Raw genomic sequence first — 144,179 nt, forward strand, 5'->3', positions numbered from 1 at the left:
TTTACGCAAGTTACAGCGACTGTTTTTAGGCCTATTTACAGCCACTTAACATACACCATTCACAGCACATTCCTCTATTTAATAAACAACTCATCGGAAACTCATTACCATGTGTATGGCGCTCTTTGGCCATATCTGGCCCTTGCGCCATTAAACCCCACTAATCATCATCATCTGACCTTTACGCGCCGTGCATTAGCCGCTCAGTTTCCGTTGAAGCGATAAACCGCACGTACAGCGGTGAGCACTGTTAGGGTGAACACGCGAGCGCGTGGCCGACGGCACTATCAGCGCCGCGTAACAGCCATCGTTGGAAACATTGCACATGCGCAGCATGTGCTTTGCGAAACACTCTTTCCACCGCGCGCATCACGTCATCGATACGCTTGTTCGTCGTCTGCTAGCCGCATTTTTTGTTCGCTGAGCTGATACCTTCTGCATTTCAAGGTCCATCTGGATTGAAGATTGGCGCGTGAAGGAAAGAAGTGAGTGTAAGAGGGATAATTATTAAACTTTTTATTCAAGAAAATTGCACTTTTGTAATTCAAGTTAAACAAGACCATGAGAACAAATATAAAAACATGAGCAAATCTAATAGCGAGTCATGTGACCACTTACAGCAACGACTGCAGCTATTCTGGACGGTAACGAGTCGTAAAGTGATCGAACATATTCCCAATCGGCTTTCAGCCTTTCCCACTCGTTGCTGACTTGCGCCCACAACTGGTCCGAAGTCGCGGAATAAAGGGGCTTCCTTGCCAAAGAAGCTTTCAGACGGCCCCACACGTTTTCTATCACATTCAGGTCCGCTCCTTTCGGAGGCCATTCCAGTAGCTGCATGTGCTGCTCCGCCTGGAACTCCTTGACAGCCCGCGCCGTGTGTATCGGTGACCGGTCCTGTTGGAACAGGTAATCACCGTCTGGGAATAAACTGCTCGCATATGGCAACAGCACATTGTTCAAAATGTTGCAGTATTGTTCCGACGATAAGTGTCCACGTATACGTTGCAGGGGCCCTAAACCATATCTTGAAACAGCACCCCACACGTTCACACTCGATCTCCCACTGGCAGAAACACCTTGCACGTTGTCCGGGTCGTTCCTGCGTGGCATTGTGACGTTAACTAAAACAATTGCTTTTCAAAGCAGGAAGTTTGCCTCACCGTGTGCCTGGTAGTCTCCAAACACGCAATCTTTGGTCTTGTCGCGTCGAAAACGTCGACTCATCCGAAAAGATGACGTGACCCCACTCTTCTGATGTCCATGCTTCGTGCAGCTCAGCGAACTGCCGTCGTGCGTCCTTGTTTGCCGCCGTTAGTAGTGGCTTCTGCGCTGCGACGCGACTGCGAAGGCCCGCAGTACGCAGGCGACGTCGAACAGTGGTGTCCGAAACGTCCAAATCCAAGTCCTCGCGTATTGCTGGGGCTGGCAAGAAAGGGTTACGAACAGCAGCTGCAACTATGAGGGCGTCTTCATCGTCTGTGGTAGCTTTAGGGCGGGGCGCGCGGGGTGCATCCTGAATGCGACCTTCATACTTGTAGGCTTGAATTATCCTGTTCACAGACTTCAGGGGCCTATTAACTAAAGCGCCAATATACCGCTGGGAATAACCTTTCAGGGAAAGATCGACAATTGAGCGCCGTTCATCATCGGGAACCCTAGCCATAATACGATCTGGCGACAGAATGAACGGCTGCGAAAGATGTTTGGTTGTTTTATATACGGCGTTGCATGCACAACAACTTTGAAGGGAACGAATAGACACGCCCCCATAGATATACAAGTTTTTTTGTCTTGTTCTGTTCAAGCACAGATGTTTAAAGAATCTTAAAATGCAGGATGCATGGGCTTAGAAAACAAAAATGCGGCTAGCAGACGACGAACAAGTGCATTCATGACGTCATGCGCGCGGTGGAACAATTATTTCGCGGAAGGCGTGATGCGCATGCGCAATGTTTCCAGTGATGACCGTAACGGGGCGCTGACAGTGCCGTCGGCCACGCGCTCGCGTGTTCACCCTAACAGTGCTCACCGCTGTACCTTCGCACGCTGCGCGGCGTATGCGCTCGCTGCCAGCGTTTTGACAGTCGTTGGCTGCAGTCATTCAGTGTGATCTGTAACAGACCGGACTATCTGCTGTCTGCATTCGTCCTCGGCGATATCGGCTTGTCCTCCTCTCCCCCCCTTCCGTCTGCTTTACTTTCCTCCTGTCTTTCGTTCGCCCTTCCCCGCTGGGAACACGGCTACGTAACCGCGGCAAATAAACGGCCGGGGGTCTTTTCGTCTTGGCAAGGCCCAGCCAAATGTTGATCGTCGTTTCGTCTGTCAGTCAAACGTTACATGGTGTCAGAAGTGGGATGTGACGTACTAGATGGACGTCGTAAAGCCCCCGGAATCGCTGCACCTGTCCGGCAACATCAGGAAAAACTGGCTGGTGTTCAAGCAGAAGCTGCAGCTGTTCATCACTGCTACGGAACCGGAGAAGCCCCGCCCATCGGCCGTAAAAGCAGCGATTCTTCTGAGCACCGCGGGGGACGAGGCGCTCGATGTCTACAACTTCTCGTTTGCCGCAGGTGAGAACCGAGAAGATTATGACACGTTAGTGCGGAAGTTTGAAGAATACTGTGTCGACCAGGGTAATGAAGTCTACGAAAGGCACATTTTCCGACTGCGAACACAGGAAGAGGCCGAGCCTTTTGAGCGGTTCCTACGGGACTTAAAAAAGCAGGCAAAGCTGTGCAACTTCGGTTCACTTGAAGAATCTATGATCAGGGATCAAGTGGTTTTTGGCACAAATAATGCAAAACTTCGAGAAAAGTTGCTAAGTGACAAAGACTTAAACTTGCAGAAAGCAGAAGAAATTTGCAAAGCCGCTGAGCTTTCTGCCCTTCAGAGCGCAGCATGGTCAAAGGAAAGCCTGCACGTTGACTTCACAAATCGCACAAACCGCACGAAGTTTGCGAATGCAACTCGTTGTCGAAATTGTAACAAGGTACATGCCCCCGAGTGGTGCCCGGCATATGGGAAAACTTGTTATGCATGCAAGAAACGAAATCACTTCGCCGCATGCTGCAACAATGCTCGCAGGATAAACGAGGTGCACAAATTGGAAGAAGGCGACGAAAACTTTGACATCTTGGGCATCAGCATTTGCGGCGTCACCGGAGCCATAGGAGCGGATTGGGTGGTTCGCGGCAAAATAGCCGGTCTGGAGATACAATTCAAAGTAGATACCGGGTCTCAGGCAAATTTGCTGCCCCTATCCCTGTTCAACCGAATTGCCAACGCAAGCACTCCGCGTAAGAGCGCGGCCGTCCTCACAGCATACAACGGCAGCGCAATCAAGCACGTTGGCGTGGCAACCGAAGATCTCGAGATAAGCGAAACGCAGCATTCCGTCTCGTTCTTTATCGTGAAAAAGGGGCGCCAAGCTATCCTTGGCTTAAAGGCATGCCAACAGTTTGGTCTGATACCGGTGACTGCGGACGCTGTGAATGTAGGCTATACGCGAACGGAATTCCAGCTTGCCTTTCCTGACCTCTTCAGCGGCACCGGCTGCGTCAAGCGACCCTACAAAATGGTGCTACGAGAGGATGCCGTTCCAGTCGTCCAACCTGCCCGCAGAGTACCCATAGCATTGAAAGGACGCCTGCGACAAGAACTCCAAAGAATGGAAAAGGCCTCAATCATCGTCAAGGTGGATGAACCAACCGATTGGGTAAGCCCCCTGGTTGTTGTGCACAAGAAGGATGGTACGCTTCGCATTTGCATGGACCCGAGAGCAGTGAACAGGAGCATTAAGCGGGAGCACTATCCTATGCCTTCACGAGAGGACATAGAGAGCGAACTGGCAGGAGCAAAATACTTCTCCCGGCTCGACGCCAATGCCCGCTTTCATCAGATTCCTTTAGACGAGGCCACGTCACGAATATGCACTTTTGCGACACCATTTGGGCGGTACCGTTTTTTACGTCTCCCTTTCGGAATTTCATCGGCGAGCGAGGTGTTCCAAAAGACGTTAACAGAGATGTTCGAAGGGCTGCCGGGAGTGCGCGTCTACGTAGACGACGTTTTAATATGGGGCGACTCTAAGGAAGAACACGACGAACGCGTCACTGCTGTGCTGAGACGGGCACAGGAGGAAGGGCTAACATTTAATCCAGCTAAGTGTGTGTTCTGTACCACACAGGCTGCATTCCTTGGCGATGTAATGGACGAGACGTAATTCGTCCTAGTCCCGATTTAATCGAAAGCGTCCGTGCCATGCCAGCTCCAAAAGATAAACAGGGTGTGCGTAGACTGCTCGGTGTCGTGAACTACTTTCGAAAATACCTGCCAGCATTGAGCGACAAAACAGCATTGCTTCGAAGCCTCGTTAAAGAATCCTCGGTGTTTGAGTGGACAACAGCCCATGAGCACGAATGGGACCAGATCTGCGCAGCGCTTACAAATCCCCGTTGTTGGCTCTTTTGATGAAAAAAGGAACACAAAGATAACGGCGGACGCCTCGGGAACGGGTATCGGTGCTGCATTATTGCAAAGACACGGGGATGACTGGCGCCCAGTGACCTACGCGTCAAGGGCGCTGACGCCGAGTGAAGAACGATACGCCCACATAGAAAAGGAAACACTTGCAATCGTTTTCGCTTGTGAAAAATTTCATCAGTTCGTATATGGACGAAAGATTACGGTTGAAACTGATCACCGGCCATTAATTGCGATTGCCCAAAAGAACATTGGAGATATGCCACCCAGACTGCAACGGTTTTTCATCCGTCTGATGAAATTTGATTTTGTATTGCAGTTTTTACCTGGGAAGGACCTGTTACTCGCAGACATGCTGTCCCGGGCCGCACTACCAACTGGCGGAAGTGACCAAGTCGAGGACGTGGACGTGCACACAACGCAAGTAGTCTCCAGCATCATAAGCAAAGCGACTATGGTGCGACTACAAAAGGATACCCTTGAAGATCCGCTTCTCAGCCGCACTATGAAACAAATGGAAGATGGCATGGCAATAGACGGCGTACTGAAGCCGTATGCGGAAGAGCTATCCGTGGTCAATGGAGTGATTCTCAAGGGTTGCAAAGTGGTTGTGCCTAAATCAATGCGTCCGGAAATTCTTGAGCGTATTCACGAAGGCCACTTGGGTATGAACAAGTGTAAGGCTAGAGCTCGTAGATTGGTTTTCTGGCCGGGAATGAGCAGTGACATTGAACAACGAGCGCGAACTTGTAGCGTATGTCGAAAGTAAGCCTACAGCCAACCGAGTGAACCCCTCCTGCTACAGCCAACGCCCGACCGACCGTGGTATCGCGTAGGAATAGACCTATTTACATTCGCTGGAGATCACTACGTTGTTGTGTTTGATGCCCATTCTAACTTTCCAGATGTCGAGAAACTGAGAGGTACCACGGCAGTGGAAGTAATCGACAAGATATCTGCTATCTTCTCTCGATACGGCATTCCCAGTCAAGTTTGCACCGACAACGGGCCTCAATTTGCATCGCGAGAGTTCGCGTTGTTCGTACACCGGTATGACTTCGAGCATATCACGTCAAGTCCCGAGTTCCCACGGTCAAATGGCTTGTGCCGAAAAGGGTGGATGCAGATCGTGAAGCGTATTCTAAGAAACCCCGATCCCGGGGTAAAGCCAACGCAAACAAATTTCCTGCGGCAATATGCCATCTTCCGCAAAGATCGTGATAATGCTAACGCCCCATCTGGCGGCCCGTAGCAATAATTGTTGATAAGTCAGTAGCTTGTCGGCACTTAGTCCTTCAGACGCCCCTCGAGGCAGTATCAGTACGAGAAATTATTTGCAACAAATTGGTTACTGTCTGTTCCATTTACATACCACCGGATTACCACCTTAGCAAGACAGAACTTCACAGCCTAATGAATCAGCTCCCTGAACCTTACGTGGTCGTTGGCGATTTCAATGCGCACAACACTCTGTGGGGAGACTCCCGGTGTGACTCGAGAGGTCGACTAATAGAAAACTTTCTAGTGACGTCCGGTGCTTGCCTATTCAATAAGAAGAGCCAACATACTACAACATACATTACAATTCATATTCCTCAATAGATTTAGCTATTGGCTCTCCGACTCTCTTCCTCCACCTGCAGTGGAGTGTCATAAGCAATCTTTTGGAAGTGACCACTTCCCTGCGACATTAAACTTGGTAAAACAAGAAATGGTCCTCCGCATCCTCCTAGATGGAAACTATCATCAGCAGATTGGTTGTGTTTTAAAGAGTCAACCTGCATATCATCGGATTTTATCAGTGATTTTAACATAGACGACGCCGTAGCGTATTTTACTGCTTTTATTGTAGACGCAGCAGAGAAATGCATTCCTCAGACAAAGGGCAGCTCATCTAAAAGACGGGTTCCCTGGTGGAACGACGACTGCAAGGAAGCGCGAAAGAAACAAAACAAAGCATGGAGCATATTGCGCCGATTTCCAACTGCTGAAAATCTCGTTGCGTTCAAGCACGTCAAGTCACAGGGAAGGCGGATGCGCAGACAGGCAAAGAGGGCAAGCTGGGAGAGGTTTCTCTCAAACATAAACTCTTACACGCAGGAAGCGAAAGTCTGGAATGGGTTGAAAAGACTTAATGGCCAGCAAACCCAGCCATTACCACTGGTCAATGACCAAGGGAATACATTAAAAGACCAAGCTGACGCTCTTGGCAAGCACTTCGAGCGTGTATCCAGTTCAGTTCACTATTCCGAGGCATTCTTAAATATAAAGATATAGCAGAACTCAACGTAATAAACCGCAGATGTAGACATGACGAACCTTATAACCTCCCCTTCTGTATCGCCGAGCTGAAAGCCTCCCTGACTGCTTGCCTCAGCTCTGCACCCGGACCTGACAGAATCATGTACGACATGATTAAACACTTTCACGAAGACACTCAAATGACACTGCTTGCACTGTACAATGCTATATGGGCTGCAGGACATCTCCCATCTACATGGAAAGAAGCCATTGTAATCCCAGTCTTAAACAGGGCAAGGACCCATCCTCTGTGACAAGTTATCGCCCAATTGCGCTCACTAGTTGTCTATGCAAGTTATTTGAAAAAATGATTAATCGGCGTCTTCTACATTTCCTGGAATCTAACAGACTACTTGACCCTTACCAATGCGGTTTCAGAGAAGGCCGGTCTACAACCGACCATCTCGTGCGCATCGAAACAAACATTCGGGATGCTTTCATACATAAACAGTTCTTCTTATCTGTTTTTTCTAGATATGGAGAAGGCGTATGACACAACGTGGCGTTACGGAATCCTGCGAGACCTGTCGGCAATGGGCATCCGCGGGAACATGCTAAACGTTATAGAGAGCTACTTGCAGAATCGCACTTTCCGGGTCAAAATAGGTAATGCGTTGTCCCGTTCATTCATACAGGAAACTGGGGTACCTCAGGGAGGCGTTCTCAGCTGTACGCTCTTCATAGTCAAGATGAACTCACTTCGCACATCATTGCCTTCAGCCATATCTTATTCCGTGTACGTCGACGACGTACAGATAGGCTATAAATCCTGTAACCTTACAGTGTGCCAACGACAGGTTCAAGTTGCCCTGAACAAAGTCTCTAAATGGGCCACAGAAAATGGCTTTAAAGTAAACCCAAATAAAAGTTCGTGTGTTCTATTCACACGAAAGAGAGGGCTCGTAGCAGACCCTGAACTGCAACTACACGGACAGCTCATACCAGTAAACACAGAATACAAATTTTTAGGCACAATTCTAGACTCTAAACTGACTTTCATTCCCCACATAAAGTACCTTAAAGCCAAATGCTTAAAAGCAATAAACATTCTTAAAATATTGTCGCACACCACATGGGGCAGTGACAGAAAGTGTTTGTTGAACTTATACAAAAGCCTCATTCGTTCACGCATAGACTACGGTGCGATAGTCTATCAGTCCGCCGCCCCCAGTGCCTTAAAGATGATCGATCCTGTTCATCATTTAGGCATCCGCTTGGCAACCGGAGCCTTCAGAACAAGCCCTGTGCAAAGTCTTTATGTGGAATCAAATGAGTGGCCCTTAAACCTTCAAAGGTCCTACTCAAGCTTTATGTACTTCCTGAAAGTAAACTCGGACTGCCGACATCCTTGTTACTCCATTATAAATGACACTACGTGTGCCACACTTTTCCACAACCGACCTACCGCAATGCAACCCTTCTCACTGCGGGTGAGGAAACTCGGCGAAGAAAGCGGTGTCCCACTGTTTCAACACCATGTAATGGCTCCGGCAAAGCCGTTACCGCCGTGGCAATGGCAACTTATAGAAATTGACACATCGTTTGTTGATGTCTCGAAGCATGCTCCGGAAGTACATATCCGGATGCACTTTCGTGAACTTCAATCGAAATACTCTTGCCCGGAATTCTTTACTGACGCATCAAAGTCACATGCTGGCGTGTCCTATGCGGCAATCGGTCCATGCTTTTCTGAATCCGGTGAAATGCATCCAGAAACAAGCATATTTACGGCTGAGGCTCATGCCCTATTGTGTGCAGGGAAGTATATAATGAAAACAAAGCTTCAAAAATCAGTTATATTCACCGACTCATTAAGCGTAGTAAAGGCATTAATGTCTCCTCGTAAACACAAAACCCTGTGCTCAGTGAGCTCTATTCAGTGCTGTGCACAGCATATACGTCTAACCAACGTGTCGCTATATGCTGGGTACCCGGCCACAGAGGTATTGAGGGCAACATGCTTGCAGATGAAACTGCCGTTTCCCTTGTAAGGAAGGGGAACACTTCCTCTATAGCTGTTCCTGCAATAGATATGAAGCACTTCCTGCGCAAAAGCCTTAGGAGATATTGGCAGCACTTATGGGACGAGGAAACAATAAATAAACTTCACGCCATTAAACCACAACTAGGGAATTGGCCACCCACTACGAAAACACGACAAACCGAAGTCATCCTTTGCCGCCTCCGAATTGGTCATACGTATGGCACGCACTCGCACCTGTTGACTGGTAATGAACCCCCTTCCTGTAGCAAATGTGGCGACACGCTAACTGTAATCCATGTCTTAATAGAGTGCAAGGAATTAGAGACTCAAAGAAAGAAATATTTTCCCTTAGCATACAAACAATATATACCTCTACACCCAGCAATGTTTCTAGGCACAGAACCGTTCTTTGACTACAGGTTAGTTTTAAAGTTCCTTGAAGATGCCGGTACATTGCGAGTCATCAGCCCCCAACATTCGTAGCACATCCTCTCTCCAGAGGCTGCTGCTGCGACAGCAGTATTATAGAGCACGTGCTTCTCAGGCCTTGCGTTCAAGGGTCCTGTTGAGGCACCAGTGCTACTTTCAAGTACACGTTTTTACCTCAGAACAAACCATCCATGGTCATTTCCCACATCTCTAGTCACTGTCATCATTTTAATAGTTATATATTTTACGCAAGTTACAGCGACTGTTTTTAGGCCTATTTACAGCCACTTAACATACACCATTCACAGCACATTCCTCTATTTAATAAACAACTCATCGGAAACTCATTACCATGTGTATGGCGCTCTTTGGCCATATCTGGCCCTTGCGCCATTAAACCCCACTAATCATCATCATCTGACCTTTACGCGCCGTGCATTAGCCGCTCAGTTTCCGTTGAAGCGATAGACCGCACGTACAGCGGTGAGCACTGTTAGGGTGAACACGCGAGCGCGTGGCCGACGGCACTATCAGCGCCGCGTAACAGCCATCGTTGGAAACATTGCACATGCGCAGCATGTGCTTTGCGAAACACTCTTTCCACCGCGCGCATCACGTCATCGATACGCTTGTTCGTCGTCTGCTAGCCGCATTTTTTGTTCGCTGAGCTGATACCTTCTGCATTTCAAGGTCCATCTGGATTGAAGATTGGCGCGTGAAGGAAAAAGTGAGTGTAAGAGGGATAATTATTAAACTTTTTATTCAAGAAAATTGCACTTTTGTAATTCAAGTTAAACAAGACCATGAGAACAAATATAAAAACATGAGCAAATCTAATAGCGAGTCATGTGACCACTTACAGCAACGACTGCAGCTATTCTGGACGGTAACGAGTCGTAAAGTGATCGAACATATTCCCAATCGGCTTTCAGCCTTTCCCACTCGTTGCTGACTTGCGCCCACAACTGGTCCGAAGTCGCGGAATAAAGGGGCTTCCTTGCCAAAGAAGCTTTCAGACGGCCCCACACGTTTTCTATCACATTCAGGTCCGCTCCTTTCGGAGGCCATTCCAGTAGCTGCATGTGCTGCTCCGCCTGGAACTCCTTGACAGCCCGCGCCGTGTGTATCGGTGACCGGTCCTGTTGGAACAGGTAATCACCGTCTGGGAATAAACTGCTCGCATATGGCAACAGCACATTGTTCAAAATGTTGCAGTATTGTTCCGACGATAAGTGTCCACGTATACGTTGCAGGGGCCCTAAACCATATCTTGAAACAGCACCCCACACGTTCACACTCGATCTCCCACTGGCAGAAACACCTTGCACGTTGTCCGGGTCGTTCCTGCGTGGCATTGTGACGTTAACTAAAACAATTGCTTTTCAAAGCAGGAAGTTTGCCTCACCGTGTGCCTGGTAGTCTCCAAACACGCAATCTTTGGTCTTGTCGCGTCGAAAACGTCGACTCATCCGAAAAGATGACGTGACCCCACTCTTCTGATGTCCATGCTTCGTGCAGCTCAGCGAACTGCCGTCGTGCGTCCTTGTTTGCCGCCGTTAGTAGTGGCTTCTGCGCTGCGACGCGACTGCGAAGGCCCGCAGTACGCAGGCGACGTCGAACAGTGGTGTCCGAAACGTCCAAATCCAAGTCCTCGCGTATTGCTGGGGCTGGCAAGAAAGGGTTACGAACAGCAGCTGCAACTATGAGGGCGTCTTCATCGTCTGTGGTAGCTTTAGGGCGGGGCGCGCGGGGTGCATCCTGAATGCGACCTTCATACTTGTAGGCTTGAATTATCCTGTTCACAGACTTCAGGGGCCTATTAACTAAAGCGCCAATATACCGCTGGGAATAACCTTTCAGGGAAAGATCGACAATTGAGCGCCGTTCATCATCGGGAACCCTAGCCATAATACGATCTGGCGACAGAATGAACGGCTGCGAAAGATGTTTGGTTGTTTTATATACGGCGTTGCATGCACAACAACTTTGAAGGGAACGAATAGACACGCCCCCATAGATATACAAGTTTTTTTGTCTTGTTCTGTTCAAGCACAGATGTTTAAAGAAATCTTAAAATGCAGGATGCATGGGCTTAGAAAACAAAAATGCGGCTAGCAGACGACGAACAAGTGCATTCATGACGTCATGCGCGCGGTGGAACAATTATTTCGCGGAAGGCGTGATGCGCATGCGCAATGTTTCCAGTGATGACCGTAACGGGGCGCTGACAGTGCCGTCGGCCACGCGCTCGCGTGTTCACCCTAACAGTGCTCACCGCTGTACCTTCGCACGCTGCGCGGCGTATGCGCTCGCTGCCAGCGTTTTGACAGTCGTTGGCTGCAGTCATTCAGTGTGATCTGTAACAGACCGGACTATCTGCTGTCTGCATTCGTCCTCGGCGATATCGGCTTGTCCTCCTCTCCCCCCCTTCCGTCTGCTTTACTTTCCTCCTGTCTTTCGTTCGCCCTTCCCCGCTGGGAACACGGCTACGTAACCGCGGCAAATAAACGGCCGGGGGTCTTTTCGTCTTGGCAAGGCCCAGCCAAATGTTGATCGTCGTTTCGTCTGTCAGTCAAACGTTACATGGTGTCAGAAGTGGGATGTGACGTACTAGATGGACGTCGTAAAGCCCCCGGAATCGCTGCACCTGTCCGGCAACATCAGGAAAAACTGGCTGGTGTTCAAGCAGAAGCTGCAGCTGTTCATCACTGCTACGGAACCGGAGAAGCCCCGCCCATCGGCCGTAAAAGCAGCGATTCTTCTGAGCACCGCGGGGGACGAGGCGCTCGATGTCTACAACTTCTCGTTTGCCGCAGGTGAGAACCGAGAAGATTATGACACGTTAGTGCGGAAGTTTGAAGAATACTGTGTCGACCAGGGTAATGAAGTCTACGAAAGGCACATTTTCCGACTGCGAACACAGGAAGAGGCCGAGCCTTTTGAGCGGTTCCTACGGGACTTAAAAAAGCAGGCAAAGCTGTGCAACTTCGGTTCACTTGAAGAATCTATGATCAGGGATCAAGTGGTTTTTGGCACAAATAATGCAAAACTTCGAGAAAAGTTGCTAAGTGACAAAGACTTAAACTTGCAGAAAGCAGAAGAAATTTGCAAAGCCGCTGAGCTTTCTGCCCTTCAGAGCGCAGCATGGTCAAAGGAAAGCCTGCACGTTGACTTCACAAATCGCACAAACCGCACGAAGTTTGCGAATGCAACTCGTTGTCGAAATTGTAACAAGGTACATGCCCCCGAGTGGTGCCCGGCATATGGGAAAACTTGTTATGCATGCAAGAAACGAAATCACTTCGCCGCATGCTGCAACAATGCTCGCAGGATAAACGAGGTGCACAAATTGGAAGAAGGCGACGAAAACTTTGACATCTTGGGCATCAGCATTTGCGGCGTCACCGGAGCCATAGGAGCGGATTGGGTGGTTCGCGGCAAAATAGCCGGTCTGGAGATACAATTCAAAGTAGATACCGGGTCTCAGGCAAATTTGCTGCCCCTATCCCTGTTCAACCGAATTGCCAACGCAAGCACTCCGCGTAAGAGCGCGGCCGTCCTCACAGCATACAACGGCAGCGCAATCAAGCACGTTGGCGTGGCAACCGAAGATCTCGAGATAAGCGAAACGCAGCATTCCGTCTCGTTCTTTATCGTGAAAAAGGGGCGCCAAGCTATCCTTGGCTTAAAGGCATGCCAACAGTTTGGTCTGATACCGGTGACTGCGGACGCTGTGAATGTAGGCTATACGCGAACGGAATTCCAGCTTGCCTTTCCTGACCTCTTCAGCGGCACCGGCTGCGTCAAGCGACCCTACAAAATGGTGCTACGAGAGGATGCCGTTCCAGTCGTCCAACCTGCCCGCAGAGTACCCATAGCATTGAAAGGACGCCTGCGACAAGAACTCCAAAGAATGGAAAAGGCCTCAATCATCGTCAAGGTGGATGAACCAACCGATTGGGTAAGCCCCCTGGTTGTTGTGCACAAGAAGGATGGTACGCTTCGCATTTGCATGGACCCGAGAGCAGTGAACAGGAGCATTAAGCGGGAGCACTATCCTATGCCTTCACGAGAGGACATAGAGAGCGAACTGGCAGGAGCAAAATACTTCTCCCGGCTCGACGCCAATGCCGGCTTTCATCAGATTCCTTTAGACGAGGCCACGTCACGAATATGCACTTTTGCGACACCATTTGGGCGGTACCGTTTTTTACGTCTTCCCTTTCGGAATTTCATCGGCGAGCGAGGTGTTCCAAAAGACGTTAACAGAGATGTTCGAAGGGCTGCCGGGAGTGCGCGTCTACGTAGACGACGTTTTAATATGGGGCGACTCTAAGGAAGAACACGACGAACGCGTCACTGCTGTGCTGAGACGGGCACAGGAGGAAGGGCTAACATTTAATCCAGCTAAGTGTGTGTTCTGTACCACACAGGCTGCATTCCTTGGCGATGTATGGACGAGACGTAATTCGTCCTAGTCCCGATTTAATCGAAAGCGTCCGTGCCATGCCAGCTCCAAAAGATAAACAGGGTGTGCGTAGACTGCTCGGTGTCGTGAACTACTTTCGAAAATACCTGCCAGCATTGAGCGACAAAACAGCATTGCTTCGAAGCCTCGTTAAAGAATCCTCGGTGTTTGAGTGGACAACAGCCCATGAGCACGAATGGGACCAGATCTGCGCAGCGCTTACAAATCCCCGTTGTTGGCTCTTTTTGATGAAAAAAGGAACACAAAGATAACGGCGGACGCCTCGGGAACGGGTATCGGTGCTGCATTATTGCAAAGACACGGGGATGACTGGCGCCCAGTGACCTACGCGTCAAGGGCGCTGACGCCGAGTGAAGAACGATACGCCCACATAGAAAAGGAAACACTTGCAATCGTTTTCGCTTGTGAAAAATTTCATCAGTTCGTATATGGACGAAAGATTACGGTTGAAACTGATCACCGGCCATTAATTGCGATTGCCCAAAAGAACATTGGAGATATGCCACCCAGACTGCAACGGTTTTTCATCCGTCTGATGAAATTTGATTTTGTATTGCAGTTTTTACCTGGGAAGGACCTGTTACTCGCAGACATGCTGTCCCGGGCCGCACTACCAACTGGCGGAAGTGACCAAGTCGAGGACGTGGACGTGCACACAACGCAAGTAGTCTCCAGCATCATAAGCAAAGCGACTATGGTGCGACTACAAAAGGATACCCTTGAAGATCCGCTTCTCAGCCGCACTATGAAACAAATGGAAGATGGCATGGCAATAGACGGCGTACTGAAGCCGTATGCGGAAGAGCTATCCGTGGTCAATGGAGTGATTCTCAAGGGTTGCAAAGTGGTTGTGCCTAAATCAATGCGTCCGGAAATTCTTGAGCGTATTCACGAAGGCCACTTGGGTATGAACAAGTGTAAGGCTAGAGCTCGTAGATTGGTTTTCTGGCCGGGAATGAGCAGTGACATTGAACAACGAGCGCGAACTTGTAGCGTATGTCGAAAGTAAGCCTACAGCCAACCGAGTGAACCCCTCCTGCTACAGCCAACGCCCGACCGACCGTGGTATCGCGTAGGAATAGACCTATTTACATTCGCTGGAGATCACTACGTTGTTGTGTTTGATGCCCATTCTAACTTTCCAGATGTCGAGAAACTGAGAGGTACCACGGCAGTGGAAGTAATCGACAAGATATCTGCTATCTTCTCTCGATACGGCATTCCCAGTCAAGTTTGCACCGACAACGGGCCTCAATTTGCATCGCGAGAGTTCGCGTTGTTCGTACACCGGTATGACTTCGAGCATATCACGTCAAGTCCCGAGTTCCCACGGTCAAATGGCTTTGCCGAAAAGGGTGTGCAGATCGTGAAGCGTATTCTAAAGAAAACCCACGAGTCCCGGGGTGATGTATGGCTCGGTCTGTTGGCGTATCGATCTTCTCCTCTTGACAGCGGTCAATCACCCGGAGAACTACTGCAAGGTCGCCGCCTGCACGCAACACTTCCTGAATACAATGTCGACGGAGGGATCCCGATATTGAAACAGCGTCAGTCTTCCCGAGGCAGGCCACTACCACCCTTGGAAGCCGGAAACGTGGTCCGGATCAAACACAGAAGCTGGTCACGCCGTGCGAAAGTGGTAAAAGAGACTGCACCACGATCGTACGTGGTAAAAACAGAAGACCATGGCCTCCTGAGACGCAACCGACAGCACTTGCTGCAAACGGACGAAAACTTCGACGGTGAGGTTAGCGACGTGGGTAACGGTAACCCGCACCCCGACGCGAGGCACCCTGACGCACCCCGACGCGAGACGGAGTGCAGTGATAGACATCGAGGCAACATCACGCAGGGCAACCCATTAGGCAGTCACCAGGCAGAACCAGCTCATCCAGGTGAGGACTCCAACGCCACTTCCCCAGAGACTCCAGGAAGCCCACTGGCTGGACTGCGCAGGTCAGGACGCCAGCGCAGCGAACCGAAGCGCCTTCACTACGGGCCATCCTTCCATCAAGTTAACGAGTGCAAATCAAATCAGTGTTTTGAAAATGTGTGAAGAGAAGATGTAACAGACCGGACTATCTGCTGTCTGCATTCGTCCTCGGCGATATCGCCTTGTCCTCCTCTCCCCCCCTTCCGTCTTCTTTACTTTCCTCCTGTCTTTCGTTCGCCCTTCCCCGCTGGGAACACGGCTACTTAACCGCGGCAAATAAACGGCCGGGGGTCTTTTCGTCTTGGCAAGGCCCAGCCACATGTTGATCGTCGTTTCGTCTGTCAGTTAAACGTTACATGATCTATTCATGTTTGTGCGCGCTCACACCACGCTTGTTCATTCAGTTAGTAATAGTCGGGCCACATTTTCCAACGCACGCTACACATGCAATGCTGCCCAGATCGGCAGTGCAGCACTACAGGTGTGTCCCTTCGCACGCCCTGCCCACGGTAAGCGCTTCTCATCAACACCACCGTTTCACACGCGACTTCTCGTGGTCATCGAGTCTCTCTTCATGTCGGTCTACTTACGCCGCAGCACACCTGCTTACTTAATCAGCTCATGTTTACTACAATTCATATTGCTACCAAGGCCGCTCACCTTACTTCGTATGACATTGCTGTGTTGCTATCGCATTCATTGCTTCGCCCTTAGGGCGAAACTGTGACATTTTTTTTATCTACATTAATGACTTGGGATTTACTGTAACCTCTGTAATACATTTTTTGCTGATGATTGTGTCCTGTACCGCCCTATCAATAACCTCGCTCACGTATCTTCCCTTCGAGAGGATCTCTATCATATTCAAGACTGGTGTGTTACTTGGCTCATGTCCTCTGAACACTAGTAAGACTACACATTTCATTCCACCGCCAACCTAACTACATCCCCCCTGCCTACAAGATTAATAACAGTACTATATCTACCACAGACTCCTTCAAGTACTTAGGCATTCACCTCTCCAAAGATTTGTCTTGGAAAAATCATGTAACCCACATAATCAATTCAGCTAACAAAATCCTTGGTCATCTTCGGTGTAATCTCTTAATGGCACCGCCACCCATAAAATCTGTTGCCTATAAAACGCTCGTGCGATCAAAACTTGAATATCTTTGACCCTTACCAAACTAATCTCACTTAAGCTCTCGAATCTGTTCAGAACCATGCTGCTAGATTTATTCTTTCAGATTACTCATATCCCATTAACGTTTCATTGCTAAAATCTAAACTAGACTTGTCGCCTCTTGTCTTTAGTCATCGCATCTCTCACCTATGCCTCTATCACAGGTTTTTTTTATTCCATACCTTGTGACAGCGAGCTGATCCAGCTGGCTCATCGTGTTCGTCAAACAGGCCATCCGAACTCTTTTATCTCTCCACGAGCCCGCACCACTACGTTCCTGCAGTCAGCCCGAGACTGGAATGGCCTTCCAAGACAAACTGCACTCATCTGCGATACAGCGTGCCTTAGATCTGCCATCGAGTCTTTTTGACTCATCTTTGTAATGTCGTCATCATCATTCCCGCCTTTTCCATGCCCACCCTTCATGTAATTTCCTGTTGGGACCCTTGAGGTATTAATACATAAATAAATAATAAATGTGGTGTGCATAAGATCCAGGCATTAAAGCCCCTAGAAAAAATTTTCCTGGGGCTTTACCGGGCATGTCGGCTGCGGAGCACCGGATGATGGTTTCGTCAGTTCGAACAGCGTTTCAACAGATTTCCCACCGCGTGCAGGCCAACCGGCTCCTGATGCTCAGAAATAAGCTCTTAGAAGAACGCAGTTTTGTCGAGAAGTGCGTCAACTTCGACAGTGCGTTCCTCAGGGGTTTACTTGAGAAGCTCGGGGATGGTGTACTACTGGGGTACTACTTAGCGACGAGGAAGGGAAACTTGTTCGCAATGATCGAGCAACTAGGCAAGCCCATGTTCTTTCTGACCCTCAATCTGTCCGAATTCCACAATGAGCGCCTGCTCGAAGTCATCGAGAAAGTCAAAAGAGCTGGTCGAGGCGCGCTGCCGCAGGGTCGATGCCATAGCAGGGTCAATCCCACAGCACGTGGTATCTGCATATTTTTTACGCAATACATTCGTTGCCTCATTCCAGACAGCTAGCATATCCTTCCCCAAGGCGCTGAGTCGTGCTCTCTAAAGGGCTGCAGAAAATAGCGCCTCTTCCTCCTCACAACCTGTCACAGCTGTCCCCGATTCGTCGTCGGCGCGAAGTCGATCGACGGGGTAGACAAGCTGGTTGGTCGTTCCGTACTCAAGCGAACACAGTGAAGAGAGTCAGAGTCGGGAGTAAACAAAAAACAAGATATTTATCGGCTGATAAATATACACAAATTAATAAAATAAAATACACTAGACAAACTAACACAACTGAACTTAATATAACACAATGATGAAGACAAATAAATACGAGCAATTAACAGTAGATATAAAAATGAAACAGTGCGAGGATCAAATACACAAGAATACACTTAACAGTATTTCGCTAAAGCAAAGTTCAAAAGAAATCAAAGTTAAAAAGAAAACAAATGGTGTCATACGCGTGGCCAGGCAGCAGCAGCAAGTCCATAAACCGTGAAGTCAGTGCACAAAGCTTTCCCGAAGAATGCTGGCGGTCCGATCTTGTCGAGGTGAATGCGAATTGCTGAGCTGGGTTTCCCGGGAGTCTAGATTTGACGTCTTCTTTCAAGCAGGTTGAGCTAACTTGAGGCAAACTACCATGAGCTTCGTTGCAGGCGCTGGTTTGACGTCTCGTACGTCAACAAGTTCCTCGGAGTTCCGACGTGGCCAGGCGATACTGGACGGCACTAGCCCCCCGACGGCTTCTCAGCAGCGCATGGGTTCAGCTTCTAGACTAATCAGCAGGGCCCAAAACCTGCGCTTAAATAGCCTCTCCTTTCCCTATTTCCCTATGTAGGGAAACTGCCGGTATGTAGAGTTCTCCTAATTCACGACTCTTAGCTCCCAACAGTCTTGGCCACACCCTTTTCACCATGGACGAAAAGCGGCAGATTCTCCTCTCTCTCAAGGTCAAGGGCCAAGGTTGAACCCGGCATACCACACAGACATACACGCACACTTCTGGGTCCGTAATCGGCGTGTCGCGTCTCGAATCGAGATGGCACCCCGTGAGGCCACGACGCTTTTGACGCCCGTAATTCGGCGTGTCGCCAATCAGCGTCAAAACCACTCTCAAAAATATGTCGCTCCGTGGCAGTCACTAATCGAAATTATACGCCGCAAAGTGAGTGTACCACGTTTTTGGCGGCCGTTAATTGGCGTCAAAAACCACTCTAACTCTCGAAAATATGCCGCTCCGTGACACAACCACAATCTCTCTCTCTCTCTCTCTAGCACAGGCTGCACATGCCAGTCCTACGCCATCGAGCTATCATGACATCTAGGTTGCGCGCTCCGCCACATCTCGGTGGTTATGTCACTGCATTCCAGATTAGCGATTTCCCCACCATTGGTACAATTCACAAGAACGCCGAAGAGTTATTGTATATGCTATACTGTAACTCTAGGATGCCGAAAGCGACGTGCGACATCTGCCCCATGCTTAATGGACAACACAAAGAGAGAAAAATATGTGAGCCAAAGGCCCTGCCTTTATGTTTTGAAGCGTCCCAACACGTTGCGCCACTTTTCTTGCGTGCTCACCCACCAATTAGACCAGAGCTTGACTTCAACACTGCAGTAGTGAGTGCCAATGACAAGCACGAGCTCTAAAAGCAGCGACGTGGTGCAGGCACACGGTGGGTGAAAAAGTTCACTTTTCAGGCTGGAATCATCCGACGTTGCTAAGAAAATTGCCGCGATGTGCAGCTGCAAAACACCAGGATAGCACATGTAGGATAGTAACACCATCACGATGTGGACGACTCACTCGCATGACCTAGGTTCTTCAGAGTGGAAAGTTGAACTTGTTGGTGATGCATGATTAGATGAATAAACCAGGGCACAAGGTGGCTAGTAGTGCACATACACAGCGTTATGTCTCTCTGATCCTGTTCAAATTGCGTCCCTGCACTGCACGTCTACCTTGCAGGGTGCTTGACGGTGGACACTGCTTTAGTGAACATCCACCATCTCTAACACAGCTACACTCTAGCACAGCTATGACTCCTTGTGCTGCTGCATGTGGTTCTTTAAGTTACCCTTTCGGTGAAAACCAAGTGAGCAGACCTTGCACTTGAAAGGTGAGTCGCCCTCGTGCTTGAGCTTGTGTCTACGCAGGTTCGCCTTGCTTTTAGCTCTGAATGGGCACTCGGTGCAGGCAAAAGGCTTGGCATTTGAGTGAGTTCCTCTGTGCTCCAACAGGCACTTCCAGTAAACTGTCCAATACGGGCAAAGGTGGCACTGATATAGCTTTTCCCCTGTATGTTTGCACATGTGGGCTCTATAGCATTTCAAGCTCTTATACGCCGCTGGACAGACTTCACACTTGAAGGGCTTCTCTGTGCTGTGCGACACCAGATGAGACTGTAACTTGCCAAGCCTAGGTGATGTGTATGGGCAGAGATGACACTGAAACAGCTGCTCACTTCCCTTTTCATGCACACAGAGCTCTTGGCTAACTCTTCTAGCCTGGTTCCAACTTCTTCCTTTATCAGTGTTGTCACCAGTTGTCGTCGCTGATGGAACTGCAATTTGTAAAGGAAAAGATAACACACTCTCAATTTACAACGAAATTTAAGCAATGTTGTTTTTAGAAACAAAACGATCTACAGTGGTATTTCCGTAGTGATATTCCCACCACCATGATTTTTATTAGCGTGTGCGGATTCATGTCTTTCCTTCCGCTCTCTCTCTGTCATCTTTCAATTACCCTCTTCCTGTCCCCCAGTGCAGGGTAGCCAACCAGACGCTTTTCTGTCTCACATCCCTGCCTTGTCACATTCTTTCCTCCTCCTTTATGCCCACTATTGGCAAGAACCTCTCTCCAAGTAGGTGTTGTGCTATAAGAAAGAAGACGTCCACGAATTTAAATTTTTCTACTGCAGAAGCACTGCACGAAACTACAACACCAGAAGACCAACATCACAGCTTGTGTTGCATCAACAATCTTCACTGCGCTAGGCCGTTACTGATGACGTCTCTCGCGACTTAACACATGCAAGCTTGAGTATAGAAAAAATCAGAGGGCATCCTTAAGAAACGTTTCCAAATTACAGCAGGTTAACGCTGACGAATGCAGAACACAGTTTCCCAAAAGAGTTCCACTCCACAAATTCCAGTTTCAGTGAAGTGATCTTATTACGACAGTATATTTTCTATGAATTTAGACACTGCTAGATGGCATCTTTGGTCTTGCAAAGCAACAAACTATACAAAGACTGCGATTACAGTGTACTGAAGCCATTGAAAGCCGAGTGAGAAAGAAGGTATTCTAGAATATCAAAGACAGATAACTTAAACATAAAAACTGTCATGTCGGTTACACCATTCTGGGGACAAGACAAAATAGCAGAAAACAGGAAAAGAACGAGCGATCTGCCTCGAGGAGAAATCTGCTAGAAACGAAAAGGATCTATGAACAAGACACCCGGATTTAATTATCCTGAAAGTAATATGACATCTGTCTTTTTGTAGTTGCACTGGCTCCAAGTACATGCATTAGACTCTCCCTGCATGGCATGTATGTGCTGCATCTCCATTGAGCTGCATCACATGCTCTAAATATAGGGTGAACTCAACAGAACTTCCGTGTTGTAGTGGTTAAAATATTAGGAAAGTGAACACAACGACCTGAGCTTGACTCCTTGCAGGGGGAACGCATGTTTTTATCCTCGTGCCTTTTGTTTACGGTACAATAATGATTATTGTCATGAAAACTGATACAAATTGTGATTACTGGTACGGACTTCATGAAGTTATTAGATGTCTAATAACATGGTGTCAGCACAGCTACCAAAGTTTTCAAGAAGTTTACATTCAAATAATGTTTAAAGTCAGACTTCTTTCAGACATTGTGATTATACTTAAGATTTCTTACCACTCGGAATGTGCTCATTTTCAGTGCTTTTGTTTTAACATCTTATTTCAAGATGTATCAGTCACAAAATAAACCGCTATACATAAAATTGCATCCTAATCAGTGGTGTTCTGAAAGCATGTAATACCTAAATTATTGCTTCATACCTAAATTATAACTTGCCATTTTTAGACTGAACCTGAAATATCCAAAATATGCACCTTCCTCCAAGCTCTCCACTTCTGTAATTTAGACCACAGGGAGAAAAAAAAGAAAAAAAAAAGTTGTGGTTGCTTAGTGTTGTGCTGCGAAGCACGAGGTTGCGGGATCCAATCCAGGCCACGGTGGCCGCATGTCGATGGGGGCGAAATGCAAAAACACCCGTGTACTTAGACTTAGGTGCATGTTTAAGAATCCCAGATGGTCCAAACTATTCCGGAGTCCCCCACTACGGCATGCCTCATAATCAGATTGTGGTTCTGGCATGTAAAACTTAATAATATTTCTTTTAGCCACGAAAAAAAAAATGTAGGTTTGGTGCCATGAATATTACCCATAGCAATATTATACGGGCAAACCACGGTTTCGCAAATGTGAAAACGGATATGCGCCTATTGTGCAGGATGCATTTGTGCAGGAAGCTTGCTGCTACTTATTACAGCAAGCATCCAGTACCTTCTAATTCCTTCTTTAGGCACTCGAAGCAATAGTAGTCAGGTTAAGGAGTATCCACAATTAAACCTCCTGATACTTTGTTATTGAGTTCGGACAGCTTTTCAATGCAAGCAAACTGGTTTAGTTGTGCACCTTGAACTTCCGCTGAAGCATTCACGTGCTTTGTACATTACTTGTACTGAACGTAATGTGCAGTCGACATTTCATACCGTGCCTGGCATTGCTCGTAAAAGAATCCCAATGGCAATGTTTATGAGCGTGTCTAAAAACTATCTATCAAATGGATAAGACATCTTTGGCCTGGTGAGGAAAGAGTTCAAGAAGTATTAAAAACCATCTTTACCTCTTTTTATATTATAAGAGCTGTGACTGTTTTTATCTGAACAGAACCACCAGACCAGCCGTACAATTCGTTGTGCTTTATAACACTTCGGAGTGGCGTACATTGCAGACATACAGATGACAAAAGCAGTGCAGCAGCACGCGGTGGCTAGAAACTCCTTGTCATCACATGCTTAGGTGTCTTTCTAATGATTCCCTGCATCTTTTTTTTTCTTTTGCTAGCCTATGAATTTCACGAGAGCCTTTGCCCTAGAGTTATTTTTTTTCCTCTACAATTGTAACATGCCCTCTTATAAGGCTAGTCCTTGTGCAGGCTATCTAGCCTGTTTCCAACTTTTTTGTTTTTTGTTTCCAGCCTGTTTGCGAAGCGCTCAAAGGTGCAGGTGAACACTGGCAGTACTCATTTTACACATTGTCTCCTAGCACTGCCATCACCTCCAAGATTCACAGCGCACACATGCTGCCCGTTCGCTACAACATCCTCCTTCCATGACCTTGCAGCACGCTGCACTGCATCTCCAAGGTTATGTCGTAGTATTCTGAATCTGACAGCTTCGGTGTCATTGGCGCTGTTCAACAGGGCGCGCTATAATTACTGTATACAGTAAGTCTAGGGCAAGGGAGGATGTCCCATGCGCATAGCCAACCAAAAAAGTAAGCAAAATGTGCATTTCAGATGGCCTGCTTTTATTATGCTTCGAATCATGCACACAACGTTCCACCACTCTTCCTGTGTGCTCAGCTACCGTTTACACCACAGTCAGACCTCAATGCTGCAGTTGTGACTGCCACAGAAAATCACGATGTCGAAATGCTGCTACATGGTGAAGGCACACGGTGGGTGAAGAGGTACACATCGTCGGCAGCAGTAATCAGACGTAGTTAATAACTGCAGCAGAGTGCAATTGCAAAACTCCAGGATAGCACAGGAATATTCACACCATCACGATGTGGAGACTCTCTCTTATAGCCAAGGTCCTTCACTACAAAAAGTTGAGCTAGGTGGTGATGCATGATCAGATGCAAAAGCAGCGTACAAGACGCACAGGAGTGAAAATACAAGGCGCTATGTCTCCCAGCTCCTGTTCAAACTGTGTCCCTGCGTAGTACATTCATCTTGCTGTATGTGTGTTGGTGGACACCACTTATATGTACACCCACAATTTTAAGTAAAGCTATGACTCCATGTGCTGCTTCATGTGTTTTTTTAAGTTATGCTTTTGGCGAAAACCAAGTGATCAGACCTTGCACTTGAAAGGACGATCATCTGTGTGCATGTGCTTGTGTTTACGCAGGTCCGTCTTGCTTTTAGATTTATACGGACACTTGGTGCAGGCAAAACACTTGGCATTTGAGTGACTTCTTCGGTGGTTCAACAGGCCATTCCTATAAACATTCGAATATGGGCAAAGGTGGCACTGAAATAGCTTTTCTCCTGTATGTTTGCACATTTGGGCTTTATAGCTTTCAAAGGCCTTGTACGCCACTGGGCAGACCTCACACTTGAAGGGTTTCTCCATGCTGTGCTTTACCAGGTGTGATTTTAACTTGTAAAGCCTAGGTGTTGTATATTGGCAGAGATGACACCGGCACAGCTGCGCTCTTCCCACAGCCCTGCCTGTGCCACAGACAGTTCGCTCCTCGATGTTGTCACCAGTTTTCGCAGTTGGAACTCAAATTAGCAAAGCAAAAATCACATGCAATTTACTACGAAAATTTCATTCTTAAAAAATGATCAATAGTGGTGCTTTCCTAGTTTTATTACAACCACCCTCCCGATTATAATTAACCTATTTGTGTGCCAATGGCTGAGCAACCATGGCCTCTCGCAAAATTTGTGCTGCAAAATAACAAACTAAGCGTCCAGGCAATATTTATTTTTCATTACAGCAGTGTTGCTAAAAAATTCCAACATCATCTTGTGTTGCATCATCAAGAAATTCGACACAGAGCCAGGCCGGTACTGATTTGTCTCACGACTTAGCACATACAAACTTGAGTGTAGCAAAAATCAGAGGACATCCTTACGGAAAGTTTCCGATTTACAGCAAGGTGATGTTCAGGAACAGTGGACACCGCTTCCCAGATTTCAACTGAGAATTCCGGATTCAGTGCAGTGATCTTACAATTCCTATAAGATCACTGCACTGAATTGGGAATTCATGAAGTCAAAGTGTGCATTTTCTAAGCCTTTCGGCACAGCTGGATGGCAGCTGTGGTCTCGGAAAGCAACAAACTATACACAAACTGATTGCAGTGTACCGAAGCCAATCAAATCCCGAGTGCGAAATAATATAGGAGATGAAAGACAGTGAAGTTAACCACAATAACTGTCCAGTTAGGTACACTTTTCTGGAGACAAGACAAAAGAGCAGTAAACATAGGCGTAAAAAAAAACCCATGGATCTGCTCCAAGGTTAAATCTGTCCAGGACGAAAAGGATATCTCTGAGCGTGTCTCAAATTTATTAATCCTACAAGTAATACGACATCAGTATTTTTGCACTCTTGTATAGTATAATTCCAAGTACACGCAACGTTCGATCTCCTCTCATCGCACATGAAAAGCCCACACCTTCATTGAGCTGTGTAACTTGCTTCAAATATGGAGTGAATTCAAGGAGCTGCTGTACTGCAGTGGTTTAAGTATTTAGCTCATGAACGCGAAGACATGCAATCAAGTCCTTGTAGGGAGTGGCACTCCCCCCTTATGGCTTTCTCCAATAACTTTCTAGTTTGTAGTAGCTTTCTCCAATAACGCTGTAGATGTCCTTGCTCGATCCTGCACTGTGGATTCAGTTGAATATGGTTTACAAAGTCATCAATGTTTCCGTAAGTATTCGGATACTACCTGTCGTTAAATCCCAGTAGAGGTGCAAATGTCAAAATAATGGAATACAACATAACTTCAAATATCAAAGCAAATATCAAATAATGATGCACATATATGTCGCCAACTTTTTTTTTCTTTTTACATTAACATGTCTGAACATTAAAGCTACAGTAGTGAGCAAAAGATATTGACACATGTACTTATTTATCCTTTTCTCGGGGACTGTTCTCGCTAACAACTTAAGGTTATCGCTCAGTGCAAAATATGCCTGCATGATTAGGAACTTACTCGAAGGTCATCGTTGCTTCTATCTGCTGAATCTGTGGTCACCAATCCTTGTGCATTCTGATTCTATGCGCGACGTGAATTGTGTAGTATTTTCTGAAAGGCATGCGGGCACCAGCAATTACGCTGCAACCTTCGACGAGTCCTGTATGAAAGACGATGCGCTCGACCCACAGATCAGATTTCTACAATCGCCGACTGTGTTCGGCCCAACCGTTGTGCTTCAAGTGTCGCTTGCTTTTGTGGGCACAGGCTCGCCCAATAAATAGTTAGTTTCATCATTCACAGTTTTGCTACTGTGTTCTTGACCATCACTACAACATGACATCTGCAGTGAAGGAAGGGACATTTTACTTTTTTGGAGCAGATAAAATGCTACTTTGCAGCAGCTATTGGTGCTTCCGAAGCAGATGGCAAAATATGCCATGTCTCATACATATTAATATATTTTATGATAAACATAGTACATACAATTATCGACGCACATTGCAAAAAACAAACAATTAAGAAAATGGATCGAGAATCCACCCTAACGGCTTGGGACCAGTTTCGCAGAGGCTTCCTACAGACTTTCACAAGCATCATGCATAAAGAGTGAGCTCAAGCTCTGCTGGAAGCCCAGATGCAGCTATCAAATAAGAATGTCACAATATTTACCGAGGAAATGACTGCTATTCCGCCACACTGACTCCGACAAGTACGAAGAAGATTCGTTTCCTTATGTGCGGTGTTAAGCAAGAGCTCTTCACCGAACTGATGCACAACCCGCCGATGATCATAGCTGAATTTCTGACAGAGGCGTTGTCGATTGAGAAGACACTGGAAATGCACACCAACAATTCAACCGCCGCTTCATCACAGATTGCACAGAAACCCACGCACTCTGCTCCAACGATTTGCGGGAAACCATCAGGTCCGTTGTGCGAGAAGAACTATGGAAGATGTTCCCATCGTTACAACCTGAAGTTGCACTGATTGCTGAGATTGTTCGTAAAGAAATTCAGCAGTCAATAAGAGTTACTGAATCAACACAGCCTCAGCCAGAAGTGATGAACTATGCTGCTGCCACTCGCTGTCATGTTCCTCATCAACGCCTGCATGAAAGCCCCATGAACCCGCAGTTTCATCCTACGCCACTGGCGCTGCCAGCTCACCCAACCATCACCCAGTGCAACTACGCAGGAGGATAGATGTCTGGCACGCTTCCGACCACTGCCCACTCTGCTACCATCGTGGAGAAGCGGGCCACGTCTACCACCGGTGCCCATACCACAAAATGGGACTACGATGGTTTGTCATTGATGCACTGCGACCATAGCTTGACAAACCACCTCGTGACATTGCTGACTGTCTCGCCGCAACACAGTGGACAACCTGACGACCTTCCCACTCACCGTCACAGGTCGCTACATCTCACCGCAGCGCCACCTGTACAATGGCCAAGCACAGGGCCGGTCGATCAGCCCTTGTCCGGAAATTTGAAAGCAGCAACTGATGGAGGTGTGGTTGCTGTTCGTCGAAATGCCGAACACCCTCCGCCACCAACGACGTTGCAAGAGCCACCTCGATGACGACTCAATGAAACGCTGCCTAAGCAAGACATGACAACACGACAAAATGCATGTGGGATAATGCAATCCAGCCATGATCCGACAGCACGACCCAATTGCAATGAAAAGCGAAGAACCACCAACCTCGACATGCTTCTCGTCGGCCAAACCATCATCGCCACTCTAGTAGACACAGGAGCCGACTACTCCAACATCCGTGCATCCTTTGCATCCAAGTTGAAAAAAGTCGTGACGGCCCTTATGATGATCGTGACAGCTGGAGGACAATGCCGACTGGAATCTGCATGGCAAGAGTTACAGTACAGTCGCCGACCGATAAATCGGACACCGATAATTCGGACATGCTCGGTAATTCGGGCATGCTCGGTAATACGGACAGCTTCGCAGCACCGCCAATGGCCCGTAGAGTTAATGTGTAAAGACAACTGATATTTCAGAGAGCCGCCAGCTCTACATTCGATTATCTGGACTCCGTCCGTTACTGTAGTGCACGTGGATTCTGGCGTCATTATCTCCTCTGGCAACCTCGATGAGACGAAGTATGGCCTCAGACATTACATGCCTGAGATCAAATTACAAATGCTGATCTTGGAGGCTTTGTCTGAATTGTGAGGTCGCGTCAACATCGCAATCATCACATCCTATTCCGGCATCCCAGCACATGGCCCGCTCTCGCCATTCTGTTTACTTGGCGTCCCAGACAGCACTTTGCTGGCTCCAAGAAGTCCACAAGTCTTGTGAAGTTATCGACAGGCTGCGTCAAATGGGACCAACGGTCCCCTCACAGTCCGAGTCCGAATGAGTCTTGAGTCGCAGTCCGAATGACCCCGACTCCGTAGGTGCAGAGCCTGAATTTCCACCTACCACAACGAGCTCAAATGCGGACATCATTTGACCTGCTAGGCTGCGATGTGCCGATTCCTGCTGCCGTTACACTTGAAAACTTTCCAGATGTCGAAAGCGCGGTGTTGTGTGCCGAACTGAATGACAATGAAATAATTGAGCAAGTTCTCCCACCGTCATAACAGCGACTCTAACTCGGATGTGGCGGGCAGATCTGACTCAAGCCTTTGCAGTCCTTGTATCAACGTACAGCGATGAACAGAAAACCGGCAGAAATATAAGCATACTTAGTTGCACGTAAGCGGAAGTATGTGCAGCAACGAATCAACCACTGCTTCCTTGCACAGGGGCATTAAAACGTAAATAAAATTATCTTTTTTCGGCACATTCGTTTTTTTGGAACTTCAATAGTTCAGACTTATTTACGTTCCCAATGAAGTCAGAATTATCGGTCGTCGACTGTACATGACCGGACTTACACCGCGAGCTTCGTTATCCTGCAAGAGTGTTCACGCGACGTAGTTGTTGGTATGGACTTTCTGAATCAACACGGCGCAGTCATTGACCTAAAAATGAAGTCGATAACAATGTCCACAGACCAAGCGACACAGCCGAAGAGGCCTTCGAGTCAGCGTGCCTTAAGTGTACTTGAAGACCACGTCAGCATTCCGCCTTGCTCCAGCATCATGATTTTCGTCAGGCCAAAGCAGCTAAAAACGTGAAAGTCATCGTCAAGAATGACCCAACACCTGCACTCGGCTGTGAAATCAGCGCTGCAAGGGGAATCGTCCAGTTACACGGAGGAAAAGCGCAGGTAATCGTGACGAATTTAAGCCAGGAATATGAACAGCTGAACAAGAGCACGAAGATCGCATACACTAAGAAAGTTGCAGCTGTCAGCGATGCATTTGTCCTCTCCAATTCTACTAAGGAAAAGCAAGAACAGCTGAAGAGTCTGCATGCGCGAGCATGTTGCGCGTAAGTTAGGCTGGGCTAAGAAAATCCTGGGCTGTGTAAGAAAATTGGGCTGTGCCCGAATCCATCGGCGACTGTACTTACTTGCATAGAATGTCAAATTTCAATGTAACGAAATTTTGATAAAACAAAGCAAATTGCCGAATTTACCAAGTTTGCTAAATCAAGGTTTAACTGTACAACCTTAAAGGGCCCCTCACCATGCAGGCCACATCGCAAATTTCGTTTACACGCTGGAAGTAGTTACGAGCCGTCTAGGAAGCTTTCTACCTCAATAACTTTTCAAATTGGTTCATTAATAGCCGACATACCGTATTTACTCGAATCTAGGCCGACTCCGATTCTAAACTGACCCCCCAAAAGTTCGAAGCCAGAAAAGAAAAAAAAAAATTTACCTTGAATTTAGGCGGAACGAAAAAGCGAGGACAACATTCGCAAAATGAAACAGCATTTATTAAATATGAACATGCCGAGCTCATTCTATGTCACCATCGCTGCTAGCCTCGTTGCTATCTTCCTTACTGCTGACATCTTCAAACAGTGCACTATATTCAGTACCATCAAGCGCATTAGAGATGCTGCACTTTTTGAAGGAGCGCACAATCAATGTTCCTGGGTAAATGCCATCCTCGTTGCGGCGCACGCAAGAAGCATCTCCCGTGGCCTCGTCAAATGACAGACGTTTTTCTTATCGACGCTGAAGTTCCGCCCGGCTTGAACATTTTATTTGACGATGCCTCTACGGCTAGCACAACTACCGTATTTACTCGATTCTCACGCGCCCTCTATTGTAATGCACACCCATTTTCCGTGATGAAAAAAAAAAAGGCCCTTTACAGTACCGCGCATCTCATACTTTAAACAGAAATACAACTTTCTGTCATTTGGAAAAACATATTTCCTCCCGATGCACTGAAGTTGCGATGAATAAAAAAAGTTGCAGTTTCGCCCGAAAGGCTATGTGTCGAATGCGATAGCAAATTAGTAGGCTGCTATACAAAGTAAGGATAGCAGTTATTTCGGCCGTATATAGCAAACATTCGCTTACTAAATAAATTAACAAGCACGGTGTCACGCATGCACAAGCAAACATGAACACATCTCGCTTGTTGACCGCGGAAACGAAGCGCGGCGAGCGAATTGACCTTCGTGCTAGCATGCCTCTCACTTCAACGCGACCTACAAGCGGCAAAAACACGGCGCGCGGCGGACTTTCCCCCGTTTTATTTCCCCATCGCAGATTACTTTCAAGATAGGGCCAAGGCGATCGTATCGCCGAAGCGGATCGTTGCAGATTACGTCCTGCTTCGGTCCACAGAAACCGTTCCGCATTGCTAGAGTGACCTAGCATTGCTTTGCTGGCGAAAATCCTCTCCTTCTGTTTGCGCCAGTACCACTCGCAAGTTTCGTATTCCCCGAACGCCCGTGATGCGGCCCGATTTCTGTCCATCTCCGCACACATGATCACTTTCCTTTTAAATGCAGCATCACGATGAACTCCGTACTTCATGCTGATAGAGCAGGCGCAGAGAACGTGAAGACAGACGGTAGACTATGGCCTAAGCACACGGAGGAAGCTACGGCATGCTACGGTAGCTAGGCTAGAGAGTAGCTAGGCTTGACCAGGCTCGATGCACGTGCGAGGCGGCCATTTTGAAATGCCGACGGCTATATGGTAACGTAGATTTAGGGTCGTGTTAAAAGTGCACATTAGATTCAAGTAAATACGGTATTCGTTAGAAAGCGGCACTATAGTGGCATCGCCTGTTTGGTGCCATTACGATAACACCACACCGTGCGCCGATGCTACACCATACCGATCATGGAGGAAGAAAAATATAGGAGCGAGCATTACGTCATGCAACCAGCCTTGGCAGGCGAACGCTTTGTGTAGCCGGCAGTGGTGGCCCAACACGTGACCTCTTGCGTCAAGATCACGGAGAATCCGACATTTGTCGAGATGTTTGGTTACTGGTAGTTTTTATTCGATGCGCGCCTGGCCGGCAGCTGCGCACATGCAGGGAGCGACAAGATTTTTCCTTGTTTTTTTCTTTTTCCTAGTTTTTGTTGTTGTTTATTTCAAGAGTTTCTAATGGTTTCGAATGGGTATCGAAAAAAAAGAAACAGCTGGGAGTACTAAAACCTACTGTGCGCTCTGACGAAACTCCGTGCTGTGACGTTTTCATCACGTGTTAGGCCACCACAGTCGGCAACAATCAGGTTGCGATATGCTCCCTCCTATATTTTCCTTCCTCCATGATACCGATACTACGGATACGACGCAGGTCAAAATGGCGACGTCCCTCGTGTACTTCAGTTGGCTACTGGCGCGGCTAGTAGCAGCCGTCAGTGGCGCACCGACGGGGGGGGATTCGGGGGTTGTAACCCCCCCCCCCCCCCCGAGGCCGACTTAACCCCACCCCCCTTTTGTTTAACCCCTTTTCTTACGCATTTGAGTGCTGCAACTAAGATGTAAAACGCCCAATCGTCTGCACACTCGCAAAAAGCGCATTTTTTTACAATTTCCCGTGAAGAAATCGAAATTAGTGCTGTTTAGATGGTATTGGCAAACTGTCAACCCTGGCAGAGATCCTGGGTGCGCTACTAGCAGCTGTGATACTGACTTTGCTAGATGGCGCTAAAACTGGCGCGATTTTTAAAATCCTCAAATCTAAGCCGACCCTAGAGTTTTGTATATGATTATTTGAAAAAAACTTTAGGCCTACATTCGAATAAATACGGTAAATATTTCAGTGCCACGAACCTATGATTTCAGGAGACAAGCTTCACGCCAACATAGGCACTCTCTCCACTTGCCGCGTCTAGCCTCCGCAAGCGAAATTCCTGCCCTGCGTTCTCCCATGCCGGAGCTGGAGAATAGCGTGACGCATACGTATAATTGTACATACTGTAAGCATTTGTGCAGACTTCATCTTCATCTGTACAAAACCATCATCAATCATCGGCTTGTGTTCTTTTTCGTCGGCGCCATCTTTCCTTTTTGGAATAAAGTGTCGTCTCGACCAAGGTATTTTAAGTGGTGGAAGTACTTTAAGATCCCTTCGACCACAAACCACTTCAAGATCTCTCCTGGAGCTACGTTCGGGACGCCGCTTACGCCAAGAGGCTGTCATGTCGCAAGACCAGCCTGCAGCGTCCCCCTGCTCAGTTCAAGTGCCAGCCACCCTCAGTCCTAGCCCTACCAACAACGGGTATTGCGATCCCGAAATCTTCTCTGGCTTGCCTGGTGAGGACGTTGAAGACTGGCTCGACAATTACGATCGTGCCAGCGAGTATAAGAACTGGAACGAGACATCCAAGATAACAAACGTACCATTTTACGTCCCTCAAGTAGCCAAGACAAGGTTTCTTAATCATGAGAGAGACTTCCGTGATTGGTCTTCTTTCAAGGAGCAGCTACGGCGCATTTTTGGCACACCCACGATTCGCTCGGAAGTTGCGAAAAAGAGGCTGTCTGAGCGTGTCCAGCATTATGGCGAGTCGTATACCTCGTACATTAAGGACAACCTTGCGCTTTACCGCCGTGTCGACAGTGCCATGCCAGAAACTGACCACGTGCGACACCTTCTTAAGGGTATAGGATCTACTGCTTTCAACGCACTCACCGCGCAAAACCCTTCGACGGTGTCGGACATCATCTCAATGTGTCAGCACCTCGACGCCCTACAATCAATCTGCTTGCAACCAGACTTTTCCGACAGCCCCCTGGCAAACAGTATTGAGCTCCGGTCCATCATTCGAGCCATAATTCGTGAGAAATTGCAAGCGCATGGCTCACCACCTTGCAGCAGCGCTCACGTGCAACCTGCTTCTACTGACCTGCGCGGCATTATTAAAGAGGAATTGACCTCCCTGCAGAACGCCTACCATGACAACGCTTCTCCTTGCCCACAACCGGCTTCTACTGCACAGGCTGCTGCACTGCCAGCCTCACTGTCTCCGATTACACCGTCTGCGCCTGTTCACGATCTCCTGGCGCCTTTATTCGTCCGAGCACCGAACCCGCCTTACTACTCTACCTGGCGTTCGTCGAGGCCTATATGCTATTACTGCAGTTTTCGAGGACATATCTCCTGGTTTTGCCGATGCCGCCAGCAAGACGAACATTGTGGTTACGCTGCCTTTGAACGCAACGAGCCACCTCCTCCTCGGGTCTAGTGCCCTTATGCTGATAATCCTCCGGCTCGCTCATCTCCATCTCCTCCTTGGGTCTACTGCCCTTATGCAGATAATCCTCCCACTCGCCGATCTCCATCTCCGGCCGACTTCTCCAACACCGCCCAAAACAGACGTGCCTCATGATGCCGCTCCCCATTGCCACCCCGACGTTCTGTTTCACCACTTTGGCCTGTCTCCCAACTCCATGTCCAGCGATCGGAAAACTAACCAGTGCAGTTTTTGGAAGGAAAACTGCATCGCCGCGAAATCCTACAAGTCCTCCTGAACGTCCATCGAACATGTTATTGGTGTCTGTGGAGGGTATGCGTTTGTTAGCTTCGATTGACACGGGAGCTACTATATCTGTTATGCGTGCAGACTTGTGCTCTCGTCTGCGGAAAGTGAAGATGCCTTATGTTTCATCATCCTTGATAGGGGCTAATGGAGCAATCATTCAACCATGAATGATTGGGGCTAATGGAGTGGGCAGTGGAGCAGCGCTTGTTGCAGTATGCTTCATATGCATCATTTCTTCGCTCCTCAGGTGTTGCAGATCCTGGCGATTGTTTCAACGTTGGCGCCCCTGCATATCTACCTTCAGGCTGACGCTTGCGCGGTTGCTGATCATGACCATCGTGGTTCTGTCAACAGCACATGTGCTGAGACCAACGTGCCGCCTTCACACAGTTGGCTGCTGGACAGGAAGCTTATTGGTTCTGGGACGACAATACCGAAGGAAACGGCCATGCCCGGTTTCTTCATAAGCAACGCGCGGATGGGCTACCATTTTAGTGGGCAGTGGAGCAGCGCTTGTTGCAGTATGCTTCATATGCATCATTTCTTCGCTCCTCAGGTGCAACAATTTGGTCTTGTACGCTAGACGGAGTGACAATCGCTCCCTTTTGCTGGTCCCCTGCCCACTTGTTTTGTTCGATAGTGTGTGTGACTGCATTAATATGAGTCTGCTGTTGTTACAATGTGGCGATGTCGAGGAAAACCCAGGGCCCCCAAAACCTCAAAAATCAAGCCAAGATGTCGTTGCTTCTAATAGTGTTAATGAGACATAAAAAAAAACAACAGGTGAGCTTGCTAAAGGCCAGACTGAGTTAAAAAAGGACATGAAGGACGTCAAAACATGCCAACAAGCTATTGAAAGCAAACTAACTGGCATTTACCGCCGCCTCGAATCACTCGAAAGAAAATCGGAAACGCTTGACAATGTCTCTAGTGATTTGGTTAAAGTTCAACAGTCAGTGGAAAGCTTGGAAAAACAGCAGGTCACCCTAATAGCGCGTCTAGATGATCAGGAGACAATCAAATTTTTTGTGGCATACCTTACTCCCACGAATCATGGCTGCAGACCGAAAAGAAAACAATCTCTGCCTTGTCGTCTGTGATGGAAAGTGATCTGCCACCGAACTCGGTTGAATGCGCGCACCGTATCGGGGCCTTTTCGGACGGGAAGTGCCGCCCCGTCATAATGAAATTAACGAACTTTAAGGTCAAGGAAACCATACTTTCGTCGCGCAGCAAGCTGAAAGCTAACGACATTTCTGTGTCTGAGGACTTCTCGCCCGCTACAAGACACGCTAGAAAAAAGCTTATCGAATTTGGTAAGCGCCAGCCCAATTCTCCCCCGTTTCAGATCAGATTTAATAAGCTTTTTATTGGTAGCCAATCCTCCTTGTACGACCCAACGAGTGACAGCATCAAGCAAATTAAGCACGCACTCCCTGATGGCGTGGCCACAGGCGTCAGTTCAGGCAGTTCGTTTGCTACGTAGGAACACGCGAGGGGTAGTGGCATTTCTTCGGCAGCGCATGTCCCAGTGCTTCTTGCTAACGTAAGAAGTGTGATAAACAAGTGCGATGCACTTAACGCTATCGTTGACAACTGCGGTGCCGGTGTCATCGCGTTAACTGAAACGTGGTTGCACCCTCAGGTGTACGACTGTGAAATTTTAGACATATCCCGCTTTCATATCTTCCGTTGTGATCGCATGGCTGGCCATGGCGGAGGCATACTGCTTGCCATTTCGAAATCTTTGCCTTGTCATAAGGTTAACTTTCACAGCGACCTAGAAATAGTGTGCGCCAGCGTTGACCTAGGCCATCAAAAATTTATTTTTGCTGTTTGTTACCGCCCGCCCTCTTACCCGTCTTCCTTCACTGCCGAACTTCATGATGCACTAAGCACACTTTTTGTACTACATCCAAAAGCGCCCATTATATTAATGGGGGACTTTACCTTTTCGAATATAATTTGGAACGCTGATCCACCTGCTTGTTATGCATGTTCTTCAAAGCGCAATAATTTTCTTGATCTTTGTTCTTTATTTTCTTTAACTCAACTAGTATCTGAACCAACAAGGATTTCAAAGGAAACTGCCAATATCTTAGACTTGATATTGTGCTCTCCTCCTGACCTTATTACGGATGTTTCATGTATACCTGGTGTAAGCGACCATCTAGCTCTTTCATATAACGTTACCTCTCCTTTGTTAAAGCCAGCTGTGAAAAATAAGTTAATATATGACTACAACAAGGCAAATGTTAATAATATAAACTTGGAACTATCAAACTTCTTTGATCTCTTCTTAAGTAACTTCGACGATCGCACGGTCGACAATAACTGGATCATATTCAGAAACAAAGTACATGAACTAACTGATAAGTTTCTTCCATCGCGTATAATAGCATCGAATTCTAAGGTGCCTTGGATTAATTCCTGCCTAAAGCGGCTTTGCAATCGGAAAAAGCGCCTGTACCGCCTCGCAAAAAAAAGTCCTTTGGCATCTAAGTGGAACGCTTACAAGAACGCGAACGAAGCTTACATAGCAGCTAAAAAACTCGCTAAAAGTACATTTCAAGAATGCACTTTGCCTACAATACTTACAAAAGATCCGAAAAAGTTTTGGCGCATCATAAACCCTTCCAAAGAATATACAATAACCTTCACTGATTGTAATGGGTCAACAATACCCGACGCTGAATGTCCCCGAATCCTGAACTCCGTATTCTGCAGTAATTTCGTTCCATGTCCTGATCCTGTGTTTCCCACCCTAGATAGCTGCACTTCCCAGCTATGGACTTTATTATGATTGAGCCACTTGGGGTAGAAAATGTAATAAAAAATCTGAAGGTGTCGTCCAGCCCTGGCCCAGACATGGTTGCCGCAAAGTTTTTGAAAATCACTTCTGTTTACTCATCCTTAATACTTTCAAAAATATTCCAGCAATCTTTGGACACCCATCAGCTCCCTGCAGACTGGAAAATTGGGAGGGTGGTTCCACTTCACAAGTCCGGCAAAAAAAGCTCACCTCATAACTACCGCCCCATTTCCCTCACTAGCATTCCTTGTAAAATACTCAAACATATCTTGTCCTCTCATTTAGTTAAGCACCTAGACGATAACTCATTCTTCACACGCGCACAGCACGGTTTCCACAAAAGTTTTTCCTGTGAAACACAACTGCTTTCGTTCACTCACAATCTTCATCTTATTCTTGATAAAGGTTCATGCGCAGACTGTGTTTTCTTCAACTTTGCAAAGGCTTTCGACAAAGTATGTCACAAGCTACTCCTTCTTAAGCTTAGTAAACTAAATCTTGATCCTAATCTGTTTGCATGGCTAGAGAATGAATTTTCTTCTTAATCGATCACAGTTCGTTGCATTCAATAACCACTTCCCTCCATTTAGCCCTGTTGAATCTGGCGTTCCTCAAGGATCAGTGTTAGGCCCTCTCCTTTCTTTAATGTATATTAACGACTTACCCAATTAAATTTCTTCTAACATTTATCTCTTCGCCGATGATTGCGTTATTCTTCATGAAATTTCTGACACCGCTGATACTAACACTCTGCAAAACGACATTAACGCTGTCTGTAACTGGTGCGACTTGTGGTTAATGAAACTAAACCCATCTAAGTGCAAAACTATGCGTGTAACCCACCGTGAACTTCCCCTTCCGACCTATTACCTTAACAATACTGCCATGGAAGCGGTTACATGTTACAGATACCTAGGTGTCCATTTAACCTCTACTCTTTCCTGGTCTTTACACATCGACAGCGTTATCAATAAAAGTTATCGTATGTTAGGTTATATCCGTCGAAACTTCTCTTCCGCTCCATCATCATTAAAGGTTATTTTGTACAAGACGCTAATTAGAAGTAAAATGGAATACGCTTCATCAATTTGGGACCCATATGCTGAGGCACTAACCCAGTCTCTCGCACGTGTTCAAAATAATGCCTCGTGTTTCATCTTAAGCAATTATAACCGTACGGCAAGCGTAACTTCTATGAAAAACATCTTGCAACTTCCACCGCTTTCTGCTCGTCACAAATGCTTTCGCCTAGCTCTGTTTCATAAAATATACTTCCATAATTCATATCTGCGTGATAATCTTATTTCATCCCCAACGTACATATCTCCTCGCATTGATCATCATCACAAAGTTGGAGTTTTGCAGTGTCGCACCAAAGCTTGTCATGAGTCTTTTCTTCCCAGGACGTGTAAAGAATGGAACCACCTTCCTGGTGCGTTGATTGCTATTGAAGACCAGGCACAATTTTGTACAGCTATAATCGACACCATCGCTTTGGGCATCTCATGTCTATGACTACGTCACTTGCTGCCTTCTTTGTTTTCCTTGTCTTGTAACTTTTTTTTTACCCCACTCAACTCTGCAATACCTTGTGGTCTTGAGGGTATAATAAATGAAATAAATGAAATGAAAATCAGCCCAACGTACAGCACACGTTTTTATTGATGGTATCCGTCATCACATTAAGTTCGCCATTTTATTCCCATGCACTCATGAACTAATTTTAAGTTGGGAGTTCCTCTCGTCAGCGTCCGCTTTAATCTCTTGCCGCCAAAATGTAGTCCACATGACCGAGACCGTTCATTGCAGCGGGAGTGCCGATGAGCCACGACTGCGTTTTCTCACTGCTGCTGATTCTGTACTGCCTCCCGGCCAGAAGCAAATCATAACGCTCTCTTCTATGGACATCACCAATGGCGACGTGCTCATCACTCCTTACGGCCGCTGTCTTGCTCGTGAGATTGTCTTCGCTTCCTGCCTGGTGCAGTTCACAGAAATCTCAGCATTAATCATCGCCTTGAACATGACCACTGAGACAATCCTCCTACCTGAAGGCTCTGCAGTGACCTGTTATGTGGACACCCAACCAGTCTGTCTGATCCTCTTGCCACCTCGCAAGCTCTTCCTCAACACGGCAAATCTGCTTTATCTGCCCTTGCTTTCATGATAAGTACTGACCTTACTGCTGCTCAGAGTGAAGCGTTGCTCAAATTGCTCACGAAACGTCAGGCCTCCTTTAACATGAATACTTCCGTCGCTCGGACAGACCTGTTGCCTCCCATCGTATCGACACCGATCGCCTAACTATTGTACGCCGTCGTCCCTACCGAGTCTCTTTGGCCGAACGCAAAATCATTGAGGAGAACGTCGCCGATATGCTGAAAAGAAACATCATACGTCCCTCCGCCAGTTCTTGGTCATCACCCGTCGTTTTAGTGCAGAAGGATTGATCGGTACGATTTTGTGTTCACTACCGTGCGCTAAACAAGATCACCCACAAGGATGTATATCTGATGCCCTGTATCAACGACGCCCTTGATTCTTTGCAAGGCGCACAATACTTTTCCACCCTTGATCTTCGCTCCGGATGTTGGCAAATTCCAATGCACGAAGCGGACAAAGAAAAGACCGCCTTTCCTACTCCAGACAGTCTTTACGAGTTTACTGTAATGCCTTTTGGCCTATGCAATGCTACCGCCACATTTGAAAGAATGATCGACACTGTTCTTCGCAGCCTCAAGTGTAAAACTTGTCTATGTTACCTCTACGACATCGTCGTATTTTCCTCGACTTTCACTGACCATCTGCAATGCCTAGATGAAATGCTCGCATTCCTTTCTAATGCCGGACTTCAACTAAACACGAAGTGCCATTTCGCTAGCACAACGATTAAAGTCGAGGGGTCATCTCGTTAGCAGACGGCATCCAGCCCGATCCGGACAAAATTTCTGCAGTGCTCAACTTACCGCGCCCACTTCGTGCAAAAGAACTGCGCAGATTTCTTGGACTCGCCTCATACTTTCGAGCTTTCATCTGGAACTTCGCCAGCATTGCCTCGCCCCTGCACCAGCTCCTTGCTAGTTCCAATTCCTTCGATTGGAACGATCAGTGTGAAGCCGCGTTCTAAGAACTCAGGTGTGCACTAACATCCCCACCTGTTCTTTGTCATTTTGATGACAAGGCACCCACATTACTGCATACTGATGCTAGTGGTTAAGGAAATGGTGCGGTCTGCTGCAGCACAACCGCGAATTTTGCGAAAGGGTTGTTGCATATGCAAGCCGCAATCTGACTTCCGTGGAAAACAAGTACTTCATAACCGAACAAGAGTGTCTGGCTGTTGTCTGGTCCATTCAGAAATTTTGTCCATACCTCCACGGTCAACATTTCACGGTTTTGACCGACCACCATGCCTTATGTTGGTTGTCGACAATCAAGAACTTGTCTGGACGCCTTGGCCTCTGGATACTCCGATTAGAAGTATACGATTTCGATGTCATTTACAAGTCCAGAAGGAAGCACCATGATGCTGATGCTCTTTCATGATGCCCATTACCACCATCATCGGAGCACATCACATCACCTTGTCAAATTGGCCACAAGGAGGGCGCATCGTCTACTACACTGATTTCCTCTTTGACTCCATCAAACCGCCCTTCAGTGCTTTCCACTCACCAGCACGCCGATTCTTATTGCCATGGTATCATCAATCGCCTTAGCGGTGTTTCATCGGAGCACATCACATCACCTTGTCAAATTGGCCACAAGAAGGGCGCATCGTCTACTACACTGATTTCCTCTTTGACTCCATCAAACCGCCCTTCAGTGCTTTCCACTCACCAGCATGCCGATTCTTACTGCCATGGTATCATCAATCGCCTTAGCGGTGTTTCATCTCCACTCAATGCCAGGCTACGGAAACAGCTCAAGCTATTCATGTTCGAAGGCGATGTGCTCTACCGTTACATTTTTCACCCGGAAGGCCATCGATAAGTTCCCTATGTACTGCGCTCTCTTCACGCTGAAGTTTTGCAGGCCTCACACGATGACCCTACGTCAGGCCACTTGTGTTACCACAAAACCCACGAGAGCATATGCAGCCGTTTCTTTTGGCCAGGTCTTTCCATGAGCATAGCTAGATATGTTGCCTCATGCATGCTTTTCCAACACCATAAGCGACCTACCACTGCTCTGGTCGGGACGCTACAACAACTTCCTTGTCCAGCAGAACCCTTCACTGTCGTCGGCATTGACCTTTTCAGGCCCCTCCCAACTACTCCAGATGTCACTGCTGTTGACCACTTGACCCGGTACGCTGATACGGTACGCCTTCCTGTTACGGAAGGATAGGAGGAAAGAAAAGAAGAAGAAGATCGAGGGACACTGGCTGCTGCGTGTTGTTGCTGGTCAGCCATCTTGACCACGCTAACCCTACTTGTGTATATATTGTAAATACATCCAGTCTTACTCCCAACATCCCCGTAACAATACGTTCAGGAACTGCCTCGGAAGTAGCGGCCTTCTTCTTGCAGGCTATCTACTTACTTCACGGGGCCGCTCACATTCTTTCGAGTGACCGAGGCAAGGCATTTCTTTAAGCACATTTAATGAAGTTCTGCAAGCGTCCAACATCGTGCACAAGACGTCTAGCTCCCATCCTCAAACCAATGGCCTAACAGAGCGATTTCATCGCACGCTGTGCAACACGCTATCCATGTATATTCAATCTGACCATCGTCACTGGGATGCGATTCTCCCATTTGTAACATTTGCGTACAATATGTCTGTTGAACAGACCACCGGATACTCTCCGTTTCTCTTAGTGTAAGGCCGCCACCCAAGCTCATCACCCGACGTTTCTTTCTTCTCTGGCCCCATTAACGCTTCAACATTCATTTGCAACCAGTTTGTGTCTCGTCTTACCCAATGTCGTCGTCGCGCCCATATGAACACTAATGCAAGCCAAACGATCGCAAACATCGGTACGATGCCTCTCACCGTGACGTTTCCTACCACCCTGGTGACGATGTGCTCCTATGCACACCTGCACGAACACCCAGTTTAAGTGAGAAGCTTGAGTCTCGATATATTGACCCCTACAAAGTCATAGAGCAGACCTCGCCGGTGAACTATCGCGTTACACCTGTTGATACCTCCACTGACTGACACTGCCGCGGAACAGAGATAGTGCACGTTTCCCGCTTGAAGCCCTTTCCTCTGCATTCCACAGTCTAACGAGCTGCCAGGCTGGCCACTGCCGTCCATGGAGAAAATTAGTGTAAGCATTTATGCAGACTTCATCTTCATCTGTACAAAACCATCATCAATCATCAGTTCATGTTCCTTTTCGTCGGCGCCATCTTCAATTCTAGGAATAAAGCGTCTTCTCGACCGTGGTATTTCAATACGTATAAGACGCATAATAGGCATAATAGGCATAGTATGACAAGTGTATGACGAACATAAATGTTAGGCCATGACAGGAATGTCATGGCATACGTGTCATGTAGGGCATGAAACAGTCGCCTACGTCTTCATGCTTTCATTGTCATTTCGTTAACTTGGTAGGCTCCCCCCGCACACGGCTTCACATAGCATCGATTCCCACAGTGTGTCGGATCTGCTCGTTATTTTCTTTCTCGCTTTCTTGCTGCGCGGTGCACTTCCGATGACAGCTTCGAGTGCAAACTATTGCATTTGTGTTGGTTGGTGTAGTGCTACAATTTTGCGCACTGTGCACTAGAACACCCGGCTAATGATATAAGTCAGTGCTGCACGAACACTGAGGCAGACAGACACAAGCAAACACAGCATGATCACGTGCTGAAATATGGTAGAAAATAACAAAGGTTCGTTGTCAGCGCGCGCGACTGTACGACGTGGGACCAAACAGACAAAACAGAAGTACTACTACATCTCTCTTGCTGCGGTCCGAAGTAAAACAAAAATAAGCCGACATCCGGTTTGTGTGTTTTATTATTTCTCTAAACTTTAATTCGACTATTGAAGCAACAGATTACACAAATAACAGATGTTGCCTTGAATAATTCTCGAAGTGTCATGTGTCATTATGAGCGACATCACAGCATATACATGTACAGAGGCGCACTTGCTGATATACGTCACCCCCCCCCCTCCCCTTGTCTTGGAGTATGGCACCCGCAAGGAGAAGGGCAAACGACGTTTAGTTTGAAATTTCAGCTCTTTCCACAGTGTGTTGGGATGTGACACTTAGTAAACACGATCGTTAGCGTGCGCTTGTCAGCTCAAGATGGCCAGAAAGCAAAAATGCTTGAATAACCAACATTTAACACTTGCGGAACAGAATATTGCTTACCTGTTGTCTTTGGGCAATCGAAAGAACCTGGCAGAAGTATTCTCCCACTCTTGGTACCCCATGTAGCCGCACAGGGGTCGTATTCTGAAACGTCCCCCCCCCCCCCCTAGGCGAAATTTCTTTTTTCGCTTTCAGGGTGCGCGCTGATTGGCTGGTTGATCAAAATTGAATGACGTCGGGCGATAACCACCCAATCGGCTCATCCAATTTTGCTAAAACAGCCAATCAGCGCACGCCTGAAAGCGAAAAAAGAAATTTCGCCTAGGGGAAGTTTCAGAATACGGCCCCAGGTGTTGCGATGCCCCGACATAGCCGTCTCGTCTGATCTGAGCTTGTCTGCCTCGATCGTTGACATGCCACAAATCTGTATGGTTCCTATGTATCCTGTGGTCGGTCTTCCAGCAAAAACAAAAATTCTTGACAATTGGCCAAGAAGGCCGGGCCGGGTAGGGCAGTTTTGACGAGCGCCCGGGCCGTGCTCGGACTTTCTGGTGGTGTGCATGTAACGTGCCGCGAGTTATCCTCGCGCGTCTCCACACTGAAAAACATGTCTTTTTCGGTCTTGTGCTGGGTTCAGGCCGCTTTCAAGCTGGGCTCGGGCTGCGCTCGGGCCTAAGGTAAAGCGGCCCAGGCCAGGCGGGTAGCGTAGATTATTTCCAGGCCCGGGCCGGGCCCGAGTCTCGCCATAAAGCTTTTGGTCGGGCTCGGACAGGCAGCCCAACGCAAAAACGGGCCCAGGCCAGGCCCGTGCAGTGCTCTATGCCACGGTGCCAGTTGATTTGCATATTAGAGCGCCGGTTCGAGGTGGCGAGCTAATTAAAATGGCGGCGGTGGTGGCTTCGATTAATGCCGTTTCGAGCCTACGGTCATGGCAAAAAGTATTGAAAATAGGAAGCCGGAAATTTCTCGCGTCCGAAATTTTGGACATTCTATACACTGACTCTATGAGGTACATGGCGGTGCCATGAAGGCGTCAAAATTATCGGGCATGTCCAAAAAATCGGTCGTTGACTGTATACTTGTCTTAAAATCAGCACGGCATTATTCCTGTTTTAACTGACGATGGTGGTTGCCCGCTACATTAGCAAAGCAGTTTCTTAACTGGGCACAAGTTCGCTCTAATAAAGCTCGTTACAAGCATCCTCGACTGCTGTCCCTGCACAAGTATCACACTACACGCGAAAGTTTGCATACAGACTTTCAATTGCTGTCACTGCAAAAGTACCATTACACTATGCGAGACAACATGCGCACATAATATTGATTGCCATCACTGTGTAAGCACCTTCACACTATGCGTGGTAATATGCATATGGATTTTCGACTGCTGTTACTGCACAAGTATTGTCACACTACGCGTGACAATATACATATGTGGGCTCCTGCACAGCACAGCAAGTGCAAAAAACCTCTTCAACTGTTTCACGTCAATCTGAGACATCCCACCAACTCATACAAGTGAAAATACTGCATTTGCAAGAATATAACCCAACCAGCTGGAATCAGCTAGCGCAAGACAGGGGTGATTGGAGATCACAGAGAGAGGCCTTCATCCTGCAGTGGACATAAATATAGGCTGATGATGATGATGAACCCAACCACAAATATAATGCAGGGTGTCATTATGGTAGAGAAAGTCATTTGTGATTGCTTAGAAAAAAATATGAATACCCCAAATAATGTGTAATTCACACTTACATGTATGTTTACAATAGCACTTCTTTAGCACAGTGTGGTGTGTGTAGGCATTGTGGTAACATCCATCATGGAATGCAGATTGCCTGCAAAATCTCTACAAGTACTGGGTCCCACTTGAACATGTATCACATTAATATATCGTCCATTGCTCTATGCCGAAATATTTATGCCAGAATGTTGCACAGTAGGCACATGGCACGTTCCCATGGTGAGGCCACAAGGACGGGCATTGCTGTAGTGGATCGGTCCATTGGACCAATACGCCCTTGTCCCTATAAAAGCACTTCTATTCCAGTTGGGACTCCATTACATGGCTACCTCCTAATCCCTTTTGTTGCGCTAAGTTTCCACGACCATACATGGTACGTACAGATTTCCATTGCGAGGGGTAGAGGGGGCATCGATTGTAAGCCGCACTGGATGGACACCTCCCTGCGCACTTTCCAACCTGGAGCCTGGCTCTCTTCATTAACGTTGACCACTTGCCCACAAGGACAGATCCTCGGCAGCACTCCTGGACCAGTCACTGCAGATCATTTTCATTAGCACAATTAGCTTGATGTAGAAGACACAAGAAATTTATGCCACGATTACAACAGCGAAATCTAGCACATAGTGAGTTTAAGTGCAGCTGTTAATCAGACAAGAGAGTGGAGGATCTAAGCATCACCATCCTGGTTTTAAGCAATCTTGTGGCTTATTTAACCTCCTTGAAGCTAATTTGTATCCTAATTTCTATCTCTATGATTAGGGTCATTCAGCCTCTAATTGCTACCTTTGACAGTTTTGAAAACACTACAGAAATCAGAATGTAAAAATCAATTCGCTTATGACAAGTATTGCTATGCAAATGTGAATGCTAGAATATCACAATCTCCGCTACAATGACAGTAAAGCTTAAAGCAAACTTTTTTCACTCTAATGGATCCACAGATGCAAGTAGGCTACTCGCAGCAGATTTTTACATCATCAGTGGCATCAAAATATCTATTTCGGCTGCTATGTTGTACACAAAGTGAGATTGCAAAACAGCTGTTCATTTGACAGTATGTGGTTTGCTACATGGCTTACATGCTACATGGCTACAGGTCTACATGGCCAGCACTGAGTGAGCGGCAAGCGAGGGAACAATTGTCAGCGTTCTAAAGCACCGGTGTGCCACGTTGCTTGTCTCGGAGGCCACGACTTCTCAGCAGTGCCACTAGGTGGCACAGCGTGTCCAGAAAGAAGAGTGAGAGAGAAGCCCGTTTGCCACATGTCGTGTTTCTCAGCGTTCAACCGCACCAGTGTGCCATGATTTCGGAGGCCACACGCGAGCCCTATGGCAGCGGTGCCAGATGGCGTCCCAGGGAAGCGCAAAAGATGAGTCCCACTACAGTACTGGTCTCATACGTAACTCATTACAACGGTGGCAATACAATGTTTCACTATATTGCTTCAATGCTAACACATAACCGTCGACCGTCATCGTGAGACGGGTTATGCCACAATTCTTTCCTGCTCGCCCCCCCCCCCCCTTTTGCTTTGATTCCAGCACTTAGCACACATGCGTGATTTCTTGTGTTATGCACCCACTGTTCTTCCCAAATAAACTTTAGTTTCATGCCATTCCACCATCCCTTGTCGTTTGTGCAATTCATTTTTTTGTAAACTTACCCCTCACCCCTTCGATTAATAAAGATTTACTCACTCACTTTCTGTAATGTACCAACTTGCCCAGCTAGCAATTCTAACGTAGTACAAACATGGTTGATGAAATAAAACAAGCTCACTGGTCGAGTGAAACAAAAAAATGCACCAACCTGTGTCTGAAGGTACGTCAGAAACCGCATGTTTCAATCCACTATTGTCACCTGCCGTGGAACCAGCACACACCTGTCAAACAAGAACATCAAGAAAGGCTACACTTAAAATCAGCACAACATACTGTCCGTACAGCCACTGAACAGTGCATGCAGTTACTCTGTACCAGTGCAAGAGCTTCTGGGTCGTATTCAAAAACTGATGCAGGTGCAGCAGCTCTTTTTCACTTCATACAGCAACACGCAACTCCCCAGCCCCGCACAAGTATACCACAGATTATGCCATTAGATCTTTGTGAGAAGCTCCGCTTATGACATATGATCAATCATTTTCAATTCTCAACAACGTTATCAAACAAGATGTAGATTCCACATTACTATTTACTCTCTTAACTCAATTACTTGAAACAACAATCTGAAACTCACTTCAAGTGTGCAGACTGCAGTCATCAGCACGTGCTTGAAGACACCTCAACTTCCCAAGCTTCAAGAAACTCATGCAATCTTTGACCCTTTGCAGCAATGGACATTTACCCAAATTATGGTTCTATTGAGGAGTTATTCTGCAAGCTTAGACACCTCGCAGAAATTCTGCTCATGTGAATAAGCACATGTTAAGTCGTTTACTTCATGAAATTTATTGCACAAGCTCTCAACAATAGTTCAGCACTGTGTGGCAGCACTCGAAGCACTATCCTAGGCAAAGGCCACGATTTGCACTGCAAGTCTTCAGGATCCTTAATGCTGCTTTCTGCTAAAGTGCTCTCATCCAAGGACATTCGCTGACCATCTGAACGCAAGTTATATTCATCCACGCCACTAAAATCATCCTTTGATTCACTGAACTCATTAACATGAGTTCAGTGAATGCAAACGGTGTATGCAAACGCATCATGCAGCAACCGGGCTCCTCCCTTGCGCTTCTTTCTGGACACGCTGTGCCATCTACCGGAGTTGCTGAGAAATCCACACGTGGCCTCCGAGACGAGAAGCGTGGCACACCGGTGCCCACGAATGCAGAATATTGTGCCCTCGCATGGGGCACACTCAATGGCACATGTCCATTGACCCAAGTTCGCATGCAAGATATTCATTGAATAACCCACAGGCCGAGTGGCACATACCCATTACTCCTAGTTGGCGTCAGAGTTTCTTCGAACAGAGGTACCTACCCAGTCATCTACCGCGACCCATGTCGGCGCGAAATAGGTTCATTGAAGAGTGGCACGTATGGACACAATGCCACATACTTAGTGACCCAAGTTAGTCCCATGGTTGGATTAGAATACTGACCCTGTTACCTCAGCGCAGCAGCCCACTGCACTACCCATTCCAACCAGACTACCCAATGACCCAGGTAGGCGGGAAAACGGTTAGATACAAACATAAACCCAGAAAGGTGCGTGAAGTACCCTAAGAATGCTAATGCATTAATAAATAAATATGTGATGTCAGCTAGCTGATTCACAGAAAGCAGCTGCTACGTCTTGCCCGCGTCGCTTTCTCTGTTTACAACATGGCTGCAGATTCTCCGCTACTTTGGAACTGATACTGCAACCCCAAACCAGTGCATATCCAAAACATCAGCGGTATTTCGATATGGAGGGCCTGCATTTTAAAAAAAATGCCTCGCACTGATTGCAGCTTACCTGACGCAGCAAGTTCCACTTACAGCTACCCAGAGCCAATCTGTGTAAGAATACAGGCCAGTTGTGGACCGCTGAGAGAAGTTGTCTCACAGCATCAAATATTTGAAGAATACATCACTGTGTGAAACCTGAGGGGCTCATCACAAATATTTTGTACCCTTCAAGCAGTTTACATTTTAAACAGATGGCCCAAGATTGTATGGCCTTAGAAATGAAGGTGTAGCTGTTGAAAAGTATGCTGAATTCTTTCGATACTTTGTCAAGGATGTTGAAGTATACGCGATGGGCCTTCACACTCACGAAAATTATCCTTTCATTATTGCTTCACTGGATCAGCCTGTCAAAGACTGTGATGAAGTTGGCATATTAGAAGTCAAGTGCCATTTCACCAAAGCTGGCCAAACCATCACTCAGGCACATAATGACAAAAGTGGTCACTACACACATGTCAGTTGGATGCCGCCTTCCACAGTGAATTTTTCATGTTTATGCGGCAGATAGGTTGCACCAATTTTCTTCTTTTGCTTGCACTTGTGCAACCTACACCACCATTGAGGCATTGGCGATATGCCGATCAGTGCGAAGATTGGTGCGAAGATTTTAAAAAGCCTTGCACTACAGTCAGGCATAAATGCGCGCAGAAGCGGCACTCGTGCCAACATGGCAGATGATTGATGTTTCTACTTTATACAGGTCTGTAATACTGCTTCCCTTTATGCTAAACATTCCAGTAATCTATGCCTTCTGCTGTTCCCTTGCCTGAGTCTACAAGTACCTTCACACGTGGCCTATGAGAGCAACCTTTTGTGCTCTCCTACTAAGGAAAATTTTCCTGTGCAGCCTCAACAACAGTCATCTTCAAAATGTATGTGTGGCCACCTTTGGTGCTATTAGTCACTCTTGTTAATTAAAGTTGAAATATGTCCTACGGAGTTAAGTAGATATCTTGCTGCATTTTAGGCCTGTACTCATGCTTTATGCACTGCAGTGCATGCAGAGCTCATCTGTAGAGCATGTGAAAAATAAATAACGGCATACTCTGATTTATGTTTACAGTTCCAGTAATGTGCCATATGCTATGGAATTTACTAATGGGTGGTGTGTCGAAGAACTGGCCATTATTTTTGTGTGATGCTATGCAAGCAGAGGGAAATATTTTACAAGGGGTACCCGCAAGGTAAGTTACAATTCACTCTTAAATGATGCACCAACATCAGAAAAAATAATTATATTGGTGGATAAAGTGATGCACATATTGTGCGGCCATATGTGAACCACCTGCTTTTTTAGGAATTCGTTGTAGAATATTGTGTTTTGTATGCTGGTGTCATGCTTATCTGTTCATCTGTCACCTGTAACTGAAACCAGGATGTCATTTCTGCATGAGTTGCAGCATTACTGACAAAATGTGGCCTTGCTAAACTATTTCAGTTTTCAGGATACCCAGCAAAGCAACATTTTGGAAACAATGATGTGTTTCATGCCGAGGAGACATCCTTGTTCAAGTCAATACATGCACATTAGCATGTCATCGGCATACAAAACAGATATCTTTATTTTTTTTCAAAAATAATTCGTAAAGGCGACATTTCTAGGCAAAATGCGCTTGTTGACAAGTCAGGCTATGCTACAATATTGCCATGTCACAGCAACTTCCTAATAAAGGATGGTTCACATCTGGTTCACCTGTGCATCACTATCCGACAATACAAACTTTTTTTCTCATGTCAAAGCCTGATTTAACAATTTGAAACGTTAGCACAACCTACTGAAGTATACCTCTAGACGTCCACGGCAAAATAATGTATTGATCAAGACGGCCACTAGAATTTGAGATTAGCCGTTCAAGTCACCTTTTAGACATCAATTACCTGTTGGCGTGTTTCATGGGCATCACCGCTAATATATCCCACTCACCTGCAAGGTCTCCGCGGGCGTCGGGACAGACACTCCGTCACGGGTGCCGATATTGCCGGAGGGACGAGAGGTCTCTCCGCTGTCACTGTACCGGGTGGGCACGGCGCGCGGTTTGAGCGCTAGTTCACCGGTGGCGTGCACCTCGGAGCCGTCCTCCGGCTTGCACTGAAACCACTTCGAGTCGAAGTGCAGCGAACACACGAAGCTCTGCTCGCTCGACGGAGGCGTCCATCCGCTCCGCTGGCCGTTCGGACAACCGCGCACGAAGTCGATCCAGGCCTGTCGCTCGGGCGCCTCTTCTGCGGGAAAAGGGTGCAGCACGAGTCCGTGGACAGAGCTCACGAGGCCGCACACTTCCAGGGCGCAACGACGCCGAGTATCCGCCATGGTTTCACAAGTTTCGAGAACGCGACGGCACCCAGCCTTTTACGCTGCAGCCGCACGCCCAGGCTCCAAGATACACGCGACGGAGGCTCAATGGGTCCCGCACTTTGTCAAGAAGGCGATTAAAAGTGCTCAAAGGAGCATGGTAAATTTTGCCGTCACATTTGCAAATATTAGGGGAGCGCTTGAACCATTTGTGGCTTCGACTTCATAAATCCGTCGCGCGCAACCGGTACCGGAACTCGGGTTGCGTTTCTATGGTTACTGAAGTCGCTGCCTCGTAGCGCGCGTTTTGACTGCGTGAAAGGAGCTCCGAGCTGCGTTAAGTGGGATGCCTTTCAAGGAGGATATTCCGCAAAAAGTCTTTGGAACATGTGCAATGCTTAATTTGCCCGTCCCCAAACGTTTTTCTCAGAAACGACGCTTCGTAGTTGAGGAAAAATTGATTCTGGTCCGGTATTCGAACCCGGGACCAACACCTTTCCGGGACGGTCGCTCTACCAACTTCCTCAAATAGTTTAATCTCTGAGAAACCCGTATGGGTTTCCTTTAATCGTAGCTTCGAGCTACATACGGTTGGATGACATTTTTTTCCCCTTTGTCTAACACAACTTTCCAAATCGCTATAGCTGTCACGATGGCAGAATGCGATAAACTGGCACGTGATGCACACGCCAAACGTCTCATATAGAGCTATATATAGTTGGTGCTGGCGCGAGAGAAGTATGCGTGCAATTAAAACCTGATCGTGACCTAATGGTTTTCTTTTTCGTTAGAGCACCGGGATGCTGCGCTGGAAGACGGGTTCGATCCCACCATTGGACACGCATATCTTTTCCTGCTGCTTTCCACGCGGACGCCAAGGAGAGGCGCGCCGCAATAGCCGTGAATCGGCTCGACGCTTATCAGGCGACAACCAGATTGGAAGAATCCTTCCCCGATGTCAGAACTGTCGAGCTCCTGGCCATTTTAGCAGCTTGTCAGCTCGCCCGCGACAGACCGCCATCGACTCCTCGATTGCATATTTTTATTACCGACTGCGAGCAGGCGATCCGCACATGCACTAGAACAAGCTAGCTAATCACCATGAACCTATGTCCATTGTCGAGGCAAAGAAACCAGCAAAGGGACCTGCAGCAAAGAAACCAAAACAAATTCTACTGAACTTCCTGTTGGTTTTTAGCGCTGTACGCGGTCGGCTGAGCTGCTGAATTGTAATCCTACTACTCTCGAAAAATTTATTGCGTCGAAATTTCTGACATTCTTCCCGGCATTGCCTTGTGGCACACCTGACGTCAATGCTTCGATCATGTGACAATGAAGGTAAAATGAAGAATGAAGGAACGCCCCGCGTTAAAACCTGCAGACCACATCGAAAGAAGAAAGAGAAAATTATTTAAAGCTCCACGAAGTTTTCAGTGTGGCAAAAATTTGCTCGGTACAGGTACTTGGAGTGAACCAAACCGTCGGTATAATTTGATGTAACTTTGCCAAATATTACAACTATACTAGGAGATACCCAGCCACGGTAGCTGCTTTATGGGTACAGTGCCGCATGGCCATAAAATATTAATCTCCATCAACTATACAAAAGTAACAGAGGCACTTGGGAATGCGAAATCATTCTGACTCTTCCGCGCGATACTTTTCACTTGGTCATGTACTCTAATTGGGCAAAGTCAATTTTCAGGGTGGGTCAACTCAATTTTCGAATTGTGCAAAATCAATCTTGGGGGTGGGCCGCCCATTTTTTTTTTTTTTTTTTTTTATTGGGGGGGGGGGGGGTCAAGTCAATTTTAGAAGTGGGCCAGGTCGGTTTTGAACGTCGGTCAGCTCAATTATCGAATTGGGCAAAGTCAATTTTGGGGGTGGGCCACCGAAGTTTTGGGAGTTGGTCAAGTCAATTTGGGAGTGAGCCAGGTCGGTTTTCAACGTGAGTCAACTCAATTTTCGAAGTGGGCAAAGTCAACTTTTTGGGTGTGGGCCACGGCGTCCGTCCGATGCCGTGGCTGTTCGCCGTGGGATTTCGCACGGCGAGCCGCAGCAGGTCCAGCACCTGGAACGTGACGTCATCACTTGGTCACGTGGGTTTTCTTGCCATCGGATGTTAACGCCGGACGCTCGCCGTATTTTCCGCTTAGGCCTGGGGCATATAAGGCTTTCGTCTTTATAAAGAAACGGGAATTTCACCCGAAGCACAGACAGCGATAGCAAGGTTTAGGAGAAGGGAGGAGTAGATTTTAATGAAGAGAAGGGAGGAGAGGTCGGCCTGGAGATCGTGTCTCTAGCCTGCTACTCCTCACTGGGGTAAGGGGAAGTGGGAGATACAGGGAGAGGTAGGTGGCAGGTGATTATATATCGTACAATGAGCTACTATTTACACACGTTGTCCAATACACGGTTGTGCACGTACTTTTCACACACTACACGCAGGAGTAGTGTTGTCCACACAAAACGTCATCGCGCAAACACATTTCGCACTTTCTTCACTTCTGAAGTCCTGGCTTCACGGGTCCTAGAGACGACCGTCTAAGCCCGTCTGACACATAAAGTTCAAAAGTGATCTGGGCATGATCAACTCTTCTCCACGCGCCTAAAATATTTGCTTCCGAAAAGGGGCGGGAGTCCAAACAGTCAACACTACGCTTTAGTGTCCTTCGCTCGGCCGCATATTGAGGGCAGACGCAAAGTATGTGGTCTATTCTCTCGGGAGTGTGACAGACGCTACAATCAGGGTCCCGTTCTCGTCCCATCTTGTGAAGGTATTTGCGAGTGTACGCCACACGAAGCCGTAATCGATGGATTAATGTTTCCTGGCCTCTCCGCATCCGAAGTGGAAGCCGGAATCGCAAACCGGCGTCAAGTCTCTTGCCGATGTTCGGGGTTGTCCCATTGTCGCGCCATAGACGTTTTGATGGAGCTATGTAGCAAGGCGTTGATGCCATAACGGGAAAAAGGAAGTTTTATAATCTTCGCGTCAGTGTGCGCCATTTTTGCTTCCGCGTCAACCTGCTCATTTCCGGCTATTCTACGGTGACTGGGAATCCACTGCAGCGCAATGGTATGTCCGGATTGAGACGCCTCAGTGAGCAGAGCCATGATGTTGTAAATTAGAGGACTAAATGCGCTTCTGTGATTCATATAATTGCTTACAAGTTGCAGCGCCGGTTTTGAGTCGCAGAACACTGTCCAGTTAGCGAGGTTTTGTTGCAGTATGCAGCGGGCTGCTTCTCGAACGCCGGTCAACTCAGCTGCTGTAGACGATGTTTTTGTGACCTATCTTGAACCGCTGCGTAATCCCCATTACAGGTACCGCGTAACCTGCCGCGGAAGAGGTCTGTGTAACAGAACCATCTGCAAAAACATGTTCGGTATATCCGTACTTGTAAGCAATGTAGGATAACGCGAAATGTTTGAGACCTGCAAGCGGCATTTTCGACTTTTTCGTTATTCCGGGGATTGAGATTTTCACCGTCGGCTTTGCCATCGTCCAGAGTGGAACTTCTGGTATGTCATGCGGTGCGAAGTCCGACGGCAGTAGATCTCGTTGCGACAATACTGCTTCTGGGTAGGCGCGGCGTTAGGCCGTATACTTGTGACATATGTCAGTGGATGATTCCTATGCTTATAGTTAGTAGCCTTAAATGCACTCGCATTGGCTGATGTTGCAGATAAACTCGAGCTGGGCATGCGCGTGCCTCTGCAATAGTGCCCCATGTGGAAGTACATCGTGGTAATCCTAGGCAAATTCTTAGTGCTCGAGCCTGAGCTCCTTCAAGTGTGCGGACGGCAGATGCACTAATCCGAGAGAGTACAGGCGCGCTGTAGCGAAAGTATCCAACAAAGAGTGCCTGGTAGAGCTGCAGAAGAGATGATTGGGATGACCTCCACAATTTTCCAGACATATGTCGAATGATTTGTGCAAAGCTATCCAGCTTTTTTCTCAATGCAGAGATGTGCTTCGATTAGAATAAGTCACGGTCGATGGTGACTCCGAGAAACTTGCAGTGGGTTACAGGTATAATCTTGCCATCGATCATGACGGGGTAGCAGGCCATTGACTTCCGTGTAAATGCCATGGCTACACTCTTTGTCGGTGAGAGCTGTAGTCCACGACTATTTAGGTATTGCGACGTTATTTATTTATTTATTTATTTAAAAAAGTCCTTACAGGCCTCGTGAGAGGCATTGGGTAAGGGGGGCATCAAAAAGAAAAGGAAAACAGCATGCATGCATAATTCATACATAATATACATGCACAATTAATTGGCATAATAATGAATGATTTCCTGCGTACGCTGGATGATTACACAAATATAACAAAAGGTACAGTTCATATAATAGTCAATTCAATGTCGTATACATAATACAAAAAAGCAACTAGAACAAAAAATAACAATGGACAAATAAACTGAAGGGTTACATCAGTATTGCATAAAAATATATTGGACTGGTGACGTTCTAATAAGAGAAAAAAAAGAAACATAGTAATACAAAAAAGAGCAAAGTGGTCCCATAAACAAAAAATCTAACAGAAGACATATCATGAGGAAACATAAGAAGGGGACACGCATTTTTGTCGAGATTATGCAATGAAATGCGAAGCTGGCGAAATTTGTCAGGATTTTTTTCGGAGACTATATGGACTCAGGAAGGGCATTCCATAATCGAATGGCACGGGGAAGGGCCGACCAATTGAATGCGTGAGTGTTTCCGTATATCCGAGTGAAGCTGAGGTGATTATGTAGCCTGCGTGATGTGCATGATGCAAATTCAAGCCGCAAGGAAGATTTCCTATCCGCATGAACGTACTTATGAAACAGAGATAAGAGAGCGAAGTCACAACGGACACTGAGGGGTGGAAGTGAAATATCCAGTTTTATTTGCGAAATACTAGAATTGTATGTATAATTATGAGAGATAAACCTTGCGGCCCTATTTTGGACAGATTCTAATAAGCTGGTTAGGTTCTTTTGGTAAGGTGACCAGACTGGAGAGGCGAATTCGAGCTGCGGGCGAACAAACGTTTGGAAAGCTAGCTTACGGATGTTGGAGGGTGATTTGCGCAAGGTTCGACGTAAGTACCCCAGTGACCTTGAGGCATTAGCACATATGGTCGTAATGTGACGGTTCCAGGAAAGGTTTGGCACGAAATCAATTACCAAGTACTTGTATGAAGTGGCTGGGGAAATCGGGTTGTTATTTATGTGATTTATGTGATTTTTGACACTGCACGCTGTAGCTTCGTTTGTACTTGTAAGCGCGTTAAGCTCGTGGTCCATATACAGATGTCATCTGCGTACACAGAGACCGAGACTGCGCGTATGAGTTCTTTGACGAGTCCAGCGAGAACAACATTAAGTAAGGTTGGGCTCAGTACACCTCCTTGAGGCACCCCACGGTAGACAGGATGGTTCCTTGTATGACCGTCGAGAGAGAGAGAGAGAATTAACTTTATTAATGGTCCTGAAAGGGCCTGGGCACCCCTTACGGGGGCCGGCCCGGTGGCTCCACCCATGTGGGGACTGGGAGTCGGAGCTCGCCAGCCACCTGTTGGGCCTTCTGGACGGCCTGGTGTTGAAGGGCCCTGTCGGGGCTCCTGAGGTGGTTGATCCAGTCGTCCTCGGTGGCAGGAGACCCGAAGCAAGCGTTTAGCGAGTTGTCATAAATATCGTTCTCTCTTGAAGATCGCTGGCTATCCACTGATGCATAAGGTCACCAATGCCATATTTTTCAAGGGCATTTAAAATTGCATCATGTAGAACATTGTCAAATGCACCCTTGATATCCAGAAAGACAGCAGCCGTCAATTGACGGCGATGTTTCTGATTTTCAACAGTCGTTACTAGGTCAATAACGCTGTCGATTGATGACCTACCCTTTCGGAAACCTGTCATCGCGTCTGGAAATATATTACGCTTCTCCAAAAACCATTCTAGGCGCATCAAAACCATCCGTTCCATGGTTTTTCCTTGGCAAGCGCCGCTGGTCTGTAGGAAAGCATATAGTGGAGTGACTTGCCTGGCTTCAATAATGCCACGATCTTGCTTGTCTTCCAATGTGCAGGCACAGTTCCCGAGGCCCAAGAGAGATTATATAAAGCCAGAAGCTCTTAAGTCGCTCGAGGGCCCAGATGGCGTAGGGTAGAATAGGTAATGCCATCAGGCCCCGGCGCACTTGAGTGTATTGAAGAAGAAATCGCTGCACGTAGCTCTTGCAGCGTGCAGGTCGAGACGATCGTCCACTGTTGGTGGAGCGCACCTGAACAGTGTAGATACCACTGTTGTAGAGCCGGAGAGATGCCAGCAGAAATCTTCCGCGATCTCCTCACTGCGCATCTGATTGATAGCCAAAGCTCGGAAGGGACGTCGTTATGGAGTAGATGGCAAGGCTCGTACAACAGGCCATATCGTGGACAATGTTTAGCGTTGCGCTTGAACTCCTCGGACGGTGTTCGAACCATAGGCAGGTGAAATACGCAAGGCAACTGCTGGCAGAAGAAACAGCCCTCTTGAAGTTAGCAGGAATCTCAGAACGCTGGCGTCATGAGCGCCGCTAGTGGCGTTGCAGGCGTCGCATCTCGACAGTGGGCCAGTGAGACCAGCCCGAAAGTGTTGGCCTAATCAGCGTCCACTGAAAAACGCGCCAAGCATCTCAAAGCTCTGGATCGCACGAGGTAAGTTCTATGGGGATGTCGCGGCGTTCGAGCGGAATTCCTGGCGGACTACTAGCTACTATACTGCATCCGACGCGAGTTGGACGCCCGAACACAACATCCAGATGAGGGTCTGTGTGCATATGTTCGGGCCATGCAGAAACTCTTTCGACGCAAAACATGAGTCCTCTAAGGTCTCAGATGTTTTGCGACGGTGCCACCCTCGCTTCAGGCCATATCTATTTGGCCATTCATTTTCTTCCCTTGAGGAACTTGCTGGCTTCGGCCAGCAAATAACGGAGACGCTCTTTTGGCAGCAACACTACTCTCCGCCACCACCTATCGATGTTGCCCTCGAGCCAGCCTGTGCCTGGCGGGAGACAAATACCGGGACAGTACCATCGTACTGTCCCCGGCCACGAACTTCCGTGGCAGGCCCGGATAGAGAACTTCGTTTTCTTGACCCCAGTAGCGGAAACTCTCCGCGACGGCGGGGGCCCTGTACGACCAGGGATGCCCACGATGACTTCACCTCGCCACCACCCCAGTCCACTCCTTCAGACCAGCAACGAAATTCTCTGAACACCAGAGGTCCCTCTCGTGCCACTTATAGGCCGCAGGCACCGAGAGGGTACAGGGAAGATGCAAGCCAGGCTGGCTCCTGCTACGACTGTGGTCAGCATGGACACTACCGGCATGAGTGTCCCATGACGTCCTCGCCTAGCCGTGATTTCACCCAGGGAAACGGCTACGGCCCGCGGTGGTAACGAGCTCCACAACACCGCCGAAATTACCGAGGGTTAGCAAACTGACCTTCTTTCCGTCTGCCTGATAGAACATACTATAGCTCTTGTCCTGTACCATTTATCAAGGTGCAGTACATGTTTTAGGCACGGAAATATCCGCGCTTCTCGATACCTGTGGCAGCATCTCCCTAATTGGAGATCAAGTTTTTTTCATTTGTTCCAGACGCGTAAAGTGCAACTCGCACAATGTAGTACGCGCTTGCGAGCTGCGAACGTAGCATTAATAACAGCACGAGCTGCGGTGCGTCTCAAGCTCTTTCTCATGAGAAAGATATGCCGACAGCGTTTTATTTATTGCCCGGGGTTGGCAGTGCCGGGCCGGGACTTTATCGCTCGGGAAAACAGTGTGGTTTTCCCACGGCGGCTTCTCTTTCTGTGCATAGCGCCCGTGACTCAGCCACGTTATTCTGTCACTCTGCTTTGCCGCCTAAGATACTAGCTGGAAACAGTTGAGAAGTACACTTTTGAGAATGCGCAGAAACGACAGCTGGTGCGCACTCTGGAGCCGTTCGCAGCCATATTCACGGAAAAGCACACTCCTGTACTGCATCACCGCATTGATACAAGAACCACACAACCTTGGAGCTGCAACCCAAGGCCACTGAGTGTGCACAAGCGGGCGCTCCTGGATCTTGCCCTGCAGGAGATGAGCGACACCGGTGTGGTGACACCATCCCAGAGCCCTTGGGCTTCTCCTATCGTTCGAGGGCCTAAGAAAGATGGCCCAGCTCGCTTATGCGTAGACTATCGACGCTTAAACGATGCCACTGTTCGGGATATGCTTATCCCTTTTCTTCAATCGAGTCTATTCTATCAAGTCTGGGTAGTGCAAGGGTGTTCACTACACTGGATTGTTCGCGGGGATTTTTGCAAATTGAAATGGAACGCGCTGACATCCCCAAAACAGCATCCACTTGCTATACAGGACTCTTCGAATTTGTCCGCATGCCATTTGGCTTGAAGAACTCGCCGAGTTCTTTGCAACGCCTAATGGATATTGTTCTTGATGAGGTGCGGTACAAATTCGCAATGGCATATATTGATGATGATGTCATCTTTTCGCGCAATTTTGAGGAACATCTAGAACACCTTGCCATCGTCCTTAAGAAAATGCAACGCGCGGGGCTTACCGTGAACCCCCCAAAAGTTGAATTAGCGTGTTTAAAAGTAGACTCGCGAGGTTCTATTGTGGACGATGGTCAGCGTCGTCCTAACGACGCGAAGCTTCGCGCCATTACATAATACCCTTGCCCGCACGCGTCAAGAGCTTGCAGCGTTTTTTTGGGGGAATTATTGCATTCTACCGGTCTTTCATACCACGCTGCGCGGAGCTTACGTTTCCGCTTACTCAACTAATAGTGCGAAGCGCGTAAAATGGAATTGGGGCGAATCAGGCGCGGATATAGGGGGGGGGGGGGGGGGGGGGAGGATGTCCGGATGTCCTGACCTCCCCAGATTTCTGCATCGCCCCTCGCTGACAGCGTGATGGCCCTGTCGCAAAGAAATATGTCCAGCAGCTTTCTTCAAAACTATTTTTCGCGAGTAGCAGTGGTAGCGGCCATGTAGAACTAAAGCTAGTTCGCTCACAAACTTAGCTGTTTTCCGTAGGGTTGTGGTGTCGCGAAGTTGCCGTAGTTAATTTTTCTCATGGACACCTTGGACCTCCTGGCGCCGGCCGTGCCGTCAGCGGTGTCGAGCAAACGAGGGGACGTCCCTTTTGTGAAGCACGCCGATGACCGGGTGAGCGCCTTCGCGCGTGCACCTGATTAACTTATACTCAGATAACTTTCAGTGGCAATGAAGGGAAAGCTACGGGCGCGTGGATGCTGCACATGTGTTGCCGCGCCAAGTAGTCCGCCAGCGTTTGCGAGTGCTTTTGGATGCTCGGAACAGACGCTGAATCGAAGTAGCTTCCACGTGCGACGGTTTCGCGTTTGCCCAGACGCGGAAGGGAAATGCCGGAAAATAAGCAAACTTCTACACTCAGTGGTGCGTTCTGTCTTATTTAACAGTTGCTAATAAGTTGTTTATGTTTTCTCTTCTCCCGCCTAAACGGACCTGGATTAAAACGCGGCTCTTTTCAGCAGCGCTCTCACTTGTGCGCCCTTTGCCTCCGTAGATTTCCCTTCATTGCCACAGAAAGTTGTCCGCGAGTATAGTTCCTCCTCGGGGTGTCATCGGTTGCCTCTTTTCCCTGGAAAAGCCAGGGGTGCGGCGTAACGCGTTCACGCCGGAGAAAAAAGCTAACAAAGCGCAGAGGCGTCGACAGCAGCAACGTGAATACAGACAACGTGAACACAGATAGCGAAAGCGGGCCGTGCAAAAGCGGAGAATGCGTCGAAGGACCATGAGTCCGAGGAAGAACGTCACCGTCTGCAGTCGCTCACGCCGGATAAACTTCAGGAGGAACGTCTTGCCGCACCTCCTCTCGGCGACAACATGCATGCAACACATCAGACCGCGCCCTCCTCTGAGCCCACTACGAAATCTTCTAATACACTGTAGCCGGACCAAGCAGAGGCGCGCAGGGCCGGACGAAGCTGAGACGGCGCCGTCTTTCTTTGAGTTTTACGCGGTCTCCTGTCAGAGTACCCCAGTGTACAATCTAATCTTGATCAACTTAAACAGTAAATATACCAACTTAATATGTCCCCCTGTCCATCGGAGTTCGTCTGTCTGCCCTATTGGCATTTTCGCTATGTTTAGAGAATATTTTTACATATATTAAAAGCGTGAATTTTTAGTTGTAATGAAACTTTCTTTTCTGATATTGGGGATAAAATGCTTATGATACTGTGACAGGCAGAATGCGACGTCCTTTTTTCAGAAAAAAAATATGTAACTTCATCGTCATTAAAGAAGCTTGTCTGTTTTTGTGGTACTTTAAAATCAACTTTTGTCCAAATAAGAACACAATGATTGTATATTATGTTTCAACTTTATTCATTTATTCACATACGTACGTTCACTGTAACATGAGTAAGCTGTAACGCCATGCAAAATGAATGTAGAAATCATTTCTTGAAGTACCATACAAAAATCATACGAAAGATCCACAAAACTACCGCACGTACCTTTCGTTTTTTTTTTTTTTTAACACGAAAGTGTTTTATGCCGGGGTCCACCAAGACTTCACTGACGTATTTCCGTCACGGAAATACGTCACACGAACATACACGAACATAATACAAAGAAAGAAACCAGAAGAAAAAGTTCCACAAACATGCAAAATTTGGAAATCGAACCCACGACCTCTCGGTCCGCGACGATAGATAGCCGAGCGTTTAACCCATTGCGCCACAAACGCATTTGCAGAGAGCTACACAGACGCGCATTATATATCTAACACTCCTCCGTGTACCCGCGCTCTTGCTCGGGGCGGTGCCGCCGCCTACGAGCAGAAAAGAGAAGTACTGCATTATGACACTAACGCGCACCGACAGTATAGTGCCTAGAATATACTTACTAGTGTGCCGACCGCCGGGAGTTTCCAATGGGAGACGCTGGCACTGTCGGTGATGCCTTCCGCCGGAGGCCCCCAGACGGCGACACTGTTTGGGACCGTGCTAACCGAGCGGCGCATCACGCGTCGCTTGCGCATCACGCGTCGCTTGCGCTTCGGGTGCACTTCGGATGCGCGTTCGTAAGCGCAGTCGGTTGCGGCGCGTTGTTGCTTTCGAGCAAGTAGCGTGTGGTGCCTCCGCACGTCATTGCTGGGGTTCTTTTCTGTGCGCATGGTTCGTACTTGTGTTTGTTCACGGACGGAACCGACATGTCGTCGCAGAAAACGAGGCGTAAACACAGCACCTGTTTTGTCCCATATTAGCGAGTTTTAGAATAGGGGCCCCAAAAGTTTGGGGCCCCAAAGAGCTTTGCGGGTGTTAGCGTTGGGGCATGCAAGAGCGATGAGTTTTAGAATAGGGCTTTGCGTTTGCGAATACCGTCTTGCGCTTGCAGCGCCACTACGGTGTCAAAGAAAAGCTATAATAAATATTAAAATAAACTATACCATGTTATGATAGGAAGAGTAATTTTGACTTTCGTGGTTTTGCGTTTAATTGCAATTAAGGTGTTAATCTATTAGCAGCAAGCGATTTATTGCGGCTAATTTTGAGTAACCAACTTGACGTGCCTTCACCAGCCAAGCTAATCCACGTTAGGCCTACGAGCCATGAAATCGACAATCGAATTCAGAATCAGCGGCGTCTAATGAATCAATCTTCATTACACACGTTAGTTGAGAGAAAGCGATAACCGCAGTCACTTCTAGCTTACTAACTAACTTCACGCGTTACCAAGAATCAAGCCGAGTTTAGTACTCGGAGAGCCGCCGCTTCGATGGGTGCCGCCATGTTTGTTGACGCAAAACTTTTGGGGCTGCTTTTGGGGCTCCCGCTAAATTGGCGAAATAGCGTGCCCAACGCAAAACCCAAACGCAGTTAGCGTCTCGCGCATGCGCAGTGGTGTCGACGCTATTTCTTTGGGGCCCCAAAACGTTTGGGGCCCCTATTCTAAAACTCTCTATTGTATAACTGGATACCGCTCAAATAACGAGCAAGTCTCATTATTCAGCGCGCCTGCTGACTGGCCAGAACGTTTTGCCGAGTGGGAGAAGAATATAAGAGTGCAGATCGAAGGCTAACTCTGGCGGCTGTCGCTTGTGAGAAACACTTTAATAATTGCTACATTGAGCGCTCGTTCAAAATTAGTTGACGGTGTGTCGCCTATGAAAATGTGCCCTGTTTAATTACCTTCATTTATGGTAATTAATTTAATTTATGGTAATTAGATACAACTTGGTGTGAATTTAGCATTTGTGGACATGTCTCGCATATAATAGTTTACTGTGGAAAAAAGTTACACTTCTTCGGAAACCACGTATTTATTTATTGGTATTTTTCGCAGAAACACCCCGTATCGTGTAGCGTTATAATGATAACTGTGCATACGATCGTTTGTAAGTGCAACAAAATCATATTCTTTCGATTACGCTTTGCACCTCAACCAACGTTCCACAGAACGAAACGGGCTGGGACAGTCCATTGGCGTCTGTCGCACACGCGCGCGTTGGCTAGAGACGCCGCTCGGCATAGCACGGTCCGTACGGCTATCGCCGTCTGGTGGCCGCCGGCGGAAGGCATCATTCTCCGTGCCACCGGAAAGCCCGCGGTCGGCACACTAGTAAGTATATTCTAGGCACTATACCGACAGTGAACGCTTCGGTGGTCTCAGCACTACGACGCCTCGATGCCAGCATTCGAAGGGACGCTGGCATCAAGAAGCACTACCAACGCCACCTAGGTGGCGTTCACCGTACTCAGCACAGCGGAGCGTGGCCTCCGCAATTAGCTCTGAAAATGTTTCTGAAGTTGATCGCGGAGGCTGCAATTACGACGCGCTGTACGCGCTGATTTGACTCGGTGACGATTCAGTTACGTGCTTTGTCTTGCGCGTTGTATTAGTGTGTCAATTACGTGCTTCGTCTTTCGCGTTGTGCTAGCGTGTGCAGCGTAGTGCAGCTTCCATATGCACGACGGTTGCTCATGGTCATCGACGTTGGTAGTCGTGATGGAGGAGACGTGCCACCAGGCGTCAGCGTGGGTGCATCAACGCCTAAGGGCACTTTAGCCACAAAACACCAATAGACATTATATATCAATGTGCAATAAACATTACACTACTTCTGTGAAGACACGTTTCACTTTCGTGTTCTATACCGATTCCTATATAAGAGGGATCAACCACATTTTTTTTCGCCAGTTTGTGTCTGTTTGAAGGACTTGGGTTTCGTGGAAAGAAATCTTGTGGTCGGCTTCTTCGGAATGTTCGGCGGCGGAGCTGCGTATTCGGTTGAATGTTCTGACGTCATTTTCATGTTGTCTGATTCTTTCTTTTAGATTTTTAGTTTCCCCGATGTACGACGCCTGACAGTCGGCACATCTGATTTTGTAGACGACGCCTTAAGATTATTCTTTTCGTGGACGGTCTTTTGGTTTAGGAATGAGGATATTCAAAGTGTTCATCGGTTTGTGCGCGACCTTGAGGCCTTCGTTTTTTAGTATTCGGCTGAGAGCTTCGCTGGTGCCTTTGACGTATGGGATGGACACACGTTTCTGTGGTCGGGGGGAAGTCAACGGTTGGAGGTCTAGTAGTTTGTTTCTTCTTTTTTGTTGTCGGGTGGTTTTTCGAATGAATTCCGTACCCTTGTATAGCCCTTCTTTTTAAGTTCGTTGAGAACCGTTCTCCTTTCCTTCTTTTGATCTGATTCCAATGAGCAATGAGTTTCGGCTCTTTTCAATAAAGAAGTAACAGATGCCTTGTGGTTTTCCGGATGGTTGGATGCGAAGTGAAGGTAGCGGCCCGTGTGGGTTGGTTTTCTGTAGACTGAAAATTTTAGATTGCCGTCGGCTCATGTAACTTGTACATCTAGGAATGGTAGCGCTCTGTTTTGTTCGCGCTCATACGTGAACTGTATATCAGGGTCTATGTAATTTAAATGGCTCTGCAGGTTTTCGACTTGCGACTCCTTCACGATGCAGAAGCAATCACCCACGCACCTGAGGAAAACTTTTGGCTTCGGGGAAAAGTACTCAGCGCTCTCTCCTCGATATTCTCCATAGTTAGGTTAGCCATGGTGACGGTAATTGAGGCCCCCATGGGAGTTCCTGAAGTAGGTATCTGACAGGCACAGCTCGAGGAGGCGGCAGGTCTCGTCTACACTCAAGGGGGTTCTCTCGTCGAGTGTGTCGTCGCGTTCCAGGGCATCCGTTGTTGCACATATAGCCAACTTAATGGGTACTCTGGTGAACAAAGAGGTCACATAAAAATAGACCAGGCATTCATCATCTTCGAGACGTACACTTCATATGAGCTTGATGAAGTTCTCGGGGTTGCGCATGTGGGATGCTGTCCTTCCGGTGAGGGGTGATATAATCTGGTGAACGTAGGTGGATAGTTATTGTAGTGGGGAGCACGAAAAGTCTGCGATTAGCCATAAGGGGGTTCCGGGTTTATGGAGTTTTGGCAAGCCGTAAAATAATGGTGCGGACCCGTTCCTGCCCATTAATATTAGATAAAGATTTCGAGAATTTGGGTGGTTTCCGAATATTTAGACCAGCGTCTTATCCAGTACTGAGTGGGTCCTTGTGGTCGGGTCCTTTTTTAGTTTTTCTAAATCTTGGCTGTTAGGTAGGGTGGACGCCTTTTCCTCGTAGTCCTGTATGTTCAACACAACGGTTGAGTTGCCCTTGTCCGCCGGTAGGATTACAATGTTTGTATCTTCTTTCAGTAATCTTAGTGCTCATATTTCTTCGAAAGACAAGTTTCTTTCTCTTCTGCGGTTGTTATTGGACCTTACTATGCCTATAGCTTCGTCTGATCTGTTCCCGCACTTTGGGGTCCAGCTGCTGGATGCCGCTCTCGAGGGCGGCGACAATCTTGGGCAGGGGGACGTTATCTGCGGTGCCATTGAATTTATGACCTTTTGCCAGGACTGAAGCATAGGCGGAAAGTTTTCATTTCTCCGGGGGTAGGGTAGGGGGGGGGGGGGGGGGCTGGGGCCCGACCAGCTTTATGAAACCTACGAGAGATCAACTTCCGGTTCGGACGCGAGCGCACGTATGCTCCTGGCGCTCCGACTCTCTTCGACTGTTACGCGAGCTGTTCGCGTTTTCACCTCCTGCTGTCGCACATCCTCTTCTTCGCTGTTGCATCGGCCACGCGTCGAGACAAGCCTCGGAAAGGTGTGTTGCTTGTTGGCCGTTTTACGGCCGCTTTCTCGCACCGGCGGGTGACCTTGCTAAGCCTAATGCATGGCCACGGCGGTATTGATGGCCGAGCCCGGGTCATCGAAGCTACCACCATCTGTTGACCATGAACAACAACAACCGGGACCATCACCTTTGACAGCGTCAGCCCAAGATTTGAGCAACGAAGCGACTACGCAGCGTCCCGAAGGCGTTCCAGGAGCGTCTACCATCGGACGCTCTGCTGAGGCCCATGAAGAACGATGTGCGCATGCTACCGCTGACCAACAACATAGACGCGAACGCCTGAAACGAAAGAACAATCGGGAACTCAACGAACGCAGCCGCAGCCGCCACCGTCGTGAAAGAGACCGCTCTGCAAGCCTGTCAACGACGGCCAGTACGGTATCGAAACGAACGCGGCGCGACTCTTTCACGTCATCGCCCTACGAAGATGCGTCCGCCCTTTCCAGCGACGAAGACAACATGCAAACGCAAGCACTACCGACGTCTTCAAGCCAACAATCTGATGTGACAACGCCACGACAAAAAGAGACTGCACCGCCCGCGTCTCAAGAACTGTTTTCTTACGCATCCTCAGCTGAGAAGCTGGAGGCCAGTAGAGACGCCGGAGGCTTCTCCCAGGACGCGTTCGACGATTACGGCGACGGAGGAGCGTGGAAAGTGCAACAGCGTAAGCACAACCAAACACGGCCCGAAAAGGAAACACTACCAGAAGCTTTTGTGCTAGTCGTGAAACCACGAGTAAATGTGGCGCTCACGACTGTATCAAGCAAGGACCTCCACCGCAACTTCGTGACGGCCACATCCGCTGCCGTCAACACCAGACCTTTGACGTACGCGTTACAACCAGCATCTAACACCATAAGATTGCTCGTTTACGACAAGAGGCAAGCTGACGGGCTTCTCAAGCTTTCGCAACTTGACGTGAACCGCGGGCAGATACCAGTACAAGTCTATCAGGCACCCGGCAGAGACATATGCGAGGCGTGATATACAACGTCGACTGCAATGAAACGAAGACTGAACTCCGGGCAGCACTGACCTGTGAGCAACGACGTATCCTTGACGCGCGCCCAATGGGAAAGCGTGGGACATGTTTGCTGACATTTGAAGGACGCCACCCCCCTAACACCGTCGTTTACTACGGCCGCATCACCCGGGTTTCAATTTACGAACCTAAAAGCATTGTGTGTAAACGATGTCATCGCTTTGGTCATAAAAAGGATGTCTGTCCGAACGAAGCGGTATGCCCTACATGCGGCAAGACACACGAAGGAAGCAGTGCTGGCGATGAATGCAAACAGACAACGCCCAAATGCCGCAACTGTGAAGAAGAAGGTCACATGGCTACAGACCCGAAGTGTCCAGCGAAACTGAAGTCTGACGCAAACCTCGCTAAGAAAATCCGCTCACGGCCCCGCTCTCGTCGTAAAAGGCATGGCGTGCACCGATCGAGAAGCCTCCGCACAACTGTCCAGCCCCATGACGTTAAATCGACGCAGCACCGACTTGAGGACGAGAACGTCTCAACGCAGCCACTTACCTTAAAGGAAGCAGTGAACGAGATTGTTTCAAAGAACTGCGCACAACCGACTGCGAGAGGAAGCGGCTCCAACCTCAGCTATGCAGCAGCACTCAAGCAAACTCGACCAAGTGCTTCCAAGCCGGCGAACGTTTCGCATTATACCACCCCGATGCCACCTTCACCATCGCAGCTGGTCGACCCATCGAAAGATAGTGCTGAAGATGAGGTCGCAGAACTCGCACGACAGAACGCCGAACTGTGGCGGAAGTTAGAAGAGAATGAAAAAAGGCATGCAGCTCTACTCGAACGGCTTCGCTCCAAGCGGCAGCAGCAGCCATGTAATCCGCAGGAACCCACCAAAACGCAAAAACCAGCATCTACTACCATAACACAGCAGACGGATCTGGCTCTGCTGGTACAACAAATTTTGCATCCTCTCCTCCAAGCGCAGGAGCAGCACTTCCAGCGACAATATGGCTTGCTTCAGCAGCTCTTCGCCTCGCGTCAGTAGCCACCCAGCTTCGCGTACAGCTCTCGACGGTCCCACTCCGCACGTGCTACAGTGGAACTGTCGGGGGCTGGGAACCTGTGCGGTGGAACTGAACCTCTTGTTTGACTGTGTCGGCCGCCCTCTTGCGCTTCTACTTCAAGAGACCAATGGCACAGATCAGACACTACGAAAGTTCAATGGTTATTACCAACCGTCAATAGAGCATCGAAACAGGAAACGACATCGAACCCAGCAGCCCAATGGTATCGCCGGTGCAGCCGACGAATTTGTGTTTGCGGAATGTCTGTGCGCACAAATACCGCCGCTTGTCCCCGTATCACAGATTGACACGTCTAAGTATTCGACTGACGTGCAGGAAGTGGTAGCTGTCCGTTGCAAGATCGCAAAGCGCAATGTAGTACTGGTATCGGTATACATGCGCCCGGAAGTTAGCTCCCGCACACGCGGTTCGTTCAGATGGATTCGCGCTTTGCGCAGATGTTACCCAAACGACGACTTCCTGATAGGTGGCGATTTCAACGCCAAGCATCCACAGTGGGGCTATGATTATCACACGCCCCGGGGAACGGCACTCGTAGATGCCACGGAGACAACTGACTTAGTGCTCGCAAATGACACCGACTACCCCACCCGAGCCGCGCTGCATAGTGGACAGCGTAACACGACCCCGGACCTGACGTTGTCCACACCAGACTACGTGAAAGACTGGCGATGCGACCCAGACGCTTGGGGCAGCGACCACTATCCACTGTGGATTACTTTGAACATGGGACGAAAATGTGCAGCCGGCCGCACTGTGCGTACGATCAGGTGGGATGCATACAGAAGAGCATTTGCGGAGCAACCCAAGACTGCATCCGTACGAGAGCGGGCGTCGCACGCCCTGCGAATGGCCACTATTGAGACAGAGGTAAGAGCTGATGCACCGGCGCCGGTCATACACATGCTAAACCTTTGGGATGCGCGCAAGCGAGCACAGTTGACGTAGGTAGAGAATGGCCGACGACATCGCGACCGTGTGCGTCTTCGACGTCGCACTGCCGTCGCTAGAAGATACGCCAAGCGCCTGTATCGGGAACGTTGGAGCCAGCACTAGTCATCATTCAGTGAAAGAACTGGCCTCCATAAGGTGTGGTACACGTTCAAGGCTATGACAGGTCAGCGCAAAACACGCAGTGCTATTTCAAACGTCTTGCTCAAAACTGGCCAGTCAGTCATTCAGCTCCAAGATGATGCCGCGAAGACGTTCTTTCCCCAACCGTCGAGGTCCCCGAACGCCGACATTTACCGGAAAACGCAGCCAGTGACCGACGAGGGCCTCCAGGCCCCATTCTCGCTCTTCGAGCTCGAACAGGCACTTTCTTCTAAAAACGCGCGTAGCGCACCAGGCCATGATGGTGTGACGTGGGCGGCTCTGCGGAATCTTGAAGAATGCGCAAAGAAGCAACTTCTCGATGAGATTAATGCAGTGTGGGTCAACGGTGAAATCCCAGCAGAATGGAAGCATTCGATCGTCACACCCATACCGAAACCAAACAAACAGCCAGATGTACTGTCTAACATGCGCCCAGTATCGCTCACACTTACGACGTGTAAGCTGGCGGAGCGAATGGCCCTGACGCGCATATCTCACTTTCTAGAAACAGAGGGTCGCTTCCATCCAGCACAGACAGGGTTTCGACCAAACCTTGGCACCCATGACAGCCTCCTGCTTGTGAAGGAAGGTGTACTGCGTCGAAAGACAGTCGGTCGAGGAAATCGTCATCCGAGCATCCTCGTGGCGGTGGACCTCCGGAAAGCTTTTGACACTGTGACGCATGAGGCCATCATCGAAGCAGCAGAGTGGCACGGAATCACAGGCCGCCCACTCAACTTTGTACGCTCTTTTCTTCAAGATCGCACTTTTTCCGTACGGGTAGACGGAGACGTCGGGAAGGTTTACCCAAACATGGTGGGAGTCCCGCAAGGCTCCATACTGTCACCCCTGCTCTTTAATTTGACTATGATAGGCCTGGCTCAGCGACTAGAGGCTATTACTGAACTGGGCTTCACCATTTACGCAGATGACATCACGTTATGGACTGCGTCACGACCGATTCACAATCAGCAAGAGACCCTGCAGGCGGCACTTGACGTTATCGACCACTACCTTCCACAAACTGGTATGCGGCCATCTCCAGAGAAGACAACTTACGTGGTGATCCGAGGCTCAGCGCAAGATGAAGCTGCCCTCACGCTCACTCTCGGAGGCGAAACACTGCAGCGATCGGAAAAACCAGTGCGCGTTCTCGGGATACCTATTGACCACACAGGCACAGCGGATGCGTGGCTCGCTGACCTTTGCAGGACGTGGCACAAGACTATGCACCTCATAAAACGGATCTGCTTCCGCATGGGTGGTGCTGGTACCGACGTATGCCGAAAACTTGTGAGTGCTCTGCTGACATCCCGAGCGATTTACGGAGCACGCTGTTATGACCTGCTTGCTCGGCACTGGACAAAGCTAGAGGTACTCCACAGAGCAGCTCTTCGCATCATCACAGGGCTCCCGAAGCACACACGTGTCGAGGAGCTGCATCGATATGCGAAGTTGCCTACCCTCCGCGCAACCATCGAAGCATCGAAGGCAGGCCACGAGGAGCGCCTGAAGCACACCAGACAAGGCAGGGCACTACTGGCCTACATGGGAAAGGACATAACTTTATCCCAACTGCCATCGGAAATTCCACCTTGCGATGACATTGCTGTCGTCGACACTACACCAACGCCTCGAAACATGGGCGCACAACATGCGCACCGTCGAGCAGCATTTGCTGCGCGTCGTGCGCAGAGTCTGGCAGATGCTCCACCAAGCCAAGAACAAGTATACACTGACGCAGCTTTCGACCCACGCACCAGTGAGGAAGCAGTCGCCTACCACGTAGTCGGTTCTTGTGCGACACATTCTACGTTCATAACTGCTGATGCCGACGACCCAACTGAACTTGAACTCCGGGCGATAGGCTGGGCAGTAGACCAGTTCTCAAGCAACACGCATGCAGAACACATCGGTATATACACAGACTCCCAATATGCGCTGCATGCTTGCAAGTCTCGCCACACAGCCTCATCAGAAGTTCTATTGGTCAAGCAGGCCTTCAGGCGTGCAGAGGTCAGCGGGGTCACTGCAACACTTCATTGGATCCCTGGTCACCAGGGCATCGAGGGAAATGAGAGAGCCCATGAGGCGGCGCGCGCCCTTCTTTCCAACCGCGTCATCTCCCGGGATCCTTCAGAGACCCTCAGCGCCAGCACAACTAGCACGACAAAAGGACCACCGTATGACCCAGATAGAGCTCTGAGAGTAGCAGCCAATCGACGCAAGAGGAAACTCCGTGCGAGTATCCCGCCAGACCCAAACCCACTTCCCGTGGGTCTTCCCAGGTCGGGGCAGGTGCTGCTGCATAGGCTCCGTTCCGGCTTCGTCCTTACACCGGACGTGCTAGAGCGGTGGCGGCAGTACCGGCCACGCAGGGAGAGACGTCCTCCTTTCCCTTCTCCTGACCCCCTTCCGTCGCAGGAACTTGGCCCCTCGACAGCCTCGGAGGACGAAGAAGCACCCCAGGAGCCGCACAGGTATCCTGACTGCGGCGTGGCCACGCGACCATCCGCAGCCCATTTGTTTTGGGAGTGTCAGCGCTACGCTAAGCAGCGGGACCACCACCTGAGGGCGGTGCAAGTGTCGTCCTACGAGGAGTGGATTAGGCCGGCAACTGGATTGGCGGATTCCGACAGGGCCATTCTGGACTCGCTCTTGGGTTTCGCCAAGGACACGCAGCTTCTAGGACGGCTATAATTTCTCCTTCCCTCTCCCCTTCCTATTCCACATAATAGGCCTTCGAGCCATCCTCCAATAAATACATTTTCATCATCATCATCATGAAACCTACCCATGTATGTGTATATATACACATATATGTATTGTAAAGACGAAGTGAACTTGGCCGCAAGCGCTTATAAGGCGGGCTCTGGGAGAGAAAGACGACGAGGAGAGAATAGAACAGCCGGCCCAGTGACCCATAGGTCTGGTTTGGCGCCTTCCCCTCAATGTTTTTATTGCAATGAACACGAAACTACGGATCATTTCTTTATAGAGTGTCGTAGGTTCACCATGCATAGACAACGACTTCTAGAAGGTCCCCTTCGCCAACATGGATTGACCATTACGTTACCTATCATTCTATCTCTGGGGGCGTCGGCACTAGGACACTGTAATAGGAACGTATGTGATGCCATATTTAATTTTGTAATGGAAACAAGGAGACTGCCATGCTATTTTTTTTCACAAGACAACAAAAATATTTGCTTCAAATATTAAGATGCTATAGCATGAAAATTAATATTAACGATTATAATTCATTTATTATCTCATTCTTAAGCAAGAAAATCCCATTTAGGTATCCTTCATTTTTATTCCCACTGCCGCCCGATTCATGGCCAATCCCCCGTAGTGGGTTGTGCTATATCTATAGGCACCAAACTAAACCAAACCAGTGAACGGGTGCTGTCTCGATCCTGTTTTTCCCTTTACAATGGCGCAGTCGACTAATACTGAGACTTCGGAAAATCCCATTTAGGTATCCTTCATTTTTATTCCCACTGCCGCCCGATTCATGGCCAATCCCCCGTAGTGGGTTGTGCTATATCTATAGGCACCAAACTAAACCAAACCAGTGAACGGGTGCTGTCTCGATCCTGTTTTTCCCTTTACAATGGCGCAGTCGACTAATACTGAGACTTCGGACGGACACTACCGGGACCGCATTCGTCGCCGCAAGTATTCGCCACATCATCTGGGGACGGCCTCCAGGCCTCCTCATGCAGTGGCTCTCGCGGACGACGGCGCTAGTGAGCTCAACCAAGCCCTCTCCGCTGTCTCAAAACGACTTCAGACAATGACCGACGCGTTTGATTCAGTCGTCGGACAAAACACACTTTCACTGGAAGCACCGACGACTCTTCCTGATTTCTATGGTTTCCAAGAGGGCCCTGTAACTTGGGTGCGTACGTTGGGTGCGTTGGGTGAGTCTGCCGCTAATCGTTACGCGTGGACAGACGCCGTGAAGAGGTCCATGGCAGAAGGTCGTCTCCGAGGTGCAGCTCAGGCTTGGAATTTGTTTGAAGGACGAGCCTATCCAACTTGGTCCAGCTGGATCGCGGCGCTGCTCTCTGCTTTCGAGAACTTGCCAAGCGCCTATGACACTCGCTTTGCGGTCAGATGCGGTCACGCCAGCAAGCTCCAGATGAAGACATAGCCGAGTACATTTACGACAAGCTGTGGCTCCTTAGCACCTGCAACCTTACGTGGGCTTCCCCAGCGGCCAAGCAATTTGTCATAGATGGCATCCACGACTCCACGCATGCTGTCGTCCTGTCCGTCTATGCGTTAGAGACAACGCCTGACGCTTTCGTCCGCAGAGCTTCAGTGCTACAGGACACAGCTAGACGGCGTCGGGCTGCCACCACACAGCCATGTGCTTCCCAAGCTCCCCTGATGCAGTGTGGAAGCCCCTCCGTTGGCGACGCCAGCCACTGCACTAGCGACGGGGTGCAAGACAAAAGACAACAAATGCGATACCAGAGCAGCACAAGGCCGTTGGTGTCAATTCACGTCGACGGTAACGGAGAGCTGACGGCGCTTGTAGACACAGGCGCTGAGCGTTCAGCGCTGCTTCGGCGGCACGCGCCTGCCAATCACCATCGCTGGACTCAGGCACCCTTGCGATGCCTAGGGGGAAACGTACAGCCAGGAGGCGGCGGTCGTAAGGGTACGGGCGAGCTGCCTACAGTCCTCTGCGTATTTGGCGGCTTCAGACACTGGCGTGCATTCAGAAGCGTCGGGTCGGTATGGGAGCAGTGTGTTCATTGTACACGAGGGCTCGCGGCCATATAGCAGAAACAATGGCGAAAAGCCAGTGGTAGCTTGTGTGGCCGTATTATACGCATACGTTACGAACGGCAAAACAGTGTCCCAGTTACTGTGGTCCGAGGCAACATACATAGTCAACATGTCACCGAGTGTGCGGTTGAACCTCTGTCAAGCCGTTCGTTTGCGGGTGGTAGGCGGTAGACTTGCGGTGAACGATGCCGCATGCAATGAGAAGGGCTTGGGTTACTTCGGACAGGAACACACGTCCCCGGTCGCTGAGCAGTTCGCGTGGTGCTCCATGTCGAAGAACGACGTTCCGCAAGATGAAGAAGGCAACTTCGCGAGCGGAGGCCGCCGGGAGTGCGGCAGTCTCGGCGCAGCGCGTCAAGTGGTCGACACCTTATCCATCGGTTACCCGAGGAACTACAGGGAAGTGACCCGTATAAGTCTATGCCGACGCGATCAAATGGCCGGGCCGGACAGGGGAGCGGCTGTAACTCGCCTGGAGGGCGCTGTTGAATTTTACGTCTTTGGCACGCCGTGCAAGCGCGTACGTACTGGTTCACGAAGTGATACATGCCGTGCCAGTATAAACGCTGCCTCAGCCGAGTGTACGTTTTCAGAACGCCGGCGTGACCACTATCAGGAGCGGCATTGAAATATGCGCATATGTCAACAAGCATGTGTCGTGGTATCACAAGCAGCCATTTGCGTCCATCAGGCAAATAATTTCTGCGGTAAAGGACGTTGTCGCGGACAGCAAAGTGAGCGGCTTGGCGACGAAGTGTTCGAGAAGAGGGTGTGACGGATGGATCATGGAGGAAATTCAGCACGCTGCTCGGCCGGCATATCAGCGACGTTGATGGTCGACATGAATGCGAAGGGCGTTGACACTGAAGCCACATTGGCAGGTATCAGTGATCGGGAAAGCGCATCGGCGTCAGTGCTTTCTGCCCGATCGGTAGACAACGCGGATATCATATTCTTGTAAGCGACGTGCCCAGCGGCCGAGTTTCAACGAGGACAGCCAGCAAAGGGCGTGGCGGTCGGTAACAGGTATGGACGAAATTTGACGAGAGCCCAAATAATGGCCAAGCACCCTTTCTCTGTGACAGAGTAGTTAGCTTCTGCCTTCTTTAAAGTGCGGCTCGCATATGCGACGACGTACTCGTCGTAGCCGTCTTTCCGTTGCGCTAGGACTGCACCAAGTCCGATGCCACTGGCGTCCGTGTGCAGCTCTGTGGGCGCTGTGGGATCGTAGTGTCGAAGAATGGGCGGCGAAGTAAGTAGACGACGTAGCTGCTTGAAGGCTTCGTCACACGAAGTTGACCACGCGGAGATGCCGCTGCTAGCGGTAAGCAAATTGGTCAGTGGTGCGATGATAGTGGCAAAATTGCGCACAAAACGCCGAAAGTAAGAGCAGAGCCCTTTAAATCTGCGGAGTGCTTTGAGAGTAGTGGGCATCGGAAACTCTGCGACCGCGCGAAGCTTGGCTGGGTCAGGAAGTACACCATCCTTCGAAACAACGTGTCCCAATATTGTTAACTTGCGGGCAGCAATTAAAACAGCACTTTTTGATGTTGAGTTGGAGGCCGGCAGAGGTGAGGGATGTCAGGATCTCATGCAAGCGAACGAGGTGCGTCGGGAAATCGGACGAAAACACGACAATATCATCGAGGTAGCACATACATGTTTTCCACTTGTAGTTACGAAGGATAGTGTCCATCATACGCTCGAAAGTAGCGGGCGCGTTGCAGAGCCCGAATGGCATTACGGTAAATTCATACAAGCCGTCGGGCGTGACGAAAGCGGTCTTCTCACAGTCGTCTTCAGCCATCGGCACTTGCCAATAGCCGGAGCGAAGATCCAAAGATGAGAAGTACTCCGCGCCTTGTAGGGAGTTGAGGGCGTCATCTATCCGAGGCAACGGATAGACATCTTTACGAGTTATCTTATTGAGCTGACGGTAATCCACACAGAAGCGTATTGAGCCGTCCTTCTTGCGCACTAGTACTACAGGAGACGCCCAATGACTGTGGGAAGGCCGAATGACGCCACGATGCAGCATATCGTCGACTTGCTCGGTAATTATCTGTCGCTCCGGTGCCGACACGCGGTATGGTCGCTGGCGTAATGGTGGATGGGAACCAGTGTGGATGCTGTGAGTGATGGTCGCCGTAGGTCCCAGGGATGGTTGGTTGCAATCAAACGACGAGCGAAAATTCTGAAGAAGCGCGAGGACTTGATGGCGGTACGGAGGTGGCAGATCGGCGTCCAAGGCAGATTCAAGAACGTCTGACGACGACGACGACGACAATGATGATGATGATGCGCACAGCAATGGAGAAGTCAGGGCGTCGAGCTCATAACGGGCCGTGCCGTCATAATTAGTATCGAGAATGTGACGCGGGTCAAGGGGCTGAACACGACCAAGTGATTCTCCACGCAGTAAGGTCACAGGGGATTGAAACGGGTTACACACAAGCATAGTGGATAATCCAGATACGGTGTTGAGGACAGCAAACGGGAGAGGTAGAGCCTTGCGACGTAGAAAAATAGGCGACGGCGTAAAAAGCATCGTAGCGTCTGGCGCGACGGAACAAGATACGGGCACAAGAACCGACATTTTGGGTGGTATGTTCGTATCGGAGACAACGGTAAGCTTGGCGGCTATACTTGCAGAAGGCTCAGGCAGCGGGGCTTCGGAAAGCGGGAAAAGCGCCACTTCGGCCCGAGCACAATCGATGATGGCACGATGGTGAGACAAGAAGTCCCAGCCGAGAATGATGTCATGTGAACATGAAGGAAGCACGAAAAATTCAACCACATAAACAACGCCGGCAATGAGCACTCTCGCGGTACATTGAGCAAGCGCAGCTATATGCTGCACACTCGCGGTACGCAGTAGCAAACCAGACAACGGCGTGGTGACCTTGCGGAGCTTGCGACAAAGCTTTTCGTCCGTAACAGAAACTGCAGCCCCAGTATCAATAAGCGCAATTGTGGCGGTTCCTTCGACCAAAACGTCCAGTAAATTGCGTGGCGACTGTGCAGGCCTTGTAGAAGTCGCGAAGCTGGCAGTTCGTGCCTGCAGAACTGCAGCAACTATTATAGTTTCCCTCGCTAGGTGACTGGCGGCGACGTAAGGGGGAAAGGGAGCGACGACGCGGTGACGGAGAACGATGGTTGGCGAAAGGGCGTCGAGGAGACGGCGAATACTCTGGGTCGGGACGTATGGAATGCCCAATTGCATCGTGGGAATATCCATACCCAGGCGTTGCGACAGCAGGGTTAGCAGGTGGCATGCGACGATGGCAGAAGCGTGCGATATGGCCGGTGAAACCGCAAGCGAAACATATGGGTCGGTTGTCGCGTGTGCGCCAAGGGTTCTGAACTTGGCTTCGAGGCGAAATAGGAGGCGACGCGGGAGTTGGCACTGCTTGAGGTCGCACTGTCGCAGGAAACGCGAATGTCGGCGGCGCAGGTCACGCTGCGACTGCGGCATAGGTCAGAGGTGCCGCCACGGGAGGACAGGGTTGAGCCAAATGTAGAGAGTCGGCAAGTTCCTCGCGAATGGCTCTCCTAATGGGAGCAGCCAGAGATGTGTCAGGCTCTATGGGTCGATCGCTGAGAGGCAGCATAGACAGTTGGCGTGCCACCTCCTCACGAATAAAATCCTTAATCTGAACGGAGAGTGAGGATTCGGGCGAGGAGTTGGAGGGAAGCGTGAAGCCCGAGAGGGAGAGTGGCCGGGTGTAACAGCGCTGCGCGCAAGGACCCTTTGTCGACGCAGCTCATCGAAGCTCTGGCAAAGAGTGACGACAGATGCGACAGATGAAGGGTTTCGCGCAAGAAGCATTTGAAATGCGTCGTCCTCGATGCCCTTGAGGATGTGCTTCACCTTGTCCTCTTCGCTCATGGTAGAATCGACGCGGGCGCATATATATCCACGATATCCTCTATGTAGCTGGTGTACGTCTCGCCGGACTGTTGAGCGCGCTGGCGTAGACGCTGTTCAGCACGGAGCTTTCGTAAGGCTGGGCGGTCGAAGACTTCCGTGAATGCTGTCTTGAAAGCGGACCAAGTTTGGAGTTCCCGCTCATGACTGTGGAACCAGAGGTTCGCAACGTCAGCAAAATAGAAGATGACGGAACGTAACTTCGTCGGGTCATCTCACTTGTTGTGATCACTGACGCGCTCATAGGTAGAGAGCCAATCTTCCACGTCAGTCTCACCGGCTCCGCTAAAGACAGGAGCGGGTCCCGCTGCCGCTGAACGGCACCGCAAATGATGGGAGCGCCGGAAGCTGCATGCGGATTGTCGGTAGGCTCGAGCATGGTAGCGGCTGAAGCAGTCGGCAACGTTCGGCTGCGAAGTTCCTGGGTGAGTGAGGTCGGGGATTGCAGCACCTTCCACCAAATGTGATATGACGATTTATTAGACAATGACGTCTCACGCAATCGAGGCAGTCCACGAACGCTGATGGCGCGCACAGCGACAGACGCAAGAGCACTCCTTCCTCTTCTTCACTGCAATATATATACACACACTTTGCTAACAATTTTCTCTTTCTCGCTTTATTTGCGAACGCATATCCACACTCCAGGCAAACTTCCACTGTTGTCGCCGTGATGTTCCGTATTAAATCCAAAAGCCATATAAATGAGCGACCCATACACTGTGCGTGCGGGAAAAAGCACGTAACAGTGAGCCGAGAAGGATTGCGGCTTGATGGGCATTATAATACTTTCTTCTGGTCATGAAACTGCCGCCGAAGTTTCATATAGGGACAAAAGCTGCCACCAGAGGCGCCGCCGTGAGTAGAAGGGCACCGATCTGCCGCGCTTGGAAGGGCAGTCGCGCGTTCGCGTGAATGTTTGCCATGAAAAACAGCTCGCCCACATTTTTATTTCACTGTCCGCTAACTGAACATAGCAGTGCTTACTCTTCACCAAATACGATAGCATGCAAGTTGTTTATTACTTCAAGTCATTGACTGTTAGCAATCGTTCACCCAAGGCTGCCCGTCAAGTGTTGCAATTTCGTTTGTGCTCGTACCTATACCTACATTTCTTGATTCCTGTGTAGGTGATTAAAATCGTGCTTAAATTATACAGTGCGCCATGACTAAGCCTAGCTGACCCACAGATTAACGTTGCTTGCGCAAAAGTTATGGTGCGCCCTACTGCGCGCTGGCGGTCCGCAGCGCTTATTCTCCTGCTAATTGGCTGTTTATTCTGGGGCATCGCAAAGCTGCCAATGGAAATTTCGCGCGCAGAACAGGTTCGTCTGAATAAAGTCATCTTGGCACTAATTGCAGCAGCAGCTGTGAACTGCGCATGCTAGATATAGGCAATATGTGCGGTTTCTATGCGAAAGTTGTTGCATTTACGCATACAAATTTAACAATGATCAGTTCAAACTTGCGCCAGTGTATTTTTTTTTTTTTCATCCATTCACATTCACTGTCGCAGTGACCTTCAGTTCAAGGTTGGCGTTTCACTTAGTCGACTGAAAACACCCCACGAGTCGTTTTATAAAAATACCAGCTCAGATTGAAACCAGCTCGGAGCTTCCATCGTCAATAGGTCATTCAAGACTACACTTACCGATCAAACTGAATAAGCTAGTATATTATTTTTTTGCATGTTTCTCTTGTTTGTCTTTATACTCAGTTTTCTTAATCCAATTAGAGCCTAATTTTTTTATTATTTTTTCTGCCTAACAGAAAACAAGTTTGCACAGGTCTTTGTGGATAGCATTTTGACTTGTGCTAACCACGCTACCCCTTGCAGGACAGTGTCTACTTATAGTAAAAGGGTGGAATGGAAGGCATGGTATACGATTATTAGGGAGTAATTACTAGCAAGCGTCAAGAATGCAAAAGTGCCGCAAGCATTAGTACACATATGGTTGCAATTAAGATTGCGTTTGATAGACTGGCAGAAAAGTTGGTAGATAGAGGGAATGAGACAAAACACCAGGAAAAATAATTTGTCACTGCTTTCATCTCCCCTGTGGCTGGACAGGATGAACGAGCACCAGCACGAAATGGTCTGTTTCTTTCGCGTGTAAAAAAATGCAAACGGCACTTAATAAAAAAAAATGTGGTTGATCCCTCTTATATAGGAATCGGTATAGAACACGAAAGTGAAACGTGTCTTCACAGAAGTAGTGTAATGTTTATTGCACATTGATATATAATGTCTATTGGTGTTTTGTGGCTAAAGCGCCCTTAGGCGTTGATGCACCCACGCTGACGCCTGGTGGCACGTCTCCTCTATCACGACTACCAACGTCGATGACCATGAGCAACCGTCGTGCATATGGAAGCTGCACTACGCTGCACACGCTAGCACAACGCGAAAGACGAAGCACGTAATTGACACACTAATACAACGCGCAAGACAAAGCACGTAACTGAATCGTCACCGAGTCAAATCAGCGCGTACAGCGCGTCGTAATTGCAGCCTCCGCGATCAACTTCAGAAACATTTTCAGAGCTAATTGCGGAGGCCACGCTCCGCTGTGCTGAGTACGGTGAACGCCACCTAGGTGGCGTTGGTAGTGCTTCTTGATGCCAGCGTCCCTTCGAATGCTGGCATCGAGGCGTCGTAGTGCTGAGACCACCGAAGCGTTCACTGTCGGTATAGTGCCTAGAATATACTTACTAGTGTGCCGACCGCGGGCTTTCCGGTGGCACGGAGAATGATGCCTTCCGCCGGCGGCCACCAGACGGCGATAGCCGTACGGACCGTGCTATGCCGAGCGGCGTCTCTAGCCAACGCGCGCGTGTGCGACAGACGCCAATGGACTGTCCCAGCCCGTTTCGTTCTGTGGAACGTTGGTTGAGGTGCAAAGCGTAATCGAAAGAATATGATTTTGTTGCACTTACAAACGATCGTATGCACAGTTATCATTATAACGCTACACGATACGGGGTGTTTCTGCGAAAAATACCAATAAATAAATACGTGGTTTCCGAAGAAGTGTAACTTTTTTCCACAGTAAACTATTATATGCGAGACATGTCCACAAATGCTAAATTCACACCAAGTTGTATCTAATTACCATAAATTAAATTAATTACCATAAATGAAGGTAATTAAACAGGGCACATTTTCATAGGCGACACACCGTCAACTAATTTTGAACGAGCGCTCAATGTAGCAATTATTAAAGTGTTTCTCACAAGCGACAGCCGCCAGAGTTAGCCTTCGATCTGCACTCTTATATTCTTCTCCCACTCGGCAAAACGTTCTGGCCAGTCAGCAGGCGCGCTGAATAATGAGACTTGCTCGTTATTTGAGCGGTATCCAGTTATACAATATGGGACAAAACAGGTGCTGTGTTTACGCCTCGTTTTCTGCGACGACATGTCGGTTCCGTCCGTGAACAAACACAAGTACGAACCATGCGCACAGAAAAGAACCCCAGCAATGACGTGCGGAGGCACCACACGCTACTTGCTCGAAAGCAACAACGCGCCGCAACCGACTGCGCTTACGAACGCGCATCCGAAGTGCACCCGAAGCGCAAGCGACGCGTGATGCGCCGCTCGGTTAGCACGGTCCCAAACAGTGTCGCCGTCTGGGGGCCTCCGGCGGAAGGCATCACCGGCAGTGCCAGCGTCTCCCATTGGAAACTCCCGGCGGTCGGCACACTAGTAAGTATATTCTAGGCACTATACTGTCGGTGCGCGTTAGTGTCATAATGCAGTACTTCTCTTTTCTGCTCGTAGGCGGCGGCACCGCCCCGAGCAAGAGCGCGGGTACACGGAGGAGTGTTAGATATATAATGCGCGTCTGTGTAGCTCTCTGCAAATGCGTTTGTGGCGCAATGGGTTGAACGCTCGGCTATCTATCGTCGCGGACCGAGAGGTCGTGGGTTCGATTTCCAAATTTTGCATGTTTGTGGAACTTTTTCTTCTGGTTTCTTTCTTTGTATTATGTTCGTGTATGTTCGTGTGACGTATTTCCGTGACGGAAATACGTCAGTGAAGTCTTGGTGGACCCCGGCATAAAACACTTTAGTGTTAAAAAAAAAAAAGTGCACAACTTCAGCCGTAGTGCGTACAAAATGTGTTGCGCAGCCAACACTGGCCGAGGAAGTACGGTTGTCCAGCAGGATGTCTTCAACAATGTTCATGTAGACATTGGCACAGGCTATATGTATTGTCCACGGTGCACACTTCTAGGTGCTCGTCCACAATTTGCAGAAGGCAAAGCAGCTGGTCTGATGGCACTTCCAAAAATCCCCTAGTCTTTATTTCGGTCAGTGCACTTGGCTTTCGGGAGGTGCTCCTCAGTGTTTGGAGGCAGTCCTTGCAGCTTATTTTAGCAAACTTTCTTGCAATCTAGCCACCAAGGTAGTCCAAAATGCAGTCCTTCGTTGACTCCGGACGATTGATATCTTGCATGCACTCAGCCGGCTCCAGTAGTATATCGTCCAAAAGAACTGTCAGGGTATTAATCTGAAACACAAATATCTTGCTCTGTCACTCAGTGAATGACATGAGTGTGAAATTTTAAGCACCAGAAAGCATAATAGATCTTCACTGCATTTAAAACGAGACGTGTATGGCTAGACAATCATTATCACATTTCTATATAATGCACAGCTACTCTGGAAGTTGTTTTGGTGTGTGTTTTTAAAAGGTTTACCTGGTTAGCAATAGGTTCTTTATGCTGAAAGAGATCTTGCATTTTTAAGAGTGTCCGTGGCCCATCTTCATTTTCGTCAGCGCTATCACTTTTTGGTTTGGATCATTAAGCAAAAAGTAAGCACGTTCATTGCAAATGCAGCGCTTCAAGTAAACCTCTAAAGCACAGACACTGTTGCGATTTATACAAAAAAAAAAAAAAAAAACATCAGGAATTGGGGCTTAACGCACTGAATTCGTGGACTTCATGTTTGCCTTCATGATGCACTGATCTATAATGAGCATCTCGCGGCCCGATAGCTTCTGAATGGTTTCCTGCATGCCACGTTTTTCATTTGCCTGCGCCTCCGTTTTTGCGAGCTTCCGCTGACACGAATGAAGTTGTGGCTTCACACTGCGAAGTTGGTCCTTCACCCTTTGCAGCTCCGAGGCAAAGCAAACGGCGTGCTCAGTTAGGCACTCCGCATCAGCACCGCCAAGGCGATTTACAGTTCGTACTTCATCCGCAAAGAGTGACCAAGAACGAATATCGTAATGAGAGTGATGCCAGTTTGCCTGCGTAGTGAGCAAGTAGCATACTCCAAAGGTGTGCACCAGACTTACCGTGAATTTCGTCTTCGGCTGCATCGGTGACGTCTGCAGTTGCGATTGCCGCAACTTCGGCTTCAGCGCAGTTTGAAGATACCGCTCACAGCCTTTTTGCAGGTGGGCGCCGTTTCGGTGCATGCGAACGTTCTTTGGGCTTATACAAGTACACAGATACGCCATGGAAAATCCTTGGAATGGCGTCTTCTACCAGTTTGGGTCGATCGCGTGGCAGTGACACAACGTTTCCATTCACTGTACACACGTCCGCACGAACAATGTCTCCGGCATCAAAATGTTTTTCGCACACGCGAAAGTACTTCGATTCAAACGAGAACCCGGCAGTCTCTTGTCGCGGGATTGCTCGCTTCCACCTGTCGCGTAGTTCCGGGTTGGTTGGTATAAACAGAATAGGGAGACTTTTTCGTCGACGCCCTTGTATCCGGAGCGGCAGCCTGGCTCACAACAAATGTTACGAATCACTGCTATGGTGAATTACTAAGTGTCGATGTCACTGCATGGAGAGACACGTTCAGGCGAAACAAAAAACAAACACGCACAACAGCACGCCGCGCCGACACTCCGCTTTCCGGCGGCAGCGGCCGCCTTCCCCGTCGCCCTTCTGCGGGCGCTCTCCCATAGCGTTACGCGGGAGTTTCATGACCAGGAGAAAAGTATTGAAGGACCCTTGCATTATCTTTCCACGCGCTCTATACTCGGGTTAGTTAGGTCACGTAATCAAACTCGAATTGGAAGGAGAGCACGCGTCCTTTTCCTCCAGCCCTGCCGTAGCTGAATGACTGTGCGCGGCTGACGCTTATGCTTCCCGCGTGTGTCATATCTAATTGGTAATCATTGGTGGGTGCAATGATAAAGGGCGAGCAGGGATGGCTGCTAACTTCATGCGCGCTGTCTTCCTTGCCGGGTTGTCTTTCCGCGCCCTAGTGTTGCAGAGTTAAGAGACAGAGGTCATTGCAGATTACTGACAGAGGCCGTCTGTAGTGGATATAAAAATAGACAGATAACGATGATAATCTAATTTTCGGATTGCGGTGAACCACGCGGCTGTACGAACTGTTCGCCTCCGCTGCCGGCGTTCTTCATAATGCTTGCGTTGTTAAAGCGAGTGCTCGAGGTCATCCAGTGAGGTATTTACAGGTTTACATGGTCCGTGCATTACACTATGCTTGCTATTTCAATTTTAGGTAAATGTTTACTACAATTTATATGGCCACTATAACTGACGTATAGACTCGTGTAAGGGCCGCACTTTTTTGTTGCGATTTTGACGGGCCTTTCATTGAAACGGGCCATCTGACCTGATTTTTCTAACTACGAGTATGAAATCCGCCGTAAACCTCCGCGATCACCTCTCGACATCCAGTAGCGACGCGCGAAAGTACGCTGCGCGCGACATCCGCTGTTGAGCCCGATCAGAATCAGCGCACTGAGCGCCATTGCTTCTCGGTAAGATGTCTTTTTTTTTTTTTTTTAATACTGGCTGCCAAGTTGGGGGTGCGGCCCTTACACGGGTGCGATCCTTACACGGATTTACACGGTAAGAGTCTTCCTTTGTGCACTGCACGAAGTGCAGTGCCAAACTGCACTTTATATATATATATATATATATATATATATATATATATATATATATATATATATATATATATATATTGTAAAGGCGTTTATTGCACGCAAGCGTTAGGGCTGACCGTCCGATCAGTTCAGGGAACCGCGAGCGGCGTAGTCCGAGCGATGCGCTGGAGAGACTGACCCACTAGACAGCGCTGGTAAAGATGCCCCACTGCATCGTCCCTCTTCACTACAATTACCCCGGGGACCATGTAGGAATTTCCGTCTCGTGGTTGTTGTACCAGAGGCTGGCCACGCCGGCGAGGTAAAAGAGCACGTTGCTTAGTTTCGCGGCATCGTCCCATTTATTGACGACGCTTACTCGCTCGTACGTGGACAGCCAGTGCTCCACGTCGTTGTCGTCTGTGCCACTGAAAACAGGAGGATCCTTGTGGCGAGGTAGACCAGAGCACACGACGGGGGGTGTAGGAGGCGTTTGCTGGGTCGTCGGCTGAGATGCGTCCCGAGACATGGTTGAAGAGAGGGTACGGGATCGAAGCTCCAGGATGCGTTCGAGCGTAGCACTCTCCACCACTTGTAAAGGCGTTTATTGCTCACAGGCGTTAGGGCTGACCGTCCGATCAGTTCAGGGAACCGCGAGCGGCGTAGTCCGAGCGATGCGCTGGAGAGACTGACCCGCTAGACAGCGCTGGTAAAGATGCCCCACTGCATCGTCCCTTTCAGTGGCGTACCAACCATTCCTCCAGTGGGGGGGCAAACCGCAAGAAATCTGAACTTTCTAATATATATATATATATATATATATATATATATATATATATATATATATATATCCCTTGAAAGGTCGGTCCACCGACCGAAACTGTTGGGAAAATAATAAACCTAAGATAACCGCGAAGTTGTGCTTCTGATTTTCCTAAATACGCTTGGCCCATTGAAAAATCCAGTTACTACTATATACATATATATATATATATATATATATATATATATATACTGCGAATTACTGTGACAGTAAGCGAAAGAGCCTAGAAATGTGTCTATCAGTTATTTTTATGTTTAACAGCCATCGACGTATTTATCAATCACACATGATGAACCATGGCGGCCCGAAAAATTATTTGAATTTGCATTTATTTCTTGTAACTATATAAAATTTCAAGATGATGCAGCGACAAAAGGCAATGAGTGTCTCACAGAGGTCTCAGATTCCGCGAAGTATATATAGCCGCAGTACAGCGCACATAAAAATGCACATCTGTTACAGCCAATTTTACTAATTAAACAAAGAATTGTACTTGGTTTTGAAATATACATCATAAGCGTATCTCTAGTTTAGGTAATAGTATTGTCGAGGGTCTACACAACGAAGTACAATCAACATATACTACTTGCAATATCCACTAGAAAAAAAAAAAAAAGACAGCAGATGTGTGCGACCTTCGAGAATTAAAACCCGGTTTCCAGCGAAGCTGTTTCTTTCGAATAGTTGCGATAAAACTTTCAATTTCTTGTAATTACATCGCATACATTAAGAAGTTGCCCGTATATGACTGTTCAATTTGAAACTTTCGTCCCCGTGTAATGGTTTGGAGCACTTGTTGGGAATTTTTAAAAGGCAGTAATTAATCAACACACGTTACTTCGCCATAACATTTACCATGGTGTCCTCCCTCTTTCCATTTCTGCCTCCCCCCGTCTTCCTTACTCAATTTCCGTTAGATTTGATATCAGTTGAGTACAGTTCTTCGAGAGCAATGGGATAAATTCTTTAATCTCAAAACACGTTCATAAAGCTCCGGATCGCTTGCATGCTTAATTTACTGCAAATGTCATACTTAGACCCCTGTCTTTGAAGTTTACCTACATATTGTCAACAACGTATGCATCCTTTATATTTCCCTAAGTATAAACAAGATGTCTTGTTTAGTTCACCGAGGACATCGCTGAAACCAAGTGTGAACGTATTATGACGCCTGAAAAAAGGGACAGAAAAAAGACGGCTCAATAATTATTTCGAATGATTCTAACTGGACCAGGAATGTAAAAATTTTGTCGCACCTTGCAGTTGCCATGCCCCTCCCCTTTCCACAAAATATAAACAGGTATGTCGGGACAGTGGGAAGCATAGCTGATAGCTGTCATATCACACGCTCTAACACTTGAGTAAGAAATGTTTTACAAAGGCTGTGTTTGATGCAACCGCATTTAACTTCGCACAGAGAGTTTCCATAGCATACCACCAATCTTCGCTAAATTTGGTCTTGATGGCTTTTATAGTTCTGCCAGGGCAGCCAGCTCAATTCTTCACCGCTCGTTATACACGCTCATAACACTCTAGGGTGCTCATACGTAATTTATTGTGAAAGCCCCAATTACCCATCTACTCTGAACTGCACCTAAACATCACCTATTAACTTGTCCTTACAGTCACCAAACATAATGAAGCTGCCGCCTTCAGTTCGGTGAGGACACCTGGCGAACCTAGTATATCAAGCCAGACAATGTAAAAAGAAATAAAATATGAGGGTACAACAATTATTGGCAAGGCTTCTAAATAAGCCAGAAACGTTAAAGTACGCAACGCATTGCACTTAAAACCCGTCTATTCCTTCAATGTATAAAATATCTGAAACGCAGAGTTCTTTTGGGACATTGGGAAACCTAGCAGCAGCATGATACTTTCGAACACTTGGTTACAATTTTTTTAAATCTGTATTTGATCAACAAGCATTTACCATCGCACATAAACTTGGCGTTTTGTTCCCCTTATATTTGCAAAATGTGATCTCAGTTGTAGTTGTAATTATGCCAGCACAGCCCCTCTTAGTTTTACACCACTCGTAAAACAGACTAATAACGCAATGGAGCACTTGCATACGCATTCTACTGGAAAATGAACCCAAACATTTGGAACATTGCCTACATATTACCCATACCATCACCCTAATTATCCGCAGATGTAAACAAGATACTGTTTACACCGTTTACACCAACATGATGTGGATGACTCTCCCTTGTAGCCAAGGTCCTTCACTACGGAAAGTTCAGCTCGGTGGTGTTGCATGATTACACGCAAAAGCAGCATACAAGATGCACACGAGTGAAAATACCCGGCGCTGTCTCCCTGTTCACGCTCAAACTGCGTCCCTGCGCAGTGCGTTTATCTTGCAGGACACGTGTTGGTGGACGCCGCTTTCATAGATGCTCACAATCTTTAGTAAAGCTATGACTCCATGTGCTGCTGCATGTGTTTTTTTAAGTTATGCTTTCGGCGAAAACCAAGTGAGCAGACCTTGCACTTGAAAGGACTATCGTCTGTGTGCATGCGCTTGTGTTTACTCAGGTTCGTCCTGCTTTTAGTTTTATATGGACACTTGGTGCAGGCAAAGGGCTTGGCATTTGAGTGACTTCTTTGGTGGTCCAACAGGCCATTCCTATAAACAGTCGAATATGGGCAAAGGTGGCACTGAAATAGCTTTTCTCCTGTATGCTTGCACATGTGGGCTTTATAGCTGCCCAAGTCCTTATACGCCGCTGAGCAGACCTCGCACTTGAAGGGTTTCTCCGTGCTGTGCGATGCCAGGTGCGATCTTAACTTGCAAAGCCTAGGTGTTGTATATTGGCAGAGATGACACCGGAACTGCTGTGCTCTTCCCACAGTCTTGCCTGTGCCATAGACAGTTCGCTCCTCGATGTTGCCACCAGTTGTCGCTGATGGAACTGCAGTTTGTAAAAAAAAATTAAAAATAGCACACTCTCAATTTACTATGAAATTTTCATTTTTTTTAAAGCAATTTCGTCTTTAGAAACAAAACGATCTACAGAGGAACTTCCGTAGTGATATTAACACCACCATCATGATTGTAAATAGCCTGCGTGGATTCACTGCGTCTTTCCTTCCGCTCTCTCTCTGTCATCTTTCAATTACCCTCTTCCCATCCCCCAGAGCAGGGTAGCCAACAAGATGCTTTTCCGTCTAACATCCCTGCCTTGTCCCATTCTTTCCTCTCCTCCTCCTTTATGTACTTAGATTTAGGTGCACATTAAAGAACCCCAGGTGGTCCAAATATCCGTAGTCCCCCACTACAGCATGCCTCATAATCAGATCGTGGTTTTGGCATGTAAAACCCCATAATTTAATTTAAAATTTTTTTTATGTCCACTGCTGGGCCAAAAAACCTGTTGCCAATTAAGTGTTGCGCTATAAGAAAGGAGACATCCAGGAATTTTTTATTTTTTAGTAATGTAGTGTTGCTCAGAAATTACAACACTAGAATGCCGACATCTCAGCTTGCATTGCATCAACAGTAATCACGGCGCTACGCCGTTACTGATGACATCTGTCATGACTTAGTACACGCAAGCTTGAGTATAGCAAAAATTGGGGGGCATCCTTAAAGGGCCCCTCACCAGGCCACATAGAAAGTTTCGGTTATACGTTTGAAGTTGTTACGCGCCCTCTACAGAGCGTTCTACCACATGGATTTTTCAAAATGGTTCATTAATAGCCGAGATATAAATATTTCAGTGCCACAAACGCATGATTTCAGGAGGCGAGCTTCACCAGCAACATAGGCATTCTCTCCACTAGCCCTGTCTAGCCTCCGCAAGCGAAATTCCTTCTCTGCTTTCTCCCATAATGGAGCTCAAGGACCGCATGACGCATACGTCACGGGCCCCGCCTTCTTTTTTCTTTTACCCTCGCTTTCTTGCTGCGCGACGCACTTCGCTGACGGTGTCGCGCGCGAGCTGTTGCGTTTGTCTCGTTTTGCACATTGCACGATTTTGCGCACTGTGCACTAGAACACCCGACTAGCGGTATCAGTCAGTGCTACACGAACACTGAGGCAGACACAAGCAGAACAGAGAGCATGATAGTGCACTGGAACACGGTAGAAAATAACATAGTTTCGTTGTAAGCGCGTGTGACTGCACGACGTGGGAACAAGCAGACGAAACAGAAATACATCTCTCTTGCTACAGTATGAAGTAAAAACCTACAGTACGAAATAAAAATGAAAACGCGCACACATCCGGTCTGTATGTTTTATTTTCTCTAAACTTTAATTCGTCTTTAGAAGCAAGAGATCAAAAAAATAACCGATGCTGCCTTAAATAATTCTCGAAGTCACGGGTCACTGAGAGTGATGTCACAGCACGGCGATGTACGTAGCACACTTATGACATGTACGTCACTCTCCAGTTGGGAGCGTGGCGGCCACAATGAGAAGGAAAAACTTCATTTGGTTTGAAATTTCAGCTCTTTCCACGGCGTGTAGTGAAGTAATATTTAGCAGACACGATCGTTAGCATGCATTGTATGCACTGCGCTTATCAGCTCAAAATGGGCAGACCTGATAAGGGGCCCTTTAAGAAAAGTTTCCGATTTACAGCAAGGTAACGCTCACGAATGCTGGAGACAGCTGCGAAAACATTTTGACTCCATGAATTCCAGTTTCAGTGAAGTGATTCTATAACGAGTGTATATTTTCTAGACATTTCTACACTGCTAAACGGCATCTTAGGTCTCGCAAAGCAACAAACTATACAAAGACTGCGATTACAGTGTACCAAAGCCATTTAATGTCGAGTGAGAAAGGATATATTCTAGAAGACAAAAGGCAGATAAGTTAAACATAATAACGGTTGTGTCGATTACACCATTTCAGGGAGAAGACAAAAGAGCAGAAAAGAAAAAAGCAAAAACAACGAACGATCTGCCTTGAGGACAAATCTGATAGAAACGAAACGGATTTCTCCCTGAATAAGCTACCCTGATTTAATTACCCTGCGAGTAATATGCCATCGGCATTTTGCAGCCACATTGACTCTAAATACAGTGGAACCTCGTTGATAGGACTGCGTAATACGTTTTACGGGATGATATGTTTCTTTCTCGTTTCCTGGCTAAATAGGAGCAATGTATTTTCATGAGGTTGATACAATGCAGTTTCCACCTGAAATTGAATGATACAACTGTAAACTGTTATTTCTGAAACTTGTAGCTTTATATTCAAGTGTACTATATTAACACAATGACCCACGAACGATGTGTTAAGGGCCAGCGACACTAGCGAAAAAACGTGCACTGCACGCCGCAAAAGCTGCCACGAAGCAGGTTTTTCGTGCTGTGGGAGGGATCCGTCCTGGACTGATTTATATTGCCGCGCGCCCTGGCGGTAAATGAGCCACGAGCGAAGCCAACCAATGAGAGCTGCGTTCAGTGATGTACGTGTGGGCATGGCCAGTTTGGAGGCACGCGCTCGCTCTTAAAAGATGGAAAGGAGTGCGCGCCTCCAGACCGGCCGTGTCGCGCTCGAAGTATCATCGGCTCGCGTCACCTTTCGCTCGCGCTTGTTAGTTTACCGTAAAAAAAATATAAAGAAGCACGGAAGGCGGCTGTGATGATGGCGAAGATAACGGCACCGAAGGAGGTGGTGACAGCTGCGGCAGCCGGTGCTCAACTGCTGGCGACCCACTCGCAGAGATGCTCATCGCGGCTTCATCGCAAATGCGCAGTTGAGTGAAGAAACGGCGGCTCTTTTTTTATCTTTCTAAAAAAACAGACTTCGAAAAAAAGGAAGTTCAGCAAAAACTGTCTAGCTATTTTAAAGTTGCTGAATAAAAGTGTGTTGGCTGCGGTTCGTGCAGTGTCGTGATGCTGCTTTGCATAACACGCGTGGTATTCGGAGCAGTATCACTCGACGCCACAGGAAACTTTGCCGTCAAGTTTGTCACCAAGTAAGCCAGTTTTCTTATGTTTTGGGGCTTGCTTTGGATGATACGATTTTTGGATGATACGTTTTATTTTCTGGTTCCCGCGAACATCGTATCAACGAGGTTCCACTTTACATACAATAAACTCTCCCTGCATAGTGTGTGCTGAACCTGCGTTCAGCTGCATAACATGCTCCAAATATGGGGTGAATTCAATGGAACTTCCATGTTATAGTGGTTAAAAAGTTACAAAAGTGAACGCAAGGACCCGAGTTCGAGTCCTTGCAGAGGGACTTTTTTTATGCGCGTGCCTTTTGTTTACTATACAATATTAATCATTGTCGTGAAAACTGATATAAATTGTGATTACTGGTACGGACTTCAAGAAGTTCTTCATTGTCTAATAACATGGTGTCAGCACAACTACAAAAGTTTTTCAAGAAGTTTACATTCAAATAATGTTTAAAGTGAGACTTCCCTCAGACATTGATTATCCTTTAACTCAAGATTTCTTGCCGCTCGGAATGTTCTCATTTTCGGTGCTTCTGTTATAACAGCTTATTTTAAGATGTATTAGTCGCAACATAGACCGCTGCACATAAAACTGCATTCTAATCGTTGGTGTTTTGAATGCATGTAATACCTAAATTATTGCTCGGAGAGTTCTTGAGAATTATGTGAAACTTCAAAGAAACTACAAAATAATTACTTGCCATTTTTAGACTGGGTACTGAGGGTTCAAAAACCTGAAATATCCAAAATATGCGCCTTCCTCCAAGCTGTCAACATCTATAATTTAGATCAAGGGAAAAAAACAAAAAATACGCCATGCTTGCTTAGTGGCTGTAGTGTTGTGCCGGTAAGCACGAGGTCGCAGGATCCAATCCTGGCCACGGTGGCCACATGTCGATGGGGACGAAATGCAAAAACACTCATGTACTTGGATTTAGATGCATGTTTAAGAACCCCAGGTGGTCCAAATTATTCCAGAGTCCCCCACTGTGGCATGTCTCAATCAGGTCGCGGTTCTGGCACGTAAAACCCAATAATAAAATTTTTTTTAGCCACGCGAAAAAAACATTACGTAGATTTGGTGGCGTGAATATTACCCTAGTGATTTAATACGGGAAAACCATGGCTTCGCAAATGTGATAACAAATATGTGCCTATTGTGCAGGGAGCATTTGTGCAGGAAGCTTGCTGCGACTTATTACAGCAAGCATCTGGTTGCTTTTTACTGCATTCTTTAAGGCTCTCGACGCAATTGTCAGGTTGAGGAGCATCCACAATAAAGCCTCCTCGTACTTTACTACTGAGTTCGAGCAGTTTTTCAATGCAAGCATGCTGATTTAGCCATGAACTGGCCCTGGAGCATTCACGTGCTTTGTACAGTAGCTGTACAGAACGTACATAGTGTACAGTCGACACTTCATACCATGCCTGGCGTTGCTCGTGAGAGAATTTTAACGGCAGTGTTTATGAGCCGTGTCTAAAAATTCTCTATCAAATTGATTGATATATTTGGCCCGGTAAGGAAAGACTTCAAGAAGTATGAAAGACCATCTTTAGATCAGATGCAAAAGCAGCGTACATGATGCACAAGAGTGAAAACACACACAGTCAGAAGTTAACGACAGTCAGAAATTGGCGACCGCCCCTGCTGCTCTCGGACGAGGGTAGCTATCCCACTTCTGACACCATGTATCGTTTGTTGATCGGAACAACAATCGGCACAAAGAATACTGGTTTATTGCAGTCGGTACATATATAGGGCCACGGGGCAACAAGGATAGTTTTAACAAGAAGGAAGGAAATATACTTAAGACAGTATATACTGGTGGGCTAGTTGGTTAATCATGACGTAATATGACAGTGCACTTGGATACAAGGACATAACACAGTGAACAAATATGAGCGCTGTTAGGAAATATAGCACGTTGCACATGAGCAGCTGATAACAAGCACGCACTGGCACTGATATGATACACTCAATGCTGCGGTTGTAACTGCCACAGAAAACACGTGGTTGATCCCTCTTTCATAGGAATTAGTAGAACACGAAAGTGAAACGTGTCTTCACAGAAGCCGTTGCATGTTTGCTTCATCAACTGACAGTCCGCTGCAGCGAAAGGCGCACGATTTATGGGTCGGTAACCTTGTTGCAGGTTTGCTTGGCTCGTGTCCTGCTGCCGAGTCACTTTGGCGAAGGTACGAGCATTTTGGTGTGGCTCCGTAGTGTCTTGGGTAGCCAGTTGAGTTGCGACGCTCTCAGCTTCAGGAATGCGAGTGGCAGAGTTTGCAGCGTGCGCCGCGAAGGCGTTCTGCTTCACAATGGCGTGCCTCTTGCCGAACCAAAGCGAGATTCGCCTGTCGACGTCGTTGCCTTTCTTCGTCGCTTAGCGCATCAGTTTTCTTAGTTGGTGCCATCGCAAGCGAAGCAGTAGATGGTGAATAAGCACCGCTGATGCACATTGAAGATGCACTCCATAGGTGATGAGGCGTCACAGGCAAATAAGATGCGAAAGACAAACCCTGCATGGAAACTGCGTCGTCACCTCAGCATAAGGCCTACACCAGGCTACACTGCGTTGGAGCCACCGCTGTGCTGAAACTACCGAAGCGCTCACTTTCGGCACCCATTAATGTCATGATGCAGTACTTCACTGCTTCTAGATGGCGGCACCATCCCTATCAAGAAAGAGCATATTTCAAGCGTTCGCGTCGACTTCACATCCGTTACAGGAACTTGATGGTGGATCTCGGCATAAGACAGTTTCGTGTAGAAATCACAAAGTCGAAATGCTGCGACGTGGTGAAGGCACACAGTGGATGAAGAGGTTCACGTTGCAGGTAGCACTAATCAGACGTGGCTGAAAACTGCAGCAGAGTGCAACTGCAAAACTCCAGGATAGCACAGGACCATTCACACCATCACGATGTGGACTCTCTATTATAGCCAAGGTCCTTCACTATGGAAAGTTGACCTCGGTGCTGATGCATGATCCGATGCAAAAGCAGTGTACAACACGCACAGGAGTGAAAATACAGGGCACTATGTTTACGGTTCCTGTTCAAACCATATCCGTGCGCAGTACGTATCTTGCAGGACACGTGTGGTGGACGCCGCTTAGATGACCACCCACAATTTTAAGTAAAGCTATGACTCCATGTGCTGCTTCATGTGGTTCTTTAGGTTATGCTTTCGGCGAAAACCAAGCGAGCAGACCTTGCACTTGAAAGGAAGATCATCTGTGTGCATGCGCTTGTGTTTACTCAGGTTCGTCTTGCTTTTAGATTTATATGGACACTTGGTGCAGGCAAAAGGCTTGGCATTTGAGTGACTTATTCTGTGGTTCAACAGGCGATTCCAGTAAGCCGTCCAATACGGGCAAAGGTGGCACTGATACAGCTTTTCTCCTGTATGTTTGCAGATGTGGGCTTTATAGCTTTCCAAGGTCTTATACGCCGCTGGGCAAACCTCGCACTTGAAGGGTTTCTCCGTGCCGTGCGATACCACGTGCGATTTTAACTTGTAAAGCCTAGGTGTTGTATATTGGCAGAGATGACACCGGAACAGCTGCGCACTTTCCTGTGCCTTGCCTGTGCCATAGACAGTTCGCCTGTCAGTGTTGCCAGCAGTTGTCGCTGATGGAACTGAAATTTCCAAAGGAAAACATCACACACAATTTAATACAAAAATTTCATTCTTAAAAATTATCAATAGTGGTGCTTCCCTAGTTGTATTACAACCACCCTCCCGATTATAATAAAACCTATTTATATGCTAATGGCTGAGCAACCATGGCCTCTCGCAAAGTATGTGTTGCAAGCTAACAAACTAGATGTTCAGGCAATATTTATTTTTCATGACAACAGTGTTGCTAAAAAATACCAACATCATCTTGTGTTGTATCAAGAAATTCGACATGGAGCCAGGCCATTACTGATTTGTCTCACGACATAGCACATACAAACTTGAGTGTAGCAAAAATCAGAGTACATCCTTACGGAAAGTTTCCGATTGACGGCAAGGTGACGTTCAGGAACAGTGGACACCGCTTCCCAGATTTCAACTCTGAGAATTCCAGATTCCATGCAGCAACCTTACAATTACTATAAGATCACTGCACTGAAATGGGAATTCATGAAGTCAAAGTGTGCACTTTCTATGCCTTTGGGCATAGCCTTGGGGCTGCCTTTGCCTTTGGGCTATGCCTTTGGGCTGGATGGCAGCTGCTGTCTCAGAAAGCAACAAACAACTATACACAAACTTTGATTGCAGTGTACCGAAGCCAATCAAATCCCGAGTGAGAAATAATATAGGAGATGAAAAGCAGAGAAGCTAACCACAATAACTGTCCAGTTGGGTACACTTATCTGGGGACAAAGCAAAAGAGCAGTAAACATAGGTATAAAAAAAGAAAACAAGGATCTGCTCCAAGGCTAAATCTGGCCAGGACGAAAAGGATATCTCCGAACATGTCTCAGATTTATTAATCCTACGAGTAATATGACATCGGCATTTTTGCACTGCTGTAGTACAATTCCACGTACACGCAATGTTAGATCTCCCCTAATCGCACATGAAAAGCCCACACCTTCATTGAGCTGTGTAACTTGCTTCAAATATAGGGTGAATTCAAGGAGCTGCTGTGGTGCAGTGGTTTAAATTTTAGCTCATGAACACGAGGACATGTGTTCAAGTCCTTGTAGCGGGGGGCACTCATTTAATGCGATTAGCATTCTTAGGGAACTTCAGTGCTTACCGGGGTCTAACTGTGTGTGTGTGTGTGTATATATATATATAGTATAGACCACTTATAACGTAACCGCTTATAGTGCAGGACCGGATATAGTACGGGTTTTTCAGACTCCCGTTAATTTTCCCATAGCACTCCATGTATACGTATACCGCTTACAGTGCAGCAGCGTGAGAAGAAATACCGGTTATAATGCGGCTTCCACGGGAAAATCTCCCCGACAAGGGCGGTAACGAGCACGCTTCTCAACGAGGTGCACCCACCGATGGGAGAGATCAACGAGGGCGATGCGGAGGAGGAGCATGAGACGTGGAGCATGAGTCCAAGGGCGATAAAATCATCGCCACGTGCCGTATGTGCGAGTGAAAGCGCACGGAGGACGCGCGCCTTCACGGAGAGCGAACGCACAGCAGAGAGAAAACGCGACTTCCATCGCCCGAAAGGCCGTGGTGGTATGGGAGGGAGAGTGGGCGATGCTGTGCTGTGGCACCGAATGCGTATCTTGCAACCGGGCGCAAGGGAAACTGGCGACGCTATCTCCCACGCGAAAGGAGCAAAGCGGGAAGGCAGCGCACGAGGGAGGGAGGGGGGGGGGGGGGGGGCTCTTACTCTGCCAACAAATGCGTTCGCGCCTGTGCCGGCTGTCGGTGTTGTCGCGCGCACCGTATCTTGAAAGCGATCTCCACGCGGCTCTGACCTTTGTATGCGCTGTGCTTACGCCGCTCAGTTTTCGTTGAAGCGATAGACCGCACGAACCTTTGCTCGCTGTGGCGGCCGCGTTTCCCGACGCCCGCCTTTTGACAGTGGTCATCGAGTGTATTCATGTTTGCTTGTGCGCGTTGACACCACGCTTGTTAATTCAGTTAGTAAGCGAATGTGTCAAGATTATGCAGCCGATAAAACTACTATCCCTACTCCTTATAGCACTCTACTAATTTGCTATCGCAATTGATGCTTCGCCTTTCAGGCGAAACTGAGACAATGTTTTATAATTATTACTTTGTCTGCTTCATGCAAAGATCGTGGGTACTTGGTCATTAACCCTTTCAACGTTCGTAAATTTAAACGGATGCAAGACTCCCAGTCGCACGCTTCCGATTCGCGGGTACGCGCGGCTGCTTGGTCTACATGTTTTGCATACGTGCAGGGCTTGAAAATCGTTGTTTTGGTTATAGTGCAGTATCGTTTATAGTGCAGATATTCATGACTCCGGCGACTTACGTTATAAGCGGTCTACACTGTATACATATACACATACAGTCAACGTCTGAAAAATCGGGCATTCCGAAAAAACGAATGCATGCCTTTAACTTCCCCCAAGGGCTCAAACTGCGACAGGCATGTCCGAAGTAGCTATGAGGCCTGCCAGTACACTTATTGGTCGTATCGTAGATCGTACTATGCTAGGAGGCGGCGGGTGCACACGCCTATAATTATGAAATATATACCATGCCCCGTGACAATTGCCCCTTCCCACTCTTGGTATGCTTCACCGCAATACTTCACGTTTGCTTCACTACGTAAAACTGCTGTATTGAGGCGAAGATGACTTTTGGGAACCAGCATTATGCAACGCGCCGTGCTTTCAGAGTTTCTCAGACATTAGGGAAGATTGCAAAGGTGGAGTCAGCGCCATTGCTAACAGCAGCGAATTGTTGCAATGAAAGACACGGCACCAAACAGAAGGCAGCTGGGTAGCGAATGTCGAAGTAGCTAAGCCTAGTGTTGCCGTGGTGGTGCCAGCGGATCTGCGTGCGAGAGTGCCGGTTCGAGGAAGCGAGATAATCCAAATGGCAGCGGTGGTGGCTTCGATTAATGCCGTTTTGGACCTTCGGTCATGACGGAAAGTCGGGGAAATCGGACGGCGAAGGGATTTAGCGTCAAGAGATTTCAAACGTTTTTATACATGGACTCTATGGGGTACGTGGTGGTCCTGCGAAGGCGTCCGAAAAATTGGCCGTGCGGAAAATCGATCGTATATGGACATTCTTGCAGGCATGGATGCCCACAATCTTTAGTACAGCTATGACTCTAAGTGCTGCTGCATAAGGATACTGAAGTGATGCTTTTGCGGAATAGACCTTGCGCTTGGAAGGTTTATAGCCTCTTGTGGATGCGCTCGTGCTTACACAGGTTAGTGCTCTACATGAGCACACAGTGCAAGCAAAAGGCTTGGAATTTGAGTGAGTTCTTCTATGCTCCAACAGGCACTTCTTGTAAACAGTCGTATATGGGCAAAGATGGCACTGGTAGAGCTTTTCCCCTGTATGGTTGCACATGTGGGCTTTACAGGAGTCCATGCCGCTGAGCAGACTTTGCACTTGAAGGATTTCTTTATGCTGAGCGATACCACGTGCGATCTTAATTTGTGAAGCTTAGGCGCTTTGTAGGGGCAGAGATGAAATCGAAGCAGCTGCTGACTGTTCTTTTCATGCACACAGAGCACTTGGCTCAGCCCTCTAACCTGGTTACAACTTGTTCCTATCCCAATCCTGTCAGCAATTAATGACTGTCATTTGTAAAGAAAAACATCACATAATTTAATATGAAAGTTTCATTTTTGAGATGTTACCTTTGTGAACAAAATGATCTAAAATGGTACTTCCACAGCACTACTACCACCAGCACTATTATAGTTAGCCAGACCTGCATTAGCCAACTGCATTCTACGGCTGCAAATTCCCTACTACCACTTTCACTTTCCTTGCCTTGGCACCCATTATGTCACTGAACAGACCAACAATCAACAGTCATCTGTTCTGCATGACCTGCTCATGAGCTTGATCCTCTGAGTGTACGCACGAATATTCAGCTACCTATATTTGCTCTCTATTTTATACTAACATTTTCCTGCATCTTTCTGTTATGGCCATTATTGATGGTTCCATCACTGATTCCGCAGCCCAAATACCAGCACACCTAATGCGAGGTTCTACAGTATTCTATGGGCAGCAGCAAATGACGCCTCATCTCGAAGCTCAAGCTGAGAAGTTCTGTGTTCTAGGTCATGCATCACTTCCAGCAAGCGGTAATGGCAACATGTTTTTTTCCAGTTTCGGTATAAAAAAATGGCTTTGTGAGCGTTTTGTGATGCTTTTGTTGGTATTTCAAGTGTCAAATTTTGCACCGAGGCGCTATCTTAAAGCAGGCTTCTTATGTGGTCTGAAATTTTAATGCAGATGTCCCTTCAAGGACCGTTATGGCTTTCTCCAATAACTTTCTAGCTAGCTTGTAGTAGCTTTCTCCAATACAGTCAAATCCTTCTACAACGAACGCCAGTACAACGAAATTTCCGCCACAGCAAAGATTTTCCGATTACCCGTCAGCTGCCCATAGAAAGTAATACAAAAAACGTCCCTTCATAACGAAGGCGTTTCATTCCATATTTCCGCTTCAACAAACTTTTTGAGAACGAAACTGGGACTGAGCTGAAATAGTAACTGCCGAGTAGTCAAATTAGAAGGCCCTTCCAAAGCTTTGATGATCGTATGTACGCTTAAACGAGGTTTTCACGAACGAAATCAAATGCAAAGTACCAATTTGAGCCACTGCAATCCATAGCCACAGGTGCTCATCACGCGCCTGCGGGTGCTGCACAGGATAACCACAATCGCCGCCGTTTTCTCTGTGGTGTGCCGTCTGGTTGGAATGGCCAACGAAGAAGCGTTAATTTCTGTCTCTCGAGGAGGCGGCACATATGATCGCCGAGCCAGAAAGCGGAAGGAAAAAAATGTCGCAGTTTCGCCCGAAACGCGAAGCATCAATTGCGATAGCAGATTAGTAGACGGCTATACGAACTAAGGATAGTAGTTTTATCGGCCGTATAAACTAGTAAACATTCGCTTACTAACTAAATTATCAAGCACGATGTCACGTGCGCACCTCTAAACATGAACACATCTCGCTCGATGACTATGGAAACTCGGTGTCAACACGGTGGAGTGAGAAGGCGCGGCAATAGCAGTGAGCGAATTGACCTCGGTGTCATCTCTCGCTTCAACGCAAACTAAACGTCGAAAGCACAGCGCACATGACTCTACCGACACTAGTTACATTTTGCCCACATCGCAGATCGCTTTGAAGATGAGGCCCGCGCTGTCGGTGCGGGCGCGCACTTCATGCGCGACGCAGATCGCTTTCATGATACGCCGGCCGAGCGGCCCCACCGCAGCCGCTGTTGTCAACGTGATGCCAACGTCTCATCGTCTAGAGAAAATTACAATCCACTAGACACACTGACTCCGGCAACTGCTTTGAAAGTAATGGAACGATTTGACCTCATCAGAAAATTTATCAGAGCCCAGGACAATGACATTGCGATGGCTCTTTAATGGACCGTGAGACTCACGTAATGCCTTTGCTTGTCGTGAAGCGTAAGAAATTCAGGCTGACCGACTTCTGGAAATAAAACTTCCAGTAAGCGCAAGCTTGCCGACTTTGTCATAAATATGCAATGAAATTGTGATAATTCAAACCACTTCATTGCTGCGGTGCATGTGCAGCAAAATGATTGTTTTGCGATCAGCCGGGCGCGTGCGTTGGGTTAGGCGTCGGCCGCAATGTACGAAAAATGCTGTAACAGCGGCGCGAAATGCATTCTCTCGTGAAGTTGACACTTTATCGACCGCCTTTGATACGTCTCAACCTTTGCCACCACGCCATCACTAAGATTTCCTGGACGACGGTTTCGGTTTCGTTTAGGCTTTGCAGTTTGGCGTACGTATACAATACTAATTTCGCGTCAACGAAGTCCCGCCACAACGAAATTTTTCGCGTGTCCCGTGAGTTTTGTTGTAGATGCTGTAGATGGCCTTGCTCAATCCTGCACTGTGAATTCAGTTGAATATGGTTTATGAACTCATCAATGTTTCCATAGTATTTGGATACTACTTGTCGTTACATCCCAGTAGAGGGTTTCAAATGTCAAAATAATGGAATACAAAACAACTTCAAATATCAAAATAATTATCAAAGATATTTGATCACAATTTTTTTTTCTTTTGGTTTAGCATATCCGAACATTAAAGCTACAGTGGTGAACAAAAGATATTGACACATGTACTTATTTATTCTTTTCTCACTAACAACTTAAGGTTATCGCTCAGTGCAAAACGTGCCTGCATGATTGCGAACTTACCCGAAGGTTATCATTGCTTCTGCTGAGTCTGTTGTCACGGAACCTTATGTATTCCAATTTTATGCGCGACGCGAATTGTGTAGTATTTTCTGAAAGGCACGCGGGCACCAGCGATTACGCTGGAACCTTCGACGAGTCATACATGAAAGACGATACGTTTGACCCACATATCAGATTTCGACAATCGCCGACTGTGTTCGGCCCAACCATTGTGCTTCACTTGCTTTTGTGGGCACAGGTTCGCCCAATAAAAAGTTAGTTTCATCATTCACAGTTTTTCTACTGTGTTCTTGACCATCACTACAACATGACATCTGCAGTGAAGGAAGGGACATTTTACTTTCTTTGGAGCAGATAAAATGCTAGTTTGGAGCATCCATTGGTGTTTCCGAAGCAGATGGCAAAATATGCCATACAAAGCGTCTCATACATATTAATATATTTTATGATACACATAGCACATACAATTATCGACGCACATTGCAAAAAACAAACAATTAAGTAGATGGACCGAGAATCTACCCTAACAGCTTGAGACCAGTTTCGCAGAGGCTTCCTACAGACTTTCACAGGCATCATGAATAAAGAGTGAGCTCAAGCTCTGCTGGAAGCCCAGATGCAGCTACCAAATGAGAATGTCGCGATCTTTACTGAGGAAATGACATGGCTATTCCGCCAAGCCCACCCTGACATGTCCAAAGAAGGTTCATTTTCTTATATGCGGCGTTAAGCAAGAGCTCTTCGCCAAACTGATGCGCAACCTGCCGATGACCATAACCGAATTTCTAGCAGAGGTGTCGTCGATTGAGAAGACACTGGAAATGCGCACCAGACAATTCAACCGGTGCTTGATGACAGATTGTGCAGAAACCCACACACTCTGACCCAACGATTTGCGAGAAACCATCAGGTCCATCGTGCGCAAAGAACTACGGAAGACGTTCCCATCGTTGCAACCTGAAGTGGCACCAATTGCTGACATTTTCCGCAAAGAAATTCAGCAGTCAATAGGAGTTACTGAATCAACACAGCCTCAGCCGGAAGTGATGAACTATTCCGCTGCCGCTCGCTGTCATGTTCCTCATCAACGCCCGTGTCAAAGCCCTATGAACCCGCAGTTTCATCGTCCGCCACTGCCACCGCCAGCTCGCCCAACCGTTGCCCAGCGCAACTACCCAGGAAGATAGACGTCTGGCACGCTTCCGACCACTGCCCGCTCTGCTACCACTGTGGAGAAGCGGGCCACGTCTACCACCGGTGTCCATACCACAAAATGGCACTACGAGGGTTCGTCGTTAATGCATCACTACCACAGCTTGACGAACCACCTCGTGGCATCGCCGACTGCCTCTCCACAACACAGTGGACAACCCGACGATTTTCCCTCTCACTGTCACCAGGTTGCTACACCTCACCGCAGCGCCGCCTGTACAATGGCCCAACCCAGGGCCGGTTGGTCAGCCCTCATCCAGAAAACTTAAAGCAGCAACCGATGGAGGTGCGGTTGCTGTTCGTCGAAATGGCGAACATCCTCCGCCACCGACGATGACGTTGAAAGAGCCACTTTGACGACGATTACCACCAACCTCGACATGCTTCTCGTCGGCCAAACCGTCACCTCCACTCTAGCAAACACAGGAGCCAACTATTCCATCATCACTGCATCCTTTACCATCAAGTTGAAAAAAGTCAAGACTACATGGGACGGCCCTCATATCCAGACAGCTGGAGGACAATGCCAATTGGAATCTGCACGGCAAGAGTTACAGTACATGACCGGACTTACACTGCGAGCTTCGTTATCCTGCAAGAGTGCTCACGCGATGTAATTGTTGGTATGGACTTTCTGAATCAACACGGTGCAGTCATTGACCTAAAGTTGAAGTCGATAACGATGTCCACAGACCAAGCGACACGGCCGAAGAGGATTTGCAGTCAGCGTGCCTTAAGTGTACTTGAAGACCACATCAGCATTCCGCCTTGCTCCAGCATCATGATTTCTGTCAGGGCAAAGCAGCTGAAGACATGAAAGTCATCGTCAAGAACGACCCAACACCTGCTACTCGGCTGTGAAATTAGCGCTGCAAGGGGAATCGTCCAGTTACATGGAGGAAAAGCGCAGGTAATCGTGACGAATTTAAGCCAGGAATATAAACAGCTGAACAAGAGCATGAAGATTGCATACACTAAGAAAGTTGCAGCTGTCAGCAATGCATTTGTCCGCTCCAATTCTACCAAGGATGTCACATGTAAGAGGCCGCCTGTGGCGAGAAAAGAAAATGAAGAAGTTCGCGGAGCGTTCCGAACGGCACGAGCGCTCGAGGCACACAAACCGAGGTGTGGTCGAGGCAGAAGTGAGGCGAAACAGCATTATCGACGTGGCTCTTGGGCTGGAAGATCACTTCGTCAGCTATGCTCTGACGACGGGAGTGCGGAGAACCCGGCCACGAAGCTCGTGACGGTGGCAAGGCCCAGGCGTGGCTGTAGACCCCGGAGACGTCCGGGCGAAGCTCCTGGGACCGGCTGCTGCTGCTCATGGTGGTTCCGGTCCTCTTCGCAAGAATCCCTCTTCCTCGGCCGAGCCCGATCAACCGATAATCACCGGGACACCGGGCCGCCATGCCAATCAACGTAAGATGAAGAACGCTTCGCGAAGCCTAACCCGGCAAGTGACACATCAGCGGTGGCTACTGGGGCACCAGCCATGTACTCGGTCAGGTCAACGGAACCGCGAGTCGTCGACACTTACGGCACTCACAACGCTTCGGACGAGCCCGACGTGGACTCAACAAGAACTGCAAACCGGCGGTCCATAAGAACCCACACTTCTCTATTGCGACGCAGTTAGGCCGAATTCAGGGTGGCCAGACTTTGAAGAGTCAGGGCTAGGACTGACCTAGAGACTTTAAGGCGGAGCTAGGCTCCGAAACCGAGATAGATTATTTTTTGGTAGTTCGTATTTAATCTGAGTTTGGTGTTTAAGTTCGAGTGAACATTTTTGGTGAATTATGGTTCTAGTTTTGTGTCCCTTGTGCTTTTACCGTCCTTGTACATATTAAACCCTTGTTTGCTGTGCTGCCAGTCGTATCTCTCCTCCATCAAGGGTAACGCCTGTGTGCAACCCTCCGGCTCCCAAAGAGTAGGTGACAAAATATTGGCAAGCCTGCCAGGATACAGCCCAGTCACCGATACTCGGGAGTTGCAAAGATGGAGTGGGAACGCTTGGCGGCGGTAGCGAAGGATTTATATATGTCGAAGGATGAGACGATGGCATTTTTTGAATATACGCAACAAGAAAAAGAACATGAACAAGTGCGCGAACAGCCCAAAAGTGAGAAAGAAATTTTAGAGCTAAAGACTAGACTAGCGGAGATGAACACCAGGTCTCGCGAGGGGTTGATTTCCCCCAGGTCGGCGTCATCCGACTCTACTTCGCCCAGGCCAAAACAGATTTTCCCCAGGAAATCGATGGCTCCGTCTGATGAGAGTATATGTTTGCATCGCGTTGAGAGAAAAGCGGTCGGGCAAGGCTGGGCAAGGAACGAGTGGGCTATCGCCTTAAGCCTGTGTCAAGTAAGTGAGGCAGCTCGATTAGCAGAACTCACTGCAGCTAAGAAAGCATACGAAGAAAGGAAACAGTTCCTAGAGAGAGAAATCAGGATGCTACAAGAGAGAGCACAGACATCAAAAATGAAAGAGGATGACGCAGAGAAAAAGATGGAAAGCAGGCACGTTAGCGAAGTAGAGCAGCCTGACAGCGGAGGGATGTCAGAAGACACAGGCAGATTAGATTGCGCCCGTGACGTCGTAGTGGAGAAGCACACCACTGAGGAACCCTTGGTTCAGAGTGACCAGGATGGATGGCCGACATCCCGATTGAGGCTTGTATAATGAAGGAGCAGAAGAGAGTAGAGGAGGAAGTAGCTTCACCTCGGAATGATGTGGGGTTGGTAATGGAAAATGATTCAAGGGTCACCAGGCACCAGATATGATGAGGCATTTAGACTCCAAGAGCAAGGAGAAAGTCGGCAGATACCCGAATCTCCCCAGACGTAAAGCAGCCTTTAAATGTAGGAAGAACTTGCACAGAACGCATAAGGGCAGGAAGAAGATTCAAAGGAGATGGAGAGGAAAGCAGCGTAAGAAAACGCGCGTGCATGAGATGTGTGCGCCAAAGAAAAAGATGAAGCCAGAGTTCAGGCAGAGAGCTTCCAAGCTGCATAAGAAATGTGCCAGAGTAGGAGAGAGAAGGAAGCAGAAAGAAAATAGGCATGCGTGGGGGTTCAGGAAAAGGCGGAAAAAGTGGCTCCCAAAGAGTAGGTGACAAAGGATAAGCAACAACAGCTGAAGAGTCTGCATTACCCCTGTCTTGCGCTAGTTGATTCCAACTTGCACCTGCAAATTTTCTAACTTCATCACCTCACCCAGTTTTCTGCTATCCTCGACTACGCTTTCCTTCTCTTGGTATCCATTCTGTAACTCCACCGGTTAACCGTCCTACGCATTACATGGCCTGCCCAGCTCCATTTCTTTCTCTTAATGTCAATAAAAATATTGGCTATCCCCATTTGCTCTCTCATCCACACCGCTCTCTTCCTGTCTCTTAATATTCGTTATAGTTCGTTATATCGAGGTTTAAATGTACGAGCTTAAAGGGCCCCTCACCAGGCCACATGGCAAATTTTGGTTATACGCTGGAAGTTATGTGCCCACTAGGGAGCGTTCTACCTCAATACCTTTTCAAATTGGTGCATTATTAGCCAACAGAAATATTTCAGTGGCACGGACCTATGACTTCAGGAGGTGAGCTTCACTGCCAACATAGGCACTCTCTCCACTTGCCGCGCCTAGCCTCCGCAAGCGTAAATCCTGCCCTGCGTTCTCCCATGCTGGAGCCAGAGAATCGCGTGATGCATACGTCATGGGCCTGCTTTTTGTTTTTTTTCTTTCTCGCTTTCTTGCTTCGCGGCGCACTTTCGGTGACAGCCTCGAGTGCGAGCTGTTCTGTTTATCTTGGTTCGCGCAGCGCACTATTTTGTGCACTGCGCATGAGAACACCCGACTAGCGGTATAAGTCAGTGCTGCACGAACACTGAGGCAGTCACAAGTAGAAAACAGAGCATGATCGCGCGCTGGAACACGGCAGAAAATAACATAGTTTCGTTGTAAGCGCGCGTGACAGTACGACGTGGGAACAAGCAGATGAAACAGAAGTACATCTCTCTTGCAGCAGTCTGCATTAAAACAAAAATAAGCAGGCATTCGGTTTGTGTGTTTTATTATTTCTCTAAACCTTAATTTGACTACTGAAGCAACAGATTACACAAATAACAGATGTTGCCTTGAATAATTCTCGAAGTGTCACGTGTCATTATGAGCGACATCACGACATATACATGTACGGAGGCGCACTTGCTAATATACGTCACCCCCGCACCGTCTTGGAGTGCGGCGCCCGTGAGAAGGGCAAACGACGTTTAGTTTGAAATTTCAGCTCTTTCTGCAGTGTGATGGGATGTGATACTTAGTAAACACAATAGTTAGCGTGTGTTGTATGCACTGCGCTTGTCAGCTCAAAATGGCCAGGGCTGGTATTTTGTAGCAATGCCTTTCCGGTACTAATGCCTTTTCGTGTTTATCGCGCTTTGTCAGTGGTCAGAGTGACGGTCCGCTCGCATTGTCAACGGGATCAGCCAGCCGTGAGGTGGATGATAAGACTAGTATAGAACAAGTCATAAGGCATCGCTACAAAATACCGGCCCAGAGCTGGTGAGGGGCCCTCTAAGCAGGAATATAGTTAAAGCAAACACATCAAATGTGCAGTACATTAAACCAAGCTTTCATGAAGCAGAAGCCCAAAGGAAACTGAGCGGAGGTCATTTATGGTTTCAGCGACTACGCAAAAATGCTTGAATACCCACATTTAACACTTGCGGAACAGAATATTGCTTACCAGTCGTCTTTGGGCAATCGAAAAAACCTGGCAGAAGTATTCCTCCCACTATTGGTGCAGGTGTTGCGATACCCCAACATAGCCATCTCGTCTGATCTGAGCTTGTCTGCCTCGATCATTGTTTGACTAACACGAGAACAAGGTGAGAGCAGGAGCCAACGTTTCGACAAGTGGACTTGTCTTCTTCAAGGCGACATATGCTCTCCTCGGCACACTGAGGGTCGGCGTGGAAAGCGGCGCATACATCAGTGCGGCGCTGCCGGGGTATGACAAGCAGCCATTTGCGGCCGTCGGAACTGTAGTTACGGCGATAGACGATGCCGTCGCGGATGGTGAAGTGCGAAGCTTGTTGGCGTAGTGCTTGGGATGGTGAGCGTGCAGGTGAATCAGAGATGTAATCTATCAAAGATGAAATCCAGGAGTGCTTGCGCTGCTCCAAAGCCATGTCAACAGAAGCGAATGGGGGAAGTGGGTCGTCTAGGACAGAGACACTGACAATGTCGGTGTGGACAGGCGAGTACGAAAGAGCATCGGCATCGGCGTGCTTCTTGCCCGAGCGGTAGACAACCCGGATGTCGTACTCTTGGAGCCTCAGCGACCACCGGGCTAGGCGGCCACAGGGATCCTTGAGGGACGACAACCAGCAAAGTGCGTGGTGATCGGTGACAGCATCAAAGGACCGGCCGTACAGGTATGGACGAAATTTTGTAATGGCCCAGATGATCACTAGACATTCTTTTTCTGTGACTGAATAATTCGCTTCAGCTTTCGTAAGAGTGCAGCTCGCGTAAGCAACAACATATTCTTGGTAGCCGGGCTTTCGCTGGGCGAGCACAGCGCCAAGACCAACGCCGTTGGAGGCCAGCGTCACTGATACAGCGTAAAACCTGCTCCAAGTGATCAAGGTGAGTAGGAAAATCTGGTGAAAACACTACATCATCCAAATAACACAAGCACATGTTCCATTTGAGGCCTCGAAGAATAGTATCCATCATCCGCTCAAAAGTCGCGGGCGCGTTGCAAAGGCCGAATGGCATCACACGAAATTCGCATAAGCCATCTGGTGTGATGAAAGCTGTTTTAGGCTTATCGTCTGCAGCCAATAACCAGAGCGTAGATCGAGGGAGAAAAAGAACTCTGCACCTTGTAAGCAGTCTAAGGCGTCATCGATCCGTGGCAATGGATAAACATCGTTTCGGGTTATTTTGTTTAGGCAACGGTAGTCCACGCAAAAGCAGATCGAGCCATCCTTCTTTTTAACTAAAACAACTGGCGATGCCTATGGACTGTCGGATGGTTCAATGACACCACGCTTGTGCATTTCACCTACTTGCTCATCAATGACACGTCGTTCTGTCAAAGATACGCGGTGTGGTCGCTGCCATAGCGGTGAGTGAGCACCGGTGTCAATCCGGTGGCATACAGTCGTCGTTCGACGCAGAGAATTGCTATGGCTGTCAAAAGCAGGGTGAAATTTGTCGAGGAAACGGAGGAGGTCATGGCGCTGCTTGGGGTTTAAGGCGTTGTCGATGACGTGGCTGAAAACGTCTTCAGGCGATGTGGCAGGTACGGGACTACCAGACAGGGTGTTGACCTCGGACGATCCATTAGGAAGTTCCAACGTGGTAATGGTGTCGTAAGGCTCCACAGTGCCGAGAGATTCACCGCGAAGCAACGTAATCGGGAATGGGAAGTGGTTGTAGACAGGAAGGAGAGCCGCACCTGTTTGAAGGCCAAGCAGCGCGGTGGGGAATGGTGAGATGTGGTGACGAACGAAAGCAGTGGAAGGTGTGAAGAGTACGGTAGAGTCAGAGGCAATGGAACAGGATACAGGTGCCAGAACAAATGCGTGCGGAGGTATCTGGATGTCGTCAGTGAGGGACAACTTGGTGCAGGAAAGGGAAACGTCGTCAGATATGGCATTGCCAAGCGAAGAGAAGGCGACTCCTGCACGGGAGCAATCAATGACAGCTTGGTGACGGGAGAGAAAATCCCAACCTAAAATAATATCGTGGGAACAGTGGGGAAGAACGACGAACTCGACGATGTAGAGCACTCCTTGAATTTGAAGTCTGGCGGTGCACGCAGCCACCGGTTGGACGTGCTGTGCTGTGGCCGTGCGGAGTAATGGACCGAAGAAAGGCGTCGTGACTTTTCGTATTGAGTGGCATAGTTTTTCGGCAATCGCAGATATGGCGGCACCTATGTCAATGAGGGCAAGCACAGAGACACCGTCAACAGCGACATCAATAACGTTGGGCGGCGAAAGAAGAGGGCTTGAGCGTTGCAACGATGACGCAGTTCTTGCCTCGGGAACTGCGCCACTTAGTTTTCCATGTCAGCGGTAGAGGGACGTCGACGCATCGAGGAGAGCGAGCGACGACGAGGAGAAGGAGAACGGCGGTCACAAACTGGGCGAAGGCTAGGGCGGGGAAGAGGTAAATCGCGGTCTGGAGCGTTAGACAACGGATGGTCGTACGCTGCTGTGCGTGGGTCGTCACGTGGATGAAGTGGACGGCGGCAGCACAGGCGTGCAACGTGTCCGGGAATACCACATGAATAGCAGATGGGCCAATTGTCCGCTGTGCGCCAGGGATTAATTGCTCGATGGACTGGAGTTCGTGGTGGCGTGGAGGTAAAAACAGGGCTATCAGAGGCGGAGACCGGAACGTCGGTGGGCGTGGTCATGCGACGGCGTCGACGTAAGTCAGTGGGGCGGTGAGTTGAAGTGCCCACCCCACTGACTCATGGACCTGCTTTGGAGCTCGAACAAGTGTCCGAGCTCCAGAGGAAGGACCTTGGACACTTGTTCTTCTATAACGTGTCGTAGGGTCGGACTAAGGGACGAACTGGACTCCGGCAGGTTGGAGATAAGGGAGAGCTGGCGAGCAACTTCATCCCGGACAAAAGCCTTGATCTGCGAGAGGAGGTTGGAATCGTGAAAAGGAGAGGTCAAGCCGGACAACGATTCCTGATGGGGAACAGGACAGCGGGTGAGGAGGCGTTGACGGCGGAGCTCGTCATAGATTTGGCAGTGGTCACTGGAAGGTTGACTAGAATCTTCAGCTGTTTGTACTATGACCCAGCACCTCCACCAATTATGACAAGGAAGTCTAGCAAGGCTGTGGATGACACAAAGGACGCCGACAGGAAGACACATTAGCGTAGGTTTAGCCAGGCGCACCAGGAACAGCGTAGGTTTAGCCAGGCGCACCAGGAACAGCGTCGAGCCTGAGCCCCACTTCAGTGGCGCTGGCGATCCGGCTGCGGAGCTCTACACTACGCACTTTTTCTTCCTTACACAATGAAAAACATGGCACCGAACAGCAAGAAGCTTGGTAGTGAACGTCGAAGTAGCTAGGCCTAGCATTGACATGGTGCCAGTGGATTTGCATACGAGAGCACCGTTACAAGGCGGCGAGCTAATCAAAATGGCGGCGGTGGTGGCTTCGGCTAATGCCGTTTCAGGCCTGCGGTCTTGGCAAAAAGTCTGGAAAATAGGAAGGCGCAGATTTCTCGTGTCAGATATTTCGAACGTTGTTATATAATGACTCTATGGGGTATCTGGCAGTGCCATGAAAGCGTCCGAATTATCGGGCATGTCCGAAAGATCAGGCGTCTGGAAAATCGGTCGTTGACTGTATACTTTTCTTAGAATCAGCACGGCATTATTCCTGTGCTAACTGACGATGGTGGCTGCCCGCTACATTAGCAAAGCAGTTTCTTAACTGAGCATAACTTCACACTAATAAAGCTCGTTACAAGCATCCACGACTGCTGTCCCTGCACAAATATCATCACACTACACATGAAAATTTGCATACGAACTTTCAATTGTTGTCACTGCAAAAGTACCATTACATTATGCGAGACAACATGTGCACATATTATTGATTGCCGTCACTGCCTAAGCACTTTCACACTGTGCGTGGTAATATGCATATGGATTTTCGACTGCTGTCACAGCACAAGTATCGTCACACTACGGGTGACAATATACATGTGGGCTCCTGCACAGCACAGCAAGTGCAAAAAACCTCTTGAACTGTTTCACTTCAATGTGAGACATCCCACCAACTCATAAAAGTGAAAATACTGCATTTGCAAGAATATAACCCAACCACAAATATAATGCAGGGTGTTATGGTAGGGAAAGTCATTTGTGATTGCTTAGAAAAAAAAATATGAATACCCCAAATAATGTGTAATTCACACTTACATGTAGGTTTAGAATAGCACTTCTTTAGCACAGTGTGGTGTGTGTAGGCATTGTGGTAACATCCATCATGGAATGCAGATTGCCTGCAAAATCTCTACAAGTACTGGGTCCCACTTGAACATGTATCACAGTAATATATCGTCCATTGCTCTATGCCGAAATATTTATGCCAGATGGTTGCACAGTAGGCATATGGCACGTTCTCATGGTGAGGCCACAAGGACGGGCATTGCTGTAGTGGATCGGTCCATTGGACCAATACGCCCTTGTCTCTACAAAAGCATTTCTATTCCAGTTGGGACTCCATTACATGGCTGCCTCCTAATCCCTTTTGTTGTGCTAAGTTAAGCCCTCGCCGTTCGCAAACCTGTGCCCGTTTCCCAGACTACGCGTGGTACGTACAGATTTCCATTGCGAGGGGTAGAGGGGGCATCGATTGTAAGCCGCACTGGATGGACACCTCCCTGCGCACTTTCCAACCTGGAGCCTGGCTCTCTTCATTCACGTTGACCACTTGTCCACAAGGACAGATCCTTGGCAGCCCTCCTGGAGCAGTCACTGCAGATAATTTTCATTAGCACAATTAGCTTGATGTAGAAGACAAGAAATTTATGCCACGATTACAACAGTGAAATCTAGCACATAGTGAGTTTAAGTACAGCTGTTTATCAGACAAGAGAGTGAAGGATCTAAGCTTCACCATCCTGGTTTTAAGCAATGTTGTTATGTAACCTCCTTGAAGTTAATTTGCATCCTAATTAGCATTAACATTTTAATTCTAGCATTCTAGCTAATTTGCATCTTAATTAGCGTTAGCATTCTTTGGGTACCTAATGCGCTTTCTGAGCGCTATCCATCTATCTATGTTTGTATCTTACCATTTTCCTGCCTACCTGGGTTACCTGGTAGTCGTGGTCAAATGGGTAGCTCGTCGGGCAACTGTGCTGAGGGAACAGGATTCGAAACAACCATCGGACCAACTTGGGTCACCGAGTATGTGCCAATGTGTACATACGTGCCGTTCTTCAACGAACCACTTTCACGTCGACATGGCTGCTGGGTAGGTAGCTCTGTTAAAAAAAACTCTTTATGGCCACTAGGGGTATGTGCCACTCTTCAATGAACCTCTCAACTTGGGTCCCTGCGAATGTGCCTACTGAGTGTGCGGCAAGCGAGGGAACAATTGTCAGCGTTCTAAAGCACCGGCGTGCCACGTTGCTTGTCTCGGAGGCCACGACTTCTCAGCAGTGCCACTAGGTGGCACAGCGTGTCCAGAAAGAAGAGTGAGAGAGAAGCCCATTTGCCACATGTCGCGGTTCTCAGTGTTCAACCGCACCAGGGTGCCATGATTTCGGAGGCCACACGCGAGCCCTATGGCAGCGGTGCCAGATGGCAGTCCCAGGGAAGCGCGAAGGACAAGTCCCACTACAGTACCTGCCTCGTACGTAACTCATTACGACGGTGGCAATACAATGTTTCACTATATTGCTTCAATGCTAACACATAACCGTCGACCGTCATCGTGAGACGGGTTATGCCACAATTCTTTCCTGCTCGCCCCCCCCCCCCCCTTTTGCTTTGATTCCAGCACTTAGCACACATGCGTGATTTCTTGTGTTATGCACCCACTGTTCTTCCCAAATAAACTTTAGTTTCATGCCATTCCACCATCCCTTGTCGTTTGTGCAGTTTGTCTTTCTGTAAAGTTACCCCTCACACCTTCGATTAATAAAGTTGTTACTCACTCATTTTCTGTACAGTTGTACTAACTTGCAAAGCTAGCAATTCTAACGCAGGAATACTGGAGCGCTTAGGATTCTTCTGGACAAATTACTGTGTACAAACATGGTTGATGAAATAAAACAAGCTCACTGGTCGACTGAAAAAAAAAAAAATGCACCAACCTGTGTCTGAAGGTACGTCAGAAACCGCATGTTTCAGTCCACTATTGTCACCTGCCGTGGAACCAGCACACACCTGTCAAACAAGAACATCAAGAAAGGCTACACTTAAAATCAGCACAACATACTGCCCGTACAGCCACTGAACAGTGCATGCAGTTACTCTGTACCAGTGCAAGAGCTTCTGGGTCGTATTCACTGTGTGGCCCAGGTGTGGCCCAGGTGCAGCAGCTCTTTTTCACTTCATACAGCAACACGCAACACCCCAGCCCCGCACAAGTATACCACAGATTATGCCATTAGATCTTTGTGAGAAGCTCCGCTTATGACATATGATCAATAATTTTCAATTCTCAACAACGTTATCAAACAAGATGTAGATTCCACATTACTATTTACTCTCTTAACTCAATTACTTGAAACAACAATCTGAAAATCACTTCAAGTGTGCAGCTGCAGTCATCAGCACGTACTTGAAGACACCTCAACTCCCCAAGCTTCAAGGAACTCATACAATTTTTAGCCCTTTGCAGCCATGCACATTTACCCAATTTGTGGTTCTAGTGAGGAGTAATTCGGCACACTTACCACCGTATTCAGAAATGCAACTTAGCTTGAAGCCCATGCTTGACTTGATTTAAAGGACGCCTGGTGCGAACATGCCCAGGACGGTCATTGCGTTTGCTTCGGTGCGTTCACAATAGGCGTCACCTAAACCAAGTCAAGCACGGACTTGAAGCGAAGTTGCCTTTCTGAATACGAGGGTTAGACACCACGCAGAAATCACGCTCATGTGAATAAGCACAGGTTAAGTCGTTTATATTATAAAATTTTATTGCATAGGCTCTCAACAGCAGTTGAGCAGTGTGCGGTAGTGTTCGAAGCACACTCTTGGGCAAAGGCCAGGATTTGCATTGCAAGTCTTCAGGATCCTTAACGCCACTTTCTTCTAAAGTGCTCTCATCCAAGGACGTTTGCTGGCCATCTGAAGGCAAGTTATATTGATCCCATACCACTAAAATCATCCTTTGATTCACTGAACTCGCGTTAACCTCGTCCATGAAGCGCATGCCCAGAAAACGTTGCCATCCTGCCAGCGCTTCACGCCATAAATTGTGCAAACATCACCTCAAGCACGAGGAAGAAAAACATTCATGAGCCATTCTACTCTGTAAAGGTGGACGACCAGTGAAGCTGTTTAGTGCACAACACAGAGGTGACACAGAATTTTGAAGGTACAAACATACTTATTGTCCTGATCGGTGGTCATAGTGACAATAGGTATGCACACACATTCACGTATCACCTCTGTTATTAAATCTGTCCATCACGTAAGACAATGAACGGCTTATACCCCTTTAAGCAATGGCTCATTCCCCCGTAAACGCGGCCTCCCCATTACGACGACAGAAGAGAAGTGAAATTCTACGCTGGAATGATGAGCGGCAATGGAGCCAGCTGTGGAAGAAGACAACGAACGCGTGAGCAGTGGCACAAGCGCATTTGCGCGGTTGCCACTCCCCAACATTCTCGCCGGAAAAGCACTGCGTCAGCACATCCACCGCCTTCTGCCGTCGCTCTTCCTATCGTATGCTGTTGATTTCGGAGAGGTCGTTATTGAACCATAGACGATCACATACTCGGCAGCTTGATCCGAAGTTGCGATCAGGAAAGTCTCTTTACAACCTTGCATAGGCGCCGTCGAATCCCGGCACCGTACCCTCATGGCGTCGACGTCTCTTTGCGACATCCTGCTTGCTCGGGATTTTACGGTAGTCAATATGTTGTAGGAACTCAGAAATTATCTCTGTTGTGTCACCACTTGCAGCATTCCATACATGAGCAAAAAGTCGCTATATTGCATATTGTACCTGGCTTCCATGATGCACAAATGTATTTCAGTCAGCATGCAATAGGTTCTGTATTCTAAAATTCACTGTGTGGTCTAGTTTTTTCTTTACAGTAAATTACTGTACAGCACCAGCAAGGAGTCTAGTCTCAGCTCTTTGTGTGTACTGCAGCAAGTGTGCATTGCTGCTACAAGTGATAATGCAGGGCCAAGGCTTCCATACAAGAACGAGCTTTGATTTGGCTCTACCGCTATCACTCAGTTGGCACCTGCCAAGTAAGTTCCCTCGAGTAGGCTGTGCATATTGCTTTTTGCCCTTATTGTACATCCGTTCGATTCGCGTGCATCACTGTGAACCAGTTCACGGGAGTGCACGATAAGAAATTGTGCAGCTTGATTTTTGTGATGCAGGCACAACGTGACACTCGAAACGGAGGCCGAGATGCAGACACAGTGCAGGTGTTATGTTTTGGCCCACTAATGTGCATTGAGTGCATAACTTTGATATTTGTCCCGAACTACAGTTTCAGCTTCTGACGTGTAAATACACCCCACGCTTGTGTAGACACAGCAGATGCACGCAAGTGGGGTTTCAGCAGCACTTTTGCTCATATGCTGTGTCGTCTGCTGTGCTGCTGCTTCGCACGTGTGCGTGTGCGCCAAGTCAGCACCGACAGCAGAGAGGGTGCAGCAAAATCGTGAACCAGCCCTGCACCTTTCCTGCACCTTTTGAAACAAACAGTATGGTTCAGAGGGCACCATTGCTGCACCCCTGAAACAAATAGCAAAGTGCAGTACCTTGCGAACTGGTTCAGGTGGTGCACGCAAACTGAACAGACCTTGTGAGGAGATTATGCAATGAAGTGTGGAGGTGCATATGTCTCAGATATAGATTGTGTTGTGTCACACGTGCATTTATAATAGGCATGATGCTGCAGGTCCCTGCAATACGGAGGGATGCTTTGCTAAATTTTGTCATAACTAATTTTCCCTGTGCTTAGGATAACTTGTTCTTGTGCTAGTTGATTGCTACTTGATGAAACCATTGTAGCGCAGATAAAAACAAATGCAAAGAACACAAGGCCAGACTGCAGTAGTCCCAGGGTGTCTGATCTTGTGTTCTTTTTGTTCGTTCTTGTTTGCCCTGCAATGGCTTCATCAAGCTTCCCTGTGGTGTTTTTTGTCATCTACTTCAATAGTAGGAATTAGAGGTGTTATCCGAATTTAGCAACTTACTTGCTTCGGCCCTCTGATTAGGCTGCCACATAGGACATTTTGCAAGGTGTGCCTCTCTGTGTGCAATTATTCAGCATGGGCTGAATACAGTTTTTGGTGTGTAGTGGCTTTTCAATTCTGAGTGCATATTTTTCTTGCCTGTGTCTACAAGAACCCTCACATGTGGTCTATGAGAGCAAACTTTTGTGGGCAGTCAGTGCTCTCCTACTAAGGCAAATTTTCCTACAGAGCCTGTCCTGCTATGGCTGCAGCAGCAATCACCTTCAAAATGCAGGTGTGGCTACCTTTGGTGCTATTTGTCACTCTTGGTAATTACATGTTCTCCACCTTTCCTAATTTATTATACAATAAAGTTTCAACATCTCACATGGAGTGAAGTAGATGCCTTGCTGCATTTCAGGTCTGCATTCATTCTTTATGCACTGCACTGCATAAGGAGCTTGAGAAATTTAAAACAGCCCCCCCCCCCCCCCCCCCATATTCTGATTTATTTTTTTTTCAATTCCAGTAACGTGCCATATGCTATGTAATTTACTAATGGGTGGTATGTCGAAGAACAGGCCATTATTTCTGTGTGATGCTATGCAAGCAGAGGGCAATATTTTACAAGTGCACCCACGGATCGAGTAAGTTACAATTCACTTTTCAATGATGAACAAACATCAGAAAAAAAAAAAAATTCAGAGCCCTTCCACTACTGTGAAGATGGAAGCCAGCGAAGCTGCAACTATGGTGGATCTGCTACAGTGAATATTGCTATAGTGAATTTATATATTATCGTTATTGACTATATTGAGCATCTTCGGCATGTTTGTCAAAGAGCAAGGACACCGGCGTCTTGTTTGCGTCCGGCAAGTAGTGCGTTTGCTGCGCCAAGTCCGCCCCATCGTCATAGACTGGCGTATGAGCCACAGCGTTGATAGCCGTGGCACACTACACGGCATCCTCAGGATCCTGGAAGATGTGGTTAAACGAGCGTCCATCCCATAGCGAGTCCAAAGGGCAACTGCTAACAGCGCTAGCGCGATTTCTATGTCACGAGACAAAGGGGCACAACGATGGTGGGAAGTGCCGCCACCGAGTATTGCGACACCTTTGAAAGAGTCATCAGCGGTGCCGAGAGGTGTAACAATGGGCCATCCATCATCCGTTTTGACACCCGTGCTAAGGCACAACTGGCGGAAAACAGCCAGGCACATGGAGCCAAAATTGCTGTTCTACACATCGTTTTGCCCGCGGACGTGATCCGCCAGAACCTATAGCCATATACAGCTTCACTGTAAAAATTTTCATCGGCAGATAGAGTGATGCACACACTGTTTGTCCAGATGTGAACCATCTATTTTTTTTTAATATAAATTCATTTTAGAACAATATTATATTTTGTATGCTGGTGTCATGCTTATCTGCTTGCCTGCCACCTGTAACTGAAACCAGGCGTGTCATTTCTGATTGAGTTGCAGCATCACTGACAAAATGTGTCCTTACTAAACCATTTCAGTTCTAAGGATACCCAGCAGGGCAATATTTTGTAAACGATTCTGTGTTCCATTCAGAATTGACATCCTTGTTCCAGTTAACATGTCATCGGCAAACAAAACATTTTTTTTTTATTAAAGCGAAGCTTTGTACCTCTACCAGCCAAGGGTTCTGTCGTGTCCGTCGTATTTAAAAAACGATCCCGACGAACCGCTAACAATTGCAGGTATAGCAGTATAGCTTACTTGAATTCAGGCATTCAGTGTACAACTAAGCACTCGTTTTCGCAAGAAAAACCACAAAAACAAGCTTCAAAGTGATGAGCCAACATGATGGATGATAAGGGCTGCGGGCAAACAACGGAAACAGGCTCGGCGCGGTCCGTAAGATTAGATTGCAGCTGTTGCAAAGCTTATGCAGCTGCTTGAAAGAGGGTTGACGTCATTCGAAATCCTTCCAGCCTAGTAACTACTTCGGTTCATTTTCTAGACTACCCCCCTATGGGGTAGTCTAGTAGTGTATATCACACCGATCATAAAGCAGTAGTGAACATTGTTGTGAAGTAAATAATAATAAAGGCCGTGGTTAAAGTTACGTTGTAGTGTGTGAAATATCAAGTGCGCCGCAGTCACCGTGAGGGTGGCGTAAAAAGCTTCGCTTTCCAACCACCTTCACAGGGTGGATTGGCGGGCAATTTTTTCAAAAAGAATTGTACAGGCGGCATTCAACTGGCCATCACTATCCGACAATACAAACTTTTTTTTTTTTTTTTTCAGATTTCCGTGCCTATAATGTAACAATTTGTAACGTTAGCACGACTCACTGCAAGTGCCTCTAGACGTCCACGGCAAAATAATGTATTGATCAAGACGGCCACTAGAATTTGAGATTAGCCGTTCAAGTCACCTTTTAGACATCAATTACCTGTTGGCGTGTTTCATGGGCATCACCGCTAATATATCCCACTCACCTGCAAGGTCTCCGCGGGCGTCGGGACAGACACTCCGTCACGGGTGCCGATATTGCCGGAGGGACGAGAGGTCTCTCCGCTGTCACCGTACCGGGTGGGCACGGCGCCCGGTTTGAGCGCTAGTTCACCGGTGGCGTGCACCTCGGAGCCGTCCTCCGGCTTGCACTGAAACCACTTTGAGTCGAAGTGCAGCGAACACACGAAGCTCTGCTCGCTCGACGGAGGCGTCCATCCGCTCCGCTGGCCGCTCGGACAACCGCGCACGAAGTCGATCCAGGCCTGTCGCTCGGGCGCCTCTTCTGCGGGAAAAGGGTGCAGCACGAGTCCGTGGACAGAGCTCACGAGGCCGCACACTTCCAGGGCGCAGCGACGCCGAGTATCCGCCATGGTTTCACAAGTTTCGAGAACGCGACGGCACCCAGCCTTTTCGCCGCAGCCACACGCCCAGGCTCCAAGGTACTACACGCGTAATGACGGAGGCTCAATGGGTCCCACACTTTGTCAAGAGGGCGATTAAAGTGCTCATGGTAAATTTCGCTCTCACGTTTACAAATCCCAAGGGAGCGCTTGGACCACTCGTGCATTCGTGCCTTCGACTCCATGAATCCGACGCGCGCAACCGGTACCGGAACTCGGGTTGCGTTTCCATGGTTACTGAAGTCGCTGCCTCGTAGCGCGCGTTTTGACTGCGCGAAAGGAGCTCCGATACACGCTGTAATCGCTTTTCACTCCGTCGACCGTGTCGCAGCATTGACGGCCCGCTGTGATAAGTGCGATGTCTTTCGAGGAGGATATTCCGCAAGAAATCTTTGGAACATGTGCCATGATTTATTTGCCCGTCCCCAGTGGCGTAGCCAGAAATTTATTCTTTTTCGAGGTGTGTGGGGGCGTCACGTGCCCGGTGTGCCACCCCCTCATAAAAGCTCGTAAAATTAATTAAGCCGCAGGAGAGCTATCGATTATGAGAGATCGAGGGTTCCCTCGGGCACTATAATACTACTATGTATTTCTTTGAAATCTAATGCATAGCTGATGACTCGCATCAATTCATGGCAGCTGCCTCGTCTACCAGTCGGCAATAGTGTAGCCTAGTGTTCCTGTATGTGTTCCCACTGTGGGAGCATATAAGGGGGGCACGGCACCCCCCTCCCCGAAATTCCTGCTACTATGAGCATGCGGTCTGCACAGCCCCTTCACCCTGCCCGGCTCAAGTGCGTGCCCCCTCCTCCTTCCCCAAAATATAATATATTCTGGCATAGGCCACTGCCAATCAGGGGCGTTTTATCACCTTGTTGAAAAAGCTTCTCAGTGCCCCTTTTAAGAAAAGTTAGCATAGCATTTCTTTCCCTTTATTTTATTTTATAATAAACACTACATACAGGGCACATTCAGTTCTTGCTGGGCACAAAAGTCTTCCGCAGTATGTCTAGCTTCGAGCTGTATCATGTATGCACAGCGAGATCTGGTAAATCACTTGCACGGCTAAGGTGGCCTTGGTGGCCAATGATTTTTGCGCCACTGGTGAGTGCTGGGTGGTCACTGAGGGACCCCAAATGTAGTCGTAAGGTAACGCGCGTCGCATATAGGCTCTTGCTTTGATTGCACACCAGAAGTACACCAGCTCGGTGTCCCGTGCGCGGCTGTAGGCTGCTGGTACTAAAAGCGATGACAGCCATGAGCTCTGAGCATAAATCGCCGAGCACCGCACACCCTTGCAATTTTGGAGCGCAGCTCTTGGGCGCCCGTTCCTGCGTTGAGCGTCGGCGTAACCGGGCGAACGAGCGCAGCGTGGGATGAAAACGAGCGGGGCGCTCGCTTTCATCCTTTCACAGAGTGCCGCACGAGACGTGCTTCACGGCTGCATTCGTGGTTACACAATCACTGTGACACTATGACAATGGAATACTCAGCGCAGCTCGGTGACTATTATCGCGTCCCGCCTATTCGTTCTTGCATGCTATGACCGTATTTTTGAGTTCTTCTGAGTTGTAATTATAACTTATTCCCTTTCTTGAGTGTAATGTCAACAGATTAAATTTTGTGTACAAACGGCCTTGTTTCTTATTCGTGCCAAGGTTGCCCTTGCATGCGCGATATCTTCACAAGAACCTGTCATCATGTAGCCATGGCTTCCAAGTAGGGCTGTGCGAATATTCAAAACTTTCAAATAACGAATTGAATAGTGTACTATTGGATTCGGTCTTCGAAACGAATAGTCACTATTCGTAAATGCGAATATTTTTCTAATACTTTTCGAGTATTTCAGAGCGTCAACTGCACCCAAATAAACATAAAATTGAAGAAAAGGTACGGTAAGTATTCACCCCCATGGGTGAATACTTACCGGACACACAAGGACATATAAAACATGAACTTGCGTAGTGGAGCAGGTTACGTCACTTTGGTGGCCATACTTTACAGGCTGTACAGTGGTCATTCGTACTCTTTGTCCAGTCCTGTGCACGCAAAGAAACTACTTGTTTGCTCCTAATGCTCCATTTCTGCTTTTAATAAACAATACTTCATAGCATGCTATGTAATGACGAAAACATACTAACTTTAAGAATACTGAGATGTGAACATCGTTTTATATTATTGTGATAATGGTTATTCATTATTTGAAAACTATTCGAAAATTATTCGATTCGATCCGCTTTTGGCACTATTTGATTCGGTCTCAAAAATCACTATTTGCACACCCCTACTTCCAAGGGTGCAACTGGTAGGATGGGCTCATCCCATCCTCGTTACCACCAAAACGACCATGTCCTTCAAGCAGGGAGCAGTGGTGTAGCCAGGGGAGGTGGCACACTGGGTACACCCCATTGTCCTCATGTCGTTGCGGTCACGCTGTCCCTTCAACATCATTCCACCATAATCACTGCATCATTGTTATGCCGTCATGGTCAAGGCTGACCCTGGCAAGTGAGAGTCTTGGCAAAGTGGGCCAATCCCAGATACATCGTATGTTGCATATAACCAAAGCAACAGAAATCTGAGGGTGACCACTACAGATTCTAAACAAAAGTACGAGTCTTCAGTAACATGCTATGAAACTACATTGCTCGAATTCTAATCGCGTAAACATCGACAGTTGTCGTGAGATGGGTTCAGGCGCAATTTTTTTAATATAATTTTTTAGGCTGCTGTGATGCACCACACAAAAAGGACCAGAGTGAGTGTCACATTCAAAGGTAACGATAGGACTGACGTAGCCAATTATAGACCTATTTCTGTTATTCCAGTGTTTTCTGAGGGTTTAGAAAATATAATTTTTGCTTGTATATCAGGAATTTTTGAAGCTAAGAACATTTTAACTGAATCACAGTTCGTATTTATAAAGGGCCACTATATGCAATCAGCTGTCAGCAGTTGATATTTTCAATGGGAGAAGTTCAGTGGTTTCTACTTATGCCTCAAGCATGATTTTGACTGGCTTTAACTGATTCCAGTCGGTGTAAATTATCAAAGACAGAAAGTGGTTGACTGTGCTCCGCCTTATCAGTGGTCCTCTTGCATTCACAAGTTCATTTCATAAGCCACACATTGACAGTGAAATCTCACTACGACTACTTTTGTTCCAGAGCTTGCAAATGTGCAAGAGTAAAACATATATATGCCCCCAACATTCATTTTTAGGCCATCTCCTGCACATGACTAGCTCATAACTGGAATATTTCCACTCTTGACACGCCAGCTGGTGTATTCTTCTATATGAGTTTGGTGTAGATAGCGCTAGGAAAAAAAAGAGAAAAAGAATGACACAAACACCTGTATCTATGTATGCACTTGCTTATATTTATTGGAAGAACTTACAGGCCCATTAAAAGGCATTTAAGTGAGAGGTTACAATGCCTAAATTTTAGGAGCAAGTAATGTAATAATTTTAAAGCCCACACACACACAAAAAATTACCATCGCGCTCAACCAGTTGCGACGACGAGTTGTGACATTCTCTGATTATCATCCTGTGGCCGAAGATCAGAGAACGAGTGACGGCGCCGACATATAAAAATTCAACTAAACGCCGTACCACTTACTGGAAGCACCCCTTTTTACAGCAATAATTGTAGGTGCATACATCCTCTATTTCTCATGGTGAATGAAAAATAGTAGGAGTATACCGTGTTGAAAACTCGTACCGAGCGCTATAGCACATGCAAGCATTCACACGATGTTAGCTGCCTGTAATAACAGAAAAGAAGAGCTAAATAGAGCAAAGCAAACATATCAGGTTAACGGAGAGAGTAATGCAGAATATAATTTCCCCCTTTTTTTTTTTCGAATGACCTACTACCGACTCGTAAGAAACCGCTGTGATTGAAGACCACGCTACAAACCCGAGATGCCTTTTCAAGATGAGGTGTTCCCCACGTAAGTAATTTGGAGCGAGGAACCTGCACTTCCATCTCCACCACCGTGCTTAACAATCATGTGGTCACGCAGTTTACATTTGCTGAAATATTTACGTGAAGCACACAGTTGCACGGGAACGGCGCCACACCAGTGTGCGTGCGCATGTGCTCCCTCGCATGGTGCTTCTGGGTGAAGGTGCGAGGACACACGCCACACTTGAACGGCTTTTCGCCCGTGTGCGTCCGCATGTGCCGCACCATGCTGTTGGTGAAGATGGTCGTGTACGGACACAAGGTGCAAAAGTGCAGTTGCCGCTTGCTAGCGTACAATGCGACGTTTGCCCCAGGTTGCAAGGAGGCGTGGGCAGCTTGGTCGATGCCCGTCGCCGCCGCCTGCACACCGTTGGCACTGCCCGAAGTGTTGTCGTCGTCGGGGGATTGGTTGGGCCAACCCGGTGGCAGCTGAACGGCTTGTAGCACCGCAACTTTGTCTGAAACGAAAACGACGCCTGCGAAAAGAGCACACGCACGACAGCTATCAGAGGAAGGGCACTAGAAGAATATTCAACAATAATGTGCCACACTTATAATCAATTTCATATATTGGGTAAAGATATCTCACTGTTTAGACTATCCGATTTGGCTGCATCATTTATTAAGTAATTCTTGTGTTTATACTAATATCCTACTTGCACTATGTAGGTACTTTATGTTGACATTCTGTGAATTTGTCAAACTTGAAGCCTTAATTTTGTTGTTGCCATTGCTCAGTTCGGGTTGACATATATGCACAGTATACTTTAAAAAATTAAGCAATCATTAAGCACATGTGTCTGTGGTAATTACCTTATGTGCGGTGACATGCAACACCTTTGGCCTTTATTGTCACATTTTTTTTTTTTTTTTGCCCGAGTGCTTTTCTGCTCTGCCTCACTGTTGTACATTTGTCAGGGAGTTGAGGGTATTATTTCAAGCCTTCTCTCTGCAGCTGTTTGCTCGCCCTCCTCCATTATTAAATGGGAAAGTAAAGATTCATTCATTCATTCTTTTGGGCCACTTGGTAAAGCACATTTAACAACTATGAAGCGCAAAACACGGGACCAAAGAAAGACTGGACGGATGGGGCAAGCTGCATAAGGTGAAAACAGTACGGACGTCTGGTACAAAACTGAAGATCCCTTTTGATGCTTATAACATTGCTGCCATTGCACGACAGTGTCCATAGAACTTATCCTGGCCGTCTCGTCTTGCTGTGGTCCCACATATTGCGATTCATTATCATAAAAAACGGAAATAACAGCACACCCCAGAGAGACGAGACAGGTCTAATAGCGGATGGCATTTCTTTCAAGTGCCCAATCTCAATTTAGTGGTCTGGGCCACTTGACGATTAAAACATGCAATTGATAATAATGACCATTAGGTCAGTCTTTCTCTCGCAACTAGATCCTGAAGCACAACATTTTTTAGAAAGCAACAACACAAATAAATAATGCTAAGATCTTTTGTTAACAGCAAGCTAAGCATTGGTGGGATAAATGACTAACAATAAACTAACAAAACAAAAAGACATTTACCCATGGTTATTTTTTTATTTATTAATCTTTTATTATAACATCTCAATGTCACCAGGATGTACAAGTGGAAAGCTAGGAAGGAATTTCCTGGTCCAGGAAAGTTTCTTTAACCGAGGCTCAGATATACAATTAGCAACAAACAAAAGTCTGTAATTCATTTACACTACTTAAAGGTAAACTTTCACATGTGGTTATGCGATAACAGTTCAATAGAAAAGGTACAAGTGTGACTCTGTTAATGCCAGGCTTTTGATCATTTCATAAAGCATGTACAATTTGAAATGTTGCAGTACACACGAAATGCCATGCACTCAATTTATGCTCCATTTGCTGCTCAGCTCAATATCCAACTTGTATCTGCTAGACCTAACTCTTATCGCTTTAAAGAGAGTTAAGTCAAGCCACAGCCTCAATTTATGAACAAAAATTGAAGTGTTCCATGCAACATTAATGGTGTTTCCTTTATTGTCACACATGGTGCGCATTATGGACCATCAAGTAGAAGAGCTTCAGGTACTGCTAACAGTACATCAATTATTGTATGAAAACTGTTCTTGTAATAAGTGAGATAATATGTGTTATACGGTGACAGAACCAAACAGACTGAGAACAACTCAGTGCTGTGACAAAATGACAAATTCTTTGTTCTGGCATGCGTCAGATCGAAGCCAGCATTTCAGCGATACCACTACCACTGGAATACAAGTTGAGCAGTGCACTGAAATCTCCAAACTATTTCGAAACTTGGTCTTAACATTATTTCAGCTTTTCACACTTCTACACTGATTGCTGTAGTCAGTACGAGATTAACACGGGGATCTGAGAAATGCAAAGAATAAGCTTAAATTAAGGAAAGCAAAGCGCATACAAAATTGTGCAAGTGACTAAAAAAAAAAAAACTGTGATACCACTTTACTTTGCTGTGAAGTAAACCAAAGCTACAAAGCTAGCGACAGTTTAAATAATGTGACATAACTTAACGACTGGCATGAACTACAATGTGCACTTCTGTAAAGACTGTGAGCTCAACAGCCGAACCACACGGGGGAAATTCCTGCAGAGACCTGTAGGCAGGAAGACAAACCCCTTAGTGGCAATTGAATTTGTGCTAGTTGATGGGATAGTAAAAGACTAGTAGAACACAGGCGATTAGTTTTAGTGTGCAATCTGCCACGTGTGTGGCTTTAATACTAAATGCGGTCTCCAGTTTCTTAATGGGCTCTTCTGGTTAATATCTTGTGATGCCATCCGATAGTGACTACACACAAGCAGTGAATAATTAAAGTGCTAGCCACGAGAGATCAAGAGGCAGTTTAACATCTGTACGCAAAGGTCCAATGATCAAAGGTGTTTGCTCACTGGTATATACAGTATGTCCCACTTAAACATTTTTTCACCTTAAAGAAATAACACACAGCCTTGCAAAAACAGCTTACCGCAGTTAATTTTGCACCGTGAAAGGCAGCTCAAAACTCGTGCTTAAGAACTGGCAAATCAATCCTCAAATGTCACTTATCACTGTCAAGAAGGGTCTCAGCTGGAAAAATCTGCTCCTTAGACACTTTTAGCATCCAGACAAAGGGCGAGAACATCAATGACAAAACATGGAAGAATGCTGCCACCTTGATGTTACACAGTGCAACTTTACTGGTGGCATCATCTCGTGGTGGCACCGCCAAGCCGATCATCAATATGCAAAGCAACTTGAATATCAAACATGGACATTTTGGCTAATCTTGCCTTACAAAGTCATTCTCATGAACAGCTATTGGTGGCACGGTTACATACCCAAGAAGTTAAATGCTTTGAATTAAAATCTGTTAAAATTCAATGACTCAGAAATGCATTAAACAGATACTGGGCCCCTAACGTTGTTACAATTACCTGACTTTTCAATTTCCTGAATTTCAATAACTGAGATAGGTGTGTGTATGAAAATGGGAAGGCTATACAGAATCTTCCAGATTATTCTGGCCCCAAATAAGGGGCAAAATCATTTAGGACTGACAGCAAGACAATCAACAAATGTGGCTAGGAGACACCCGAAACAAAAAGGTTTCTGGCTCTCCTGGCTTCTATGGAATGCCCCACTTTTTACCGATCACCTAAACAAGCCAATTTGTAGCACAATAGGCCTTTTGCAATGGATGGGTTGTTTTCCCTCTTCACGAAGTCCATCAAACATTACAAACAGAGGCAGCATAAGACGGAGCAAAAATGAGATCTGCCAGAGATGAAGTCAGCATGATCCTTCAGAAACCTGTATCACCAAAACTCTGTCATATAATGTTCCACAAAAATCGAATGACAACTGCACAAGAGACACACATCCTTATAGCAAAAGGTAACCCTAAAAGGGCACATTTCAGTTTCTTTTGAGTGTTTGGAAGTTTCAAGAGACATGCTGTCATTCTACACTTCACAATGTCATTTGAAGGTTGACTACCCGTGCTCCACTGCGTATAATTCAATCGCAGCTTGTGGAGCACAGCTCCTGCTAATTTTTCAACTGCAACCCAACTGCAAATGAATGTTTGAAGATGGAAAGGTATTTGTACTAGCTGGTTCAAGATTAGCAATACAAAGAACACTCAACACAGTTGAGAAAAACAGCACAAGTCACTGGAATTTCACAACAATGAAGCAACAAATGCAGAACAGGGAACGAAGAACTCCACAGAAAAGTTGGACCAGCAGGCTCTCACATAGCATGGGACGAGGCTGAGGTTAAAGAGACTAGACATTCTCTTTTGAGAGTAATCCGAGTGGCATCACAGTCTAAACCAGTAATTCAACTTTCAACACACTTTTTGACTTTACGCCAGCTTGTTCAGGGATACTATGCACACACTCTTTCGATGCAATAGTAAATAAATAAAATGCATCAACTTGGAGCAATGTTAACTAGAAACACACATTTGAAGCTACCATAAAGTTTCAGGGTGCTTTGCATGTCACTCACGTTCACACTAAGGTGTGAAACTGAGACAGTACCTGGTGGAAACAATAGCTCGCATTCTGTTGAAGATGGCTGAAATAGCAACTATAGAGCAATCATAATTCTGTTTTTTATTTACAATTTTGTCAGGTACAATAGTGATCTCCATAAAGCCATGTTAAAGATGTCTGTAGATGCAGCGACGGCTTTTTCTAAGGAATGGTCACGCATGATGGACTATTGGAGGGGCGCCCACAAACCCCAATGCTCCCAGGGTCAGCCTTGAAGAACAATGTCCCACACAGTGGCTAATGAAAATGGATATCTGACCCTTAAATTTTTTTTCCTTGATGTCTTTTGTTGCTCATATAAGGCAATTTTTAATAGTGCCACACTAACACTTCATGTTGCAGCACTTGTACAATTATTTCATGATTCAGATACTAGAAAGGCTTGTAGTAATGAAAACTTAATGGGGAATATTAATGGAATGAGCAAAAATTTTTTCACCATTGTTGATTTTAGTGCCAAGCGCATCTGTGTGCGTGTGCACGCATACACGTGTGGATAATTTTAAGGTTTTCAAATACGGTAGCAATCAAGGCAGCAAAGTGTAGCCGGTTATAAGGAAAAAGTTGATTGGGGCAGATCATGTGTTTGACAGATATCCGGTGGCCTGCTACAGTAACAAAATGGGAATGGGTGCCAAGTTAAAAAGGTACAGAGTCAAAGGCAACAAGGGGGGAGCAATGAGATTAGACAAAGCATATGATGGGGTTTGGTGACACAGGAGCCTTCGGCAGAAGTAAAAAATGGGTTGATGATGATAATTATGCAGGTATTAAATCTCTCTAAATAATATTCCACATTGCTAATGCTAACAAAACAAAAGACAGGAAGAATGCATTGACTAGCATGCGAATTTGTGGGCATAAGTGGAAGCTGTTTCTATTACATGCAGCCTACCACTGATAATGCAACACTGACAGTCACGGAACTAAACAAAAGTGGGACTAACGCAGCTGCAGCTGGACTGAACTAGTGACTTGCAATAATTTGTGAGACAGTAAAGTGAAGTGTCAAATGAGTGGTGACGTTGGCAATTCTGCTGTACCCAGCTGGCGCAACTGACTGGTAGCTAGCTGCATGCGTTACAAATAAGGCTTCATTCATGCTGACCGCGCCTGATATCTAGCACCAGCCTCAGTGCACTATTTAGTAAATGACCTCATAGTTTCCTTCAAAATGAGATTGAAAATTCCGCAAATGTTAATGTACAATTAAGAGCATAATTTTGTGCACCACATATTCACACCATAACAAATAACGCAACATAAGAAATGCAATCGGAAATAAAAAGAAACACACACACAGCCGTGATCTTAATTCTGTAAAGGCAAGTGAATGAACTTGTGAAGCTCTCTAGGGACTGGGACTTGCAGAAGGCAGGAAGGGGCTGTGGTATCAATGATGCGACCCCGGAAAAAAAATGTCTGGAGCTCACTTTCCACACTTCCAATGATTAAAGGCTTTCTCAAGTCCTACATAATTGGCAACAAAGCAGACACTTCAACTTGCCGAAGAGATAACGTGACATCACTCAGATCAACACAGAGAGCTGCACTTTACAGCTGTGCATTGAAGTGCTCTCTTCAACAGGGAATTCCCTCTTGCACCAATTACCAAAACCTCAAGAACTACAGCCGAGTCATGCGAAATATGTTCCATCTCGGCTGTCTTTCTTCCTGCTTATGCACCTGCAACCTGTGACGCACCATAGCAGACTTCTGGGTGAACTGACGCAGGCAGATGTTGCACCCAAATGGTTTCTCTCCCGTGTGGATCCGCATGTGGTCAGACAGGTGCCCGCTCTTGTAAAACCCTTTCGCGCAGACGGCACACTTGAAGCCCCTCTCGTCATAGTGCTTCCGAAAGTGCTGCATTAAACGGAGCTTGCTGGTTGTCGAGAATGGACACGCAGTCACAGCGCCGCCGCCGCTTGTCATATCTAGCTGGCGGCTGTCCCTGGCCTCCTCCATTCACAGAGCTGTCCAAGTACGCAGGGCCTCTCATTGCTGCCACCGTTGACCATGGCATCTTCCAGCTTGACCGCTGTGCTCGGACTAGGAACGGCCATGTCATACTTTAGGCGAGCAAGATCTGCACTGTAGGTGTCATCTGCTGTCCGATGACTTGCCGCATAAAGGTACGTGCCGTGGTAAGACTTTCCCCCTTGAAGACTTGCCATATTTTGGAACGACACTAAAGGGAGGAAGAACACAAAATCCTGGTCAATGTTTGCAGGCATAAGTCTTTTGTCATGCACACTAATTCTATGTTGAATACAAAACCAGATGCACCATAGAATTAGGCTGCTTAAATGAGAGGCAAAAGCTCGTTTCAGTACATGCTGACATAGATGAACAAGCCCGCAGCTTTAGCACGTGAAACAGCTCCATTTGTTGGCTGAATATTCCGCTATGAAAAATAGTTGTTTGCTACCATCGTTTCATCAGTGAAAATCATCTAAACTTCTAAAGCATCATGACAGTGACTGATACTGTACACTAGGCCTTTGTTTTACATAGGATTCCTACAAGCAAGGCCCGTACCCAGATGACAATAATGCATTTCATCATAAGTTTCCTCTATTTACTACCGGTCTGAACAAGCAAGTGCTTTAGGCAATACTTTACTCCTGTGGACTGATTCTTGTTCCGACTGGACAGCGGTCATCAGAGCAGGCTAAAGCTTAATTCTCTGAGCAAGCAACTAGTCCAAGAATCTGTCGACTACAGCAATTGGTAGCACTGCCATCTCGTGGTTATCTTACTTCAAGGAATGCTTGACCTAGTAATGATAGTTAAATGGTGACAGCAGCTTGTGAACGCTCACGCTATGACAAAGTACTATGGAGAGCTACTGAATATAATTTCAATCACTGCAGGGTTTTTTTAGATAGCACAAAGCTTCGATTACATGTGTGCTTTAGCATGTCAGTCCCGTGAAACTGCAAAAAAGGCTACCAAGTGAACATGCAACTTCGTACTACAAGCACTCAGCCATCGGGCTAATCATGGCAGGCCATTTGTCTGTAAGTAGCTTTGCTGCATTTCTTGCATGTTCGAAACAAACACAAATTGCGCACCAACCGGCCCTCCCCCAACCCCCCCTCGGGCAGGAAGACTGCGCTTATCAAGCGACCATCCTTCTCGGCTCACCTTCGCACGCTTTCACTCACACCCAAAGCATACAATGTGTGAGGCGCAATAGAATCTTATCGCACCTGGACTTTATAGAGAACATGACCCTGCTCTGCTTTGGCGCGGTCCGCCAGATATGAGAGGTGCATTCACAAGCAGCTGATTATAATTCAACTATTTGACTATCTGCGTCGGCGGAGGCTCCCATTTATTGTCTCAGTATTTCTTTGCGGCGGCAGTAACATTTTGTTATATTGAAGTCGTGTATAAACATACTTCGTTATGTTGAGGTTCTAAATACAAAGTGTTCCATGGAGAAGAAGTCAAGAAAGTTAAATACTTCATTATATTGATAATTTCATTATTTTAAAGTTTGTAATATCGAGGTTTAACTGTAATATTAAAAAAGTATGCACAAAGTGCTCAACCTGTGACGAACAAAATCGAAATGCTCTGAACCTAACAATAATAGCAGCGCAACAGAGTGATGCAAGCCAGTGCAGTGCAATGCCAATGCAAGCCATCATAACATCCACTCAATAATTTCATAACTGCTTAACAGCAGATCAGCTGGAAGTTAAATGTGAAAATGCACAAGAAAATAAATATGGGCATATCACACACGCCGACATCTATGTCCACTGAACACAACTGTGACATTTCATTGAGCATGCATCTGAATGCCAAGAGTTTGCTACAGCATAAGAGTGTGTCTATACATTTTCATAAGCACGAACATTCCTATAATTTCAAATGCTGATTGGCACATTTGAAACTGTTTCACATATCTTGTGGTATTATTTTGTAGTAGTGCAGATAAAGACAATGCACAGGTAATACATATTCAATCTTTGTTGTCATCCGAGTATCATGGGTTTAAGTAAGGTGTAGCTTTGGGCAAGCCGGTGCTGCATTGTGTTGACCAGCACACAACACAACAAAGGACACAGGGAGGAACACAGCAGTATTTTTCTCCCCGTGTCTGCTGTCATGCACTGGTCGTCATAATACTGAGTTAAATCATACATGAATGGACGACATTCACCCTAACTACGAGGAATAATAAAAAAAGGAAAACAAAAATATGCTTCAAAAGAAATGTTAAGTTTACAGGCAAGGTCACAGATTCTTTCTAAACCCCGCCATGCACATGGCAAGAAAAGTATCCTAATGACTCATATAAGGGCATATAGAAAACCGAACCAATGTGATAGTGTTTCAATGGTCTAATTTATCATAACTACTATTAGCAGTGATTACCGAGGTCACATTCACAGAATAGAGGAAGCACAGTGGCAACAAAGCACTTGAATAGCTTGTGTAGGGGCAAAGAGAGAACCAAACCATATGTAATGATAATTAACTGGTCTATAATTAGTGTGGTACTACCACTTGTGACCAGTTAAAACCATAAAATATGTGGCACGAAATAAGCCAGCTGCAGAAGCTTGAAAACTGACAGTAGACCAGCTGAGCTGGTCAGTTATGTTAACCAGGAAACGCATTGTACACATCAAACTTCAAACAATGTATTCAAGACACCAGAGCCCTTGGCCACGAGTAATATCATAGATACAAAAAAGCCCTAAGTCACATGAAATGCCCATTGCACGAGGTTTTGCTAGCAGCTCTACCAACACATTAGCAAAGTGAATATGTGAATGCACAAACACTGGCATTTTGCTACAGCGACAAAAATTATTAAACTACTGTTAGAATGAGCAGACTTTGAACATTAGTGAGGTTCCATTTGATGTATTGTAATTTTGTACTGCCTACAGCTCTATCAGCACAATATTTTATTATGAACCAGTAAGAGTCGTATGCTGCTCCAATCTTAACTGTGCCTACTTGTATTCCATTCAATGCATTACATTCACATTATAAGGCATGTTCAGACTTCAACATGCTGATGAGAAAAAGAAAATAGGCATTAACACTCAGCTCAGTCAACACATGTACATAGAAGGAAATGAAAACAATTCATGTAAGAGTCAATTGAAACCGTGACTACAATAAACAGGCCCAAGATCAATGTCATGATGACGCTGTATTAAGGTAAAGTGATCCAACAAAAGCTTCCTGAACAGAAAATGATGGCACTGTTAAATGCACTGAAACAATGTTGCAAGAAAATACACAACAAAAAACACAGTCAGCCATGAAAGCAATGACGTACTAACATCCATTAAATGCAAGTAAAATACAGAAACAAATCCAGAATGTCTAAAAAAGACATTAAGAATATGTGCTTGTCCAATGATGGGTCAAATTTGAAATGTTTTTGCAGAGGAATTGAAGCCAGGAGCTTTTCACATAATATACAGATGCCCAGTCACACTGATAAGTCTTCACTGCGCAGTCACCTCCAAATTGCTAATTACAGAAGCTACACATAACAACTTGTTGCAATGTGAAGGTGCTGCACATGGGACTGCAATTCAACATACACACAAGCAAGGCAACATTCCACCCTAAATCAGCATTGCTCAAACATATAACCATTTGATGAGTACGTCAATTAACAATAGTCAGCTTGATAGTGACACAAGGAACACTACATGATAACAAGGAATCCTGTTCACTTTTTTTTCCCCATACCTATGCTATTCCTGTAGTCTTTGCATCCTTGTGTACCTAGGCCATCCCCTGATTTCCACCTCGACCTTTCGTTTTTGGGCGACATTCTCTGCATGTCAATCAATTTTTGTTTGCAGAAAACAAAGAAACCTCCCATGAAGATGCTTTCTTTCATTTTGCAGTCCGGAGAACATTTAGTGCCAATCTGTGGCTCTTAAAGAAATCACCGGAGTCTGAGAAGAATCTGAGACAAAAATCCGAGTGCATAGGTATTGTTCACTTTGTTGCCAATAGCTATGCCAATGTAATTATTGATTTATAGGGTTTAACATGCCAAGGCAAAACTGGGACTGAGAAATGCTATCATAGAGGGTCCTATTTAGTTCTTACCACTTGAGGTTTTTAGCGTGCATCTGAATCTAAGTGCATTTCGTCGCATCAAAATGTGGACACCACAGTCGGAATTCAAACCTGCAAACTCATGCTCAGCAGCAAAACACCATAGCCACGGATCCAGCATAGTGGGTCTGCCAATAAGCTAAGGAATTCCATTTTCCATGATGAATGCTTAGAATTTTTCTAGTGCTTTCCAAATGTTTTGCCATTACTTGAAGGGTTTGCGAAAAACTAGGCCAGAACTTAGCACTGCTAACTCTCTAGGTATGCGACAGCGTACTTAGAATGTGATGACTGTAACGTCTCCTATGTACATGTGCATAATGGGCAGCCTCACACACTCTCATTGATCAAAGCGACATTTTTATACCTTGCATCAAACTTGCGATTTCATGCACATTGTGACCTGCTCGTGTACGTTCAACACACCGAGAGTTTTCTGTTAGGTACTTCCAAAGCGAGTCAAGTCCACCTATAATGCTATAAAGAAATGTGTGACCAATGGTGGAATTGAACCTCTGTCTCCCAAAACCTCTATCTCCTAATGCTCTAACCATTAGGCTATGGTCGCACGCACGCTTGTCGTGCCAATGTCGCTTTTTAAAACGTCCAACGTGTGCATCACGTGCCAGTTTTTCACATTCTTTCTTCGTGACAGCTAGTGCTTTGGAACACTGTGTTAGGCAGCACAACCTTCGGGATCAACCCACATTTTTTGTCAGAGGAGTGTGAAAAGTGGGCGAAGACTGCCTATAATATTATCGCATTAAAAATACACACATCCTTCTACTAACACGAGCCTTGTTTTCTTCATTTGTCTACTTCAACTGAATTAGAGGCTTGTCGGCTGACCATGGTCGTTCATATCAGGGCCACAGATATGCTGGCTTTGCAGCATCCACGCAATGAAGGGAAAGGGCACAAGTATTTCTTGGCTTTTTGCGAAGGTTGGTGGTGTTTTCTTTAGGACTACGTATAGTTGGCTAGCTTAAGCAGGGCAGAATGCAAGTGCCCAGACACTGGTCAAACTTGGATGGCTGAATCGTAGTATCTGAAAATGAAGCGAAAGAAAAATCAACCAAGAGTGCATTAAATTCAAACTGCAATACTGTGAGTGAAAAGAATCAGGGGAATCGACGGGCTTACTTTTTCGTTAGTAATAGCTACGTGAAGCCAACGAACAAGGAGGCCAGGAAAAGCGTATAGAAAATTAACTTTTTAACCAAAATGTAGAAATAATAAACAAGAGAAATTCAAGTGGGGACACCTGCTGGCAGGAGTCGAACACACAACCTCCACATCATCGAGTCTATTACAAAAATAGCTACAGAGAACTCTGGCGCTACAATCATTCAGCTAGCTACCATGAAAAAGCACATGGATTTGTCTAATCTTGCAGATTGTGGCTTCAGACATTCTTGCGGAATTACTTATCGCACTTTATTTTTTTTTATTTCCATACAACTATTTTAAACTCGCAAAGGAAATAAGTTGCTGCACACATCACCGGGAATTGTTACAAGTATAGCACAATATCTTGTTGAAAATGATCAATTTGCAAAGTCACAAAGCCGTTTCATCTCACAAAACCAGGAGCAAGGCTTCTTCATTGTCCACCCCCAATCACGCCCCTGCATGACGCCAATTGAATGAGAGCGTCATAAAGGATCATCAACACACAATGGGCAAGGACCCCCCCCCCCCCCCCGCCGCTTCTCAGAACAGACAGCCAGCTCTAGTTACATAGGAACTATCGCCTCTCATTGGCTGACCAGTTGACAGCTTTTTCCTTGATGATTGACGTGCAGGACCCTGCTGGCATCGCCCCAATGCACAAAGAACACAAAAATCCCGGAGTCCAGGATTATTTTTTCAATTTGTGGCCACTCTGCGGCAAGCAACACTGCTACGGTCGTAAAAGATTGTGTTGTACTGCACTTAATGTGCATGTTTACTAAAATGTGTGCAAAATATCATGAGGTGGTTCAAGGGCCCTTTAGTCAACAAAACAAATTAATGCAGATGGGTTGTCTTTGCTACACTCGGTGTCTGACTCGAGTCTTGCAAAACAATTTGACGCTTGGCTTAGTTGGCAATCTAATAATGTTTCGCACTATTCTGTAAGACACACAGGTTTTCTTGTCATGTAATATTTAGCAATGGGCTACTGTCATGATGAATGCAGAAGTGCATTGATGACACAAGTGCCATGATGTGGCATGCAAAAGTTGAGTGCCTACCAAAAGCACAAGCTCAGCTGTCAAACTAAGAGGCAAAAATAGACTCTGCAAGAACTTGCAGGCCAGAGGACAATTACCAAAACAGAAAGTGTGCACCCACTATGTGTTTTCATGACACAGTCTGGTAGATATCAGCATTCCCTATCATGAAAGAAAACAAAGGTGGCACAGTCGATGTAAGCTAGGGTCAGCCAGGAGTTGGTTCAAGTGGCGTCGTGGAGGAGACACTTAAAGGGGCTATGACATGGTCATCCAACTATTGGTTACACACACAAAAAAGAAACTGGGCTCTTGGAGCACATTTTAACACAAAATTTAACCCAGCGAAGCAAGGACGTCACCTTTGCATTGTGCCCACAATTCTTGCAGTCGCACAATAAAAACAGCACAAATCAGGGAATGCCTGCAGAAACCATTTTGAGTTGACTGCAGAAATACACTGCCAGTTCAACTGCAATATAAAAAAAATTCGAATACAAATTTTCCACCGCACCACATACGCTTAAGTTTTGCCAGCTTACTGTGGGATGTGCACAGTTTAACACACACTGCGTAATTCAAGCTAAAAAATTTGCTGTCATCGCCCCTTTAAGCCATCGAGGTGAGCCAGCTCCAACAAACCCCTCTGGACTGTTCTTTTGCATCCTGCAGCTCTGTGCCACGGACTCCATCATTGAAGCTCCTTCCGCAGTCAGTGATGCCATTTTGTGTTATGGATGCAACCTCACAGCCTGCATTTGAAAAGTCAACAGGTTCCATCCCATGCTACAACGGCTATTCCGACTAAGCGACCTGAATGTGCTGACTATAAACTAGCACATCTCTGAACTGTAAACGCCTGGGCTAACAAGAATTGCATTAGCCGATCCCTTGCGTTTTCAGTTATCTATTTCTATAGTTAATAGGAGTGTGTGCGAGTATTCAGTACTTTCGGGTAACAAATAGAATACTGTCTTATACGGTGTCACATGTGCACTTTTGATCGCAATCGAGCCCCATCCGGATCGAATTTCTCGGTCACGATTGGCTTCTTTGCTCAATCTGTGGAAGAGAGCCAATCGCGGTCAAACATTTTGACCCAGATTGGGCTCAACCGCAATCAAAAGTGGCCATGTGACACCGGTATTATTCGTTTCGTTCCTCTAAACGAATAGTGACTAATCAATTTGGTCCTTGAATCGAATAGGAACTATTCAAAAATAAGGATATTTTTTAACAGTTTAACCTGCAACCTGAAGTGCAGCAGTGCAATATGCCATAGCCACCGGGCTACCGTGGCATGCAGCCATCACACAGTATGTGAAATTGGTATTTCTATTTTGTAAGCCAAAGCCCAACACAGCTCTGTGTGAGCATATCAGATTCGTATCAGACTAGTACAATACCCATAAACTAAACTAAACCCTAAATTGTAGGGTTTAATGTCCAAAAACTTGCACATTTGCTAATGAGAGACGCCACTAGTAGAGGGCTAGATTATTTTACCACCTGCGGTTCTTTAATGTGCACTCAAAGCGCAGTACACGAGTGTTTTCCACCCTCTTCGGGATGCAGCCACCGCAGAGTGTTTTAGACATGTATTAGAGTCCCCATTTGCACAAACATGAAACCCTATTAAACTAATGCAATATACCTACATGGCTTACACATAATGGCAACAGACTAATTCCAATTCATGCTAGACTATTACAGATTATTGTTAATATTATCATTAGGGCACACACTGAGCACATGATCAAAAGAAATTACCCTGAAACCAGCAGTCAGAGCAAGATGGTTTTCAACCAAGAGCTCTTTCCCCCACTTGCCAACTAGCTGCTGCTTTCAGTCGTGGATTTACATATATCTTCCCAGATCTGAACAAAAGGAGTGCGCTGGCAAAGCTGCTTTTTATTTCCAACTGATAGCAGTTGGCTTAATTATGCCCATTCTTGAAATCACAAAATTACATCCGATAAGGATGGACTACTAATCCAGACAGTCCAGACCGTTTCCATTTAAGTATTAGCCGAGAAGTGATAGGACATAACTCTTTCGAATATGGTATGTACGCACATTCTGTTCAGCAAGGGCTGCGCGGTCACTAGCGCACGTATTTTTTTTTTTTTTTTTGGTTACCGCTTTTTAAGTGGAGTCAATTTTTACTGTGATATAACACATCGTAGAAGCTGAAGCCTGCAGGGAAACGACAGATAGCGCAGGCAGTGTTTGGTACCGCACACCCCTGAAAAGGAAGCCCACGATATATCACATAGCAAATTCTTACTAGTTCGATCTGTGTTTAAACGTGCACCAAATGATCCAACAGCATGTCAGACCATACATATCGCCGATTACCCAGCGCTTCTAGTAGTCGCACTCGATTTGTGTCAGACACGTAAGTTCCCACGCAAGTAGTTTACTTTTACTTTCATGACATGACTCGAGCAAACGGCATCACATAGAAGGCACTGTCATTTGGTCGAGAGACTTCTCCGTTGAGTCAGAGCTTGGCCTCTGCTCTTACATTTACAGACGATTCAGCATACGTGTTCCCTCAGGTCACCCAACACACAGCTTTTCCTTGGTTTGCGGCGTTGCACAAAAGAGTGGTTGCACTAATATCACTGTCCCCGCTTTATGATGGGATGACTTTTCACCAAGATCGGGTGCAAGATAAGAGCGTTTCGTGCCTTTCCAGCGCTTAAAAGAAATAGGAAAAAATAAGAGAAGAGGAAAGACGCAAGGACAGGTCCTTCCTGGCTGGGGTCTTTCCTCTTCTCTTTTTTTATTTCTTTTAAGCGCTGGAAATGCACGAAATGTCGATTTTCCAACTAGCCCAGCTGTCCGCTTCAAGATAACAGCAGTTTCGGCACAGCAGTAGTGGGCCGAAAAACAGTGTGGTAAGCCGGCCGGCAGTTGCTCAACGCGAAACGTGTGCGGTAGGCAGCCGCATCATGGCGCTGCCGTTCCATTCCCAATAACACTATGGGTATTACTTGCTGTTGAATTGACACCACTTCGTGGTGTCAATTCAACAGCAAGTAATACCCATAGTGAAGCAATATAAGTACCTCGGCGTACACATAAACGAAGGAAAGAATTACTCAAGCAACCACCAAGATAATCTGAAAATAAAGGGGAAGCGGAATGCAGCATTAATGAAACACAGAGCACTGTGGGGCCACAATAAGTATGAGGTGGTGCGTGGAATCTGGAAAGGAGTAATGGTGCCAGCGCTAACATTCGCAAATGCCATTATATGCTTAAAATCGGATATATTGGCGGGTTTAGAAGTTAACCAAAGATCAGTAGGCCGGTTGGCTTTGGGAGCACACGGTAATACGACAAATGAGGCAGTGCATGGAGACATGGGTTGGGCCTCTTTTGAAGTCAGAGAAGCACAAAGCAAAATTAGTTTTGAAGAAAGGCTCAGGAACATAGATGAAAATAAATGGGCGGCTAAAGTGCACAAGTATCTCTACATGAAAAGCGTGGACACAGAATGGAGGAAGAGGTCAAGGAAGTTGGCAACCAAGTACAGGATAATCGAAACTGTAAATAGACAACCAGGGGTCATCAGAAAGAAAGTGAGAGAAATAGAGACCGTGAATTGGATGCAAAGAATGGAAACGAAAAGGACAATGGAGATTTACAAGAATGAGAAGAAAGAAATTAGAAGGGAAAATCTGTACGATAACACAAAGGGCAGTGCCTTGCTATTTGAGGCTCGAGCCGGTTGCCTAAGGACGAAAACATATCGGAACAAATATTCGGAACTAGATGAGACATGTGTATGCTGCAGTAAAGATCCAGAGACCACTCAGCACATCCTAATGGAATGCGACGGGATCCACCCAGCGAGAACCGTAGGTAACGTGCAACTCCCAGAAGCGCTTGGGTTTAAAGTGGAAGGAAACATAAACAGATCAGCCGTAGAGATCAGCAAGAGACGATTAGAGTACTGGTGGAAAAAAAGCAGGGAAAAGATGGATACGACCTGATCTCCTAAAATCATAGGCAGCGGTACAAGAAAAATTTTTGAAAAATGTATACAAAAATGCGAGATAAAGAACATGTGTAGTATACCTGATTAAATCAAGCAGGCTAGGTGACTATTTGTCGCCACCCCGTTTCAAAGGGGATGCCAATAAATCATCATCATCATCATCAATGAGGAACCACAAGTTTGCATTGTGCATGCGTACAAGCAGGTCAAATTCTCAGTAGTGTTCTCAAGTACTATTTTCCGAGATATTTGGGTGTGCTTTGGTTGTAAAAGCGAGAATACGTGGTCCCATCGCGACGCAGTGCTGCGACGCCGCGATGTTGATGTTCGCCGCCGCTAGGGATTACACCTGTCTCGGTGGCCAGTCGCCTCGTGTTTCGCTGGCTTAACTATTGGAAACGGGAGCTGGAAAAAAGACGTTCCGAGCTTTGATATTCACAAGGATTATTTGCGAGCTTCTATAAAACATGATAGTCATGAGTGTGCAATTTTTTGATCGTTCCCTTCGTAGCCAACCGATTTTTCCACCATGGCGGCTTGTGTCGTCTGCTCAAGCAGACGGCGCAGGCTTGTACGAACGCTCGTCGCGCAGCAGTTCTTACCTTCTTCAGGTCGACTGAAATATTCTTTTGTGAGATTGACTGCACTTGAGGCTTTACTGGTAGGTGCCCTGCATGGTGATTGATCTGGTATGTGCTTTATACCTATTGATATTATTTCTTTTGTTCTGATTTGATATATATATATATATATATATATATATATATATATATATATATATATATATATAGTGCGACTCCGTTCTTCGCGAGGGAGTGCTGCACGTGCGAGTAATGGAAGTATTGTTTTTCGTTCATTAAGAAAGCGGCAAAACGACCGCTTGGTTAGTATGCCCGTCAAAACATATGTCTGTGATGACTTTATATAGCACCAGTACCACCGGGTAATAAAAGTGCTAGTGCCACAGTGGTACAGTGCCATAGCTACGCTTCCTGCGATAAAAGTGTAAATTTTATATGGCCTGAACAACAAAAATATCACCACCCCTTCGACTCCGCGAAGATGGTCGAACAGGGAAGCTGTGAACGGCGCTACTTGCGGGGCATGGGACGCGTCGGCGTTCCTCACGCTTTTTCTACGACGTTCCCATACACCAACGCTAACCAACGCCTAACGCGAACTCCTCTCCCACTCCAATCCTCAGTTGACGTACTTTTCTCGTACACCGCCATTGGTTGGCGCGCCTCACGCTCTCCCCCTCGAACGCGAGTATTGGACGGCGCAACTTACGCCAACCATACTCCCCGTTCTCCTTTTTATCTGCACCCTCTTACAGGGGGAAAGGGGTCAGTCCAACCCCTTTCTCCCTGTCGTTTTTTCCTCTCCCGCTATGTCACGTGGCCCCTTTTTAGCGCGACGACGACGGTGCACAGGGTACTCACGATACTCCCTAATGCGAAATTTGAGCCCAGCTCTATACGTGCGTGTTTTCATATTGCCATATAATGGCTGGCGCGGACAATCTATCTCGTGCGGCACGTTGCAAACGGAGCGAAGTGCAGCTCGACTGCCTCGCTAATCGGGAGATTGCGAGCGGAAGCGCGCGGGCGCGATTCACAGCCGCCGCCGCAGACAGACCTCCGCTCATGCAGCGCTTTGGCGATCGAACAGACGAGGCGCGCTGCTCTGGCGCCACCTCCTAGCCATCGTCGCCGCAGAGCCTGTCTTGCGCGGCACTACGCTTTCGCCATACCATCCTCCACTTTCCGCCTCACGGTACTAAAGCCCCTGGAAAAAAATTAATGTCGCGCCATTTGTGTCAATGTGTAGGCACCTCCTCTCTTGTGTGTGTTGTAGTTTGTAAATCAAGTTAGTTGAGGTGTGAAGCGCGAGGAGCATGGCCCTTGGCCTGAAAGATGGGCTTGTGCAATTACCCCTCTAGGGCACACCAGGGCGGCACGGTTCAGAGCGGTGTGTAGTAGAAGAGGTTCGAGAGAAGGAAAAATGCGAAAAGGCAACATTGAGTACGGTAATGGAATGTATGTAGAGGCAAAGGGCATGATTTGTGTCGTGTCTGAAAGTGTAAAAATGTGCGGTATTCAATCAGTCAATGAACAGAAGTGCTCGCATGCATGATGTATGAATGACATAGAGCCCGTGAAAAATTCACCAGCCCTTCCCCTGTCGAGAAAATGGGGGTAAGCGAAGCTTGTCGTGTGTGTATGTGACCTTCGTCAGGGTAATGTAAAGTTCACGACATGTCACGGTAATAAAACAAACGTTTATTGAATGTATGCAGAGGGAAGGAAACGTACAACGCAACGGAAGAAAAAGTTGCACGAAAGTAAAACAAAAGTAGAAGGAAAGCGAACGAAAAGTACCACGAAAGGGAACGAAAGTAGGAAAGGGAAGGGAAAGTGGTAGGTCAAGTACACACACGACAACCTTCGCTTACCCCCATATTCTCGATAGGGGAAGGGCTGGTGATGTTCGTTCTTTCTCTCTTTCTATATTTCTCTCTTTCTCTTGTTTTCTCTCTTCCTTTCTCTATCTCTCTCTCTTTCTTTTTTGTCCCTGGTATGTGCCATTTAGCTTGGACCCTTTCTGCACTATCACCAGGATCGGCCCACTTTTCAGTGTGACCCACCACTGCCGAAACTTGTGAGCTTATGAAGCTTCGCTTAAAAGAAACCTATTTTTTCAGGGTCTTTCAACTGAGAAGTTTATGCCGATGATGCGGTTACGACTTGTTCAGTATTTTAGGGGTACACCGTGTCACGGAAGTGCTTTATAAAATATTGAAGTCAGCAAAATGCTTGTACTGGCAAAAACCATCCCTGCAAGCAAGCAGGGCCGGACCCGAGTGCGTTTGCATGCAGACGCACTCAGCGTTAATGCTCCTGAAGGAGCACCACTGCACTGGAAATGGACATCCGGGTAAGCTCGGCAGCACTGAGAAATCGCACTGTTTCAAACATGAGGCACTATGTTTTTAGAAGGTTGAGAAAGCGCCATCTCTAATGTCCACTCGCTTTTGCATTGTTTACTTGATGCTACGCAGTGTGCGTACCTATGCAATGATGACTCCGAAGACTCAGCTCCCGCACTAGCTCCCGATGCCAGTCAAGCCCTGGCCGTGCTCGTGGCTCTCGCGTCAGTAGTTTCCTTGTGGACACCACAGAGGCGCTGCTGCAGCTGCTAGGAGAAGAGGCAGAGGCGAAGGGGCGTAGTTGGCACTACTTTAGTTTTTTCCCAAGGGCTTTACAAGGTACCGCTGCACCCTCCTCCTCCGCTTTCCTCCTTGCTTTCACCATCTTTCATCCCCAACTGCGCTCCGCAGTTCGCTCGTTCATCCTTCGCTCTGCTCGTTCGCTCGGTTACACCGACGCTCACTGCAGGAACGGACGCCTATAGAAGCTGCACTTTTATAAAACGGCGCAGTAGCCGGCCACCAAGACATGTGCTACCCCTTGCGGCGGGGCTTAGTGTAACCAAACATTTGGAGGCACTGCACGTGCTTGTCGGAGCACTGGCGTCGGTTCCTTCCGGGTTATGGATCTTGAATGCTTTTTAAGTTGTATTGCGAGTTTGCAACCGCTAGAAGTGGCAAGAGTCGCATACATCAAGGCCTCATGGTGGTGGCGGCACGTCCTCAGAGCAAGATCGCGGTGGGACCCGGCTAGTACCCCAGGAAAAGCGTAAATAAATCGCATTTCACGCATACTTCAACACCTCTCCGACATCATGCCATCCGCAGCGCCACCACGCGTTCGGGCTATGTGTCTAGGGGCATACTGCTCGCATTAGTGTCCTCTCCCATTTTTGCGCCTTGATCAAGCCAACTAGAACTGCAGATATAAAACAAGCACAAAGCGTTCACTCATACTCCTTTCACATTTTTAGGTGTAGGTGGGACCCTCAGAAGATGGTCAAGCGGCACACTTTTGCTAATTGAATGAGGAGAGTCGATCTCAAGGGGTCAAGTTATCCGTCGAGGCCTCTTCCTCTCAAAAAGACATCGACAGAAAGTCCAAATACCACAGGAACCTATCGCACCCTTGCACACTGTTTTCCCCGTAATCCCACTCGCCCAGTGTCGTGCGCACTGGTGGGGCAGTCTCAATGGTGCGGCATGTCTCCTCTAGCCTGGCCGTTGCTACTGCGCATGGCGTGGCCTTGCGCACCTTATGGAGAGAATGTGCAGTGGATACAAAGAATAGGCGAACCAAGAGCATTGTATGAGTCTAGTGGTGGAGGTCGCATAAGCTCAAGTTTCAGAGATGCGTTAAATGGCAGCACGGTGCGTTCGCTTGCTGCTTCTGCCGCTCTTCATCACGTCAGCGCTGCGACAGCAAGTTTCCGCACGGTCATCAAGCGAGACCTGGCTGTGCAC

At 47.3% G+C, this 144,179-nt stretch overlaps 2 protein-coding genes across 15 annotated transcripts; one reads left to right on the top strand and one right to left on the bottom strand.

The window, feature by feature from the left end:
- Window positions 1-2,371: 2,371 nt before the first annotated feature.
- Window positions 2,372-4,225, top strand: LOC119431957 (uncharacterized protein K02A2.6-like). Its single transcript, XM_037699395.1, has one exon. It carries the CDS (start codon window positions 2,372-2,374, stop codon window positions 4,223-4,225), a length of 1,854 nt encoding a protein of 617 aa, XP_037555323.1.
- A 15,085-nt stretch (window positions 4,226-19,310) lies between these two features.
- LOC119431122 (zinc finger protein 233) lies at window positions 19,311-119,112 on the bottom strand. Of its 14 annotated transcripts, none has more exons than XM_037698593.2 (5): window positions 118,570-119,112; window positions 49,888-49,932; window positions 46,322-46,394; window positions 44,890-45,045; window positions 19,311-20,342 (listed from the first exon to the last, which is right to left on the bottom strand). In XM_037698593.2, exons 1-5 carry the CDS (start codon window positions 118,894-118,896, stop codon window positions 19,816-19,818), a joined length of 1,128 nt encoding a protein of 375 aa, XP_037554521.2. In that variant the 5' UTR covers window positions 118,897-119,112; the 3' UTR covers window positions 19,311-19,815. The 14 variants fall into 14 exon arrangements, 10 of the variants coding, with proteins under 10 accessions (XP_037554521.2, XP_049513358.1, XP_049513357.1 ...); XR_007464030.1 differs by lacking the exons at window positions 44,890-45,045; window positions 46,322-46,394; window positions 49,888-49,932 and adding exons at window positions 27,502-27,658; window positions 111,477-111,632; window positions 112,979-113,051 and having other exon boundaries at window positions 20,215-20,342; window positions 118,510-119,112; XR_007464031.1 differs by lacking the exons at window positions 19,311-20,342; window positions 44,890-45,045; window positions 46,322-46,394; window positions 49,888-49,932 and adding exons at window positions 20,371-20,657; window positions 27,502-27,658; window positions 111,477-111,632; window positions 112,979-113,051 and having other exon boundaries at window positions 118,510-119,112.
- Window positions 119,113-144,179: the final 25,067 nt, after the last annotated feature.

The sequence above is a fragment of the Dermacentor silvarum genome, chromosome 10 (genome assembly GCF_013339745.2).
Source record: "Dermacentor silvarum isolate Dsil-2018 chromosome 10, BIME_Dsil_1.4, whole genome shotgun sequence".
Classification (NCBI taxonomy): Eukaryota; Metazoa; Arthropoda; class Arachnida; order Ixodida; family Ixodidae; genus Dermacentor; species Dermacentor silvarum.

Bases quoted from the DNA above. Each gene is read 5' to 3' on its own strand.
- LOC119431957 (XM_037699395.1), top strand. From the start codon at position 2,372: ATGGACGTCGTAAAGCCCCCGGAATCGCTGCACCTGTCCGGCAACATC.
- LOC119431122 (XM_049657401.1), bottom strand. From the start codon at position 118,896: ATGGCGGATACTCGGCGTCGCTGCGCCCTGGAAGTGTGCGGCCTCGTG. The intron at 46,395-118,509 runs GTGAGTGGGATA...CTTGTTTGACAG, and splicing joins CGCCCGCGGAGACCTTGCAG to GTGTGTGCTGGTTCCACGGC. The intron at 20,343-44,889 runs GTACGTACCATG...TACAAATTGCAG, and splicing joins ACCCCTCGCAATGGAAATCT to TTCCATCAGCGACGACAACT.